Raw genomic sequence first — 144,179 nt, 5'->3', positions numbered from 1 at the left:
TTAATTTTGGGGGTGACTCCAAATCCAGGCCTCCATTGGTTAATAAATTTGATTTCCATTGATGATTTTTGTGTGATTTTGTTGTCAGCACATTTGTACAGAACAAAGGATTCAATGAGAATATTTCATTCATTCAGATCTAGGATGTGTTATTTGAGTGTTCCCTTTATTTTTTGAGCAGTGTATTTATTTGGTTACCATAGTTCAGAATGAAACATAAAGTACTAAGGCCCCGATTCATCAAGTAGTTTTCACTAGAATTCTATGATTAAACTGTTTGAAATTTTACAGAATTTGGTAGCAGATTAACTACATGGGCTTCATGGCTTTTTCTCTCACAAGTCATAGTTGTGCAAAAAAAATGTGACTTATTGAAAAGAGGTCAGAGCTTCCCAGGGATGGGGGGTATGGCCGGAAAATTCAGCATTTGATAATTTCCCTTTAACTCGTTCCCGACACTTTATGTATATTATGTACAAGAACTGTGTTCACATGATCACCGCCTTGAACTAATTTTAAAGAGGTTGTCCACTACTCAGACATTCTATTCTGAATCCCTATGTTTCATCCTAGTAAAATAATAATATCTATATGACGCGCCCCTGGGCCTGTGTCGCGCTGCGTTGCGCACGCGGGAGCTTACCCGGAGCCGGATCTCTTGAGGGTTGTAGTCTCGTGGCGGTGATCCGGTCCGTGCCCAGGGAGTCAGACTAAGTGGCGCTGTATCAGCGGTAGATGTTGGACGACTACGCCACCCGTTGAGTACAGCTAAGGAGCTGCTGCTGCAGGGCAGACCGCTGAGGCCGGTGGTAGGATTGTGCAGCGTGATAGCATAACCCCCAACGGGAGGGGTATGGCCTCAGGGCAGCCGACGTGGACGATGGGGGTAGCAGGAACCACTCGGAGACGGTACGGTGTAGTTCAGGGTCTTTACTGGTGACAAAGATAGACCCTCCCGGAGTACTGGCTAGCGATTGGGGCCTGGTCAGTCCTTGAGCAGATGGGATCTCCCCTGGCCAGGCGGAGTTGTAGGCCTCCCAAACTGACTGTACTCTTCTGGCTACCTTGCTAGAGGCGGGTATAAGTAGCCCACGTCCCTGAGTGTACCGTGTGGTGCTCACCTGTATGGCCGGTGACTCGGGGCCTTCTAGTAGCTTCCGCTCCACGACGGCGGTGCTGGTCCCACGCGTGTGACTGTGCCTTCGGGTTTCTGGGCCAGAGGACCTGCAATCCCCTGCCGGTCGGTTTCTGCTGCTGGATAGGAGTTAGTCCCCACAGCCTCGGACTCCGGGTCCGGTGAGAAATCTTCTCAGTCAGGGCGAGCTCTGCAGCTGCCAGCCCCTGACTCCTTGTTGCACTGCTCCTACAGAGCTCCTGTAGTTTCTTCCTATGCTGCTTCTCTTCTCTACCTCTTCTCTACTCACTAACCCTGCCTCAGCCCTAGGTTTATATAGGGGAAGTTCTTCCCCTCCCAGGACTGGGCAGGAGGTGTGGCATGCATAGGATCCCTGACCAAGAGACCTCCCACCTGCTCTCAGACGTAATATCTCTATCACTGTGGCAACCAGACCCCTGGGGTGTCACATTCCCCCCTAGTGAAATTTAGTACTCCGGGACTAAACATATTTTTGGAAAAACATAACAAGGTATAACAATAATGATACAATAAGAAAAACACATAAAGGTGGTCACGGCATGTCCGTAACCGGGTGCAGTCTTTGAAGAAAAGCAAGGTGTCCATTTCACCAAAACAGGGAGACGTAACCAGGTAGGGGTCTGTCCTGCCCCGAGTCCTTAACAGTCTTTAGTCCGTCCTGGGTTACGCTCCAACTATGTACACAGGATTCCCGGTAAATCCACCAAAGACTCCTATAAACAACTAGAAACACATAATTATACACAAGGAACAAGAAAAACAGGTAACCACAAATAAAACAATTTATACACTTCAAATCCTCCAACGTGCGGGTAACTGGCCTCTAGTGGCCCTAGTGGACCTACGGAGCTGACTGTCTAGCCCTGAACTACAGGGTGTAGGAGCTGTCAAGGGTAAACTGGGCAGCTGTCTACCGGCTCCTTGGCTCACTAGGGGTACGGCAGGCTCACTATAAGCAGAGGGTTGATCCTCCTGTTCTGCTTGTGTGGAGTCTTCTGCCTCCTGGACCGGCTGCTCTTCCAGCTCTACCTGTCGCTCCGTAGGTGCTTGGGATGCTAGTTGGAGGAAGGTGAGTACGGGTACCACAACTGCGCCATTGACTTGAGTCCAAGACCGAGGGAAGTCTCCGAGCACAGTACTAACCATGTCTTCCCTTTCCTCTACGGGTCGAGGGTCTTCTTGTTCCTCTTCAGGGTTCCGTAGCTGTTCGGGACACTTCTTCAGGTGATCCCGGGATACAATGGTCGTGGTTTCCCCTCCGTCTTTACTGATGGTACAGACCTTTGGGTTGTCGTGGCTTGAGGGCAGTACGGTGTACGGGTCCTTCTCCCACTGGTCGTCCAACTTGTGGAGCCGTCTTTTTCTCTTCAAGACCTGCTCTCCGGGTACCAGGGGAACAGCGGGAGCATACTGGTTGTAAGTTTTCTCTTGTCTTTCCCTAGCCTGACAGAGACTTCGCTCCACACTCTCCTGTACTCTCCGGTACTGCTGCTGCCTCTCTGTGTCCCAGTCTGCTTCTGGTGAAGTGTCCTCGGGTGTCAGGACTCCCATTTCCAGGTCAACCGGTAACTTACCAGGTCTCGCCCTCATTAGGTAAGCCGGGGTACAGTTGGTGGAACCTACCGGGATGTGGTTGTATAGGTCCACCAGATCGGGCAACTTCTCAGGCCACAGACTGCGTTCTTCCAGGGGCAACGTTTTCAGAAGATCCATTACCACCTGGTTCATTTTCTCACAAAGTCCATTAGTTTGCGGATGATAGGGTGTTGTCCTTATCTTCCGGCAGCCATACAGAGTGCAGAATTCTTGGAAGACCTCCGCTTCAAAGGCAGGTCCCTGGTCTGTCAACACTTGGTCCGGGTACCCGTGTGGACGGCAGAAATGCTGCTGGAAGGCTCTAGCTGCTGTTCGAGCTGTTAAGTCCTTGACGGGGACGACAACCAAGAACCGGGAGTAGTGATCCACGATGGTTAGTGCGTAGACGTAGCCACTTCTGCTTGGGGTCAGTTTTACATGATCCAAGGCTACCAGTTCCAACGGCTGCCGGGTGACGATGGACTGCAGGGGAGTCTTCTGGCTGGCACGGTCCTTCCTTCTTAGGTTGCACGGGCCACAGTCTCTGCACCACCTCTCGATGGTTCCCCTCATGCCTACCCAGTGGAACCGCTCGCGCAGCAGGAACTCCAGCTTCTTCCATCCGAAGTGTCCAGCCCCGTCGTGGTATGCCTCCATCACCATGACTGCGTCTCTTCGTGGCACCACTACTTGCCAGATTAGTTCATGCGTCCGGGAGTTAACCATTCTGCGGCACAACTTCCCCTTGTAAAGGAACAGTCGACTCTTCTCAGCCCATAGTTGCTTGGCTTCCTCCGGAGCGTCTGGGTCAAGGCGAGCCTCTGGCCGAGTCAGCATCTCCTTCACCAGTCGGACGGCAGGGTCACTGTCTTGCGTTTCCTCCCAGTTGTAGTGAGGCAAGGGGTTAAACGTAGCGGCTTGCTTACTCTTTACCCGATAGGAATACTGGATAGTCCCATGACGGTGGAACGCGGGGAGTTCAACTTCTTCCAGTCCCTCTGGATCTTCTCCTACGTCTGGTAGGTTTGGCATCCTGGACAGGGCGTCCGCGTTGGTATTGGAGCGTCCTGCCCGGTATTTGATTGTGAACTCGTAGTTGGACAGACGGGCCATCCATCTCTGCTCTAGGGCACCGAGTCTTGCCGTGTCCAGGTGTGTCAACGGGTTGTTATCCGTGTACACGATGAACTGGGAAGAAGCGAGGTAGTGCTTAAAGCGTTCGGTGACTGCCCACACCACTGCCAGGAACTCTAGCTTAAATGAGCTGTAATTCTCAGGGTTTCTCTCGGTGGGTCGCAGTTTTCGGCTGGCGTAAGCGATTACTCGTTCTTTCCCCTGCTGGATCTGGGACAGCACGGCTCCTAGCCCGATGTTACTTGCGTCGGTGTAGAGGATAAAGGGCTGGCTGTAATCAGGGTACGCCAGGATTTCATCCCCCGTGAGGGCCATCTTCAGCTGGCGGAAGGACTCTTCTTCTAACTTCTCCCATCTGAAGGGTGGCTTCTGGTTCTTGGCCTTCCGAGACTGGCCTATCAGGAGGTCCTGCATAGGAGCTGCCTTTTTGGTGAAACCGGGGATGAATCTGCGGTAATAGCCTACCAACCCGAGGAACTGCCGCACTTCTTTTACACTGGAGGGACTTGGCCATTCCTTAATTGCGGTGATCTTATCAGGGTCGGGAGCCACTCCGTCAGCGCTCACCACGTGTCCCAGGTACTGCACCTTTGGTTTCAGGAGGTGACACTTGGAGGGTTTCACCTTTAGGCCGTAGCTTGCCAGAGCTTCGAACACTTCCGCCAGGTGTTTCAGGTGGTCCTCATACGTCTTGGAATATACGATGACATCGTCCAGGTACAACAAGACCGTCTCGAAGTTTCTGTGGCCCAGACAGCACTCCATTAATCGTTGGAAGGTTCCTGGTGCGTTGCAGAGTCCGAACGGCATGCAGGTAAACTCGCTAAGTCCCATCGGGGTGGTGAATGCGGTCTTCTCCCGGTCCGCCTCTGCTACAGGAACCTGCCAGTACCCACTAGTGAGATCCAAGGTAGAGAAGAAGTTAGCAGATCTTAAAGCAGCCAAAGACTCCTCTATCCTTGGTAAGGGGTACGCATCCTTGTGTGTGATACGGTTGATTTTCCGGTAATCTACACACATCCTCATGGTGTTGTCTTTCTTTCGGACTAAGACTAGTGGAGCTGCCCAGGGGCTACAGCTATCCCTGATCACCCCAGCCTCCTTCATGTCTCTAAGCATCCCCTTGGCATGTTGGTAGTGTGCAGGGGGTACGGGTCGATACCTCTCTTTTATGGGAGGATGGTCTCCCGTGGGGATGTGGTGTTCTACCCCCTTGACTCGCCCGAAGTCTAACGGGTGTTTACTAAACACTCTCTCGTACTCTTGAACCACCCGATAGACTCCCTGTTTCTGGTGTGAGGGAGTGGAGTCAGTACCCAAATGTAGTTGCTGACACCAGTCCTCCATCGTTTTCTTAGAGCCGTTACCTTCCTCCGGGGAAGATGGAGGCAAGGGTTCTACGGACTGTATGGAATCTTGATTGATGGTATACAATTTGGCTAGCGTGGCATACCGGGGCAGGTACACTTCCCTCTTCCCGATATTTATTATGCGAACGGGCACCCTCCCATGGCGTACATTGACCACCCCCCGTGCTGTCAAAATGGTGGGCCTACTGTCTGAGTAAACTGGTTCTACCATTGCCTGGTAATCTCTACCTCTCAGACCAATAGCTGCCCGGCACCAAATCATCATTTCACTTTTTGGGGGCATGGCAATAGGGAAAGGGTCACACATTCGCACGCTACCAATCTCACCACCGGAGAGTTCTAGCTGTTGCCGTCGCATCAGTGCCCGGATCTCTTTCTGGAGCACTCGCTGCTGGCCGGAGCTGGCGTTCTTGGCAACCTGCTGTAAAAGGAAAATCACCTCTGCAAGACAATTTTCAATTACATTAGTTCCTAGAGTTATCTTTGGGTGACTCTCGTGTTTGTCAATGTCTACAATGATCAGTCCCTGTGCTGCCAATTCGACTCTACCGATTTTAATGGTCACCTCTTTAAATCCAATCTGTGGCACGGGCTGACCATTGCTGGCGATGATACTCAAGTCGTCGTCAGGGTAGCGGGTGATATCCGAGTCATTCCAGTACTGCTTGAAGAGCACGTACGGGATGGTGGTGACCTGTGACCCGGTGTCCAGCAGGGCACTCATAGGAATGCCATCCAGTACCACGGGTAAGACTGGACGTCCTCCCACATATTTGTCGCGCCAGTTCGATGGGCCTGGTGATCTTTTTCCTGGGGGTTGGCCCTCTACCCCAGGTTGTGCCAGTTTAAAGGACAGTACCTTGCCATATGTCCGGGTTGATTGCAGCGGCGGCAGATGGGTCGTCCGTCCTCGTTGTATCGGTCGCTGGGTCTTCCTCTGGCCGGTGGGGTCCTCCTTGGTCGACGCCACGGGATGTCCTCCGGTCCGGATGCCAGCTGGATCTTCCCTGGAGTGGAAACCTGTAAAGACTGCACAGTTCGGGTTAGCGCAGCAACGCTTTTAGCTAGCTCTTGGACCTGATGGTGCAGGTCTGGAGCCGGGTCATTGTTCAAAGCCTGCGCATCAGCTCCCACAGGCCCTGCCGACAAGGGCGCCGCCTCCTGGTGGTAAGTGGTAGTGGGGCGTCTGTGGGTCACAACGCCACCTGGTGCCGGTTCTCGAAGCACCCGGATGGCTCTGTCCTTGAACTGTGCAAATCCCAGATGAGGTTCCTGTAAGGCCATTGCCCGCAACTGGGTTCGGTGGGCATTGCAATATAAACCCTCTATAAATTGTTCAGTCAACAGCCTGTCGTCGTCTCCCACGCCGTCAGGGTCGGTCTGCTTAATGGCTCTCAGGGCCTCTTGTAGGTTTAGGGCATAGTCCCTTATACTCTCATGTGCCCGCTGTTTGCACCCGTAGAATCTAAGCTTAATCTCGGCTGAGGTGCGGGTATCAAAGGTGTCCCTCAGCCGGGTTAGTATCCCTGCGACAGTCCTCCCCCCAGGTGGCCAGGACTTTACCTCCCTTTGGGCTGCCCCGGTTAATTGGGCCACCAGGATGCTCACTTTTTGCTCCTCTGTGAGGGGGTACTCCTGGAAGAGGCTATCCAGCTTTTCTCTAAAGTCATGCAGGGTATGTGACACCCCCGAGTACTGGGGTAGCCAGGCTGCCCCCGGGATATAGGGCATGGTGAAAGGCATGACCGCCACAGCGGTGGCGCTGGCGGGGGTTGAAGCGGTGAAGCTCTCCTCCGTATCCGACATCCTTCTCCCCCCTAGTGGACCGTGGCCTACCTTGCGATGATCCTCTTCCGTAGGCCGCGGCTCCGTAGTGGATCGTCAGGGTTGAGGACCTTCCGTCGCGCTCCTGTGACGTCGGCGTCTGCTGGGCTCCTTCCAGGACCTTACGCAACGTCTGGACGTGAGGCGGGGCTTCAGTTCTCGCACGCTTTCGGAGTCCACGCCCCTCTTCTTCCCGCGCGGCGTCCTCAAGATGGCGTCCAATGGCGGGAAAACTCCACGTATGGCGGGAAGAAGGCTGAAGATGGCGCCGGATGGCGGGAAAACTCCACCGATGGCGGGAAGGAAGCGGGAGATGGCGCCGGATGGCGGGAATCTTCACCACAGGTAAGTTTGAACAGTCTTTTTCAGGCATGCAGTACCCGGTGGTTGCGGGCACGAGATCCTGCCGACTACGCCAAAAGTTGACGCGCCCCTGGGCCTGTGTCGCGCTGCGTTGCGCACGCGGGAGCTTACCCGGAGCCGGATCTCTTGAGGGTTGTAGTCTCGTGGCGGTGATCCGGTCCGTGCCCAGGGAGTCAGACTAAGTGGCGCTGTATCAGCGGTAGATGTTGGACGACTACGCCACCCGTTGAGTACAGCTAAGGAGCTGCTGCTGCAGGGCAGACCGCTGAGGCCGGTGGTAGGATTGTGCAGCGTGATAGCATAACCCCCAACGGGAGGGGTATGGCCTCAGGGCAGCCGACGTGGACGATGGGGGTAGCAGGACCACTCGGAGATGGTACGGTGTAGTTCAGGGTCTTTACTGGTGACAAAGATAGGCCCTCCCGGAGTACTGGCTAGCGATTGGGGCCTGGTCAGTCCTTGAGCAGATGGGATCTCCCCTGGCCAGGCGGAGTTGTAGGCCTCCCAAACTGACTGTACTCTTCTGGCTACCTTGCTAGAGGCGGGTATAAGTAGCCCACGTCCCTGAGTGTACCGTGTGGTGCTCACCCGTATGGCCGGTGACTCGGGGCCTTCTAGTAGCTTCCGCTCCACGACGGCGGTGCTGGTCCCACGCGTGTGACCGTGCCTTCGGGTTTCTGGGCCAGAGGACCTGCAATCCCCTGCCGGTCGGTTTCTGCTGCTGGATAGGAGTTAGTCCCCACAGCCTCGGACTCCGGGTCCGGTGAGAAATCTTCTCAGTCAGGGCGAGCTCTGCAGCTGCCAGCCCCTGGCTCCTTGTTGCACTGCTCCTACAGAGCTCCTGTAGTTTCTTCCTATGCTGCTTCTCTTCGCTACCTCTTCTCTACTCACTAACCCTGCCTCAGCCCTAGGTTTATATAGGGGAAGTTCTTCCCCTCCCAGGACTGGGCAGGAGGTGTGGCATGCATAGGATCCCTGACCAAGAGACCTCCCACCTGCTCTCAGACGTAATATCTCTATCACTGTGGCAACCAGACCCCTGGGGTGTCACATATACTCATCTCCGGCGCTGTTCCAGTTGTGTCAGCACTGGCTCTCCTGGGCTCACATGACATTGTTATGCTACATGATGCCTGCCGCCAATCAGCGGTGGCTTCACTCTCCTCTTCTACTGAGCTGCTGACGTAATTGACATCCGGAGGAAGTGAGAGCTGTGGCTATTCTCTCACTGCCTTCGGATGTCTTGATTTGTCTGAAGGAAGAAACAGTGGAGCCAGTGCTGATTGTCCGCATATATCGCATGACATAACAATGTCAAAGAGCCAGTACTGACATGATTGGAATAGCGCCGGCACCAGAGGTGAGTATAGTGTTATTGTTTTACTGGGGGGGAGGGAGGGCATAGAGATTCAGAAGGGGTGGCCTGAGTAGTGGAGAAACCCCTTTAACTGACAGCTGGTCTGTCAGAGTGTCAGCTCTGTCCCTCGCCGTTTAACCCTCAAGATACCGCAGTCAGTTGTCATTTCTATTTTCTATGCCCCACATTTAAAGGGGTTTTCCCACGAACAAAAGTTCAATTTAATCAATAGATCTTGGAATAATAATAACTTCCACAATTGGATGTGTTTAAATAAAATGTTCCTGTGCTGAGATAATCTTATAAATGTGCCCCTGCTGTGTGCTGTATAATGTCAGTGGCTGACCGTGCAGGTATGATCATACCACATCTCCTGGGCAGGGGAAGAGAAAAACAAATATTTATAAAATTATTAAATATATATATTTGAAATTATTTTTATGGTTATTCATTATTTATTGAGTAGGTTTTGAATTTGTGATGAATGACTATTCCACTATATATACTCTAAACTCATTTTATTGGTAGTTGTGTTGCTATTAACCCTGCAATATTTATCTATCACCATGTATTAGACCAATCAGACTCTAAAATGTTCTAATTCCATAGAAAGACTAAGTAAAAAAGGAAAAAAAATTATATTTATATATCTGCATTTGTCAATGAATCTTTCAGGATTTCTCTTGTGGCATTCATAAATAATAAATCTTGTCATAGAAATGTGTATCTTTGTCCACTTATGAGAAAGTTTTCTCCTCCTAATTTATCTTTCATCATTCACTAACATAAACAGCTAAAAAGACTGCCAACTCACTAAGGGATCAGATTACAGCTGCTTATTGAAGTCAAATGGAGGGAGGGAAGGAGGGAACAGCAGAGTGAGAAGCAGATAAAAAGAAAGAGCCTCATGCACACCCATACCTACGCTGCATTCTAGTGTTAAATCTCACCGAAGTGCTGGATTCACAGCTACACTGAACAGGTCTGATGTATAATGTACTCCGTGCTGCTTCTGAACTTGTGCTATAAAGAGACAGGAGATGATGTCTCTGTGTACTGTGTATGGGAGACATTATAGCAACTAGTTTCCACACATTAGCTTAGATTCAATTGAAAATAATAAAGGGGAAAACTGGACATAAATGCAGGATACCAGTTATATAATGTTGTAATGCACACGCCCGGACTGACTGGCGTGTGCGTGTATATGTAGTGATTCCACTGGACCATACCGGAGAGTGAATGCCTGGAGGGGCGTTACTAAGTATCCACCCGATCCGACCAAGGTCGCACGACGGCATACGACGCCAGTGCACCAAGGAGGAACCGAGCAGAGGGACCAGGTGCTACTCCAGGACAGACCCCGGACACGGCTGTTGACCCACACCGGGGAATACAGGAACAGGCAGGTCAGGCTGGCACACAGACTGGTGGGTATAGGCAGACACGGCTGGTATGCAGACGGGTGAATGCAGGCAAGCACGACTGGTATGCAGGCAGGGAGGTACTGGCAGGTACGACAGGTTGGAGCACAGAGTGGATAGGACCCAGTACAGACTGGGACTCAGGAACAGAACCGCAGACACGGTGGACAAACACAGCAGAGTGAGGCCGCCCGGAGCGGCGAGCAAGAGCAGAGCAAGACGAGACCGCCTGGAGCGGTGAGCGAGAGTGGAGCAGAACGAGGCCGCCTGGAGTGGTGAGCGAGAGTGGAGCAGGACAAGACTGCCGGAGCAGTGAGCAAAAAATCAGAGCAGAGCGAGACTGCCGGAGCAGTGAGCAAAGGGTCAGAGCAGAGCGAGACTGCCGGAGCAGTGAGCAAAGGGTCAGAGCAGAGCGAGACTGCCGGAGCAGTGAGCAAAGGGTCAGAGCAGAGCGAGACTGCTGGAGCAGTGAGCAAAGGGTCAGAGCAGAGCGAGACTGCCGGAGCAGTGAGCAAAGGGTCAGATCAGAGCGAGACTGCCGGAGCAGTGAGCAAAGGGTCAGAGCAGAGCGAGACTGCCGGAGCAGTGAGCAAAGGGTCAGAGCAGAGCGAGACTGCCGGAGCAGTGAGCAAAGGGTCAGAGCAGAGCGAGACTGCCGGAGCGGTGAGCAAGGGAGAGCGGGCAAGAACCGCCAGAGCGGTGAACAAGGCAGAGCGGGCAGAAACCGCCGGAGCGGCGAGCAAGGCAGAGCAGAGGGGACAGGGCTCTGTTCACACAGAACAGACTGGAAGGGAAAGGCAGAACCAGATACACACAAGATACTTGCAGTGAAGTAGCGAGAGGACCACAAACTCACAAACGGAAATACAGTGACAACGAGCAGGAGTAGGTCCGAGTTCAGACTCTGCAGTAAAAGGGAAGATATGGGCGTAGAGAGAAACGGGAAACAGGCTGGAAGATGGTTAGGGCAGGACCAGACACTGGGAAAAGACACAGACAACAGATCTAGGTATGCGGCCCCTAGAGGGCAGAAGGAACAGGCAAAGAGCGTGTTCACACGGGCCTGGAATTACAGCCTCCAGGAAAGGCAGAAAGACAGCTGGCTAGAGTACACAGACAGGACACAGTTCAGACACGGGAACTGATACCGCAAGGCAGGAAACAGACAGGACCTGGCACATCAGTGATTAGAAGCCAACTGACAGAACAAGATGCTCAGGCAAGGATTCCAAGGAGGAGCTGGTTTAAATACCAGGTGACAGACAGCAATAGGCTGATGATGCATTAGGGGTGTGTCTGCAGCAACTACAAGAAACAGGAAGTTCGGCGGGCGTCGCCCTAAGCAGCCAGAGCAGAGCAAAGCAGACAGTATGGAAAGAAGCCAGAGTGGCAGTCTGGACTGGAAATCAAGTGCGCGCTCTTGCACAGTGGGAGATGGACCACTATGCAAGGACGCCGCCAGGTATGTTACAAATGTCTAGAAATAGTGTTATTCATGTATACATATGACAGCTTAGGTAAACTTGGAGGAGACGGAGTTATACTGGTATAAAATATACGTTTTTATGTATTCATTTTAACAATGGGAGATTGACAAAACATTAATAAAAAAGGTAACAGGACAGATAGATAAATGAGTGTTAGCTAAGACATGCCCCAACCCCATCAATCAAAAATATACATGGCAAAGTGCAGTGCAGGTAAGGTAAATACCAGAAAATCACAATAAATGCCTTTAAAAATAAGGCATAGAGAGAGGTAAACCTTACCAGGGAGGCTGTAGGTAAATGTCAGCTGACAATGGCGGACAGAAGGGGATTCTCGGGAGTGATGAAGCTCTCTTTTCCCACGGAAATAAAAACACATGACCAATCTGAGCTTCCATTTTTACTGTATGAGGAAATTTGGAAAGATACAAGTGTTTCTCACTAAATTAGAATATCATCAAAAAGTTAATTTATTTCAGTTCTTCAATTCAAAAAGTGAAACTCATATATTATATAGAGTCATTACTAACAGAGTGATCTATTTCAAGTGTACCTGCAAAGGCTTCCTACATGTTTAAAAAGGTCTCTTAGTCTGTTTCAGTAGGCTCCACAATCATGGGGAATACTGCTGACTTGACAGATGTCTAGAAGGCAGTCATTGACACACTCCACAAGGAGGGTAAGCCACAAAAGGTCATTGCTAAAGAAGCTGGCTGTTCACAGAGTGCTGTATCCAAGCATATTAATGGAAAGTAGAATGGAAAGAAAAAGTGTAGTAGGAAAAGGTGCACAAGCAACCGGGACAACCGAAGCCTTGAAAGGATTGTTAAGAAAAGGCCATTCAATAATTTGGGGAAGATTCACAAGGAGTGGACTGGTCCTGGAGTCATTGCTTCAAGAGCCACCACATACAGACGTATCCAGGATATGGGCTACAAGTGTCGCATTCCATGTGTCAAGCCACTCATGACCAATAGACAATAATTGTCTTACCTGGGCCAAGGATAAAAAGACCTGGACTGTTGCTCAGTGGTCCAAGGTGTTGTTTTCAGATGAAAGTAAATTTTGCATTTCATTTGGAAATCAAGGTCCTAGAGTCTGGAGGAAGAGTGGAGAGGCCACAATCCAAGCTGCTTGAGGTCTAGTGTGAAGTTTCCACAATCAGTGATGGTTTGGGGAGTCATGTCATCTGCTGGTGTAGGTCCACTGTGTTTTATCAAGACCAAAGTCAGCGCAGCCGTCTACCAGGAAATTTTTCATTCTCAAGCAGGACTTGGCACCTGTCCACACTGCCAAAAGTACCAATACCTGGTTTAAAAGCAACAGTATTACTGTGCTTGATTGGCCAGCAAACTCGCCTGACCTTAACCCCATAGAGAATCTATGGGGTATTGTCAAGAGGAAGATGAGAGACACTAGACCCAACAATGCAGACGAGCTGAAGGCTGCTATCAAAGCAACCTGGGCTTCCATAACACCTCAACAGTGCCACAGGCTGATCGCCTCCATGCCACTCCACATTGATGCAGTAATTGATGCAAAAGGAGCCCCGACCAAGTATTGAGTGCATTTACTGAACATACATTTCAGTAGGCCAACATTTCGGATTTTAAAAACATTTTTCAAGCTGTTGATATAAAGTATTCGAATTTACTGAGATAGTGACTTTTGTGTTTTCATTGGCTGTAAGTCATAATCATCAACATTAACAGAAATAAACACTTGAAATAGATCGCTCTGTATTGACTCTATATAATATATGAGTTTCACTTTTTGTATTGAAGAACTGAAATAAATTAACATTTTGATAATATTCTAATTTAGTAAGAAGCACTTGTAGCTCACCAGTTATCTCACGTATTGCTATCCAAAGGGGTTTCAGTGTCACTATTTCCCAACTTCAGTAATACTCCAATGGGAGACCCAGATTGGCAGGATCAAAAACTATGAAAATATTTTTTTAACACTAATGCTATTTTTTTAGACCGAGGAATGATTGTTGATTTCAGCAATGTTCACACATTGAATGTGGGCAGAAAAGCTATTTAGAAAGTGCATTTAATCCCTTTATCCCTGAGGGTGATTTGCACGTTAATGACCAGGCCAATTTTTACAATTCTGACCAGTGTCACTTTATGAGGTAATAACTCTGGAACGCTTCAACGGATCCCACTGATTCTTAAATTGTTTTTTCGTGACATATTGTACTTCATCATAGTGGTAAAATTTCTTCAATAGCACTTGCATTACTATGTGAAAAAATTGGAAATTTGGCGAAAATTTAGAACATTTTGCAATTTTCAAACATTGAATTTTCATGCCCTTAAATCAGAGATATATGTCACACAAAATAGTCAATAAATAATATTTCCCACATGTCTACTTTACATCAGCACAATTTTGAAACCAACGTTTTTTTTTGTTAGGAAGTTATAAGGGTTAAAATTTGACCAGTGATTTCTAATTTTTCCAACAAAATTTACAAAACCACTTTTTTAGGGACCACATCACATTTGGAGTGACTTTGAGGGGCCTTTATGACAATACCCAAAAATTACACCATTCTAAAAACTGCACCCCTCAAGTGCAAATTTTTTTATTTTCGCAAGTGTAACAGGAAAAAATGGACCACAAAATTGTGTAATTATGTAATTTTGTGTAATTTCTCCTGAGCACGTCGATACCCCATATGTGGGGGAAAACCGCTGTTTGGGCGCACGGCAGGGTCTGGAAGGAAAGGAGCGCCAATTGACTTTTTGAATGTAAAATTTGCTTGAATAATTAGCGGACGCCATGTCGCGTTTGGGGAGCCCCTGATGTGCCTAAACAGTGGAAACCCCCCACAAGTGACCCTATTGTGTAAATTAGACCTCTCAGGGAACTTATCTAGATGTGTGGTGAGCACCTTGAACCCCCAGGTGCTTCACAGAAGTTTATAACATTGAGCCGTAAAAATAAAATTTTCAAATTTTTCCCACAAAAATGTTTTTCAGCCACCAATTTTGCATTTTCATGAGGGTAACAGGAGAAATTGCACATTACCATTTGTTTTGCAATTTCTCCTGAGTAAGCTGATACCCCATATGTGGTGGAAAATCACTATTTGGGTGCACAGCAGGGCTCAGAAGGAAAGGAGCGCAATTTGACTTTTTGAATGTAAAATTTGCTTCAATAATTAGAGGATGCCATGTTGCGTTTGGAGAGCCCCTGATGTGCCTAAACAGTGGAAACCACCCACAAGTGACACCATTTTTGAAACAAGACCCCTCAGGGAACTTATCTAAATATGTGGTGAGCACCCTGAACCCCCAGGTGCTTCACATAAGTTTATCAGAGGTATATGACCCCAAGGCTATAGGGTCTAGGAGAGGGGAAAAGACAGAAAACACGGGCGTAGATCTAAGTGCAGATTATTTAGTTCAACTATTTATCAGAAGCTAATTTGCTCACCTTTGATGTATCTTGTGGCATAGCGTATCGACCTCTTAGGTGTGACTGAAGTGCCTTGACTCCTTGATGTGCAGCTATAGTCTGGATACAACGGATCTCTCAGTCAGGAGACCGTGGAATGAAGGTCAGGAGAAAATGAAAGGATTCATCCAGTCTATTCAGCGCTCCCAGGAGACAGGCACCAGGCGGAGGTATTAAAAGTCTTCAGAAATTTACTTAGATAAAATTCATCAAAAAAACGATACATAGAACAACGCGTTTCGGCTACATATTTGTACAAAATAGCCTTCCTCAGGTAAAATCCTTTCATTTTCTCCTGACCCTCACAGAAGTTTATAACATTGAGCCGTAAAAATAAAATTTTCACATTTTTCCCATAAAAATGTTTTTCAGCCCCAAATTTAGCATTTTCATAAGGGTAACTGGAGAAATTGCACCAAACCATTTGTTGTGCAATTTCTCCTGAGTAAGCCGATAACCCATATGTGGGAAAAAAAACACTGTTTGGACGCACACAAGGGTTCAGAAGGGAAAGAGCACTATGTGACTTTTTGAATGCAAAATTGGCTGGAATCAAGAGCGGACACCATGTCGCGTTTGGAAAGCCCCTGATGTGCCTAAACAGTGGAAACCCCCCACAAGCGACCCTATTTTAGATTGATAAGAGTAGGTCATTATATTGAATATGTTGTCATTATTCTTAAGCGCAAGTGCTCGCTACTTGAGTTTGCATCAGGTACTTGGGTATGCACCAAGTATCGCGGGTGCTCGAGTGACATGCCTGTGTCCCCGCCCTGCATGTTTCATGGTTAATACACACAATTCATGGAAGAAGGGTAGTGTATACACCCTGTATCGGGTGTATATTCTAAATTGCTATTACATTTATTCAAATACTAAACACTACCATTGATGGACTAAATAGACCCCATCGTCAAACAGACATGAAGAGCTCATAAGGAAAAAAAGGACGATGAATGGGGCCACTGGATTTGAAAAGATTATAGCAAAATTTATTTATTATAAATAGTTAGGCACACAACAGGGGTAAGTGCAGATACAATAGGTAAAGCTTTAAAAACAACCCACTCCACATGGCAATCTCCATAATAAGCCCTACATTATACAAAATAAAGTCATTAGTTTCAGACATATAGGAGCAAAGGGGATGTCAGCATGGGGAACAGCAACAGGTAACATCTCTATAGAAAATTCACAAAATATTATATTATAGTGCCCTTACAACATGGATGAAGTGATAAATTAATTATTACTATCACTCACTAGCTCTTGCATATATATATTCCCCAGAGCGCTCTCTGTATACATACCAGGAAGTCAGACCCACGTCACGAAACCGTCAAAGGGCAGTCAGGATTAGAGAGACTAATTAGGAGGGCGCACACGTGGAGCGAGATGCCCGGACGCGCGTTTCGGTCTCCCTTCGTCAGGGTATGAGTGATAGTAATAATTAATTTATTGGGAGACAGAATAAACAAAAACCAACAATTCAGGAATTGATTTTTTTTTTTTTAAGTCGGTCCGCGTGTGGTAAAATTGATAAGGCAGCTTTATGCTTTGGGTCAGTACGTTTACAGCGATACTACATTTATATTTTTTTTTATGTTTTGGTGCTTTTACACAATAAAAACTATTTTATAGAAAAAATATTTTTTTTTGTATCGCTTTATTCTAAGAGCTGTAACTTTTTTATTTTTTGGCTGAAGGAGCTGTATGGCAGCTTGTTTTTTTGTGGGACAAGACGATGTTTTTAGCACTACCATTTGTACAAGCGCATTGTGAAAGTATTTGCCCCCCTTGAACTTTTCTACCTTTTTCCACATTTCTAGCTTCCAATATAAAGATTTAAAATTCTAATTTTTTGGGGAAGAATCAACAACAAAAGGGACACAATCGTGAAGTGGAACGAAATTTATTGGATATTTTAAACTTTCTTTAAAAATTAAAAACTGAAAAGTGGGGCGTGCAATATTATTTGGCTCCTTTACTTTCAGTGTAGCAAACTCACTCCAGAAGTTCAGTGAGGATCTCTGAATGATCCAATGTTGTCCTAAATGACTGGTAATGATAAATAGAATCCACCTGTGTGTAATCAAGTCTCCGTATAAATGCACCTGCTCTGTGATAGTCTCAGGGTTCTGTTTCAAGTGCAGAGAGCATCATGAAGACCAAGGAACACACCAGGCAGGTCCGAAATACTGTTATGGCGAAGTTTAAAGCCAGATTTGGATACAAAAAGATTTCCCAAGTTTTAAACATTTTAAGGAGCACTGTGCAAGCGATCATATTGAAATGGAAGGAGTATCAGACCACTGCAAATCTACCAAGACCTGGCCGTCCCTCTAAATTTTCATCTCGAACAAGGAGAAGACTGATCGGAGATGCAGCCAAAAGGCCCATGATCACTCTGGATGAACTGCAGAGATCTACAGCTGAGGTGGGAGAGTCTGTCTATAGGACAACAATCAGTCGTACACTGCACAAATCTGGCCTTTATGGAAGAGTGGCAAGAAGAAAGCCATTTCTCAAAGATATCCATAAAAAGTCTTGTTTGAAGTGTGCCACAAGCCACCTGGGAGACACACCAAACAGGTGGAATAAGGTGCTCTGGTCAGATGAAACCAAAATTGAACTTTTTGGCCACAATGCAAAACTATATGTTTGTCATAAAAGCAACACAGCTCATCACCCTCAAAACACCTTCCCTGTGTTTAACATGGTGGTGGCTGCATCATGGTATGGGCCTGCTTTTCTTCAGCTGGGACAGGGAAGATGGTTAAAATTGATGGGAAGATGGACGGAGCCAAATACAGGACCATTCTGGAAGAAAACCTGTTGGAGTCTGCAAAAGGCCTGAGACTGGGACGGAGATTTATCTTCCAATAAGACAATGATCCCAAACATAAAGCAAAATCTACAATGGAATGGTTCAAAAAATAAATGTATCCAGGTGTTAGAATGGCCAAGTCAAAGTCCAGACCTGAATCCAATCGAGAATCTGTGGAAAGAGCTGAAAACTGCTGTTCACAAACGCCCTCCATCCAACCTCAATGAGCTCAAGCTGTTTTGCAAGGAAGAATGGGCAAGAATTTCAGTGCAAAACTGATAGAGACATACCTCAAGCGACTTGCAGCTGTAATCGCAGCAAAAGGTGGCGTTACAAAGTATTAACTCAAGGGGGCCGAATAATATTGCACGCCCCACTTTTCAGTTTTTAATTTGTTAAAAAAGTTTAAAATATCCAATAAATTTCGTTCCACTTCACGATTGTGTCCCACTTGTTGTTGATTCTTCCCCCAAAAATTTGAATTTTATATCTTTATGTTTGAAGCCAGAAATGTGGCAAAAGGTAGAAAAGTTCAAGGGGGCCAAATACTTTCACAATGCACTGTATGTATATTTGTTTTTTGATTGTGTTTTATTCCACTTTTTGTTTGGCAGTATGATGATAAAGCACTGTTTTTTGTTTCTTTTTTTTACGGTGTTCACTAAAGGGGTTAACTAGTGGAACAGTTTTATAGGTCAGTTCGTTCCGGGCATGGCGATACCAAATATGTGTACTTTTATTGTTTTTTTTTAGTTTTTTCCATAATAATATTTATTTATGGGTACAATATATATATTTTTTTATTATTTTTTCATTTTTTTTTTATATTTTTACAATTTTTTTTTCACTTTTTTCATTTTTCTACTTTGTCCCACTATGGGACTTTCATTTTTTGCAGGCTGATCGCTTGTATAGCATAGGGATGCAGGAGCATGCGGGCTGTCAGCGCTGACAGCACTGACACAAGTTAGATAGATCATGCACTGCACATCATCTAACTAACTTGCTGGTGCCTGGTGACCAGGATGTCGTCATGACGACATCGGGTCACCATGGCAACAATTGGGACCCCGCGATGATGTTGCGGGGTCTCCGATCCAAGGTAAGAGGGGCTTTCTTACCTCTGCCTTCTCCTGAAATGCGATCTCAGAATTTTGGGGGTTAATATGCTGGGAGTGGAGCGAGACTGCTCCTGGCACTGAGTGCCTGGTGTCAGCTATCAGAACCAGCTGACCCCTGGCAGCGATCATGCCCGCACAGAGGCGATCGCCAACACGTAATAATACGTACCTGGTCATTAAGGCACAGGGACCCATTATTACGCCTCATGTCAGAAAGGGGTTAAAGGAGTTTTCCCACGAAACAAAAGTTCATTTTAATCAATAGATTTTGGAATAATAATAATGTACACAATTTGATGTGTTTAAATAAAATGTTCCTGCGCTGAGATAATCTTATAAATGTGCCCCTGCTGTGTACTGTGTAATGGCTGTGTCTGACTGTGCAGGAACATGGTCTGATCATACCACATCTCCTGGGCAGGGGAGGAAGCAAAAGAGTATACAGACACTACAACAATGGATCACAGATGATTCTTTTTGTGAAGTAAAACATTTCCCTATCTTTTGTTTTTAAACAATGTTTTACTTCAAAGAAAGAATTGGCTGTGATCCAGTGCTGTAATGTCTGTAGTTTTTTCTCCTCCTCCCTGCCCAGGAGCTGTGGTATGATCAGACCATGTTCCTGCACGGTCACACACAGCCATTAAACAGTACACAGCAGGGGCACATTTATAAGATTTTCTCAGCACAGGAACATCTTATTTAAACACATCCAATTGTGTAAATTATTACTATTCCAAGATCTAATGATTAAAATTAACTTTTGTTCGTGGGAAAACCCCTTTAAAGATGACCTTTCACAAGTCAAATGTGTTTTTGCTCTTATTTTAATTCTGCTGCTCCCCTGAGTATTCCATGTTTTAAAAAATTTATTTTTGTTTTCAATCCACCATATAGTTCCAGAGATATGGGAGCCGACACATAAGAAAACTTGTGTAAAACACTTTAAATAGGTGCAAAAAAATTGTGACTTTTGGCGTTTTCACCCTAGTTTCAAGCAGCTCCACCAAAATGAGCTGGGAGGGAATGGGGGTTACACTCACCTGTCAAGTTTATGGAAAGTATCGGCGTTTCTTACACCAAAATATTACTCCACTCACTAACTGAAAAAACATTTCTAGTGAGATGCATGGAGGCACACACCACTGAGATGTGCCAAATTCATTAAAGAGGTTGTCCACTACTAGGACAACCCTTTCCTGATCAAAATGGTTGGCCCCAATACAATAAAAAAACCTATACTCACCATCTGTGCTGGCGCCATTCCCGCGGTGTCAGCACTCGCTCTCCCTGGGGCTCCCGTGCTGTTGTTGTGACACATGACCGCGGCACCCAATCAGCGATGACATCACTGTCTCCGCCTTCGGACAAGCTGAACATGAAGAGGAAGTCTGGGCTACAGTTGATCTCGGACTTACTCTTCATGTTCAATTCGACAGGAGGTGAGGACAGTGATGCCAGCGCTGATTGGGCGTCACGTGTCACAACAACAGCACGGGAGCCCCAGGGAGAGCGAGTGCTGACACCGCGGGAACGGCGCCAGTACAAGAGGTGACTATAGTTTTTTTTATTTTATCGGGGCCAAGCGTGGGGGATGACAAGGAGTTGTCTAAATAGTGGACAACTTCTTTAAGTGATATACACCTCTTAATGAATTCAGTGCATTTTACTCCTGGAGGACATAGCTTAACTTGAGTGGGTGCAGAGAAGAGCGACCAAGGTTATTAACGGAATGGGGGGACTGCAATACCAAGATAGGTTATCAAACTTGGGGTCCTTCAATTTGGAAAATGAAGAATTGTGGTGTACAAATAAATAAGGAGACAGTACAAAAACCTTTCTAATGATATTTTTATACCTAAGCCTGCAACTTTGACTATGGGGCATCCACTACATCTACACGAAAGAAAGTTTAATGATAATCTCAGAGGGCGATTCTTTACTGTAAGAGCAGTGAGATTATTGGTGTCTCTGCCACACAATGTGGTAATGGGCGATTCACTGAACAAGTACAAGAATGGCCTGGATGTCTTACATGATAAATATATACATGACAGGTTATGAGTACTAGATTCTGTGATGGGACGATGATCTAGGGAACTAGTCTGATGCCATATGTGAAGTCGGGAAGGAATTTTTCCCCTTATATGGAGCAATTACCATCTGCCTCACTGGATTTTAGCTTTCCTCTGAATCAATATGTTAGGTTATAAGTTGAACTCGATGGACTATGTCTACTTTCAACCTTAAAACTATGGGACACCCATTAAAGCTGGCAAAAGCTGAAATTCTCAGTATTCAGATGCTATCTTGTTATGCACAGAATGGCTTAAAGGAATTTCCCTTTATACATAATGAGAGTGCCCTCTAAATACAAATCTAGGTCACGGATCAACTATAAATGTTTATGTGAGTTGGGTCTAAGACCTGCAGATCTCAGTTGAGCAAATTGCTATTTCAACACCCAAAATATATATGTGTAAAATCTAATTGTAGTATTTAATTGCACAGATGGTTCTATTTTATGAACGTGTAGCGAGCTCCTGTGTAATATCCACAGATTTAGACAGAAATGAAAGGGATTGAACTCTGTCTTTGTTTCAAATAGAGATCTTGCTCCAGTTTAACAGTGTGAAATAAAATGAACATTCATTTCATTTGTTGAAATCATATATTGAATAGTTCTTTACCTTACAACTAAATGTGAGCGTTGTGCCCTTCAATGATTCTCTCGGCTCTCCAATCTTTCCAGCAATAATATGCTTGGATATTACTGAACTGTGACTGAATCATCATTTGTGCTAAATGTGACAGGGCAGAATGATAATCTTCAATAAACCTCTAAACTACATTAATCTTTCATGGAGGATCAGATGCTGAGCACTACTCGAAATGATTTTTTTTCCCTTTGCTTTGTATGGCTAATTTATTGATAGCATCTCGGCACCAGCTCTGCCTTATTTAGCTATCCGCTTGTTAAAACTAAAAAAGTGTTATTAAAGTGATTATATTCTAAAGGTGTAAAATTAGATGAAGCAGAGACTGTTTGTTTTTAAATGTACCCATTGTGTAAAAGAGAAGCCATCATGGGGGCCCAATAAATCGTCTAAAATGACTGTCAATCAATCGGCGCTCATCGATCGGTGCTCATTTTCTTTTATGGTCATGTAGGGATTCATATGATCGGTGATTCATACAATTGTACCTTCCCTCTCACTTTTATTATTGACAGAAGCGCAGCCCTGTTTACATGTTCTTCCCACCAACGATAAGTTCCCTGTTCGCATTGAAGACAAGATCACATTTTCCGTTCGATCACTGGGCAGGTTTACACTTGATAAAAGCAAAAATGATGAAGGGGAGATGAAAAATAATAACTCATGAATAATGAAGGGTTTACACATGGAAATTATCAGGAACAAACATTTATGTAAATCTTTGATGGGGGCCAGCATTGCCCTGTGTTAAAGGCAGTAAGTGGTGAACTCCACCAATCACATCAAAATGGAGCTACCACCAACTCCATTCTCGTAGAAGGGTCATTAGTCCCTATATAACTAATTTTTTTATTAATTCACCCTTGTGCTAGTAGACAGAGTTGTTGCTTGGCACCACCTCCTGATTTACTGCTTTATCTTTGTTCCTATTTATCCTGGCTAAAACCCCCTATATACCTTAGATGACTGTCACCCAAACCATCGTTACGCCAGCAGTTAACTCTACTGTTTCTCCTATACACAACGTTCGCTCGGCCGAGCGCGCCTGTGTTCTCTATGAGAGAGCCGCTCCTAGACATCTTTGGTGGTGGCTTAATTGAGAGAGAACGAAAGGATTGGCAGCCTGAAATCAGACATGCCGGATCCTTATCTCACCCAATATCATCATTCTAGGGCTCCCGAACACATTAGACTGTCAGCCAAAGCCGACAATATGGATGACCCATCAATATTTGAATGATGTTAGTCTAATGTACAGTACAGACCAAAAGTTTGGACACACCTTCTCATTTAAAGATTTTTCTGTATTTTCATGACTATGAAAATTGTACATTCACACTGAAGGCATCAAAACTATGAATTAACACTTGTGGAATTATATATTTAACAAAAAAGTGTGAAACAACCGAAAATATGTCTTATATTCTAGGTTCTTCAAAGTAGCCACCTTTTGCTTTGATGACTGCTTTGCACACTCTTGGCATTCTCTTGATGAGCTTCAAGAGGTAGTCACCGGAAATGGTCTTCCAACAATCTTGAAGGAGTTCCCAGAGATGCTTAGCACTTGTTGGCCCTTTTGCCTTCACTCTGCGGTCCAGCTCACCCCAAACCATCTCGATTGGGTTCAGGTCTGGTGACTATGGAGGCCAGGTCATCTGCCGTAGCACCCCATCACTCTCCTTCTTGGTCAAATAGCCCTTACACAGCCTGGAGGTGTGTCTGGGGTCATTTTCCTGTTGAAAAATAAATGATGGGCCAACTAAACGCAAACCGGATGGAATAGCATGCCGCTGCAAGATGCTGTGGTAGCCATGCTGGTTCAGTATGCCTTCAATTTTGAATAAATCCCCAACAGTGTCACCAGCAAAGCACCCCCACACCATCACACCTCCTCCTCCATGCTTCACGGTGGGAACCAGGCATGTAGAGTCCATCCGTTCACCTTTTCTGTGTCGCACAAAGACACGGTGGTTGGAACCAAAGATCTCAAATTTGGATTCATCAGACCAAAGCACATATTTTCACTGGTCTAATGTCCATTCATTGTGTTCTTTAGCCCAAACAAGTCTATTCTGCTTGTTGCCTGTCCTTAGCAGTGGTTTCCTATCAGCTATTTTACCATGAAGGCCTGCTGCACAAAGTCTCCTCTTAACAGTTGTTGAAGAGATGTTTCTGCTGCTAGAACTCTGTGTGGCATTGACCTGGTCTTTAATCTGAGCTGCTGTTAACCTGCGATTTCTGAGGCTGGTGACTCGGATAAACTTATCCTAAGAAGCAGAGGTGACTCTTGGTCTTCCTTTCCTGGGGCGGTCCTCATGTGAGCCAGTTTCTTTGTAGCGCTTTATGGTTTTTGCAACTGCACTTGGGGACACTTTCAAAGTTTTCCCAATTTTTCGGACCGACTGACCTTCATTTCTTAAAGTAATGATGGCCACTCGTTTTTCTTTACTTAGCTGCTTTTTTCTTGCCATAATGCAAATTCTAACAGTCTATTCAGTAGGACCATCAGCTGTGTATTCACCTGACTTCTGCACAACACAACTGATGGTCCCAACCCCATTTATAAGGCAAGAAATCCCACTTATTAAACCTGACAGGGCACACCTGTGAAGTGAAAACCATTTCCGGTGACTACTTCTTGAAGCTCATCAAGAGAATGCAAAGAGTGTGCAAAGCAGTCATCAAAGCAAAAGGTGGCTACTTTGAAGAACCTAGAATATAAGACATATTTTCAGTTGTTTCACACTTTTTTGTTAAGTATATAATTCCACATGTGTTAATTCATAGTTTTGATGCCTTCAGTGTGAATGTACAATTTTCAAAGTTATGAAAATACAGAAAAATCTTTAAATGAGAAGGTGTGTCCAAACTTTTGGTCTGTACTGTATATGGGGGGCTGAAGACAGAGTGGCTTGTATGAACCAACTATGGCATTCAGACCCATCTAGACATTTTAGATATTATATGGCCCCACGTGAGAACTGATCAATGTGAGCACATCTACTTTGCATGCATCAGTTAGATCAGTAGGACTGTAAGCACATTAATTTACCACTGCAGAGTAACTGCTGGAAGTATCAGAGATTTATCTTGTTACCATTAAAATACCATTCCAGCATTTTTTCTTATATTTCACTATCTGTTAGAAATCATTTATATATGTATAGTGCATGCATTACAACATTGCGTTCGCTGTCTTCTGCCTTTTCCAGCGTTGCTCCGGTCCTCTCCTGGACACATGATCTGCATCTGTGACCAGCCGGATCACATAGGGGTTTAAGTGTTTACTGGAAGTCACTTTCCCAGAGTAAGTCTGTGAGACTTAGGATGTGACTCCCATAGACTTGTATTAAAGACCAGCAGAGCACAGTGCCCAGCAGTCTCCGGCGCTTCCATTAAGAATGAATGCACATGATTGACCACTGCTCCATTCAGCTCGGCTCTTCAGGACCCAAGTTCTCGGGATCACCAAGGGCCATGACGGTCAAACCTCTAGCGATCAGTTGTCCGCTATTCAGTGGAAAAGGGATAACTTTAAAACTGAAGAACTCCCCTTTTAGAGAGAAACTCACTGTCCACCGGGCGAGCAGGCAAGAAAGAGCTGCAGTCACATGATGCAGAAGAAGAACCAGAACAGCTCTGGAAATGGCAGAAGACGCATCGGTAAGTATTTTGACGCACACACTGTACATACATTACACACTGTACATATATTACCGATAGATAACGGATAGTAAAATAAAAAATGACATTTCTGAAATAGTGATTTAAACTGCAAAAACCACAGGAGACACTGTTCGGGGTGACACTGAGGTTTTATACTCTTTTCTATGACTCTTTAATATTGAAAAATACCTAATAATCAGGGTATCAGGTTGATGCTGGATTACTACATGGCAGTAATAAGTAATAATAGTCAATAATAAACTGTGAAAAAAAAATCATTTATTATATAAAAATACAAAAGAAAAGAAACCATCCTGTTGTCAGCTATGCTGCTGTAATCACAGGTGAAATGGTGACACACAAATGTGTGGATAAAGTCTGTCTGGATCCAGAGGCTCCGCTGCGCTGTCCTGTAATGAAATGCATGAGTACAGCAGATAATAATCATTGCAGCGGAGGCTCTTTACAGCTCCCAGATGATTTGGTGCTGTCACAAGTGCACTGTCCTCTGACATCCCGGGAAGCGAGCGGCATCACTGACTGCATCCCCTGATTGGTGCAATGAAATATTGCTGGCGAAAATTAAAAGGTCTCAGTGTCAAAATAATTCATGATATGCATATCTTCCATTCTGATGAAATGGCTGATATCTGGATTAGCAAGATAATAAAACTGATCAGGCCACAGTTAAACAATTTAAGCTGGAGAGCTGTTCATTTTGTAGGTGTCACTTGTCAGATCATAGGGTCAGGGAAGAATGAAAAGCTCTCCTCGGTAACCTTCTCATGATGCGGGCTACGAATATTCCTTATGATTTGCCCAAAGCTCTCATCAAAGCAATGCCTTGTAGCATTACCGCTGTCAGCTGTATCGTGACATCCAAATCCGAGGAATGACAGGTTATTAGGAATTCAGAACTAACTGTACATATATTACAAAGCACCTGACCTGTAATTTCACCTCACGTTAAGAATATGATAGCGATATCACAAAACATGGGCCGGCTAATATGGCTTATGGAAGAAATGACTTTTATTTAATGCTCCCAGTTTAGCGCTCGCTGATTGGAAAAAAACAATAATGAAAAAAAAAAAAATCTCCACGGTTCACGGCACTTATTAAATATACATGGAGCTGCTGCGGGAAAGTGATGTACTGTACTCCCTGTGGTGCCTTGTATAAAAACACCCTTCTTTTCTTATTTATATGCTTAATAGAACTCTTCAATATAAAAGTCCCCAGTCATATGCTCAGGGACTCCGGAAAGCGGTTAGCTGTTTGTTTAATTGCCTGTTGTATGGACTTGTTTTACACTCCATTAGGCTAATTGCCCAAGTGTGTCTTTAAGTTACTGATATCAGGGATTTTTGGAGCTACTAGGTTGAGTAAAGGGCGACCTGTGACAAGCAGGCAGGACATAGGTTTATGGAGCATTTTGTGCTGCGATTAGCTGGAACAGGAAAGTACTAGAAAGGTCTAAAATGCAGTTATCAAGAGTAAAGATCAATGTAAATGAAGACAATAAAGATACTTCTTATGTATCAGTCAAGAGTTATAAATTGTAATCTGGATCACAGCTCATCCTAAAACAGTTTGTGTCTGCTGACTTGAGAAACCCAATAATCGTGCAGATATTTAGGCTGGCTTTACACTGTGCTTGAGAGATCCACTTTCCCAGTGCTGGATATTGGCAAGGTACATAGGTCACGTCGTTGGGTGCCTGCCACCAATCCTCCGTGACAGTCATGTCGGTGATCCTATCATTTGTTGTTTGCCTGAGAACTTCAGTAAAAAGCGCCATGTGAAGAAGTGGCCATCACTTCTATATCAGTCTTAGCTATGGTGAGGTTCAGGTACCAGAGGCAAAATATGGGCCCCAAAGAAAGTTTCTGTAGCACTGCATTCTCCCATATGTCTTTCAAAAATGGGAAGGAAACAGCTCCTGTATATAACCATAAAACACTATATACGGTGTATATATGTATGTATATATATATATATATATATATATATATATATATATATATATATATACTGTAAATACACAGCTGGTTAAATAAGTATTAAATAAGTATTGAACATGTCATCACCAATTCTCTAAGTAAATATATTTCTAAAGGTGCTATTGACATGAAATTCTCATCAGATGTTGGTAACAACCGATACAATCCACACAGGTAAAGAAATCAAACCATAGATGTCCATAAATTAAGTTATGTGTAATAATGAGAAAAGACACAGGGAAAAGGTATTCAACACATGAAGAAAGAGAGGTGCAAAAAGCCATAGAAAGTCATGACACCGGCTGAAATCTATCAGTAATTAGAAAGCAATCCTGCCACTTAGTGAAAAATAATATCTGCTGGTTCAACTGATGTCTTATAAAAAGGTGTATCATTACCAAGGTACCACACCAGAAATATCTCATGATGGGTAAAACCAGTGAGCGGTCTCAGGACCTTTACAACCGAATAGTTGTAAAACATTCTGATGCCATTGGTTACAGAAGAATTTCTAAACTACTGAAGGTTCCAGTGGGCACTGTTGGGGCCATAATCTGGAAGTGGAAAGAACATCATTTCACCATAAACTGGCCATGACCAGGTGCTCCCCGCAAGACCTAAGACAGAGAAGTGAAAAGAATTATCAGAATTGTTGTCCAAGAGCCAAGGACCACATGAGGATAGCTACAGAAAGACCTGGAATCAGCAGGTACAATTGTGTCTAAGAAAACTATAAGTAATGCACTCAACCGCCATGGCCTGTATGCACACTCACCACGTAAGACACCATTGCTGTACAAAAAGCATGTTTAAATGTGTTTAAAGTTATCTCAACAACATTTAGACAAGCCTATGAAATACTGGGAGATTATAGTCTGGTCAGATGAGACCAAAATTGAACTCTTTGGATGCCATAATACACATCATGTGTGCTTGGATCTCGTCATACCTAACAGACCGGACATTCAACGTCTCCCACTTACCACCTCCTCACATCGCTGTAGCTGTCGGTATCTGTCGGTGTCCCGCAAGGTTCAGTCCTAGGGCCCCTGCTCTTCTCCATTTACACCTTCGACCTGGGAAAGCTCATAGAGTCCCACGGCTTTCAGTATCACCTCTATGCTGATGACACACAGATCTACCTCTCTGGACCCGATATCTTCTCCCTACTAACCAGAATCCCACAATGTCTGTCTGCTATTTCATCTTTCTTCTCTGTTAGATTTCTGAAACTTAATATGAACAAAACAGAATTCATCATCTTTCCCCCATCTCACTCAACCCTCCCCAACAGACCTATCAATTAAAGTAAATGGCTGCTCACTCTCCCCAGTCCCGCAAGCTCGCTGCCTCGGGGTAACCCTGGACTCTAATCTCTTCTTCAAACCACATATCCAAGCCCTTTCCACTTAATGCCGACTCCAACTCAAAAATATTTCCCGGATCTGCACATTCGTTACTCAAGAATCTGCAAAAACACTAGTGCATGCCCTCATCACCTCCCGCCTCAGCTACTGCAACCTCCTACTCTGTGGCCTCCCTTCCAACACTCTTGCACCCCTCCAATCTATTCTAAACTCTGTTGCCCGACTAATTCACCAGTCCCCCCGCTATTCCCCAGCCTCTCCCCTCTGTCAATTCCTTCACTGGCTTCCCATTGCCCAGAGATTCCAGTTCAAAACCCTAACCATGGCATACAAAGCCATCCACAACCTATCTCCACCATACATCTGTGGCCTAGTCTCCCGGTACATACTGTATCTGCACGCAACCTCCGATCCTCACAAGATCTCCTTCTCTACTCAACTCTTATCTCCTCTTCCCATAATCACATACAAAATTTCTCCAGTGCATCCCCCCTACTCTGGAACTCTCTACCCCAACACATCAGACTCTCGCCTACCGTGGAAACCTTCAAAAGGAACCTGAAGACCTACCTCTTCCGACAAACCTACAACCTACAGTAACCACCGCTCCACCATACCACTGCACGACCGGCTCTGCCCCCACCTACTGTATCCTCACCCATCCCTTGTGGATTGTGAGCCCTCGCGGGCAGGGTCCTCTCTCCTCCTGTAGCAGTCAGTGACTTCTATTGTCTAAGATTATTGTACTTGTTTTTAATATGTATACCCCTTTTCACATGTAAATCTCCATGGAATAAATGGCGCTATAATAATAATAAATAATAATAATAATCCCAAACACACAACCAAGGAAACTGTCAATTGGTTTCAGAGAAAGAAAATAAAGCTGCTAGAACGTCCCAGCCAATCACCTGACCTGAATCCATTAGAAAATTTATGGAAGGAAGTAAATCTCATAGTTCATGGAATGAGCCCACACGACCTTCAGAATTTCAAGAATGTTTGTGTGTAAGAATGGGCCAAAATCACACCTGAGTAATGCATGCGACTAGTTTCTCCATACAGGAAGCTTCTTGAAGCTTTACCTATTAAATTGGTGATGTTCAATACCAATTTCACCCCCTGTCTATCTATCTATCTACAGTATCTATCTATCTATCTATCTATCTATCTATCTATCTATCTATCTATCTATCTATCTATTTACAGTGCTCAACATCAATGAGTACACCCCCTTTAGAAAAAAATATTTTAATCAATATCTCACTGAACACAAGAACAATTTCCAAAATTTTGACTAGACTGTGCTTCATAGAACATGTTTTGAACACGTAACATGAAACTAAGGTTAATAATATAACTTTCATTACAAAATCTTCAGTGCTACTTGCATTAGTTGATGCAAAAATGAATACACCCCACATCAAAAACTACTACATCTAGTATTTTGTATGACCTCCATGATCTTTATGGACAGCACCAAGCCCTTGTGTATTAGCTACAGTTACAAGGGAAATGCAGCTTCCTGGCTGCAACGCAGAGCTGTCTGGGACTCCTATAACCCAGCAGCTCCTGCTCCCTAATAGAGATGAGCGGTGTTCGACTCGAACTGTTCGCCAATCTCAAATTCGAGCTGTTTTGGGCGGTGTTCGAGCCGTTCGGCGAACCCGAACGATTTGAAAAAAATTCGACTGTTCGAGGTTATGTTCGATAACTGTTCGTGCACCAAAATCATAACTGGATTTTTTCTCAGTAATGCTGAAAATTAATGTTAATACGCAGTTTGAGTGTACAGCGGGGCGGGGGGAGGGGCAGGGGATGGATCTCTGCAGAAATAATGAAGATCTCCATTTTTTTTTCTCTTTCCTGCATTTACAGTGGGGAGGTGCAATCTGTCAGCCTATCAGCAGCGCACACAAGAGAGAACTGCTTTTTTTCACACATGCAAGGGCATGTGTCATTGGCAGTTTATGTCACATGTCCTTGCCCTATAAGACCCAGCCATTTTCCCCGTCGCCACCATTTTCTCACTGCTGCAGCTGCGTGTTAGACGGCACCGCTGTTGCTGTGTGCGCTATACTTTGTTAATTTCAAGCCAATTTTCGCACAAATCTACAGATAGCTAGGGAGTAGGGAATAGTTGTGATTGCAGTCCTTTTAAGGACTAGGTTACATCATTTCCTATGACTTTTATCAGGCAGGTCTGTGCTCTTAAATAGATAGGTCGGAAGTAAAGACTAATTGTAATTGCAGTCCTTTTCAGGACTAAGTTACATCAGTTCCTATCACTTTTTGCCAGGCAGGTCTGTGCCAGTGCTGTGCAAGTTTTTTTCACAGCATTTGGCTAAATCTAGCAAAGCAAATCCTTTTTGGCCTATTGCAGTGTGTGTTAGTCAGTGGAGTGGCCTATCTGTGTTGCAAGCTACACCACCTGTGTATAGAATACATTTTTTTTTACTGCACCTAGTGAAGTAAAACCTTTTGGGCATAGCATCATTCTATTAGTCCATCTATACTAACCTCCACCAGGTTGCAAATTCAATCTAATTTTTTTCTGCATCTAGCTCTGAAAAAATATTTCTGCTTGTAGCAGTGTGTGGGACTTGTTCTATTAGTCCATCTATACTAACCTCCACCAGGTTGCAAATTCAATCTAATTTTTTTCTGCATCTAGCTCTGAAAATATATTTCTGCTTGTAGCAGTGTGTGGGACTTGTTCTATTAGTCCATCTATACTAACCTCCACCAGGTTGCAAATTCAATCTAATTTTTTTCTGCATCTAGCTCTGAAAAAATATTTCAGCTTGTAGCAGTGTGTGGGACTTGTTCTATTAGTCCATCTATACTAACCTCCACCAGGTTGCAAATTCAATCTATTTTTTTTCTGCATCTAGCTCTGAAAATATATTTCTGCTTGTAGCAGTGTGTGGGACTTGTTCTATTAGTCCATCTATACTAACCTCCACCAGGTTGCAAATTCAATCTAATTTTTTTCTGCATCTAGCTCTGAAAAAATATTTCAGCTTGTAGCAGTGTGTGGGACTTGTTCTATTAGTCCATCTATACTAACCTCCACCAGGTTGCAAATTCAATCTAATTTTTTTCTGCATCTAGCTCTGAAAAAATATTTCTGCTTGTTGCAGTGTGTGGGACTTGTTCTATTAGTCCATCTATACTAACCTCCACCAGGTTGCAAATTCAATCTAATTTTTTTCTGCATCTAGCTCTGAAAAAATATTTCTGCTTGTAGCAGTGTGCGGGACTTGTTCTATTAGTCCATCTATACTAACCTCCACCAGGTTGCAAATTCAATCAAATTTTTTTCTGCATCTAGCTCTTAAAAAATATTTCGGCTTGTAGCAGTGTGTGGGACTTGTTCTATTAGTCCATCTATACTAACCTCCACCAGGTTGCAAATTCAATCTAATTTTTTTCTGCATCTAGCTCTGAAAAAATATTTCTGCTTGTAGCAGTGTGTGGGACTTGTTCTATTAGTCCATCTATACTAACCTCCACCAGGTTGCAAATTCAATCTAATTTTTTTCTGCATCTAGCTCTGAAAAAATATTTCTGCTTGTAGCAGTGTGCGGGACTTGTTCTATTAGTCCATCTATACTAACCTCCACCAGGTTGCAAATTCAATCTAATTTTTTTCTGCATCTAGCTCTTAAAAAATATTTCGGCTTGTAGCAGTGTGTGGGACTTGTTCTATTAGTCCATCTATACTAACCTCCACCAGGTTGCAAATTCAATCTAATTTTTTTCTGCATCTAGCTCTGAAAAAATATTTCGGCTTGTAGCAGTGTGTGGGACTTGTTCTATTAGTCCATCTATACTAACGTCCACCAGGTTGCAAATTCAATCTAATTTTTTTCTGCATCTAACCCAGCCAATACTTTTGGGTTAATACACAGTTTGGCCACTCAGCTCTGCTCGGTTCCCATCCATTGTTTTTTGTGCAAACAACTCCAGAGTTGTCAATTAGTTAACCACCAAAATGAGTGGAAAAAGGCCTGCTGCTGATGGAAAGGGGAATAGGCGTGTTGGGAAGGGAAAAAAAGGTTGTGTCCGTGGGGTAGGTGTTAAAGCAACAGTAACATCTGCAGAAGAAAGACCATCTTCCAGCCAAACTAAGATGTCTACTTCTTTTAGCGGACAATGTGATAAGATCCCATTCTTACGGCCACGCCAATCGCTACAAAATCCAGATGAGGCACAAAAACAGCAGGTGCTTCAACGGATATAAAGTGCTCCTTTAAGTGGGCTCTCCTCCACCTCAACTTCAACATCACAAATACTCCAGTCCTCAGAGGTGTCACCCCAATCGCACTTGCTTCCTCATAGCTCCCAAGTCTCCAGCTGCCCGTCTGAGTATGGGGTAGAACAGATGGTTGAGTCTGCAGAGCAGTTTACTCATACTATAGCCTGGGAATCAGAGGTCTGCTCCAGAGCTTCTGTGAATCCAGACGAGGAAATGATCTGCACTGATGCCCAGAATCTTTATGAGTCGGATCCAGGACCAGACGCAGAAGGTTCTGACCATAATGTAGACCCTCGTTCCCAAACTGTAACTCCTGTTGGTGGAGACAATGAGGAAGACGATGATGAGACTCAAATACCTGATTGGAGCGACAACTTTAGTTTTTTGTCAGGGCAGGAAGAGGTTGGCTCTGAGGACGACGGGTGTGATAACACACAGGGTGATGATGACGAGGTTGGAGATCCCACTTACTGTCAACCCACAGTCAGCCAAGAGATGAGGTCAGCAGAGGAGGTGGAGGAGGATGCTAGTGACGACGAGGTCAGGTTGCACCTTCCTGGACAGAGACGTAGTACTGGAAGCACGTCAACAACTGCATCCTCAAACACAACTCTGCCTCTGACCACAAGTCGTGGTGGCTCTTCAGGTCACATGGGTGCTAAGCCTTGCATAGCCTGGGCATTTTTTCAGATCGATAAAGATGACCCAACTCGTGTTATCTGTAACATTTGTCAGCAAAAACTAAGTAGAGGCCAAAAAATACATAGTTTGAGTACTTCATGCATGAACTGGCACATGGATATGAAGCATAAGTTGCAGTGGGAAGCTCACTGTGCTACAATGCGGCCTAGCCGGCCGGGCCAACCACCGTCTGCCATATCTTGTGCATCCGCGGCCTCTTCATCCTCTGTGACTGGGGGGACAGCAGTCACATCTGTTTTGTGACGCAGACCTGCCACCTCTTTACCCGCAACAGCCAGCGTGATTGGCTTGTCATCATTTTCTTTGGAGGTGGAAACACCAGCTGGTGTTCAGCGCTGTCCGACATCCACCTTTGGATCAAGGCAACCTAACATGTTCGCCTTCATCTTCCTCACAGACCGGCAGTTTGCCGGGGACACCCTTCTCAACCCCGTCTAAGCACAACAGCCAGCCCTCGGTCCCTCAGATGTGGACAAGTAAAAGACCTTTTCCTCCTAGCCATGAGAAAGCTAAGAGGTTTAATTTCACCATCTGCAAGCTCTTAGCTACAGAAATGCTGCCTTTCCACCTGGTGGACACAGAGGATTTTCGAGACCTTATGTCCGTCGCAGTGCCCCAGTACCAGATGCCCAGTCGGCACTACTTCTCAAAGAAAGGTGTGCCTGCGCTCCACCAGCATGTCGCACACAACATCACCGCTTCTTTGAGAAACTCTGTGTGTGACAGGGTGCATTTCACCACAGACACTTGGACGAGTAGGCATGGACAGGGGAGTTACATGTCGCTGATTGGGCACTGGGTAACTATGGTGACAGCAGGACAAGGGGCTGCTGTCCAAGTCTTGCCGTCCCCATGAGTTGTGCGTCAATCCTCTTTATCTCGAAGTTCCTCCACTGCTTCTGCCTCCTCAACCTCCTCTCGGTCCTCCACCTGCACCCAAAGCCTGTCTGGTCATGCCACAAGCTTTCTAACTGCGCAGAAGGGATCCTGCACACCTCCTTCTTTGCTGGCAGCAGGGCTCAACGTCATCAGGCAGGTTTTACTTTGAAATGTCTGGGAAATGTGAGTCACACAGCTGAGGAGTTGTGGTCAGCTCTGGAGAACCATGAATGGTTGTCTCCACTGGACCTGAAACCATGGAAGGCCGTGTGCGACAATGCTGCAAACCTGGGTGCGGACCTTCGCCGGGGCAATGTCACACACGTGCCTTGTATGGCTCACGTGTTGAACCTGGTTGTTCAGCAATTTTTAGCCCACTATCCCGGACTAGATGGCCTTCTGTAGAGGGCACGGTCGCTGTGTGCTCACTTCCGCCGTTCGCATCCCGCAGCTCAGCGACTTACATCTCTACAGAAGTCGTTGGGCCTGCCACTTCACCGGCTAAAATGCGATGTGCCTACCCGATGGAATTCAACTCTGCACATGTTGCAGCGACTGTGGCAGCACCGACAAGCCCTGGTGCAATACGTTGTGACATATAGCCTGGGCCAACGAGATCCAGAGGTGGGGCAAATCATGCTGGAGGAGTGGTCTCAGATCAGGGACCTATGCACCCTTCTGCACAGTTTTGAAATGGCGATGAAGATGTTTAGTGCTGACGATGCCATTATCAGCACGACTATTCCGGTGATTTACATGCTGGAGCACATGTTAAACAGAATTCAGAGTCAGGTGGTGGCACAAGAGGAGGTGGAGGAAGCAGAGGAGGAGGAGTTGTATGCGGAAGGGCTAACATCTGCAAGGTCCAGACGGTCGGCAGCACCAAGGCGGCAGGCATCTGAGGGTGGGGGAGATGGTTTTACCAGGGCGCAAGGTAGCAGCCAAACTAGTGAGGAAGGTGCAGGAGCCCAGGAAGAAGTGGAGGATGAACTGATGGAAGACTCATCAGATGAGGGAGACCTTGATCACATTTCTGTTGTGCGAGGTTGGGGGGAGAGGGCAGAGGAAGGAAGCATAATTGTTACCTCGCCACCAACACAACAGGGACTTGGTGCTCCTGGATGCGCAATACACATGAGTGCCTTCTTGCTGCACTACCTGCAACATGACCCTTGAATTGTCAGAATTAGAAATAATCCTGACTATTGGGTTGCCACACTGTTAGATCCCCGGTACAAAAGTAAATTTGCAGAAATTATTCCTGCCATAGAAAGAGATGCACGCATGCAGGAGTATCAGCAGAGACTGTTGCAGAATCTTACATGTGCATTTCCCCAAAACACTAGTGGTGCGCGTAGTGAATCTCACAGTTCCAACTTGCCAACCGTGGGACCGTCAAGTGTTCAGCACTCAAACCGTAACAGAACCACAGTATCTGCTGGTAACATCAATTTTGCGGAATCATTTCACCACTTTTTTAGCCCATCCTTTGCAAGGCCACAGGAGACAAGAAGTCTGACACATAGTCAACGCCTAGAGACGATGGTACAGGAGTATCTTCAAGTAAACATTGAAGCTATGACTGTGTCACTGGACCCTTGCTCTTTTTGGGCTTCCAATCTGGATAAATGGCCGGAGCTCGCCACTTACGCCTTGGAGATCTTATCATGCCCCGCAGCCAGCGTTCTGTCTGAACGTGTGTTCAGCGCTGCTGGTGGTGTGCTGACAGATAAGCGCACGCGGCTCTCCACTGATAATGTAGACAGACTCACGTTCATAAAGATGAACAAATCATGGATCCGAAACAACTTTTCTACCCCTGTGTCATCCTGGGGAGAGTTAAAGCTTGATGATTTGTTAAAATCACCTCACCAACCGTTTTAAGCTTTCAAATTACTAATCATGTTTATCTGTATCTTGGCTGGAAAATAATTTGGGCCTTGTAGCAGTGTGCAGTACTGATTCTATTAGGCCATCTATACTAAACTCCACCAGATTTAAAATTACTAATCATGTTTATCTGTATCTTGGCTGGAAAATAATTTGGGCCTTGTAGCAGTTTGCAGTACTGATTATATTAGGCCATCTATACTAAGCTCCACCAGCTTTCAAATTAATAATAATTTTTAGCTGCATCTAGCCCGGAAAATAATTTTGGGGCTCCTAGATGCGCAAGACACATGAGTGCCTTCTTGCTGCACTACCTGCAACATGACCCTCAGATTGTCAGAATTCAAAATAATCCTGACTACTGGGTTGCCACACTCTTAGATCCCCCACACTCTTCGATCAACCTTTTCATTTTAATAAAGAAGAAAAAAATGGTCATTTTTGAAATTATAAGCATTAGCAGGTTATTACAAACTGAAATCAAACAGTTTTCAACTCAAAACTTTATTCTAGGTGATGTTACATTTGCACATAGGACCCCTTGTTCGAAAGGAGCTTCTGAACTCTCTCGTCCATTGAATTTGTCAGGTTTTGTATGGTTTCTGCTTCAATTGTTTTGCATGAGGACAGAATACCCTCCCAGAGCTGTAGCTTAGATGTGAACTGCATCCCGCCATTATAGACACTCCTTTTGATGATGCTCCAGAGGTTCTGAATGGGGTTGAGGTCAGGGGAGCATGGGGGTCACACCATAAGTTTGTCCCCTTTTATGCCCATATCAGCCAGAGATGCAGATGTGTTATGTGCAGCATGAGACGGTGCATTATCATGCATGAAAATGATCTTGCTGCGGAATACACGGTTCTTCTTCTTGAACCATGGCAGGAAGTGCTGTTTGAGAAACTCCACATACATTATGGAGTTCATCTTTACCCCTTCAGGGATCCTAAAGGGGCCGACAATCTCTCTCCCCATGATTCCAGCCCAAAACATTACTCCACCTCCTCCTTGTTGGCGCCGTAGCCATGTTTGCATAAGGTGTCCATCAACCAGCCATCCTCCACTCCATCCATCTGGACCATCGAGCGTTGCACAGCACTCATCGGTGAACAAAACAGTTTTGAAGTCAGTCTTCATGTATTGTTTGGCCCACTGGAGCCGTTTCTGCTTGTGTGCAGTGGATAGAGGAGGTCGACAGGATGGTTTACGCACAACTGCAAACCTCTGAAGGACTCTGCATCTTGTTGTTCGGGGGACGTTGGAGGCACCAGCAGCTTCAAAAACTTGTCTGCTGCTATGACAAGGCTTTTTTGCCGCTGCTCTTTTAACCTGACGTAATTGCCTGTAGGAAAGAGTCCTTAATTTTCCCTTATCAGCACGCACACGTGGCAGAAACTGTAGGCTGCTTAATAATGTGGGACAGCCTTCTTAAGTAGTCTTGCCTTTCATTGGCCACACCTGCCAAACTAATTAGCACAGGTGTCTGAAATTGCTTACAGTGATATAAAGAGCCCTGACACACATCACCATCAATGAGTTTAACTGACAAACAAAAAAATTCTTACCTTATCACTCCTAAACACTTTTTGCATAATAATTTGTAACACAGTGTACATGTGCTTTTCCACAAAACACCAGTGGATCACGTAGTGAATCTTACAGTTCTAACTTGCCAACCGTGGTCTGTATGGAGTTGTTCAATAAAGGGCCCAAAATTAAGATAACATAGATGGGAGAGGTCTCTATGAATACGAATTCCTAAGTACCCTGTGAGGGCCAGGCAAAGGGAAAGTTGGACTGGATGGATTCCTGTATGGATTTGGGGAGGGAGACATCGAGGGCCTCAGACTTCGCTGCATTGATTTTAAAATTTGACCATGTAACAAAGTGATCTATTTCAGCCATAACAGCAGGGATGGATATATCTGATTGAGTGATATATACTAGGACATCATCAGCAAATGCAGAGCACTTGAACTCGGTGCCTCCCACCTCATTCCACCTAATATTGGGGTTATGGCGAATTGATGAGAGCAGGTGCTCCGTCACTAGGGAGAGGGGACAGAGGACATCCCTGCCTTGTCCCATTGGTGATTATGAAAGGTGATGAAAATGTTCCATTTATCTTCAGCCTAGGTGACGTATTGCGATACAGGGCCGTGATTTTGGCTATAAAAGGGTCCTCTAGACCCCTACCCCAAGCTTTTTAAGAGAATAATATATGGCATGCCAGGAGACTCTATGGAATGCTTTCTCTGCATCCAACGAGAGTATCTAATTACAAATTTTTAACTGCATCTAGCCCAGGAAATACTTTGTGGCTAGTAGCAGTGTCTGCTAGTCAGCCGATTATCCCAGCTGTTAAGCAAGCTACACCACCTGTAGTTTGGACACTTAATTTTTTGAAAGGAAATGGTTCGGTCCCCCGGGACACTCAGTGAAGAGCATCGGGGAGGCACCCCGAGGCACAGGGGCTGGGACTGGCAGTAGGACGCCTTGCGGTGGACCGCCAAGCTCGATCCTTATAAAAGCTTTTTAACTGCAGCAGCTTTAGTGGACGCTACTGGAGCTGGAATTCCCGCGGCTGCTGGCATGAGACTTGCCCTCCATTAGATCCTTGTAAAAGGATTTAAAGTGTACTCATTCAAATTAGAGAGACAATTTAAATTAAAAAGATTAGACCTGCCTCCACCGCAGGGGGGCTCGCTCGACCCACCAGCGGACAGGCACCAGTATTGGGAGAGGGGGGCTGGCCATCAGGGTCCACCGCGGCTCTGGCACAAACCCGGCGACACGGAGGTCGCACGGGCAGGATCGGACTGGCCGTGTCGGCTTCGCACTTTTTTGGTTTTAGAAGGGCATGACATGCCTATATCTATGTCTCCCCCTCCTTTTACTCCTCCACCTCTTTTATTTTCGCATGACTATATGTACTTGTCACTTTTCCATGTGTTAGTTGTGTCTTCTGAGCAGTTTGTCAGCTTTTGGACACATTTGAAGGTGTTTTCTATGTGTTTCTATGTGTTTTTGTTTGCCTGCCATTGGTTTTAACGGTGTTCGAAGGTGTTCGAAGAACAGTTCGACGAACAGTTCGACGAACATACGGGTGTTCGACGAACCGAACCGAACTCGAACACTATGGGGGTGGCTCAACACTACTTCCTAACTATACACAGCAATCACATGACCCCTGTGTATGGTGGATGCAGCGCAGTCAGTGCTTCCTATTATTGCATACTCAGCTTTTCTTTAATGCTGTGTATACAGCGATGGAAAAGGTACATACAGTGATAAACCATCTGTGTCTTTTCTATAGGGAGCTCAGGTGTCTATGACAGCTGGATCCCCAATTTTACAGATACATGATCACGTGTAATGGTGCTCCTATGCAGTGACAATTTAGAATGGGAGCTCTTGGATGTTTAAAGGTTATAAGTGGTCCAGAAGCAGTTAATTCAGGCTACCTTAATAAGACAATTTTTTTTTTTCGTTTTTTTGGCTCTGTTTTGAAGTGTTCAAAGCTGTCTTTTTCACTGTTTTATTGCCCTCTGCTGTATACTGGTCTGTTTACCCTGCATAGCATTGCCTGCTCTGGCCTTGTGCTAATTGGCTAATTACTCAGTTTGGCCAATTGGTGCTGCATGTTAGCAGCAGACATTTCAATTCATATACAGTACAGACCAAAAGTTTGGACACACCTTCTCATTTAAAGATTTTTCTGTATTTTCATGACTATGAAAATTGTACATTCACACTGAAGGCATCATATCTATGAATTAACACATGTGGAATTATATACATAACAAAAAAGTGTGAAACAACTGAAAATATGTCTTATATTCAAGGTTCTTCAAAGTAGCCACCTTTTGCTTTGATGACTGCTTTGCACACTCTTGGCATTCTCTTGAGGAGCTTCAAGAGGTAGTCACCGGAAATGGTCTTCCAACAATCTTGAAGGAGTTCCCAGAGATGCTTAGTGTAGCACCCCGAGGGCTCGGCTGCTACAGGGGTATTGCACCTCGAACCAGAGGTGTGGTATTCCACTCCCGGGTAAGGATGGAGTGTGGACTAGAACTCAGTTAGCTGCATGCACCACATACATCCCATTTCCGGGGGACAGATCAACGGTACTCCCACCAGATAGATGTGCAGGTACGACAGCGTCTGTCCCTGGCTGGAGTGGGAGGGGGGGAGGAATATCCCAGTGGTGCAGGAGCAGAGAGGGGAGGGACTCTGGGCATAGGAAGGAGCCCATTGGTGGCTAGTCACCTGGGCTCGGGTGTCAGAGGGAGTATAAAAGGTGGGCACCATCTTAGGAGTTCAGTTCAGTCAGACAGAAGAAGAGGAGAAGAGTAGTGACAGGGAGCAGCAGCCCTGTCTGGGTGCTGCTCCTGAAGGGAGCAAGAGAGAGAAAGACAAGAGGAAAGGAACAAGGAACAAGGAAGGAATGGAACCTGGAGAAAGGCCCAGAGACATGAAGGAAGAGGGAACCCGAACACGCTAGGAGTCAGCGGGTGAAGGGTTGGCAGATCAGGGTACCGGATCCCGAACTGGTGGAGGCCACTTATCCTCAGCCAGGAACCGGAGGTCGTGGCCACGTCTTGGCGCGACCACTCACTACACTCACCACGAAGGCACGCCACATAGGGTCAGGGAAACCGGAGATAGGTTTCGCCACCAGAAGGCCCGAGGAAGCTGGACATGGGTGGGTCCCTAGTGGGGACGGCCAGAGAAAGGAACGGAGAAAGGAGTTCAAGGTCACACTCTGGAACTGCCTGGGGGTTGGTCGAGCCCCGTACCTGGTGGACGCAGCACGGCTCGGGTCGTCATCACCTGCAGGACTGACACTGATAACATCTGTGAGTAAAGCATTGAAAACTGCAATCAGTCTCTGTGTTCCATCGCACTACCAGCACTAAAGGTACCGGGACGCCCTTTCTATCACTCCCTTCACCCGCACCAGCTGCCCTGAGGCCATACCTCTCCCGTTAGGGGTTATACCACCATTGCTGCACACATACCACCGGCCTCAGCGGACTGTTCTGCAGCGGCGGCCTTGCAAATCAACGGGTGGCGTAGTCGACACTTAAACAACATCTACAAAGACTGCCACACACTTAGTTTGACCACCCTGGGCACGGACCGGGTCCCCGCCACTCGGAGACTACTACCCCCATCGGATCCGGCTCCGGGTATTCCCCCGCGCACACGTGCGCCGCACTACAGCACTGGCCCAGGGGGCGCGTCACTTAGCACTTGTTGGCCCTTTTGCCTTCAGTCTGCGGTCCAGCTCACCCCAAACTATCTCGATTGGGTTCAGGACTGGAGACTGTGGAGGCCAGGTCATCTGGCGTAGCACCCTATCACTCTCCTTCTTGGTCAAATAGCCCTTACACAGCCTGGAGGTGTGTTTGGGGTCATTGTCCTGTTGAAAAATAAATGGTGGTCCAACTAAACGCAAACCGGATGGAATAGCATGCCGCTGCAAGATGCTGTGGTAGCCATGCTGATTCAGTATGCCTTCAATTTTGAATAAATCCCCAACAGTGTCACCAGCAAAGCACCCCCACACCATCACACCTCCTCCTCCATGCTTCACAGTGGGAACCAGGCATGTAGAGTCCATCCATTCACCTTTTCTGCGTCGCACGGTGGTTGGAACCAAAGATCTCAAATTTGGACTCATCAGACCAAAGCACAGATTTCCACTGGTCTAATGTCCATTCCTTGTGTTCTTTAGCCCAAACAAGTCTCTTCTGCTTGTTGCCTGTACTTAGAAGTGGTTTCCTATCAGCTATTTTACCATGAAGGCCTGCTGCACAAAGTCTCCTCTTAACAGTTGTTGTAGAGATGTGTCTGCTGCTAGAACTCTGTGTGGCATTGACCTGGTCTCTAATCTGAGCTGCTGTTAACCTGCGATTTCTGAGGCTGGTGACTCGGATAAACTTATCCTCAGAAGCAGAGGTGACTCTTGGTCTTCCTTTCCTGTGGCGGTCCTCATGTGAGCCAGTTTCTTTGTAGCGCTTGATGGTTTTTGCAACTGCACTTGGGGACACTTTCAAAATTTGCCCAATTTTTCGGACTGACAGACCTTCATTTCTTAAAGTACTGATGGCCACTCGTTTTTCTTTACTTAGCTGCTTTTTTCTTGCCATAATACAAGTTCTAACAGTCTATTCAGTAGGACTATCAGCTGTGTATCCACTAGACTTCTGCACAACACAACTGATGGTCCCAACCCCATTTATAAGGCAAGAAATCCCACTTATTAAACCTGACAGGGCACACCTGTGAAGTGAAAACCATTTCCGGTGACTACCTCTTGAAGCTCATCAAGAGAATGCCAAGAGTGTGCAAAGCAGTCATCAAAACAAAAGGTGGCTACGTGGAAGAACCTAGAATATAAGACATATTTTCAGTTGTTTCACACTTTTTTGTTAAGTATATAATTCCACATGTGTTAATTCATAGTTTTGATGCCTTCAGTGTGACTGTACAATTTTCAAAGTCATGAAAATACAGAAAAATCTTTAAATGAGAAGGTGTGTCCAAACTTTTGGTCTGTACTGTATATTCAGCTCTGGCTCAGGATAGCACGCGTTCTGGGTCACGCGTGCAACAGACTTTAAGTGCAATAGCTTAAAGTGCTTTTAATAAGCAGTTATACAACGGCAGTTAGACAGGGCAGGAGACAGGTAAGGTGTATAAGATATTCATACAAACATGCTGCTTCTTGGTCAGTTGTATTGCACTATGCATTGGTCATAGCAATCTGCTTCTTACTTGTTTTAATTTCTGCTTTCTCAAATCTTGTCCACCCTTTAACACATTCTGTGCACTCACTCCATATCCACCCCTCCCTTCTCCCCACTCCCATGTATAACTCTGAGGCTCTACTGACATTTCTCACCCACTCCAAACCATCCACCACCTCCATACAGCACTCAAAACGTACATACAAATCGTTGCACCACCTGCTCTTTCTCTTTTTTCTCCTTCTCCTAGTTGCTGGCGACATCTCCCCCAACCCGGGCCTCTCTCCACTAGCATACACCACTCTCCTCCAACTGCATATAGAAACCCTGCTAATCTTATTAACATTCATTGCAGGCCCTCTCCTATCGCTTTCCATTGTGCTCTCTGGAACGCACGGTCTGTGTGTAACAAACTAACTAACATTCACAATTTTTTCCTCTCTAATTCCCTTAACCTTCTGGCTATTACAGAAACCTGGATCCAGCATTCAGACACCACCGCAGCTGCTGATCTCTCATTTGGTGGGCTGAAAATTTCACATACCGCCAGACCTGAGAATAGACAGGGTGGAGGTGTTGGTTTGCTCCTTTCACCACAATGTGCTTTCCGGGTCATCCCCCCAGTTCTCTCGCTTATGTTTCCTTCCTTTTAAGTGCACACCGTCAGACTCTTCAAACCCTTCTCCCTGTGAGTGGCGGTTGTGTATCGCCCTCCAGGCTCCTCCTGCCAGTTCATGGATCACTTTGCCACCTGGCTTCCTCACTTTCTATCCTGTGGTATCCCCACCATCATCATGGGAGACTTTAATATCCCCATCAATGATCCCCTCTCCCAATCATTCTCTCATCTACTTTCTCTAACCTCCTCATTCGGCCTCTCACAATTTACTGAATCTCCTACGCATGAAGACGGGAATACTCTGGACCTAGTTTTCTCCCGTCTCCACTCGCTGCATGACTTTACTAACTCCCCTCTCCCGCTCTCGGACCACAACCTTCTTTCCTTCTCTGTCAAGAACCGTTTCCTCACCCCGGACACCCCCACTTACCACACTTATAGGAATACACGTACCATTAATACCCAGCAGCTTATGGGCAATCTCAACATATCTTTTGCCCCCATCTCCTCCCTCTCCTGTCCAGACTTAGCAATGTCACACTACAATAATACACTGAAGAGTGCCCTAGATGAAACAACACCTTCTACACCCAGAAAGACCTGACACAGACAACGGCAGCCCTGGCACACAATGCAAACACGCTTTCTTCAGCGTTGCTCAAGGTGTGCTGAGCGGCAGTGGAGAAAATCTCTTTTAGCAGAGGACTTCATCCACTATAAATTCATGCTTAAAACCTATAACTCTGCCCTTCATCTGGCCAAACAATCCTACTTCACCACCCTCATCACTTCACTGTCCAACAATCCAAAACGACTTTTTGAAACCTTAAACTTCCTCCTGAGCCCTAAAGCACAGACCTCCACCACCAACCTCAGCGGGGAGGATCTGGCCACTTATTTCCTAGAAAATATCAACCACATCCATCAGGACATCTCAGCCCAATCTCCTCAGTGGCTGGATCCCCATCCCTGCCACACTTCAAGCTCACTAGCCATCTTTGAGCCTGTTACAGAAGAAGTTACCCAGCTCTTCGCTTCTTCTCGACCTACAACCTACAACAGTGACCCCATTCCTTCACATCTCCTGCAGTCTCGACCACCAGTGGTCACCACTCACCTGACTAAAATATTTAACCTCTCTCTTTCTTCAGGTATCTTTCCCTCCTCATTTAAACATGCCATCATAACCCATTTACTTAAAAAGCCATCCCTGGACCAGAACTTCACTGCTAACTACAGACCTGTCTCTAACCTTCCTTTCATCTCTAAACTCCTGAAACGCTTGGTCCACTCCCGTCTAATCCGCTATCTTTCAAATAACTCTCTCCTCGACCCTCTACAATCTGGTTTCCGCTCCTTACTAGCGATGAGCGTTGTTCTACTCGAACTGTTCGCCAATCTCAAATTCGAGCTGTTTTGGGCGGTGTTCGAGCCGGTCGGCGAACACGAACAATTTGAGAAAAATTCGGCTGTTCGAGGTTATGTTCGATAACTGTTCGTGCACCAAAATCATAACTGGATTTTTTCTCAGTAATGATGAAAATTAATGTTAATACGCAGTTTGAGTGTACAGCGGGGCGGGGGGAGGGGCAGGGGATGGATCTCTGCAGGAACAATGAAGATCTCCATTTTTTTTTCTCTTTCCCGCATTTGCAGTGGGGAGGTGCAATCTGTCAGCCTATCAGCAGCGCACACACGGAGCGAAGTGCTTTTTTTCACACAAGCAAGGGCATGTGTGATTGGCAGTGTATGTCACATGTCCTTGCCCTATAAGACCAAGCCATTTTCCCCGTCGCCACCATTTTCTCACTGCTGCAGCTGCGTGTTAGACGGCACCGCTGTTGCTGTGTGCGCTATACCTTGTTAATTTCAAGCCAATTTTCGCACAAATATACAGATAGCTTGGGAGTAGGGAATAGTTGTGATTGCAGTCCTTTTAAGGACTAGGTTACAGCATTTCCTACGACTTTTATCAGGCAGGTCTGTGCTCTTAAATAGATAGATTGTGGGAGTAAAGACTAATTGTAATTGGAGTCCTTTTCAGGACTAGGTTACATCAGTTCCTATCAGTTTTTGCCAGGCAGGTCTGTGCCAGTGCTGTGCAAGTTTTTTTCACAGCATTTGGCTGAATCTAGCAAAGCTAATCCTTTTTGGCCTATTGCAGAGTGTGTTAGTCAGTGGAGTAGCCTATCTGTGTTGCAAGATATACCACCTGTGTATAGAATACCAATTTTTTTACTGCACCTAGTGAAGTAAAATCTTTTGGGCATAGCATCATTCTATTAGTCCATCTATACTGACCTCCATCAGGTTGCAAACTGAATATAATTTTTTTCTGCATCTAGCTCTGAAAAAATATTTGGGCTTCTAGCGGTGTGTGGGACTTGGTCTATTAGTCCATCTATACTGACCTCCATCAGGTTGCAAATTAAAAATAATTTTTTTCTGCATCTAGCTCTGAAAAAATATTTGGGCTTCTAGCAGTGTGTGGGACTTGGTCTATTAGTCCATCTATACTGACCTCCATCAGGTTGCAAATTAAAAATAATTTTTTTCTGCATCTAGATCTGAAAAAATATTTGGGCTTCTAGCGGTGTGTGGGACTTGGTCTATTAGTCCATCTATACTGACCTCCATCAGGTTGCAAATTAAAAATAATTTTTTTCTGCATCTAACCCAGCCAATAGTTTTGGCCTAATACCACAGTTTGGCCACTCAGCTCTGCTCGGTTACCATCCATTGTTTTTTTGTGCAAACAACTCCAGAGTTGTGAATTAGTTAACCACCAAAATGAGTGGAAAAAGGCCTGCTGCTGGTGGAAAGGGGAATAGGCGTGTTGGGAAGGGGAAAAAAGGTTGTGTCCGTGGGGTAGGTGCAGAAGAAAGACCATCTTCCAGCCAAACTAAAATGTCTACTTCTTTTAGCGGACAATGTGATAAGATCCCTTTCTTACGGCCACGCCAATCGCTACAAATTCCAGATGAGGCACAAAAACAGCAGGTGCTTCAACGGATATCAAGTGCTCCTTTAAGTGGGCTCTCCTCCACATCAACTTCAACATCACAAATACTCCAGTCCTCAAAGGTGTCACCCAAATCGCACTTGCTTCCTCACAGCTCCCAAATCTCCAGCTGCCCGTCTGAGTATGAGGTAGAACAGATGGTTGAGTCTGCAGAGCTGTTTACTCATACTATAGCCTGGGAATCAGAGGTCGACTCCAGCGCTTCTGTGAATCCAGACGAGGAAATGATCTGCACTGATGCCCAGAATCTTTATGAGTCGGATCCAGGACCAGACGCAGAAGGTTCTGACCATAATGTAGACCCTCATTCCCAAACTGTAACTCCTGTTGGTGGAGACAATGAGGAAGACGATGATAAGACTCAAATACCTGATTGGAGCGACAACTTTAGTTTTTTGTCAGGGCAGGAACAGGTTGGCTCTGAGGACGACGGGTGTGATAACGCACAGGGTGATGATGATGAGGTCGGAGATCCCACTTACTGTCAACCCACAGTCAGCCAAGAGATGAGGTCAGCAGAGGAGGTGGAGGAAGATGCTAGTGACGACGAGGTCAGGTTGCGCCTTCCTGGACAGAGACGTAGTACTGGAAGCACGTCAACAACTGCATCCTCAAACACAACTCTGCCTCTCACCACAAGTCGTGGTGGCTCTTCAGGTCGCATGGGTGCTAAGCCTTGCATAGCCTGGGCATTTTTTCAGATCGATAAAGATGACCCAACTCGTGTTATCTGTAACATTTGTCAGCAAAAGCTAAGTAGAGGCCAAAAAATACATAGTTTGAGTACTTCATGCATGAACAGGCACATGGACATGAAGCATAAGTTGCAGTGGGAAGCTCAGTGTGCTACAATGCGGTCTAGCCGGCCGGGCCAACCACCGTCTGCCATATCTTGTGCATCCGCGGCCTCTTCATCCTCTGTGACTGGGGGGACAGCAGTCACACCTGTTTTGGGGCGCAGACCTGCCACCTCTTTACCCGCAACAGCCAGCGTGATTGGCAGGTCATCATTTTCTTTGGAGGTGGTAACACCAGCTGGTCTTGAGCGCTGTCCGACATCGATAGCACCACCTTTGGATCAAGGCAACCTAACATGTCCGCCTGCATCTTCCTCACAGACCGGCAGTTTGCCGGGGACACCCTTATCAACCCCGTCTAAGCACAATAGCCAGCCCTCGGTCCCTCAGATGTGGACAAGTAAAAGACCATTTCCTCCTAGCCATGAGAAAGCTAAGAGGTTGAATTTCACCATCTGCAAGCTCTTGGCTACAGAAATGCTGCCTTTCCGCCTGGTGGACACAGAGGATTTTCGAGACCTTATGTCCGTCGCAGTGCCCCAGTACCAGATGCCCAGTCGGCACTACTTCTCAAAGAAAGGTGTGCCTGCGCTCCACCAGCATGTCGCACACAACATCACCGCTTCTTTGAGAAACTCTGTGTGTGACAGGGTGCATTTCACCACAGACACTTGGACGAGTAGGCATGGACAGGGGCGTTACATGTCGCTGACTGGGCACTGGGTAACTATGGTGACAGCAGGACAAGGGGCTGCTGTCCAAGTCTTGCCGTCCCCACGAGTTGTGCGTCAATCCTCTTTATGTCATTTTTCCTCCACTGCTTCTGCCTCCTCAACCTCCTCTCGGTCTTCCACCTGCACCCAAAGCCTGTCTGGTCATGCCACAAGCTTTCTAACTGCGCAGAAGGGATCCTGCACACCTCCTTACTATGCTGGCAGTAGGGCTCAACGTCATCAGGCGGTTTTTACATTGAAATGTCTGGGAAATGTGAGTCACACAGCTGAGGAGTTGTGGTCAGCTCTGGAGAACCAATTTCATGAATGGTTGTCTCCACTGGACCTGAAACCAGGGAAGGCCGTGTGCGACAATGCTGCAAACCTGGGTGCGGCCCTTCGCCGGGGCAATGTCACACACGTGCCTTGTATGGCTCACGTGTTGAACCTGGTTGTCCAGCAATTTTTAGCCCACTATCCCAGACTAGATGGCCTTCTGCAGAGGGCACGGTCGCTGTGTGCTCACTTCCGCCGTTCGCATCCCGCAGCTCAGCGACTTACATCTCTACAGAAGTCGTTGGGCCTGCCACTTCACCGGCTAAAATGCGATGTGCCTACCCGGTGGAATTCAACTCTGCACATGTTGCAGCGACTGTGGCAGCACCGACAAGCCCTGGTGCAATACGTTCTGACGTATAGCCTGGGCCAACGAGATTCAGAGGTGGGGCAAATCACGCTGGAGGAGTGGTCTCAGATCAGGGACCTATGCACCCTTCTGCACAGTTTTGAAATGGCGACGAAGATGTTTAGTGCTGACGATGCCATTATCAGCATGACTATTCCGGTGATTTACATGCTGGAGCACATGTTAAACAGAATTCGGAGTCAGGTGGTGGCACAAGAGGAGGTGGAGGAAGTAGAGGAGGAGGAGTTGTATGCGGAAGGGCTAACATCTGCAAGGTCCAGATGGTCGGCAGCACCAAGGCGGCAGGCATGTGAGGGTGGGGGAGATGGTTTAACCAGGGCGCATGGTAGCAGCCAAACTAGTGAGGAAGGTGCAGAAGCCCAGGAAGAAGTGGAGGACGAACTGATGGAAGACTCATCAGATGAGGGAGACCTTGATCACATTTCTGTTGTGCGAGGTTGGGGGGAGAGGACAGAGGAAGGAAGCATGATTGTTACCTCGCCACCAACACAACAGGGACTTGGTGCTCCTGGATGCGCAACACACATGAGTGCCTTCTTGCTGCACTACCTGCAACATGACCCTCGAATTGTGAGAATTAGAAATAATCCTGACTACTGGGTTGCCACACTGTTAGATCCCCGGTACAAAAGTAAATTTCCAGAAATTATTCCTGCCATAGAAAGGGATGCACGCATGCAGGAGTATCAGCAGAGTCTGTTGCAGAATCTTACATGTGCTTTTCCACAAAATACCAGTGGTGCACGTAGTGAATCTCACAGTTCCAACTTGCCAACCGTGGGACCGTCAAGTGTTCAGCACTCAAACCGTAACAGAACCACAGTATCTGCTGGTAACATCAATTTTGCGGAATCATTTCACCACTTTTTTAGCCCATCCTTTGCAAGGCCACAGGAGACAAGAAGTCTGACACATAGTCAACGCCTAGAGACGATGGTACAGGAGTATCTCCAAGTAAACATTGAAGCCACGACTGTGTCACTGGACCCTTGCTCTTTTTGGGCTTCCAATCTGGATAAATGGCCGGAGCTAGCCACTTACGCCTTGGAGATCTTGTCATGCCCCGCAGCCAGCGTTCTGTCTGAACGTGTGTTCAGCGCTGCTGGTGGTGTGCTGACAGATAAGCGCATGCGGCTCTCCACTGATAATGTAGACAGACTCACGTTCATAAAGATGAACAAATCATGGATCCGAAACGACTTTTCTACCCCTGTGTCATCCTGGGGAGAGTAAAAGCTTGATGATTGGTTAAAATCACCCTACCAACCGTTTTAAGCTTTCAAATTACTAATCATGTTTATCTGTATCTTGACTGGAAAATAATTTGGGCTTTGTAGCAGTGTGCAGCACTGATCCTATTAGGCCATCTATAATAAGCTTCACCAGATTTAAAATTAAAAATAATTTTTAGCTGCATCTAGCCCGGAAAATAATTTTGGGGCTCCGAGATGCGCAAGACACATAAGTGCCTTCTTGCTGCACTACCTGCAGCATGACCCTCATATTGTCAGAATTCGAAGTAATCATGACTACTGGGTTGCCACACTCTTAGATCCCCCAAACTTTTCGATCAACCTTTTCATTTTAATAAAGACCAAAAAAATGGTCATTTTTGAAATTATAAGCATTAGCAGGTTGTTAGAAACTGAAATCAAACAGTTTTCAACTCAAAACTTTATTCTAGGTGATGTTACATTTTCACATAGGACCCCTTGTTCGAAAGGAGCTTCTGAACTCTCTCGTCCATTGAATTTGTCAGGTTTTGGATGGTTTCTGCTTCAATTGTTTTGCATGAGGACAGAATACGCTCCCAGAGCTGTTGCTTAGATGTGAACTGCCTCCCGCCATCATAGACACTCCTTTTAATGATGCTCCAAAGGTTCTGAATGGGGTAGAGGTCAGGGGAGCATGGGGGTCACACCATAAGTTTGTCCCCTTTTATGCCCATATCAGCCAGAGATGCAGATGTTTTATGTGCAGCATGAGATGGTGCATTATCATGCAGAAAAATGATCTTGCTGTGAAATACACGGTTCTTCTTCTTGAACCATGGCAGGAAGTGCTGTTTGAGAAAATCCACATACATTATGGAGTTCATCTTTAGCGCCTTCAGGGATCCTAAAGGGGCCGACAATCTCTCTCCCCATGATTCCAGCCCAAAACATTACTCCACCTCCTCCTTGTTGGCGCTGTAGCCGTGTTTGCGTGGGGTGTCCATCAACCAGCCATCCTCCACTCCATTCATCTGGACCATCGAGCGCTGCACGGCACTCATCCGTGAACAAAACAGTTTTGAAATCAGTCTTCATGTAATGTTTGGCCCACTGGAGCCGTTTCTGCTTGTGTGAAGTGGATAGAGGAGGTCGACAGGATGGCGTATGCACAGCTGCAAACCTCTGAAGGACCCTGCATCTTGTTGTTCGGGGGACGTTGGAGGCACAAGCAGCTTCAAAAACTTGTCTGCTGCTATGACAAGGCTTTTTTGCCGCTGCTCTTTCAACCTGACGTAATTGCCTGTAGGAAAGAGTCCTCAATTTGCCCTTATCAGCACGCACACGTGTGTACTGTGAATCAGCTACATACTTCTTGATTGCCAAGACACTTCATCCTGATCATCGCACAATGTTGATTGTAGTCATGCCTTGACCTAAACACTCCACAATTTGTTGCTTCTCAGCAGCCGACACATCCTTTTTCTTTCCCATTTTGGCAGAAAATGTAGGCTGCTTAATAATGTGAGAGAGCCTTCTTAAGTAGTCTTGCCTTTATTGGACACACCTGCCAAACTAATTAGCACAGGTGTCTGCAATTGCTTACAGTGATATAAAGAGCCCTGACACACATCACCATCAATGAGTTTAACTGACAAACAAACAAATTCTTCCCTTATCACTCCTAAACACTTTTTGCATAATAATTTGGAACGCGGTGTACATGTGCTTTTCCACAAAACACCAGTGGTTCACGTAGTGAATCTTACAGTTCTAACTTGCCAACCGTGGTCTGTATGGAATTGTTCAATAAAGGGCCCAAAATTAAGATAACATAGATGGGAGAGGTCTCTATGAATAGGAATTCCTAAGTATTTGATACCCTGTGAGGGCCAGGCAAAGGGAAAGTTGGACTGGATGGAATCCTATATGGATTTAGGGAGGGAGACATCGAGGGCCTCAGACTTCGCTGCATTGATTTTAAAATTTTACCATGTAACAAAGTGATCTATTTCAGCCATAACAGCAGGGATGGATATATGTGATTGAGTGATATATACTAGGACATCATCAGCAAATAGAGAGCACTTGTACTCGGTGCCTCCCACCTCAATCCACCTAATATTGGGGTTATGGCGAATTGATGAGAGCAGGTGCTCCGTCACTAGGATGTATAAGAGAGGGGACAGAGGACATCCCTGCCTTGTCCCATTGGTGATTGTGAAAGGTGATGAAAATGTTCTGACGCACCCCCTGGGCCTTGGGACACCCGGAGCCGGACCCTTTTTGGTGGATGCTGGTGGTTGTAGTCTTCGTGGCGGCGATCCGGTTCCGTGGCTCAGGGCGGTCAAACCAGTGGCGGAACTATTTATGTGGTTTTGATGTTTAAATGTCCGACTACGCCACCCGTGGATTGCGGTCAGAGTGAACCGCCGCTACAGGGCAGACCGCTAAGGCTGGTGTTGTGGGTACAGCAGAGCGTAGCATAACTCCCCACGGGAGGAGTATAGCCTCAGGGCAGTGTATGCGGAGGATGGGGGTGATGGTGCAGGGCAGCAGTAGTAACGACACGGAGTCAGTGATGCAGTTCAGGGCCTTTACTCACAGTTCTTATTATCCAGACCACGTCTGCAGGTAACGGCTGCCCACGTCGTACTGTGCTCACCAGGTGAGGGGCTCAGACAACTCCCAGATAACTTTGGAGCGCTTCACAGGACCCCCTTTGTGTGTCCTTTGTCTGGCCTTTCTTACCAACACTTCTGTCCGGCTGCCTCGGGCCTCCTCTTGTTAAACTTGGCGCCAGTTTCCCTGACCCTATGTGGTGCCTTCCTAGCGGGTGGAGCAAGGGGCTGCGCCACATAAAATGTCAGAGCCTCCGGTTTCTAGCTGAGGGTCGTTTCCTGCCTCCACTAGTTCGGGGACTGGTCTCCCCCTTTGGCCTGACCCCTCCACGCAGGTGGATTCGGGCGTGCGGTGGCGACTCGCCCGTCCGCACCCCTGGGATCCCTTCATTCCTCGTTCCTGGAGCCTTCTCCGCTCCTCTTCCTTCCTTCTCCCTCTTGCAGGCCTGGGCCTCTGTTACTAGGCCCGCCTCCGGAGCAGAGCTCATGCAGAGCCCCTGCTCCCTGCCACTTCTGCTCAGACTTCTCTGCACTGAACTAAGATGGTGCCCACCTTTTATACTCCCTTCTCAATGCACCCAGGAACTGCTTCCTCCCTGCTCCTGCACTGCAGGGTTCCCCTTCCTCAGTGTTCCCTCCCCCCACTCCAGCCAGGGACAGGGACTGTCGTGCCCATCTCAGGGGCATATTGGTCGCCCTGCCCCACGGCAATGTGGTGTAATGCATGCAGGTGTCGGGTCCTGATCCACACTCCATCCTTATCTGAGAGTGAGATATCACACCTCTGGGTGAGGTGCAATACGTCTGTAGCAACCGAGCCCTCGGTGCTACAGTTCCATTTATCTTCAGCCTAGGTGACGTATTGTGATACAGGGCCGTGATTTTGGCTATAAAAGGGTCCCCTAGACCCCTACCCCAAGCTTTTTAAGAGAATCATATATGGCGTGCCAGGAGACTCTATGGAATGCTTTCTCAGCATCCAACGAGAGTATCTACTTACAAATTTTTAACTGCATCTAGCCCAGGAAATACTTTGTGCCTAGTAGCAGTGTCTGCTAGTCAGCGGATTATCCCGGCTGTTAAGCAAGCTACACCACCTGTAGTTTGGACACTTAATTTTTTCAAAGGAAATGCTTCGGGACCACGGGATACTTAGTGAAGAGCATCAGGAGGCACCCCAAGGCATAGGGGCTGGGACTGGCACTAGGATGCCTTGCGGTGGACAGCCGAGCTCGATCCTTATAAAAGCTTTTTAACTGCAGCAGCTTTAGTGGACGCTACTGGAGCTGGAATTACGCGGCTGCTGGCATGAGACTTGCCCTCCAATAGATCCTTGTAAATGGATTTAAAGTGTATTCATTCAAATTAGAGGGACAATTTAAATTAAAAAGCTTAGAGCTGCCTCCACCACAGGGGGGCTCTCTCGACCCACCAGCGGACAGGCACCAGTATTGGGAGAGGGGGGCTGGCCGTCAGGGTTCACCGCGGCTCTGGCACAAACCCGGCGACACGGAGGTGGCACGGGCAGGAGCGGACTGGCCGTCTCGGCTTCTCACTTTTTGGATTTTAGAAGGGCATGACATGCCTATATCTGTGTCTCCCCCTCCTTTTACTCCTCCACCTCTTTTCTTTTCGCATGACTATATGTACTTGTCACTTTTCCATGTGTTAGTTGTGTCTTCTGAGCAGTTTGTCAGCTTTTGGACACCTTTGAAGGTGTTTTCTATGTGTTTCTATGTGTTTTTGTTTGCCTGCCATTGGTTTTAACGGTGTTCGAAGGTGTTCGACGAACAGTTCGACGAACTGTTCGGCGAACACACGGGTGTTCGACGAACCGAACCGAACTCGAACACTACGGGGGTGGCTCAACACTACTCCTTACACTCCACTGAAACTGCCCTCACTAAAGTCTCTAATGATCTACTAACAGCTAAATCCAAAGGTCACTGCTCCCTGCTGATTCTCCTGGATCTCTCCGCCGCATTTGACACTGTGGATCACCAGCTCTTCCTCACTATGCTCCGCTCTATAGGCCTCAAGGACACCGTTCTCTCCTGGTTTTCCTCCTACCTCTCTGACCGCTCCTTCACTGTTTCTTTTGCCGGCTCCTCTTCCTCTCCTCGTCCCCTTACTATCGGAGTTCCGCAGGGCTCAGTCCTAGGCCCCCTCCTCTTCTCTCTATACACTGCCCCTATTGGACAAACAATCAGCAGATTTGGGTTCCAGTATCATCTCTATGCTGACGACACCCAACTATACACCTCTTCACCTGACATCACCCCTTCCCTAATACAAAACACCAAGGATTGTCTGTCTGCTGTCTCTAACATCATGTCCTTCCTTTATCTTAAACTGAATCTCTCTAAAACTGAACTTCTTGTGTTTCTCCCGTCTACTAACCCAACTCTACCTAACATCGAAATTACCTTGGAGGGTTCAACCATAACTCCCAAGCAGCACGCCCGCTGCCTTGGGGTCATATTCGACACTAACCTTTCTTTTACTCCCCATATCTGATCACTCACTCGCTCCTGTCACCTGCATCTTAAAAACAACTCCAGAATCCGACCTTTTCTCACCTTTGAAACTGCTAAAACTCTTACTGTTGCTCTCATTCACTCTCGTCTGGACTACTGCAACTCTCTTCTGATCGGTCTCCCTCTTACCAAACTTTCTCCTCTACAATCCGTCCTGAATGCGGCAGCCAGGGTCGTGTTTCTGTCCAGACGCTTCACCGATGCCTCCATCTTGTGCCAGTCATTACACTGGTTACCCATCCGCTACAGGGTCCAATATAAACTCATCACTCTCACCCACAAAGCTCTCCACAGTTCTGCACCGCCTTATATCTCTTCCCTCATCTCTGTCTATCACCCTACACGTGCCCTCCATTCTACAAATGACCTAAAAGTAACATCCCCCATAATCCGAACCTCGCACCTCAGTCTCCAAGACTTCTCTCGTGCTGCGCCAGTTCTCTGGAATGCACTACCCCAGGTGATCCGAATGATGCCTGGCCCCCATGTCTTCAAGCGCGCTTTAAAAACCCATCTCTTTAAACAAGCCTACCACCTTAACTACTCAGTAAATTAACTTTCCCCTGTTCCCTCCTTCTAAATATTATTCATAATCTGTTCCCTACTCTTCATCTGTCTCCACACCCTCCATGCACAAGATAACTGCACTTGGTACTTGAGTATTGCACTTAAACATACAGGCTGATGACCGGATCATACAGCTTTATATGAAAATCCCTATTTATTATAATTGCCAGACCTGAAATAACAAGCGCTTTTCACCTATTGTGTCCCCGCATTTCCTTGTAGAATGTAAGCTTGCGAGCAGAGACCTCACTCCTAATGTAACTGTTTAAACTGTCTTAAATTGTATTGAATTTATTGTCTGTACATGTCCCCGCTTAATTGTAAAGTGCTGCAGAATTTGTTGGCGCTATATAAATAAAAATTATTATTATTATTAAGACAGAATATCAAAATGTAAAGTAAAATCCAAGTACAATGGCAATAAGTATATCAATAGATGTAAGGTAAAAACAAGAAAGGGACAAATTCATAAACATAGCACTAACAAAAATAGGGAGTCTAGACTTCCACTCAACCCAACGTGCGTTTTGCATAGTGGGCTTCGTCAGGGGATAATTTTCATGCTTCTTTTAGGGGTTTGTTGAATACTCATCAGACTTGGTCACAGGAAGAGCAATGAACAGGTATATCCAAAGACTCATAGGTGACATCTCTAATTGCAGTAGCTCCCCCACCCTTTAACATTGCCATTGCTACCACCAATACTGTACATACAGTATCTGAATCCGATATAATCTGAGATCTTAGGACAGACCAGGAAATTAACCCATGCATAAAATGAAGCCAAGAAATTAATTTAGTCCATACATCAGACCTCTGAAGAATTCAGACCCCAGAAGAAACAAAAATATTAATCCAGACCAGACTTGAAAATTGATTCACACCTCACAATTAATCTAGCTTTTAGAATTATTCCAGGCACCAGACCAAATCATAAAATTTGTTTAGACCTCAAACCAGACCTCAAAATTAACAACTACATTTTAACACCCTCATAATATTGTTCTGGTTTCACAATCATTCGTAGCAAGTCCAGACAAATCACATTGAATACAGTACCTGGTGAAGACCCCATCTATACATATTCAGGTATAGTAATTGATTACATTATGGCACATGGAGATGTGAGCAAGAGAACCTATCTGGTAAAGGTAGACTGGGTCTTACTAGGCCAATTTGTGCATGACTCGTTATACTGGGAGACTAGATTAGGTTATGAGGGACTACCATTGTATAAGCCCTGAACATCCCATGCCATAGCGTTATACCTCCTTGTAAGAAATTGAAGATTAATAAAGACTTTAGATGAAAATTTATTGCAAATTGTGTTTGTGACCTATACGTAAATCCTTAAATAATCACGTTGCACATTTATGGCCTAAAGCATCCATCATTTATTACTGTGAGCAACACTACTACGACTAGAGTATTTCAACTGGACTTTGACTTTGTCATTATATTCCTCATTTGATTTCTGAAATTTTAGGCCCTATGTAATGATTAAGATGAAGCCAGAGTAAAGTGGCCAGGTTTGCCAATCAAGGACTTTGTTGTATTTTACAAAATAATATCTACATAGTGTATTTGTGCACCAGTACATTAATTTAATACTAAAGGCGTGTGGGCCCTATTTTTCTTTTTTTGTAGATCATATCGAGGGGTGTGGCCCCCTCCAGGGATCTTCACTCTTGTCCACCCATCTTTACCACACAAGGTTTTAATTGCGAGTTTTGCCTGATGTCCTTTTCACTCCTTATTCAGATGAGGTCTGGTTTGGCACATGGAGAGGTAGGACATTTAGTGGCTAGGTCCATCCTTATCAAAAGGTACACCTTGACATGGTTAGATGGTTTTTGCTCAGTACCATTACACTTTTAACGTCTACAGCAATATTGGAGTTAATGTATTCATTAATCGCAATGTGCTGATGCACTGTGTATGTATATGTTGATTTTATTTTTAATCTCCATCTTGTTTTCATGACCCAGGATAAGTCCTCTTTTTGCTATGCAATTCTTTGTGCAAAGGTTCTATGCACCTAATGTCAAGTCCTTGCCTCGCCAGACTCAAGTTTCTCTGCTGCTCCAGACATCTTTGTGATGCTGGCAAAGATGCTGGGTTGAGCGTGAATATTACACACCAATCTCACCAAATGCAAAACTGGCCAATCATGAGACCTGGATAACAGATTAATCAAGCGAATTTCCTAATTTTGTAGCCCAATGGCAGTTATTGCATATAGTATAGTACATTGGCGGACACATACATTAAACGACCCCTTTCCAAGAACAATATATGGGCCGTTTGCAGCCCAAGAGCTCCTAAAAATGCAAAATTGCACTACTTTGGAGGAATAAATGGCTCCCCTTACCTCTTGGGCCCCAATGATATGTCCCCACCTGGTATACTATATCTAGTGTGCTTAAAGGTGTAGTTCAGCCTTGGGGTACAAGTCTGCATTCAATCTATGTGACTGTAGACTTGCACTCTGTGAGTATTCTTCGGTGCCGGCAGCGGCGGGTGCGTGACTGCAAGTATGCAGAGAATTATCACAGCGTGCAGTGCACGGGATGTGAGGATTCACAAGTCTGCAGTCACCTAGAGTTACTGCAGTCTTGTACCCTACGGTCGGACAAACCCTTAAAAGGATACAACAATTTTTTTTACCTATTTTGAATTTCCCACCAGTTTTCACAATTCAAACTGCATATGTGGCCATGCCCCTGAGGGTTCTGTCGCCACAGAGGTACTGCATCTCACCCAGAGGTGTGGTATCCCACTCTCAAGTAAGGATAGAGTGCTGCCCGGGACCCTAACACCTGCATCCAACACATCCACTTCAGTAGGGCAGGGCGAGATTGCTCCTAAGGGAGAGCACAGTCCCTGGTCCCTGGCTGGAGTGGAGGGGAACCAAGTGAGGGGGAACCATATAGTGGGTGTGGGTGGAGGAAGCAGATTAGGGGAGCATGAAAGGAAGCGGTATAAAAAGGGGAACCATCTTGGAGAGGGAGTTCAGTCCAGTCAGACAGATTAGTCAGAGGAGGAGTGGAGGGAGCAGGGGCTCTGCACGAGCTCTGGCCCAGAGTGGGCCTAGTGAGAGAGGCCCAGGACTGAGAGAGGAGAGGGAGCAGGAGAAAGGCTCCAGGAACAGAAGGGATCCCAGGGGTACAGGAAGTACAGGAGGCCACCCGTACACCCGAATCGGCCAGGCGGTGGAGGGATCGAGCCGCAGAGGAGACCGGCCCCTAAACTAGTGAAGAACTATAAGGCTCAGCTAGGAACCGGAGGCTGCTGTACTTGCAAGGTGCAGTGGCCACAACCACAATTATATCGCCGAGATGGTGGCCACAGAGGGTCCAGGGGACTGCAGGTCGCCCTACAAGACCCGAGGCTACCGGATTGGGACACTGATTGTGAGGCGCAGGGCAGGAGGGCGAGAGCCAGCGCAGGAAGACGACTGAGGAAGGCACATAGAAAGGGATCCTGTCAGGCACTCTTGAATTACCTGAGGGATTGCTGAACCCCTGCCTGATGAACGCAGCACGACGTGGGAGGTTGTTGTCCGGAACCTGTAACCTGAGGAACTTAACAACTGTGAGTAAACTCGGAAGACTGCACCCCACTGTCTCTGTGATTATTTGCTGCGCAAGCAAACCCTGCACTACAACGCCCAGCATCACCTATATCACCAATAGCATCTACACTGCCCTGGAACTAAGCTCTACCCGTGGAGAGCCACACCAGCTTTGCTGCACTAACATCAGCTCCAGAGGACCTGCTCCGCAGCGGCGGCTCCCTTTTGCCGCATACCACAGGTGGCGTCACGAACTTTGTACATAAATCCCCTATAAAAATCCCCTTTTGAATGACCGCCCTGGGTCACGGACCGGGTCACCGCCACTATGACATTGTAGAGGACATACTGATACTCATGCTAGAGCAACTCCATTTTGTCTACTCGCTTTAAAATCATGTTATTATCACTCCTTGCATAACATACATTCTTTCTTTCTCTTCCCATAGAACTTATCTCACACTAACCTTTTCTCAAGAGAACATTTTGTCAGACACTCTGTTATCTAACTTGTTTAGGCCAGGTTTGACCTTGTAAAATTTCCATAGTGCTTCAAACTAACAATGATAATATGACCATATATGTGTTTCCGGAATAATTGTACTAACATCAGTTAGCCTATAGTATTGTAATATGGCTGTAGAGTTGATTGGCTATTTGATATACTCAAAACAATATAAAATGTTAAGCAAAATAAACGGGATCAGAGATTCTTTGAATCCTCCCAATACAGAACATTGTTTCCGTTTGGTTTTCTGTGGATTGCAATCAACATAATAATTTAATAATTTGACACACGCTTGGTCAACTGTGAAGGGTTATTGCCCTCCCTTAGCAACGACCGACCCGGCACCGAGTACCCCACGGCCCAGGGGGCGCGTCACATACATAATTAACAGATCTCCTAGACCTGATGAGACTGGTGTACTTGTTTTGAAAATCCATGTCAAAATCAGTGTATATTCCTTTATGTATATTAACTCAATCTCTGTACACCTTGTCTGATTGATAGCTCCTCAATGTCCCTCCTCCCTGCTGAAACATTACCCTGCTTAGCACAGTCGTGGCCCAAAATTTTGAGACTGACACAAATTTTGTTGTTTACAAAGTCTTGATAAATTTGCAGTTTTGCCATATTCTTTCTGTTTTTGAATGGTGTATTGAACAGAGCTCTGTGAGATGCTCAGAGTTTGGCCTGATTTTTTTTGATAACCTAACTCTGCTTTATTCTTGTCCACAACTTTATCCCTGACCTGTCTGGTGTGCTCCTTGGTTTTCATAATGCTGTTTGATCCCTAATGTTCTCAAACAAACCTCTGAGGCCTTCACAGAACAGCTGTAGTTATTCTGAGAATAAATGACACACTGGTGGACTCAATTTACTAATTATTTGACTTCTGAAGGCAATTGATCACTCATGATTTTATATAGGGGTCTCGGACTATAGAGGGCTGAATACAAATGCAAATCACAATTTTCAGATTTATATTTTTAAAATATTTAGAAAACCATGTATAATTTCCTTTACACTTCACAAATACTTGTTACTTTGTGTTGGTACGAGTATCATATAAAATCTCAATAAAATACATTTAGTGAATAGTTTTTCAAGGCACTGTAAGTACTGGATAGTAAGTACTGGATATTCTGTTGCTTTTGTAGACATCCCTTCCATTTTAACTGTTTGACTCCCATCATAGTTTTGACCTTGGTGTGTTTAACCCATCATTTACCTTAAAACGTTAAAAACAGTGGAAACTCACCTCCCGTTACAACAATGTCGGCGCTGTAATTCCTGGCGGATCTTGTGACATACTTGTCATGGATGTGCTGCTGCCAATTAGCGGCTACTGATCAGATGCAGCTCATCAATATTCCATCAGAGCGGATGTCTGCTCTGACATAATAGTCAAGCCTGCAACTGGTCAGCGGCCACTAATTGGCTGTAGCAGATCTGTGACACAACAATGTTATGTGCATAGCGGCGCTGGTATTGCTGTAACGGGAGGGGAGTTTCCACAATTTTTATTGTAAATAGGACCCTGAAGTGAATAAGAAGGGATTGTCCTCTTCTGTAATATTCTGCCTTCCTCTCTTGGATCCTGATCCCACTTTTCCCTTTTTAGTTCCTGTGATTTGACTTTATCATTGTCTTATTTTCTGGTTTTCATTCCAGGTTTTTCATGACTCTTTTTAGCCTGCTCCATCAGTTATTATTTCACCTAAGAACCAAAGTAACCAAACAGGTTTGTGCCCCCCTCACTATAAGGCCTCATTCACATATCCGCATTATAATCTATGGTGCTGTTCACATGTCCGTGTTTTTCGCAGACGGTGTATTCGTGCAAAATCTGTTTTTTTTTCCAACAGCACGGATGATAAGAGCCAATACAAGTCTATGGGTCCGTGAAAAACACGTACAGGACATGGATGGCAGCAGTGTACAGTCTGTTTGCTGACTGTGTTTAACACAGGTGGAAAACACTGATGAAACACGGATGGAAAACACTGATAACACACGGATGGAAAACACTGATAACACACGGATGGAAGACACTGATAACACACGGATGGAAGACACTGATGACCACACGGATGGAAAACACTGATGACACATGGGTGGAAAACACTGAAGACACATGGGTGGAAAACACTGATGACACCCTGATGGCAAAAACGGACACACAGATGATACTGATGTTAAAAACGGACACACTGATGACACACTAATGCGCAACACTGATGACACTGGTACCATTTTTTTGTGTGTGTCTTTAAAGACAGACATGTGAATGAGGCTTAAGGGTCACTTAGCAGTCTCATGATTTGTTACACGCATGTACATGTGTATATATGCATGCACTGTTAAAGGGGTCTCCTGACTGAATAGTAATTTGCCTCTATTTCTAGCTCGAATAGGTGGTTAATGTGCCGATTAAATTCTCAGAACATTTAAAGGGTTTCTCCCGGGTTCAAGAAAAATTTCTGCAGTCACTTAATGTGATTTCAGTTTACCCAATTGCACACTACACACTGTCAGGATTTTCCTCTATTTCCACTGAGAGAAAAGAACATTGAGAGAAGCGGATGAGAATCTAGTCAGCACATGACCACACGCACGCAAATGGCATACTTCTGGTCACATGACCACCCACTCGCACTGGAAATAGAGGGGAATCCTTATAGTTTGCAAAGTGCACATTACAGTGCAAAATACCAAGGCACTCACATGAATATGCAATTATAATAATATTAACATAGTAATAGAATGGACTGCATCTAATAATAGCTTATATTAATAGAAAGGGCGGCCAACGTTTCACTGTGCCCCAAATCTTGATCGTGGCCTATGTCCTATGCTTCATAGCAGATTGAGGGGCTATGGCTCATAGCAGGTACAGTCAGCCTGAATTTCTGCTTTGAACCATAGGACAGGCTATGATCAAGGTCTGGGACAGGCTGAAATGTCCCTACTTTCTATTATTATATGGTGACTTATCATTAAAACTTCGATTGCATATTCAAATGAGTGTGACGGTATTTTACACTATTGTTTGGGGGACTACAGAATTCCACTTTCTTCTACCTATGAGAGCCGACAAAAAATGTAATTAATTACAAATTGTGCATTGTCATGATTCTCCAAACTACAGTCACATAGAGTTACTGCAGAAAAGAAAAACACTAGAAGGCGGGAAAGAGGGAAAGGGGGAAAGAGGGGAAGAGAGATCACCTGCTTTGTGTTTCAATAACTAGTCGAGAGAGTCTTATCTGTTCACACTACCATATTCCCCAGTACTAAGTGTAAGTATTAATGTTAGATTTCTTATTTTGCTACTAGACACATGCTTTTGCATCAGTTTTTCTCCGCTCTCGTGTCTGTCTTGTTCTTTCCATCTCATCTGTTTTTTTTTTTCAAATTCGACAGATGGCCACATGATGAATCCTTGATAATACTGTCATGTATGTCTGCTAAGACTAGAAATCATCCTAAACAATAATTCACAGCAAAAAGTGGAAAATTCAGCCCAGATAAGTAGACAAATTTCAGCAAGGCCATTAGTGTACGAGGTGTCTGCTGTAAATAAAGCGATTAGGAAGCTGCCGCTTGTGAACCTTGCCTCCTGCTAATATCTTTTTCTTATTTGTCATTATTTCGGGTTATTATTTCCTGATGCGTTTTATATTCATGACATTTAATGTATCCTCCAGTTTTTTTTTTTCCCTTTAGGTTTTTCTAATTGTGGATCAGGTGAGGTTTTCTTCCACTCATTTCAAGGTCATGCACCACTACGACCATTTTCGTGACTGAGAGGGCACGTAATTTCACAGTCGTGTACTTCTCATTAATCCACCCTAAGTGGGTGATCAGGAAGTTCCAGATCACAGGTTTGTTTTGTCTTCCTCTGTGATTCATTGCTTCACAAAAGGATTGGATTAACCCCTTTCGCTTTTGATTTTTTTTTTTTTTTAAGAAGTCTCTGTCGAAGAATAAACATCAGAGAACTATATTTTCCATCTCTTTTTTTTTTTTTTATTGCAGCCTGGGAAAAATGGAAAAAAATTCACAATTATTCCCCTGTCACAGGTTCAAGAAGTTATGGCCTGCAGCAGGTGCTAGATATGTCTGGATATGTCACGTCATCATTGACGTGACATGATGTAAATTTGTCATGGCAGCAAAGGGAAAGTGCACTCTATAGACTGGCACTTCAGATGTGATGCAAAATGGCAGATGAGGTCAGAGCTTGACATATGTCAATGCTGCATGTAACTCACGGCTGCTGTTACTTTAAGTAGGGAATGGGGGTAAAATTGCCTAAAAGTAGACAAGTGGTGGCAAATATGTATATGTTAAAAAAGATTTGAATAAACTAGGTTGCAAAATTACAAAAAAAAATGATGCAGGACATTTAACGACTAGTGGGATAAGATCGATAAAAATACAAATATTAAAGGGGAAGCTTATATCTCAAACCTATTAATAAGAAATGAGTATGCATAAATATGAGATCAATAAGCAGGAAAACAAATGATCTAATAGTTCACAATTTCGCAAAGTACTTGCTATCTAATGTAGGAACAAACTTGATATGCAACCCATGCAGTTCCACAGGGTACCATAAGTAATAAGGCCCATTATTATTTTAAAGTTGTGGTCCGCGATAAGCGGAATCCAAATTGATACCATTGAGAGAAGAGGAAGAGAGAATGGTTGGCACAAGTGACCAGTGCCAGAAACAGTGGAATCCTAACTGTGTGCACAATACACACTATTAGGATTCTGCATGTAAAGGGCCTCATACACATCAGGCTATAGTTGGCTCACCGAAAAGAACAGTAATAGTACCTATAGATAACCTAGGGTACTTAGCTAACACTATTTTGATGTAAATGTGTAAAAGCCATCCCCATCCCACCATGACAATGTGTACCCAGTCAGGATGGTCCTTTTCTATCTCTAGTAATAAAACCTCACCTTGTGTCAGCTGACTTCAAAGTAGATAAGGGCAGAGCAAGATACAGGCCCGACTGTTCAGACACCTGCCATGGAAATCTATATAGATAAAATGCCCAGCTCAAAAAGGGGGAGTCACACCCCTGTTTGTACACAGTACATGAAACTACAGGAAAAGCAAAGGCATTTCATCTATATAGCTTCCCAGGGGCAGGTGTCTGAAGAGTTGGGCCCGTATCCTGCCCTGCCCTTATCTACATTGAGGTCAGTGTATACAAGGTGAGGTTTTAATACTAGAGATAGGACAAGATCCTCTCAATTGGGTACACCTTGTCATGGTGGGATGGCTTTAACACTTTTTTTTTAAATTAAAATAACACTATTATTATTGACTTACTACAGGGTATATGCTCAATTTGTTTTTTTTTCTTGGCTTTGGTCTGTGAAATGGCCACAGTGTGAACATGCTCCTACACATTGTATGTATACCAACTTATGCTCCAGCTGACATTTCTTTGATTTTGCTGTAGTTTCTTGTACTTTGTACAAACAGGGACGTGGCTTCTCCTTTTTCAGATAGACATTTCTTAGAGATAGGATAGGGCCATCCCGGTGGGTACACCTTGTCGCAGTGGGATGGTTTTTATGCTTTTTTGATCAAAATAATGTTAACTGAGTACCCTATGTTATTTACATGTACTATTACTATTTAATTATTTGCTTACTACAGGATATTTGCTCATTTTGTTTTTTTTTCTTGAGTTCACAGTGAATGCAGCTAATGTCTTTATATAGGATTTATGGTCTGCAGACATATATCATTTATAATCTTAATGATTCATTATGGTCATCTAATGTGTCCGTAAAAAAGTTGTCTGTCCATGATTTTTGAGTTGCTGTCCAGAAAAAAATTAAATAAAGATTGCAACTCTGCTTTCATTTTATCACACAGGGGCATATTTATAAGATTATCCCAGCACAAGAACCTTTTTTCTACATAACCAATTATGGAAATTATTTTTATTCCAAGATCTATTGATTAAAATGAACTTTGGAAGGACATCCCCTTTAAAATAAAAAAATGGTGATATACTCACTTTTCATTGCTCCCTTGGATCTAGGGGAGGCAGCTCCAGAGGTCTGAGCCAGCTTCAGAAGTGATGCCTGCACTATTAAGAAGTCATATGACTGGTGCAGCCTGTGATTGGTTGTAGCGGTCAGGTGAATAGAAGAATGCATCACCGGATGTTTCTCTGATGCTGTACTCTTCAAATCAACTATGCTTTCCAATACAAGGGGTTATGCAAAAAACATACTTTATGGTAAAGTGTATATATACAGTATTTTTTTTTTTACAACAGGAGACAACAGGCATTTTTTAAAACTTATTTCATTGCATATACATCAGAACCTCACCCTTGGTGCATACATCAAGTGATTTTGTCAGAATAAATGACAAACATAATATAAAGTGAGCCTAATGCTTACGTTTTTTGAATTATGCATTTACCCACTCAAAAATATCTGAGATTATCTAGTTGTAAGGCAGTTTTACATAACGTCCTTGAAGGAGACTGTTCTTCATTTCTTGCTTCAGAAAGCAAGAATCATCTCCTTGCGCCATAAAGTAATGCTCTATATTAGATGGAAACATATTTCTGGTCTCTCATGGAAACTTTCTTTAGCATTTCTGCACATTGAGGAGTAGGCCCAAGGTAGTCATTTAGCTGATCTTTTTTCCAAACATTCAAAATGGACTATACAATTTGAGACAGCGGCAATATTGGTTGGAATAAATTATTTGCGGATTATAGTCAATGGACTGTATGCCCTATTCTCTGATGTGTATCTGGGCTGGTTGTTTCTAATACTTACAGCCGAGTTTTAATCTTGTTCTTCGACTGAGGCAACTTGCACATAAAAAGGTTGCCCAGGAGCACATATAAAACATGGAAGATTGTATCAAGGGGGTGACTAGAAATTAGCAGATCGCTTCGCACAACCCCAGTTCAAGGTCCAGGTCAGTGCTTTATAGTCGGGGACAGGAGCTACTTGATTTTTCGCACCCTCTGGGACCCCAGGCTTGGCTTATAATTAATTGTGCTAGCGAGACGTCACCTGTACACCGTATGCTGCACAGATGCCATCACGCCAGGCCAGAGAATCAAACTTCAAACCTGGAAGCTTAGGAAATTCATGTGTGGTGCCCTGCGGCTGCAGGCTGTCACAGAACTCCTGGGTGTTGCACAGATGGATTCTCCCCAGTGGCCTCAATACATGCAGACACCTCCACCCAAGTCCACTAGATGGAGCCCTGTCAGGTATATATATACTGGGGGGGGTGGAGTTCAGGAAGTCAGTCAGTGGGAAGCAGTGAGTGTGACACGATGCTGCCGCTCCAGACAAGCTGAAGTCTGTGTGGCTGAAGGCCAGGCTAGGCCCAAGCTGAGGGCTAGTCTGGCCAGTGAGAGCCTAGAGTGGGCTAGAAGGCAAGGAGAAGAGAAGAGCCATGAGGGACAGAGGAACGACAGAGAGTTCGTCCCCTGATGCAAGCCGGGCACCGGGCCCGAGCCTATTGGGATCTCTATGCCCAGCAGGGAATCCGGCATACTGAGGAGGATTTCATATCCCTCAGTCCACCCGTGAATACCGCACATTCAGAGGACTAGGTACCACGAAGGCCCCAGCGTCCAGGGATCGTGGTAACCAGTGGGAAAGCCCTCGCCGCCAAGCAAGACGGGTGAGAGAAACATTGAGGGAGCTAGACCCTGTTTCCGGCAGGTCAGAAGCTCCAGGGAGAGAGACAGGAAGATACAGAAAGGAGGCCTTACACCCGCTCACTGGGGAGCAAGTCCAGAAGTGCACATGTGTCACCCTGGCCTAATGTATAATAAAGCTGTGTCTGAGAGCAAGGGGGAGGTTCTCTGGTCAGGGACCATTAGCATGCAGCACCTCCTGTCCCAGGCCAGTAGGGGGAGCAGGCTGCCCCTATAAAAGCTGGAACTGGGGGCAGGGTTAGAGAGTTCTGGACGACCTGTCTCTGGAGTGAGAGGTGTCCCAGAGAAGGGAGAGCCAGTTCTGCTGAGGCTGAGGAGGACGAGTGGCAGCAGAGGAGCCACGAGCCAGGGACGGAAGGCGAGGGAAGCCTGTCCTGGCTGTGAGAGAAACTGAACTACCGGACTTTGGTGTCCGAGGCTGTTAGGATTCAAAGTCCTACAGCAAATAACCAGTCCGCAGGGGATTGTATGTTCCTTGGCCTAAGAAGCCCGGAGGTTCCGCCACAGCAGAAGGGACCAGCAGAGCTGCACCAAGCCAAGAGTAGAAAGGGACCCAAGTTGCAAGCCATACGGGCGAGAAGACACGGTGAGCTCAGGGACGTGGGCTGTTACACCACAAGGAGAGAAATAGCCAGAAAGAGCGCAGAGAGTACGGTAGGCCTTCACGCTCACCCTGACCAGGGCCAGCTTTCCACTTGTTCTCAGACATCCCTAGCCGGGACTGTTTTTGGGTCGTCTCAACTGTTCTAATAAAGACCCTGAACTGTTTAAGAGGCCTCCGTTTCCTGGCTATTGCGGTCGGAATCATCCCCTCCATCATCCATCTATATACTGCCCTGGGGCCATACTCCTCCCGTGGGGAGTTGTACTATTCAGTGCTGCACATTTACATCTGCCCCAGCGGTCTGCACTGCAGCGGCGGTTAACCCTGACCGCAATCCACGGGTGACGTAGTCGGACATTTAAAACCCTACAAATAGACTGTCACAACATTTGGTCTGACCACCCTGAGCCACGGACCAGGTTGCCACTACTACCCCCATTATTGCCATGTTGCCCGGCTCCGAGTGCCCCACGGCCCAGGGGGCGAGTCACACACCCATCCTAGCAAGTACCCTGGACCGTACCTGACTACCATCTGCAGTAAAGGTACTGAAACTAGCCCCGGCGTGTGTGTCTGTTCTTCCTCTGACCCAGCTGGGTCCCCTCTCTCCTGCATCCCTTCGCACCATCACTGCCCCGGGGGGCAAGCTCCGCCTGTGGAGAGCAGAAACATCCCAGCTGCCATCCCATAACCCCCCGGAGGTCTGCAGCAATGCTGGTAATCCTTACCAGGTACCACAGGTGGTGTCACAAACTATTTACTTTATTTTTATTTTCTATCCAAGTTCCAATCCCCTTTTTGGTTGACCGCTCTGGGCCACGGGCCGGGTCAGCCACTGTGACATATCCCCCACCAGCATCCATAGGCCCGGCTGCCGAGTACCCCATTGCCCTGGGGGTGCGTCACATGTAACTCCTGTTCACGGCCGGAAACTACTGATCTGGACTGTAGACTGGGGTTGTGCGAAGCAAAATGCTCATCTATAAGGGTGACTATATGGTGGGATCACATCTAATTGGAACGAAGCTTGGCTGTGTCTGATGCCCTTAAACTCATACTTACTAATGGTAGACTTCACCTGAAGCCCATTACTTCCCAATTGTCACAACCTTCCTAACTGCTCTCACTAGGCACAGTTTGGCCATTTACTTGAAGGGGATGTCCGGCTTTGGGGTACAAGTCTGTAGTCTTTCTATGTGATTGAAAACTTGTGAAATCTCACAGTGCGTGCACTGTGCACTATGAGGATTCTCCGATGCTGGGAGCGTGTGGTCACGTGACCGCAAGTATGTGATTTGCATACTTCTGTCCACATTCCGACTAGACGTGCTCAGCCTCACACAGCCTTAAAGTCATGTGCCTGCCGCTCCTGACATTGGAGAATCCTCACAGCGCACAGTGCGTGCACTGTGAGATTTCACAAGTCTGCAGTCACATAGATAGACTTCAGACTTGTACCCCAAAGCCAGACAACCCCTTTAACACATCAGAGTGATTGATGTAATATTACAATACTACATCATTTTTGCACAACATGCATATAAATATATTTCATTTTGACTTTAATTTAGATTTTTGGAGACTGCCTTTCAATACTTGCTCTCAAGGTCACTTTTACTGCATGTAATTTCTTCATCAAGTATTTTTTAATTCCTTGATTCTCCCTTGTATTAAATATACCATCAAATTTAACGAGCGATCGTTTCGATATTCTTGCTGTTTTAATGAATGATGGTTTAAAAAGTAAGGAAGCTGGATGATTTGTCATATTCAGTTAGGCAGTTCAAAAGTCTTTGTTCGAAAAGGGCATGATAACAGAGATGACTATTCACTAAAAAAATAGAGCCAAAAAAACAAACTGGCTAAATATGCTGAAGAGATTATATAAACTAGGACTAAAAAAGTAATGTCTTCTAAACATAATAGTATGTTGGATTTATAAAAATATATAGTGATGTAGATTCATGCATCTTTATATATGCACTATTACAGCTCTGTAACAAAGAGCCATGATTCATCTGTGGACAATATATCCTGTGGGAAGGTTCACATTTGGATTTCAAAAGTTTCTACTGATTCCAATCAGAGCAAAAAATTATTTCAAATCCTGAAGAAAATTATTGGACTTGATTGACCCATGTGATAACGTTTCAGTTCATGGTATGAACCTTTCTCGAGCAATTTCACAAGTGCATATGTCATATATTTAAAGGTGGATCAATTAAGGACATAACTGAATATTAGTAATATAAATAATCAATCTATTGATATTCAGTTATGTCCTTGATTGATGCACCTTTAAATATTTGGCATAGGCACTTGTGAAATTACTTGATAAAGGTTCATACCATGAACCGAAATGTCACTGTCACGATTCCACTATCCAGCGCGGCTGAGATGCATTTACTGATGGCTCAGTTATCCAATCTGGTACAGGGGCATGCTGAATCTCAGTGCTTTGATTCACAGCTCAGTGTCCAGTGTGGTGCAGGGGCGTGCTGAGCTGTTGGTGTTTTGATTGACAGCTCTGCCATCCCATCTGAGACTGGGAGGTGCTAGCTGTCTCCAGGTGTTGATTGTCCCAGGTGATTGTCGGGCTACTTAACTGGGCTGTTAGTCCCAGATCACTGCCAGATGTATATTCAGCTTTTGTGTGGTTTGTCTCTTTGTACCTTGTGTTCTGTGAATTGATCTTTCGTTGCCTGACCTTGAACCTCACTCTGATCATCCGTATGTTTAACCCCTTTGTTCTGATCTGCTATCTTCCTGGTATTTTGACCTCGAACCGTTACCTGACTACGCCTTTGTCTCTTCCTTCTGTTTACAACGTACCCTCCTCTCTTTTGACCTCGGACTCCTTGACTATCCTGAATCATGGCTTGTCTGTGAGAAGTGACTCAGTGTCACATTTTGTCTGGTCTATACATTTTTCTTTTTCTCCAGCATGGATCCTGCTCACACGCTTAGTGACCAGGCGAATTTGATGCAGATGACTCAGGATATAGCTAAGTAATGCCAGAGTCTGTAATCATCACAATATCAGTTGCAGAGTCAGATAATTAATTTTATGTATACATCCTATAGCCCTCAACTACCAGCAGTGGCTGTGACGTCAGTACCCTCTGATGTACAGTTGGTCTCTCCCGAACTTGAAATGGCCCTTCCTGATAAATTTTCAGAAGAGAAAGACCAGTTAAAAGTATTCAGGGACAGCTGTAGCTGCGCCGCCGGTCATCAGGGGATGAGTTCTAGCAGGTGGGAATAATCATGTCCCTACTATGAGGGGGACCTCAGACCTGGGCATTTTCCTTGTCCCCACAAGCCCTAGAACGGTCTACTGTTGACTTCTTTTTTGATAAATTATGTCTGATCTATGATGAACCCGACAAGATCCAGGTCGCTGAGGCTAACATCATGAACCTGGCACAGAGGGGGTCGCACAGCTAAGACTACTGCACTGAGTTCCGGCAGTCTTCCATTGAAATTCTGTGGAATGATGAAGCTCTCAAGTGCCAGTTCCACAAAGGCCTTTCCGAAACTCTTAAGGATGCTCTGCTCCTTCATGATGGCCTTTGTTCTCTGGTGGAAACCTTGACCCAGGCCATATGAATGGACTGCAGAATCCATGAGAGACGTGGTGAACAGCATACTGCCCTGCCCATTATACTTTCCCAGAGCAGGTCCATTTACCGGAGTTGGAGCCATTGGGGGTTACAGTTGCCAGTCTACATGTTGTGGAGAAAAGACGTAGACAAGATCTTGGACTCTGTCTGTACTGTGGTCTCTCTGGATATTTTCTCACAAATTACCCAACTTGTCCTTGAGGTAGCATGCCTTCGGGAGCATGTCTGAGTGACGGCCAAGGAGGTCACCCAGACTCCAAAGTACCTTTTTCTTTCTTTGAAAAAGTACTGATAAATACGGTGTTATCCTTCAAGAACCAGTTGTTATTAACATTGGCGTTCATTGACTGTGGGTCTGCTGCTAACTTCATTGCTTCGGGAGATTAAAGTTAGGGACAGATAGTTTAGAAAGACACCCCTAGCCTGGAATTTGGTCAAGAGGGTAATGGTTGATTTCACGCTCCAAGTGGGAGCACTCCACTCTGAATTCATCTCCTGTTTTGGATGATTTACGTGCTGGATTGGTTCTGGGGCTTCCATGGTTGCAGATTCACAATCCTATTATTGATTGTTAAATGGAGCCCCAATTGTTGCAAGAAATATCTAAAATCTGTACAAATATGCACCGCTAGTCTTAAGGGTCTGCCGGGGTACGTGAAGGACTTCAGAGATGTGTTCTCGGAAAAAGAGGCAGAGATACTACCCCCCCATCATCCTTATGCTTGTGCTAATAATCTTGTTCCTAATGCCAAATTATCTAAAGCTTGCCTTTACTAGTTTTCTGGGCCTGAACATACCACTATGAAAGAATATGTTAACGAAAGTTTACGGAAGGGTCATATCTGTCCTTCCCCCTCCCCTATAGCTGCTGAATTTTTCTTTGTAAAAAAGAAAGATGGGAGTCTCCATCCTTGCCTCGATTTCCGAGACCTAAAAAAGGTTAAAAATACTTACCCACTTCTACTCATCCCCAACCTATCTAAGCAGCTTCTGGGGGCCAGGCTGTTTTCCAAACTTGATTTTAGAGGGGCTTACAATTTGATACGCATCTGGAAGGGTGAGTGAAAAATGGCGTTCTTAACTTCTGAGGATCTATTTGAAATCTTGCCATTCCATATGGGTTATCCAATGTGCCTGCTGTGTTTCAGAATTTTATAAATGATATTTTCTCTGATTGCATTGGAAGATATGTTGTGATTTACCTGGATGATATTCTAATTTTCACACAATATTTGGACTCTCAACAGGGACATGTCCATGTTGTATTACAAAGGTTGAGGGAGAATTCTTTGTATGCTAAATTAGAGAAATGTGTTTTTTCTGTTCAGGAAATTTCATTCTTGGGGTTCATCTTGTCAGCAGAAGGGTTTAAGATGGACCCTGGGAAGGTGATGGCCATAATTGATTGGGTTCAACCTCGTGATCTTAAGGCATTGCAGCGTTTTCTGGGATTTGCCAACTATTATAGAAAATTTATCAAAGGTTTTATTCAGATTGCTAAACCTCTTACTGACATTACAAATAAGGGTGCAAAGCTCAAGCTTTGGCCGCCGGGTGCTATCAGGGCTTTTGAAAAATTAAAAGAGTATTTCATGTCTGCTCCCATTCTAGTCCAACCTGATCTCCAAGAACCGTTCATTGCGGAGGTGGATGCTTTGGAAGTCGGAGTAGGGGCAGTTTTATCGCAGGGCCCAAAACTCTGAGTAACCTGCGTCCATGTGCTTTTTTTTCTAAATAATTTTCACCTACGGAAAGAAATTACGATGTTGGGAATCGTGAGTTACTTGCTATTAAACTGACCTTTGCGGATTGGAGGCATTTTTTTGGAGGGGGCATTTCATCCAGTTACTGTGTCCTTGATCACAAGGATCTAGCTTACGTTGAATGAACTAAATAGTTAACTACTAGATAGGCCAGATGGTCATTGTTTTCCTCTAGGTTTAATTATTCCATTACATTCAGGCAGTGGTCTAAAAATGTGAAAGCTGAAGCGTTATCACATAGTTTTGATTCAGTTTCTCCTCTAGAACCTCCCTCTTCCATTATTCCTCAGGTTATTGTGGTTTCTATGGCAACCTCGAGTTGGAAGAGGAGATCCATAAAGTCCAGTCGTTGGCTTCTTCCACTACTCCAGGGTCCAAATTATTTGTGCCTGCGTACCTAAGATTGTGTGTGTTACAAAAATTTCATGATTCCGTCTTGAGTGGTCAACCTGGGGTTACTGCTACACGGAAGCCATTTCTAGACTTTTTTGGTGGCCGTCCATGCATAATGATATCAAAGATTTTGTATCTGCTTGCGAAGTCTGCGCACGTGCCAAAGTCTGTCATAAGCGGCGTCCGGGGAATTGGCTCCATTGCCAATTCTGGAAAGACCATGGACTTGACTCGCCCCCTGGGCCGTGGGGCACACGGAACCGGGCTTCAGTGCGATGATGGGGGTAGTAGTGGCAACCCGATCCCGTGGCTCAGGGTGGTCAGACCAAATGCTGTGGCAGTCTATTTGTAGAGTTATGAATGTCCGACTACGCCACCTGTGGATTGCAGTCAGGGATGACCGCCGCTGCAAGGCAGACCGCTGAGGCTGGTGTTGGTGTGCAGCAAAGGGATAGGATAACTCCCCACAGGAAGAGTGTAGCCTCAGGGCAATGTAGGTGGATGCTGGGGGTGATGGTGCAGGCGCAGCATAAATAACACAGAGTCCAATGGTGCAGTTCAGGCCTTTTACTCACAATTGGTATCCAAGTCACTTCTGTCAGCAATGACTGCCCAAGCCGTGCTGCGTACACCATGTGAGGGGCTCGATCAACCCCCAGGTAGTTCAGGAGTATGGCACAGGACCCCCTTCTGACCTTTCTCCGGCCTCTCGTGCCCCACCAGTGACCACGCTTCTGTCCAGCTGCCTCGGGCCTTCTCTTGGTGAAACTTGGCGCCAGTTTCCCTGACCCTATGTGGCGCCTTCCTAGCGGGTGTAGCAGGGGGTCGCACCAATAGATGATCACGACCTCCGGTTTTTGGCTGAGGGATAATTTACCTCCACCAACTTGGGAATCCGGTACCCTTCCACGACCTGACCCTTCACCCCATATAACGTGGGTTTGCAACGGTTGCTGTCCGTTCTGCTCTCTCTTAGGGTCCCTTCTGCCTTCTTGTTTCTGGAGCCTTTCTACTCCTCTGTCTCTCCTCTTTCCTTCCTTCTCCTTCTCTCCTCCTCTCTGGCTCCGGCCTTCTCCCCAGGCCTGCTTCGTGGAGCTAAGCTCAGGCTGAGCCACAGCTCCCTTTCAGTCCTCTCTGGCTGAACTACTTCTCTCAACTGACCACTGACTAAAGATGGCTCCCACCTTTTATCTGCCTCTGTGTCTGAGCTCAGGTGACCTGCACCCAATGAGCTCCTTCCTATGCTCCAGAAACCGTCCCTTTCTGCTCCTACATCACTGGGTTCTCTCCCCCCTCCCCACTCAGTTGTGCCTACAATTATATGGGAGCACCGTCGAGCTGTCCCCCGGAAATGGGAAGTGTGTATATGTATATGCAGCTAACTGAGCCCTGGTCCACACTCCATCCTTACCTGGGAGTAGAATATCACACCTCTGGTTGAGGTGCAATACCCCTGTAGCAACCGAACCCTCGGGGCGCTACAGACTCATTTGTCCATGGATTTCATCACAGATTTGCCTCAGTCTGGTGGAAAAATGGCTATCAAGGTGGTATTTGACCGATTCAGCAAACAAGCTCATTTTGTTCCTTTGTCAGGGTTACTTAATGCAGAGACACTCTTCAGGTTGTTTATTTATCATATTGTAAGGTTACATGGGATCCCTCTTAACATTGTGTCTGATAGGGGAGTGCAAAATGTCTCTAAATTCTGGAGAGCTTGTTTTGGTAAACTCGGGATTGACTTGTCATTTTCATCTGCTTGAAACCAATGGTCAGATTGAGAGGACAAATCAATTTTTGCAACAAATTTTAAGGTGCTTTGTGGCAGCTCAGCAGGAGGACTGGTCTTCGTTTTTACCTGTTGCTGAGTTTCCTTTAACAGTTAAGTAAATCAGGATACTGGAACCTCACTGCTTTGTAATTATGATTTTCATCCCCATTTTGATAAATTTTCTAGGATTAGTTCTGAATGTCTGGAGGGAGGTTCACAAAAATATTGGGATCGCTCAGACTCGCCAAAAATGGAAGGCCGATAGAAGACATTCGGGAGGTCCTGTTTTTAAGATTGGGGATAAGGTTTGGTTGTCATCTAAGAACATTAAATTAAAGTGCCATCGGTGAAGTTGGGTCCAAACTTTATTGGTCCATAGAGATCCTAGAGGTAGTCAATCTGGTGAGATACAGATTAAAGCTTCCTTCAACCCTTCGCATCCGTAACATGTTCCATAAATCCCTATTAAAGGAGTTTGTGCCTTCGGCAGTGTCTCCTCATCCCCACTTCCTCCGGTTTCTGTCGACGGTGGCTTGGAGTATGAGGTTGAGATTGCTGTGGATTCTCAAAGGGTCCGAAATTTCCTTCAATACATCATCAACTAGAGCAGACACAGACCAGAGGAGAGATCCTGGGAAGCCTGGCCCCCCTAGAAGAGGGATACTGTCACGATTCTACCCCTCAGTGTGTCTGGGAGGCAGTTACTGATGGCTCAGCCATCCAATCTGGTGCAGGGGCATGCTGAGTTGTCAGTGTTTTGATTAACTGGCTGTCTCCAGGTGTTCATTGTCTCAGGTGATTGCCCGGCTACTTAACTGGGCTGTTAGTCCTAGATCTGTACCCGATGTACATTCAGCTTTTGTGTAGTTTGTTTCTCTGTGCCTTGTGTTCTGTGAATCGATCTTTCATGCCTGACCTTGGACCTCGTTCTGGCCATCCGTATGTTTAACCCCTTTGTTCTGATCCGCTATCTTCCTGGTATTTTGACCTCGGACCGTTACTTGATTACGCCTTTGTCTCTTTCTTCTGTTTATGATGTACCTTCCTGGCTTTTGACCTCGGACTCCTTGACTATCCCGACTCACGGCTTGTCCATGAGAAGTAACTCAGCATCACAGTCACCATATGGACCAAAATTAATTTTCACCTTTATTTGGAGATAGATAGATAGGACAAGCCTACCAACTGAGTCGCTAAATATGAAATTTAGCAAAGCTACACTCAAAATTAGACATTTGGAGGGGTATTATTGGCCATTACAAAGGCATTCCTAGCTGATAATGTTCAGGCTATTTTTTATGTTGTGTTTAATTACTTGCTTTTTTAAATTCTTTTTTTTTCAATGTGTTTTTCATGTTTCAAATCTCATGATTCATATAAAATGATTTCTAATGTGGAAAAACATCACCAAAAAACTGACATATTTACACATGCATTTTTAAGCAGATAAAAAATGAAAGTTTATGGTGGAAAGAATCCATAAACTACTTTAAGAAAATTAACCCTACATACAGCATGCTGCATTTGAAAAAAGAACCCCACTGATCCAAAATAAACTAAAACCTTTTTTTATTGACTTCAGTATTTTTATATTGATTTTGAGACAATGCCTGGCCATTGCAATTTTTTTGCCTAAAATCACAGAAAAAAATGCCAGAATACAAAAACTTAAAACTCATATCTATCTGATAAACTACCATTACACATCATATATGTCATTTATATTATCATGGAAGTAAAAGAAATATGGAAATATTCCTTAGATTTGGCGAAGCTTTCTGCTGCAGGTCCCCTATTTGCTACACACAACCACAATGAGGAGACAAAAATACTCCCCCAAACCTCTGAGTTCCCCCTTCAAGCAAATAGCTTAGTTTGGTTTTGCCACTCCTCGCCCAATGCCCCGGAGAATGCTGGCCAAGTCTGTAAAGAATTTAAGCAGAACAAGTAGAGGGAAGTCTGGAGAGGAAACATCCTCCCCGAAGCATCAGTTTTGTGACTATCTACATACATAGATCTTGTCATTAAGTCTGGAGAAACAAATCACATGTAGATAAAAAATGTTTACTGGTTTGTGTCAGCTTCTGGTAATTCAATGAATTATTCATTTCAAACTAGTGGAATTTACATAAAATAATACTTTGCAAATTTATGGTAAGTACTAATTACTTGCCTTATTTGCCATGACTATGATATTAAATATTCATAAAAATTTGATTATTTCTTTGATTTGGCAGGCATTTAGATTTCTCTCCAGCTTTTCACACTGCTAATTTTAATCCAACAAATTATGTGGAAGAAAACAGTATGCAGCCTAAAAAGTGTTCAGAATTCACTCCGACAATGAGCACGTTAAGGAAGTAATGATCTATTGCAGCTAAAACTTTGAAAACGTCTTGTAAGAAATACAGGATGGCCAACCCCAGTTCCAATTTTTGATTTGTCATAATAAAAAACGAAATCCTGTACAATTAGTCTATTCCACCACATAAAATGAAATGGGTATTCCAGTTTTAGCAAAAAATCTTTTTTTTTAGAATATTGTAGTATTGTAATTGGGAAGAATGGATTGATGAATGTTACAATCTATTTCCTTTATGATATTTAAATACTGTAGCTTTCTGTATTCATTTCTCATTGTTTTAAGATATCCGCTTGCTGTCATTCCATAAAAACCTTTATCGTTTTTTTGCATTTGTGTGAAACGAAACGAGTTGTCTCTCATGAACATGAATAAACGTTATCCTGTGGGAGCAAAAAAGAATGTTTCTACTGAATGACTGCAAGCAGAGATATTAAGATGTGAAGAATTAAAATGGAATGTATATTAGAAAATTGTATAACACATTACAATTTCACTACACACACACAAAAAATAACATTTACTTGCTGAAAGTAGAATTGTTTTTTCGTTAAAATTGACTGAATGAAAAATAGAACTTAAAGGGAACCTGACAGCTAATACATCCTGGCCGATTCACGGGCAGTATGTAACAGGTACTGGCTGTTTGGCTTCAGCCATGTAGGGATCTTCCTGTCCAACTAGAATCACAGTTATAGATAGGTATAGCTATATTATTCAAATATATTAAAGGAAATTGTTTGAAAATTCCCCAAGTCAGTCCTTACAATGCTCAAAAATCTATCAGACAAAGAGTGGCGGTAGATTTGGATAATTTTTTATCTATTTATCTGTAACAGGGATTATAGTAAAAGAAGCATTATATAAAAATGATAATAGATCTCCTATTCCTTAATCAAGTGTTCTATAGAACCAACCCGATATTATTATTATTATTATTTATTGTTATACCGCCATTTATTCCATGGCGTTTTACATGTGAAAAGGGGTATTCATAGTAAAAACAAGTACAATAATCTTGAACACAATGTGACAGCGACTGGTACAGGAGGAGCGGGGACCCTGCCCGCGAGGGCTCACAATCTATTAGGGATGGGTGAGGATACATTAGGTGAGGGTAGAGCTGGTCATGCAGCGGTGGTTACTGCAGGTTGTAGGCTTGTCGGAAGAGGTGGGTCTTCAGGCTCCTTTTGAAGGTTTCCACGGTCGACGAGAGTCTGATGTGTTGGGGTAGAGAGTTCCAGAGTAGGGGGGAAGCACGGGAGAATCTTGTATGCGATTGTGGGAGGAGGAGATAAGAGGTGAGTAGAGAAGGAGATCTTGTGAGGATCGGAGGTTGCGTGCGGGTATGTAACGGGAGACTAGGTCAGAGATATATGGAGGTTGTGGATGGCTTTGTATGCCATGGTTAGGGTTTTGAACTGGAGTCTCTGAGTAATGGGGAGCCAGGGAAGAGATTGACAGAGAGGAGAGGCCGGGGAATAGCGGGGGGACAGGTGGATTAGTTGGGCAGCAGAGTTTAGGATAGATTGGAGGGGTGCAAGAGTGGTAGAAGGGAGGCCACAGAGCAGGAGGTTGCAGTAGTTGAGGCGGAAGATGATGAGGGTGTGCACTAGTGTTTTTGCAGATTCATGGTTGAGGAATGTGCGGATCCGGGAGATATTTTTGAGTTGGAGTCAGCAGGAAGTGGAAAGGGCTTGGATATGTGGTTTGAAGGAGAGTTCAGAGTCCAGGATTATCCCAAGGCAGCGAGCTTGGGGGACTGGGGAGAGTGGACAGCCATCGACATTGATAGATAGGTCAGTTGGGGGGGGGTGAATGGGATGGCGGAAAAATGATGAATTCTGTTTTGTCCATGTTAAGTTTTAGAAATCTATCAGAGAATAAGGATGAAATGGCGGACAGACATCGATATCGATATCAGCAATAAGGAGTAAGGCCCCAGTATACATTAGATTAAAGTTGGCCAAACTCGCTGATATCAGCGGGATCGCCCAAGAGTCTCCCGTTAGTTTGAATTGTAACGCCAATTCTTTATTTATTATGGAGGGAAGCCACTAACAAAACTGTCTGGCTGCAGCTTTCTCCATTCTCTTCTTTGAAAACACAAACGGTTTTTGGCAAACAGAACGTTTGTATGGCGAAGTCTGGAGTGGTAATTGATAGCTGACAACTCTTGGCTGACAACCATCAAATGTGTATGGAGGCCTATACTGGGTTATTTGTGCAATTACACTTCAAAAACTGATAAACCCTCTATCACTAATGGATCACAATATCTTGCCAGTATATAGTACAAATTAAGGCTGCACAACTCCTTTATAATGTATGTGAGCTGGCCACCCATCATCCAAATATACATATATGTAGAGCAAAGTAGAACACCACTCTAGATCCTTGCAGGTTTGCCTCAACCACAGATTTATTAAAAAATTGCAGACCAAACAAAAACACCTCTTTTGTAATTTTTATTCATTACATGAAATGTTTCAGGCAAAGAGATCCTTCGTCATGCAGGGTGCATCAAGAGGTTGTGAAGGTCCTGGTGAGAAGCCACTGATCTCCCTTGTGTTATGGTCCTGATAGTGTGTAAAATGCTAATGTGCTGCAGTGAACCACTGGCCTGTTTTTTGTTTCATTGGTCATAGAAAGAAAATCACTGATGTACAGATGTGCAATGAAAACCCTGACAAACAACTCCCTCTATCCTATTCCTGAAATCCTATCAGTGCAATATCAGGAAGGTAGGTATTTGAGATAACAGTATCTTCAGGCTTTGAGTTACATGCAATTCTAAAGGATAATCATTGAAAACATGATTCTGGGCTGGTGGGTATGCCCATCACTAAAGAACATTGTAACATTACACATATAAAAATATTTCTATGCATATATATTTAACAATATATATATTTATTGGTGAGTATTTTTTTTTCACCTTACACTAAGCAGGGCTGCCATCAGGATATTACTGCCCTTACTGGTGTATGGGGCCCAGTGAGCAGAAGCAAGGAGGAGGGGGCCTGGACCGGGCCCCTCCTCATTTTGCTTCTGCTCACCGGGCCCCCGGGGCAGGATTATGTTGGTTCACTAACTGAATGTACGTCAAATCAAACAGTTAGTTCAAATCAAACAGTTAACACCCACCAGCCAATCAGAGACCGGCAACTGACGTCGGTGCACAAGTCACCAGCATATGATGTCGCTGCCATGCATCAGCGCGTTTGCGCCTCAAATGATTGAGGAAGAGGATGCTGCTGGACCACGACCAGGTAAGGAGAAACTTTTTTTTCTTCTTGTACTAAAAGTCGCAATATGGGGGCAGGATGGAGACACATAAGGCAGGATGGAGACACATGGGGCAGGATGGGAGATCATATGGGGTACGATGGAGACACCTGGGCAGGATGGGAGATCATATGGTGCAGGAAGGGGCAGGATGTGGGACATTATTACTGTAGGGGCTAATTAAGGGATAATATTACTGCTGTGATGCATTTTGTTTTTGAGAATACTGTTTTCAATGGGGGGGTCCTGCTACTGTGCAGGGCAACAATATGTCGCTTTTTTTCTTCATCTGGCACAGTTTAGAAGTTGGGGAAAAATTGGGGAATGTGCTCAAGATAACTGTGTTATTTTCTGAAGAGATGAGTCCTGGCTGGGAGAAGTGATGAAGAAGAAAAGTGAAGATGAATATCTTCAACTACAGATGTCACTGATGACTCAGTATGTTACCTGTACACTTACACTATATACTGTATACTATGTACAGAGCTCCTGTGTATAATGTCACTGATGATCCCTGTATTACCTGTACACTGACTCTATATACAGAGCTCCTGTGTAAAATGGTATAATGTCACTGGTGATTGTACATTGACACTATTTACAAAGCTCCTTGTATAACGTCACTGGTGATCCCTGTATTACCTGTATTCTATATACAGAGCTCCTGTGTATAATGTCGCCGGTGATCCCTGTACTACCTGTACACAATACTCTATATAGAGAGCTCCTATGTATTCTGTCACTGGTGATCCCTGTATTACCTGTATACTATATACAGACCTCCTGTGTATATTGTCACCGATGATCACTGTATTACTTCTACACTATGTAGCGCTGAAGTCCCTGCACCCTGTCCCTCTTCCCTGGCAGGGAGGCCAGCTCACTCACTGCCACGGCTCCCGTCCCACACTTCCCCCTCCATCGGGGACTGCCCAGGGGGCATGCATGGTGTATGGATCCCCGGACACTGTACCTAGGGAGCGCACTCTCACCGTCTCTTAAAGGGGCCGCGTGCACTGTCCTAGGCAACTAGTCATGTCCTTCCAGGCTTTCCTCTAGCCACGGCACAGAGGTCCCACCACCCAGTCCATTACACACTATACACTATATACAGAGCTCCTGTGTATAATATCACTGCTGATCCCTGTATTACCTTTATATTATATACAGAGCTCCTGTGTATAATGTCATCGGTGTTCACTTTATTACCTGTACATTATACACCATATGCAGAGCTCCTGGGTATAATGTCACTGTATTACCTGTACACTGACACTATATACAGAGCTCCTGTCTATAATGTCACTGGTGAGTTCCTGTATAACCTGTACACTTACACTATACACTGTATACTATGTATAGAGCTCCTGTGTATAATAGCACTTATGGTAATATTAGTATTGTATTTTTTTTATTATTGATCAGTATTGTAGTATTCGGTCACAGTGTGGTGGTAATATGTTATCTGGTCATGGTGTGGCAATATTTGTTCCTTCTATGTGGTTTTATTCAGTCTCTAAGTGGTGGTAAATTGGTAATATGTGATCTTGTCATGGTGTGGCGGTATTTGTTCCTTGTATGTGGTATTATGTGGTCACTATGTGGTGGTAATAAGTGATCTGGTCATGGTATGGTGATATTTGTTCCTTCTATGGAGTATTATTTGGTTACTATGTGGTGGCAATATGTGGTCCAGCCATGGCGTGACTGTATTTGTTCCTTCTATGTGGTATTATTGGTTATTTAAAAAAAATGTATGTGATATATTCTCTTAAAGAAAAATAAATAAAAATATACCTAAAAGGAGTATTGGATTGCCCTGCCAAATGAGTCTACTTTGTCATGGTGGCAGGCTTAAAAAAAAATCTGATGGTTATGTATGTAATATAGTGTTCAATGGAAACTGTTAATGTGTGATTGGTGAGGACGTGGTGCAGAAGTGGAATTTTTCCAAGAGTGGGTTGTAGGACTGTGGAAGGTTCGAGGAGGCAGAGCTGGGGTGGAGTATGGGTGGAGTATCAAGTGGGTCCAAAAATGTTGCCAGTACGGAGTCCTGAAATTCCTGGTGGCAGCCCTGCTTACAAGTTCTAAAAGTAGATAAGGAGAACCAAATCAAACAAATGAGCCAAAACACCAAAAACATTATACTTTTTAATTCTATAAATTAATAAAATGATCCAATTATATGTCTTTGAGTGGCTGAAGTATTTCAATCTTTATAATTAGTAGATAATTTGAAGGTGAAATCAGAGTCTGGTGCTTTTAGTCAATAGAATGGCAATCACGTGTGACCTGTTATATTTGAAGGGAGTCTGTCAGTTTGGAATGATCAATCATACCAAGTACAGAGTACAGGTGCTTGGTGCACCCTTGGGATTTAACCCCTTCTTGACCAGCATTTAACACATGCTAGCAGAGAGCATGTAATTCTACACTCCAATCGGCGCCCTGCGATCACGTCATAGGTGTGCCGATGGGATTGTGGAATGACGCGCTCCCTGCTTGCACATGTAATAATAGCCGGTGGTCTGCTGATGATCCCTGTGCCTTTCATTACAATGCACTTATGTACTGATGCAGTGCGGATGCACTGCTATGTATAGATACCTCATATCTACCCAACCTTCCTCCTCCAAAACCAGATTCTCCACCATTACAGAAGATCAAGTTTCCTCTTTACTCTCCAAATTACACCTCACCACCTGTGAACTCGATCCAATCCCATCCCACCTAATCCCTAACCTTTCCACAGTCTTCATCCCAACCCTAACCCACCTCTTCAACCTGTCACTAACAACTGGCATCTTCCCCTCATGTTTCAAACATGCTTAAATCACACCCATCCTCAAGAAGCCCTCCATTGACCCATCCCCTCTGTCTAGCTATCACCCCATATCACTCCTGTGCCTCAAAACTACTGGAACAACACGTACACCTTGAACTGTCCTCCCACCTCTCCTCCTGCTCTCTCTTCGACCGCTTACAATCAGGCTTCCGACCGCACCACTCCACTGAAACTGCCCTGACTAAAGTCACCAATGACCTACTAACCACCAAAACAAAGTGTCACTACTCTGTCCTCCTCCTCCTGGATCTGTCATCTGCCTTCGACACAGTGGACCATTCCCTCTTACTACAGACTCTCTCTTCTCTTGGCATCACAGACTTGGCCCTATCTTGGATCTCTTCATACCTAACAGACCGGACATTCAGCATCTCCCACAAACACAACATCTCCTCATCTCGCCCTCTACCTGTCGATGTCCCCCAAGGTTCAGTCCTAGGGCCCCTGATATTCTCTATCTACACCTATGGCCTGGGAAAACTCATAGAGTCCCATGGCTTTCAGTATCACCTCTATGCTGATGACACTGTGGCACCCTGCTGCGCATTGGTGCCACAGAACCCAGAAGGATGCATGGATGGACTTCTCCACAAGAGGCCCTCACACATTCACACACCTCCACCCAACCACCTCAGATCACCAGAGGGAGCCGGTTAGGGGTATATATAGGGAGGGTGGAGCCAGGCAGCTGAGTTATTTTCAGTTTAGTGTTCAGAGACAGAGAGGAACACAGCTCAGAGTTGAGCAGAGAGTGTGCTGACGCTCAGAGAGCAGTGAAGAGAGCAGCAAGCTGGCTGCTGTGCTTAGGCGAGCCAAGGCCTACAGCACGTGTGGAAGCCTAGTGAAGGCCTGAGTGTGACCGAAGGCGAGAGGAGAAGGAAGAAGTAGTGAGGGGGCAGAGGAGCATACCAGGCTCACCCCGATGTATATACCGGACACCGGGTCCGCGCCTACAGGGACTCTTTACACCCAGTAGGAACCACCGGAACCCCTGGAGGACTACAGGTCCCAGGTTCACCAAACGCTGACTACAGTACCAGGGCTAGGAGTCACGGAGGCCCCAGCGTCCAGGGAGAGTGACCTCCAAAGAGAAGGCCCTACCAACAGGTCAGCAGGTGCAAAGAGAGACAGTAACCAAGCTAGGCCTAGCTCCAGGCAGGTCAGAAGCTAACAAGTAAAGCCACGGATCAGGAGGCCCTATACCCGCTCACTGGGGAGAGTCCAAAAGTGCGCCCTTCGCCTGGAGTACCCTGGACCGTGCCTGCAGCATCACCAGCAAAGGTACTGAAGCTTACCCCCGTGTGAGTGTTCGTCTTTCCTCCGGGACCGTCCTGCCGTCTCTCCCCTGCACCACCATCCATTACACCCCACGCTGCCCTGGAGATAGCTCTACCTGTGGAGAGCCACACCATCCCTGCTGCCATAACACTAGCTCCAGAGAACTTCTCTGCAGCGGCGGCCCCCTTAGCCGCATTCCACAGGTGGCGTCATTAACTTTCCCAAATCCCCTATAAACTAACCCCCCTTTTACTGACTGCCCTGGGTCACGGACCGGGCCAGCCACCATGATATCCCCCCAGAAACCAGAGGCCCAGCTGCCAAGTACTCCACGGCCCAGGGGGCGCGTTATGTTCTGGCATCACGAACAGGATTTCGTGCCCGTTGCCACCGGCCTTTATTGAACTGAACTGTGTGTTAAACTGCGAAGAGGATCGCCGCCATTATCGCGCTGCAGCGCGGGAAGAAGAGGGGTGTAACCGCGGGAACCTGGGAGGGGTAACTGCTAAAGCGCGCAAAGCCTAAGACACGCCCCGCCCCTGACGTCGAACCAGGAAGCCTCAGGTCCTGGAAGGAGCTGAGAGGACGCTCTGACGTCAGACGCGAGCGACGCAAGGTCCTGGAAGAAGACTGTCGCCCGCGGAGCTGCGGCCTACCGGATGAGAAGTGAAGAAGGTAGGCTCCGGTTCACTAGGGGAGCGCTACGATGTCCGAAGCCCAGCAGAACGCCGGAGTACCGGTTAACGGCCCCAGTGTTCCACTTGCGCTCAGCGCTGAGCAGGCTGAAGCAGCCGCTCCACCAGCAGGGCCTGTAATCCCTGTCATACCCATGGCCCTACCGTACATCCCTGGAGCGAAGTGGCTCCCCCAGTACAACGGCAGACCAGATACGCTGTCCGGATTTAAAAGGAGAATATGCGGTGTGCTGGACATGTACTCGATGACAGGCGAACAGAGAGCCGCTGTTGTACTTGGATAATTAACTGGTGCTGCAGAGCGTGAAGTTGAAACCTGGTCAGCCGCAGGCAAATAGTCAGTATCCGCAATATTTAAAAAGCTGCAAGCTGTGTTTGCAAACCGCACTGAGACAGATCTCCGGATGAGGTTCTACCACTGTGTCCAGAAGCCTGAGGACAGTGTCCGGGACTACGCCTGGGGCTTACAGGAAGCCCTGCGGGCCCTGAAACAGGTTAGTCCAGCCAGCATACAAAATGAAAATAAAATACTGACGGAACAGTTCATCCGGGGGTTGAGGTCCCAGGAGGAGAGCAGAACTGTACGGTGGTGGGCCTTAGACCATCCAGATGCCACCTTTGACACCCTTAAGGACATGGCTATAAAGGGTCTGCAACCCCTGGAAACATCAGATACTGCTATCCAGCGTTACCAGGGTGGGGCCACCCCAGTGCTCGCAGCACCTACTGCTCCTGCAGTAACGGCTGAAACAAAGATGCAAACAGTGCACCCTAGCGAGCTGGACAGCCTGCGCTCTGAAGTGCGTCAGTTAAGCAAAACTCTAACCACTGTCATGAGCGCCCTGCAGCTACAGACGGAGCCTTAGCCGGAGGGAAGGATCCTGATAGCCGACAGCCCGGAGGATGTCCCCTGGATGAGGAGAAGAAGGAGAGCAACGCCACCCCGTGGGAGGACCAGCGACCAACGCCGCCCTCCAAAGGAACTCATCTGCTACCACTGCCAGAAGGCAGGCCACACAGCGCGGAACTGTCCTTTAAACGAGCAAATCCTGGGGCTGAGGGCCGACACCCAGGAGTAGACCCCCCCAGGCCCATCAAACTGGTACCGCCGGTTCATGGAAGGAAGACCTTTCCTGTCCATTGTGCTGGATGGCATCGCGACACCTGCCCTGCTGGACACTGGATCTCAGGTAACCATCATGCCTGATGTCCTCTACAAAATGTTCTGGTCCATAGACGAATTGCACCCGCCAGCTCCAAACCTTTCCGTGTATGCCTCCAATGGCCTTCCCCTTAACCTAGTCGGGGTTAAGGATGTGGCAGTAAAGGTGGGAAGAGTGGAACTGAAGGACCAGGGACTAATTGTAGTAGAGACTAATCCTGATGATACACACTTGTATATGGTACTTGGCCCAAATATTGTTGGTAACTGTTTGGGAGAAATGTTGTTTTTGCTCCAACAGATGGCTGACACCGACAAACCAGGGCAGAGGAGGGTGCTCCAGAAAGAGATCCGAGCCCTTATGTACCAGCAAAAGGTAAAGCTAACAAGTGGTGAAATTGGTAATGTACGGGTGAAAGACCCGATACCCATTGTGATCCCCCTGATGAGTGAGATGCTGATTTTGGTGTAGAGCAGCAATAGGTCTCAAAGGATGGAGCTACCAGGCGGTAGTAGAGCCCCTTAGCTCGGAGCATAGACCTACACTCTTGACTGCCAGAGGGGTAGTGGATGTACGCAATGGGAGGGTGCCCGTAAGCCTCCTAAACTATGGGGAGGACGAGGTTAGATTACCACGCTACGCCACTGTTGCCAAACTGTACACAGTAGATAACAACTCCATACACACGGCGGAGTCCTTAACCTCACCAGACGAAGTGAAGGATAATGACCCGGGAACCCAGGTGGAGGATTGGTGTCAACAGCTCCACGTTGGGACAGACACCACTCCTGCCCATCAGAAACAGGGTGTACACCGGGTGGTTCAGGAATACGAGCTGGTATTCAGTAAACACCCACTTGACTTTGGGAGGATTAAAGGGGTACAACACCATATACCCACAGGTGACCATCCACCCATCAAAGAACGTTACAGGCCCATACCACCAGCACACTACCAGAAGGCGAAGGAGATGTTGCACGACATGAAGAAGGCAGGGGTAAGTAAGGGATAGTTGTAGTCCCTGGGCAGCTCCCCTGGTCCTAGTCAGGAAAAAGGATGGAAGCATGAGAATGTGTGTAGATTACAGACAGGTAAATCGCATAACACACAAAGATGCATACCCTTTACCCCGTATAGAGGAATCCCTGGCTGCATTAAAGTCTGCAAATTAAGTCTCCACCCTTGACCTTACTAGTGGGTACTGGCAAGTAGCTGTTGCTGAGGAGGATCGGGAGAAGACGGCCTTTACTACCCCGATGGGACTCTGCGAGTTCAACAGTATGCCGTTCGGACTCTGCAACGCCACCAGAACGTTCCAGACATTGATGGAGTGCTGCCTGGGACACCACAACTTCGAGACTGTACTGCTATACCTGGATGATGTGATAGTGTACTCCAAAACGTACGAGGACCATTTGAAGCACCTGGCAGAGGTATTTGAGTCACTGTCCTGGTTGTATGGGATGAAGCTGAAGCCCTCCAAGTGCCACCTGCTCAAGCGAAAGGTACAGTACCTGGGGCACATCGTCAGTCCAGAAGCAGTAGCACCGGACCCAGAGAAGGTCACTGCCATCCAGAAATGTCCAGAGCCGAAGAGCCTCAAGGAGGTACGTCAGTTCCTGGGACTAGTCGGGTATTACCGGAGGTTTGTGAAGGACTATACCAAGAAAGCGGCGCCTTTGCATGATCTCCTGGTAGGACAGTCCGAGAGAGGCAGAAACCCCCCGTTCCAGTGGGGTAAGGAGCAAACTGAATCCTTTGAGGTGATGAAGGAGATCCTGACTGGTGAAGAGATCCTAGCCTACCCTGACTACAGCCAACCATTCCTGCTGTACACTGATGCCAGCAACGAGGGATTAGGAGCTGTGTTAAGTCAGAAGCAGAATGGCCGAGAGAAGGTGATCGCCTATGCAAGCAGGAAGCTCCGCCCGACCGAGAGGAACCCAGAGAACTATAGCAGCTTCAAGTTGGAGTTCCTGGCCCTGGCCTGGGCCATTACCGAGCGGTTCAAGCACTACCTAGCCTCCAGTAAGTTCACTGCCTACACTGATAATAACCCCTTGACTCATCTGGAAACAGCCAAGTTAGGAGCCATGGAACAACGATGGATGGCTCGGCTGTCAAACTACCAGTTCACCATTAAGTACCAGGCAGGCCGCAAGAATGCCAATGTCTATGCCCTGTCCAGGATGCCTCACCAGTCGGACACTGAAGAAGAAGTGGATGACCTTGAGGAGATTGAGCTACCTGCCTTCCACAGAAATGGGATGGTCCACGGGCAGCGCACCTCCAGGAGGTATCGTGGTAAGACACTAAACCCTTTGCCTCATCACAGTTGGAAGGAGACCCAGTACAGCGACCCAGTTGTCAGCTGTATCAAAGAACTGATAACCCAGGAAGGTTCCTCCCTGGAGAAGGACGCGTCTCCACAAGCCAAGCAACTGTGGAATGAGAGGAGCCGGCTGTTCATCTATAGGGAGAAGCTGTGCCGAAGGTACGTCAACCCGAGGACCCATGAGATGGTATGGCAGATCGTAGTGCCTAGGACAGACATCCAGATGGTGTTGGAGGCCTACCACAATCAAGCAGGGCACTTTGGCTGGAAGAAGCTAGAAACCCTGCTGAAAGGTCGGTTTTATTGGGTTGGAATGCGCAGTTCCATAGAGAGATGGTGCCGGGATTGTGGACCCTGTAGCCTCAGAAGAAAAGACTACAGCAGCCAGAAGGCACCCCTGCAACCCATCAAGACGACTTGATCCTTGGAGATCGTGGCCCTGGATCATGTCAAGCTGTCACCCAGCAGGTCAGGATATTCCTATGCCCTGACCATGGTGGATCACTACTCCCGGTTCTTGGTGGTCGCCCCCGTCAAGGATCTTAGGGCAGAAACTTCAGCGAAGACGTTTCAGGCGTACTTCTGCAGGCCCCATGGATACCCGGAGCAGGTGCTGATGGATAAAGGCACAGCCTTCGAAGCCGAATTGTTCAAGGAGTTCTGCCATCTGTACGGGTGTAAGAAGATCCGGACTACACCGTACCACCCCAAACCAATGGGTTATGTGAAAAGATGAATAACATCGTCATCGACCTGTTGAAGACCTTACCGCTAGAAGAAAGAAACCAGTGGCCAGACAAGCTACCTGACCTGGTAGATTTGTACAACAACATACCTGTGAGTTCCACCAATTGTACTCCAGCATATCTCATGCGAGCAAGACCCGGAAAGTTGCCCATGGACCTGGAGCTTGGTGTAGTAGAACCCGAAGCAGATATGTCCACTGAAGGCTGGGACACGACGCGACAGGAACAGTACAGGAGAGTACAAGCCTGTGTCGAAGACAGTCTAAGTAAGGTGAGAGATAAGCAGGAAGCACAGTACAACAAGAGTGCACCAGCCGAACCCTTGACACCTGGAGAAGTTGTGCTGAAAAGAAAGAGAAGAAGCCACAAACTTGATGACCAGTGGGAAAGAGAACCCTACACTGTGTTAAATTCAAGATTTGATAACAGGAAGACCTGTTTAAGTACCAAGGACGGAGGAAGAACAACTGCAACGGCATCTAGAGACCATCTGAAGTTGTGTCCAGTTCTGCTAAAGCCCCAGGAAGAAGTGCCTCTCATCGTACCGGAGGAGCCTAAAGAAGCAGTAATACATACTGAATTAGGAGATTTCCCGGCAGATTGGCCCCAACTAGGAGAAGCAGTGATAATACCTGTGATCCACTTCTACCAACAGCCAGAAGACCCTCCACAGCAAGTAGAACCTGTAGGTGCCCCAGAAGAGCCTGCTCAGGAAGAATCCCCAGAAGAAGGATCCCCGGTTGGAGCAGAGCAAGAAGGCCCAGCCAATGGTACACTTGCCAGTCTCGTAGAGAGGTTAAGGCAGTCTTGCAGTCCCTCCACACCTAGAACTGACAGAATGGGAGGTAGTACAAACACCAGTACCACACGCATCCCAGTATTACGTAGGTCAACACGTAGCACGCAAGGTCAGACCCCTGTCAGATACAGAGAGTAGAAAGAGAAACTCTGACAGTATAAATAGTTGCCCCTTGGGGTATGTTATTCTTGTGTAATTTTCATGTATATATTTATTGACTTATTTTTGCCTTACAATGGACAATTTAGGTGACATGGACACTTTTCTTGTTGCATTTAGTTACCCGTAAAGGTATATATAAAAGACTCTGTGGCTGAGGACTGTGTGCAGCCCAAAAACTGTTTATTTGTCCATAATTGCACTCCCTGGAGTGCCCCTTTTAGGTAACCACTGAACAAAAACCTGTTTGGCGTGGCGGAAGACGTGGTCCAACTCCGTATCACCTATGCCCTGCAGCCACGCCCAGGGCCTACGTGGAGGGTTTACGGACAGGTCCCTCAAGCTACCATGTACTTTGCAGTGAAATGGACACCCTGCTAGGGGACTCACTGACAATTGCTCAAAAAACTTTAACTATTGTACATATATTTATTATTTATTATGTTTTTGTTATCTGTAACGTTCAAGCAAAGTGCCTCCCGTAAAGGGAAGAAATGTTATTGTTAATCTGTTTTGAAAAATGCTTCAGTCCAGGAGTACTGAGTTTTACTAGGGGGAAATGTGGTGCCCTGCTGCGCATTGGTGCCACAGAACCCAGAAGGATGCATGGATGGACTTTGCCACAAGAGGCCCTCACACATTCACACACCTCCACCCTACCACCAGGGGAGCCCTTTAGGGGTATATATAGGGAGGGTGGAGCCAGGCAGCTGAGTTAGTTTCAGTTTAGTGTTCAGAGACAGAGAGGAACACAGCTCAGAGTTGAGCAGAGAACGTGCTGACGCTCAGAGAGCAGTGAAGAGAGCAGCAAGCTGGCTGCTGTGCTTAGGCGAGCCAAGGCCTACAGCACGTGTGGAAGCCTAGTGAGGGCCTGAGTGTGGCCAAAGGTGAGAGGAGAAGGAAGAAGTAGTGAGGGGGCAGAGGAGCATACCAGGCCCCACCTCGATATATACCGGACACCGGGTCTGCGCCTACAGGGACTCTTTACACCCAGTCGGAACCACCGGAACCCCTGGAGGACTACAGGTCCTAGGTTCACCAAATGCTGACTACAGTACCAGGGCTAGGAGTCACGGAGGCCCCAGCGTCCAGGGAGAGTGACCTCCAAAGAGAAGGCCCTACAACCAGGTCAGCAGGTGCAAAGAGAGACAGTAACCAAGCTAGACCTAGCTCCAGGCAGGTCAGAAGCTTAACAAGTAAAGCCATGGATCAGGAGGCCCTATATCCGCTCACTGGGGAGAGTCCAAAAGTGCGCCCTTCGCCTGGAGTACCCTGGACCATGCCTGCAGCATCACCAGTAAAGGTACTGAAGCTTACCCCCGTGTGAGTGTTCGTCTTTCCTCCGGGACCGTCCTGCCGTCTCTCCCCTGCACCACCATCCATTACACCCCACGCTGCCCTGGAGCTAGCTCTACCTGTGGAGAGCCACACCATCCCTGCTGCCGTAACACCAGCTCCAGAGGACTGCTCCGCAGCGGCGGCCCCCTTAGCTGCATTCCACAGGTGGCGTCACAAACTTTCCCAAATCCCCTATAAACTAACCCCCCTTTTACTGACCGCCCTGGGTCACGGACCGGGCCAGCCACCGTGATATCCCCCCAGCAACAAGAGGCCCGGCTGCCGAGTACCCCACGGCCCAGGGGGCGCGTCAACACACAGATCTACCTCTCTGGACCCGATATCTCCTCCTTACTAACCAGAATCCCACAATGTCTGTCCGCTATTTCATCCTTCTTCTCTGCCAGATTTCTAAAGCTTAACATGGACAAAACTGAATTAATCATCTTTCCCCCACCTCACTCAACCCCGCCATCTGACCTATCCATCAAAGTTAATGACTGCCCACTCTCCCCAGTAACACAAGCTCGCTGCCTCGGTGTAACCCTGGACTCTCTCCTTCAAACCACATATCCAAACCCTCTCCACTTCCTGCCGACTCCAACTCAGAAATATCTCCTGGATCTGCACATTCCTCAGCAAAGATTCTGCAAAAACACTAGTGCATGCCCTCATCATCTCCCGCCTCGACTACTGCAACCTCTTGCTCTGTTGCCTCCCTTCTAACACTCTCGCACCCCTCCAATCTATCCTAAACTCTGCTGCCTGACTAATCCACCTGTCCCCCTGCTATTCCCCGGCCTCTCCTCTCTATCAATCACTTCACTGGCTCCCCATTACTCAGAGACTCAAGTTCAAGACCCTAACCTTGGCATACAAAGCTATCCACAACCTGTCTCCTCCATATATCTGTGACCTAGTCTCCCTGTACTTACCAGCACTCAACCTCCGATCTTCACAAGATCTCCTTCTCTACTCCCCTCTTATCTCCTTCTCCCACAATCACATAAAAGATTTCTCCCGTGCATCGGGACCATAAGACGTACCTAGGTTTTAGAGGCAGAAAATAGAAAAAAATGTAAGCAAAAAATTTGGTCATAATGCACTGTTATGGGGGAGGGGGTCTGCTGCTGACACTGGCATAGGGCTAATGTCCCCAACTCTGTTAATATCCTCCATCCTGGTATATATGGCCCCTCCTTCCTGTTATACGTGGCCCCCTTCCCCATCCTGGTATGCATGGCACCCCTCATCCCCCTCCTGGTATGCATGGCACCCCAATCCACCACCCTGGTATGCATGGCACCCCTCATCCTGGTTGCGTGGCACCCCTCATCCTGGTATGCATGGCACCCCGCATCCAAGTATGCATGCCCCCTCATCCTGGTATGTATGGCACCCCTCATCCCTCTTCATGTAATGCATGGCACTCCTCAGCCCTCTTCCTGGTATGCATAGCACCCCTCATCCTGGTATGCATGGCACACCTCATCCAAGTATGCATGGCCCTCCTCATCCAAGTATGCATGGCACCCCTCATCCCTCTTTCTAGTATGCATGGCCACCCTCATCCCTCTTCCTGGTATGTATGGCACCCCTTATCCGTCTTCCTGGTATGCATGGCCACCCTCATCCCCCTACCTGGTATGTATGGCCCCCCTTATCTCTCTTCCTGGTATGCTTGGCACCCCCATCCCATGCTGCACACAAAAAAATGAACACTAGTTCTACTCACCTTTCTTCCCTGTGTTCCAGCGCTGTGCCCTTCTCTGCTGCCAGCACTGATCTAACAGTCCGAGCCGCGCAAGGTGGTGACCCCATGCGCCCTCACACTGTGAGATGCTGTGCCGGGAGAGTCACTGCTCCCCACACTGGGACTGTGTGCATGAGGAGCAGTGACCATTCATTCTCCCTAACAGCACACACACTGTACCGCAGTGCGGCTCCTGCAGCGGCCAGCGGTCTGTGTGCCCACTATTAAAGTGCATGAATATTCACTACAACCCACAGGAGTGGGTTGTAGTGAATATTCATGGGCTTTAATAGCGGGCACACTGACAGCCGGCCGCTGCAGGAGCCGCGCTGTTCATTTTATTTAGTAGCGGGCACAGTGTAGGCTGCAGCAGGCAGCTTCTGCCTCCCGTGCTCGCTCCTCCGCCACTGCCGCTCCCCCACACCCCACACAACCCACAGCCACCATATATAGTCCATATGCATTCGGACTATAAGACGCACCCCCTACTTTCCTCCAAAATTTTGGAGGAAAAAAGTGCGTCTTATAATCCGAAAAATACGGTACATTTTTTAGCAATATACCAATAAAATGCAATAAGAGGCTATCAAAACATCGTACCTACCCTAAAATGGTATCAATAAAAACATTAGCTCAGAACGTGAAAAATAAGCCCCTACACAGCCCCATATCCCAAAAAATTAAAATGATACGAGTCTCTGAAAATGGTGACAACAAGCAAAATTTTTTTTACAAATTTCCAATTTTTTTTCACCACTTAAAATAAAAAAAAACTAAACATATTTAGTTTCTGCATACTTGTATTGACCTGGAGAATCAAATTGCCAGATCAGTTTTACCATATAGTGAATATCGTAAATAAAAAAAGCAAAGAACAATTGTGAAATTGCATTTTTTTGCAAATTTAACTGGAATTTTTTTACTGCTTTCCAGTGCATCACATGATAAAATGAGTAATGTCAACTCGTGCTGCAAAAAACAAGGCCCTATACAGGTATATTGATAAATAAATATGTTATAGTTTTTGGAAGAACGGGAGGAAAAAAGGAAAAGCGGAAAATCCAAAGTCGTGAAGGGGTCAAGTGCACCTTCCCATTTAATTGTTTTCCCTCTATCTACACACTTCTCTGGCTCTATAAAACCAGAGCTGTCAATCAAAGAAGGGGACGGGGGTGGAGAAAGAGGGAAAACAAGTAGATGGGAAAGTGCACTTAAAAACTGAGCTCTATCAAAGCCTGATCTTCAGAACACATGTTTGTGGAAGTGTTTAATGGCAAAAACTAATGAAATTTCTGAAGATCTCAGCAGAAAAGTTGTTGATGCTCATGAACCTGAAAATGCTTGCAAAACCATTACTATTGAGTTTGGACTTCACCAAATCCACAGTCAGGCAGATTGATAACAAATGGAGGAAATTCAAGACTATTTTTACTCTCCTCAGGAGTGTGTGAACAACAAAAATCACTCCAAAAGTAAGGCATATTATAGTCTGTGAGCTCATAAAGAAACCATAGGTAACCAGTAAGTTACAAAAGGCCTCTCTCATATTAGCTAATGTTAGTATTCATGAGTCCTCCATCATAAGAACACTGAATAACAATAATGTGCATGGCAGGATTGAAAGGAACTGCTCTCTAAAAATACTCTCTTTTCTTTTTTCTTGAGTTTTGTCTGTGAAATGGCCATAGTGTGAACGTGCTCTTACGCATTGCAACTATACCAACTTATGCACTGGCTCATTTGTTTGTTTTTTCTCTAAAAAAAAACATTGATGCCCCTCTGCAGTTTGCTAAAGATCACCTGGACAAACCAGAATACTTCTGGAACCATGTTTTGTGGACCCATGAGACAAAATTGGGCTTTTTGGTTTAAATAAGAAGAGTTATGCTTTGAGAAAGAAAAATGCTGCATTGCAACATAAAAACCTCATACCATCTGTGAAACATAGTGTTTGAAATATCATGGTTTTGGCCCGCTTTGCTGCATCTGGGCCTGGACAGCTTGCCATCATTGATGGAACAATGAATTGTGAATTATACCAGCAAATTCTAAAGGAAAATGTCAGGACATCTGTCAATGAGTTGATTCTCAAGAGAAGGTGGGTCATGCAGCAAGACAACAGAATCTGTCTACAAAAGAACGCTTAAAGAGGAATCCAGGTAATGTTTTAATGTTTTAGAATGGCAAAGTCCTGACCTTAATCCTATAAAAATGTTGTGGAAGGACCTGAAGCGAGCAGTTCATTGGAAAAAAACACGAATATAACAGAGCTGAAGCTGTTTTCTAAGGTGGAATGGGCTAAAATTCCTTAGATGTAGTTATTGCTTCACAATTTGAAACTCAGACATGTGATATTGGATCATTTTCCTAATTTTTAACATAAAGTCTATTATTATTGACTCATTTGTTTGATTTGGCTCTCTGTATCTGTTTTTAGGACTTGTGTGAAAATTTGATGTAGTTTTAGGTTAAATTTATGCATAAATATGGAAAGTTCTTAAGGGTTCACAAACTTTTGTGTGCATATATACAGTACAGACCAAAAGTTTGGACACACCTTCTCATTTAAAGATTTTTCTGTATTTTCATGACTATGAAAATTGTACATTCACACTGAAGGCATCAAAACTATGAATTAACACATGTGGAATTATATACTTAACAAAAAAGTGTGAAACAACTGAAAATATGTCTTATATTCTAGGTTCTTCAAAGTAGCCACCTTTTGCTTTGATGACTGCTTTGCACACTCTTGGCATTCTCTTGATGAGCTTCAAGAGGTAGTCACCGGAAATGGTCTTCCAACAATCTTGAAGGAGTTCCCAGAGATGCTTAGCACTTGTTGGCCCTTTTGCCTTCACTCTGCGGTCCAGCTCACCCCAAACCATCTCGATTGGGTTTAGGTCTAGTGACTGTGGAGGCCAGGTCATCTGGTGTAGCACCCCATCACTCTCCTTCTTGGTCAAATAGATCTTCTGTGGATGCAGGTTTGCAAAAATCTGTGGTCACTTCTCATACATGTTTAGATTGACTTCCCTGCTGAGTTACTCCAAAAACTGTATGCAGGTATAGTCAGAAAAATGTATGCTGTTTTGAAGGCAAAGTGCGGTCAAGCTAAATACCAATTTGAATTTCTCTTATGCTCATTCACTTTGTATTTTGTTCATTGATAAAAATAAACTATTAACACTTCTATTCTTTAAAGCATTCTTACTTTGCAACATTTTTCCACATCTCACCAAAACTTTTGTACGGTACTGAAAATTATATACTGTATAAATCAATCTAAAATATGGAGTTATAAACCTCATTAGTTGCTTTTTCTTGTTTTTAACACATTTTTTTGTTTTTTACTATCTCGCAAAACTTAAATTGCTATGATAGTGACAACCATAGTTTTACCATGGCATGTTCTGTCCTTGTTGCATTGTATTAACTGACAGCTAAACCCAGGGAATCACTCTCCCTTGATCTGAAAATATGTCATTAATTATGAAATAAGTCAAGAGTTGGCCAAAGAGACCAATGATTCCCTTGTGGTATATGTAACATTTTACTTAAAAATAAAGGTGAAACAGACAATAAAAACACAAAGGAAACGTATAGTATACAAATACAATATTAATAATTTTCATGGAGATGTAAATTTTGACTTAATGTGTGGATTGGCTATACAATACAGTGTGAAACTAGCAGGTAATAAAGTGAATGGCATCTAGTGAGACTGCCAAAATGTGGAAATTAGCTCTCATTTCCACATTAACAGGAGCCCACCTGTGATGAATTGGAAACTAAATAAGCGCATCAGTTTTAATTAGTTATTTTGGACACTGGATCTAGTTTAACATCACAATGTATTAGTTTCTATATAAAGAATGTAACATTCTCACAGAGGTCATCTAGGAAACTGCCTGCCACATGGTCAGTGTAGATAAAGAGTTGTATTGTAAAAGTTATCATTAAAGGGGTTATCCAGAAAAAGAAAGTTCTAGTTAAATATGTCTAAATTAGTAAGTTAAGCAACTAGAAATGTATACTTTCTAGTATACTTAAAGGGGTTGTACTAAGTTAATAGTTTATCCCATATAAATAAGACAGAGGATAACTTGATCACTGGGGGTCTGAACACTGGGACCCCCACTAACACCAAAAGTCATTCAGAGACATAGCTCATTGTAGCCTCAATTCCCCTGAAGATGCCATTTATGGCGAAACATGTTGGGGAGGCAGCTGGTTATGCTTTTTAACAAGCAAAAGATGTGTTTGGTCTAAGAAAAAGTAATAAGTAGAGATGAGCGTTGTTCTACTCGAACTGTTCGCCAATCTCAAATTCGAGCTGTTTTGGGCGGTGTTCGAGCCGGTCGGCGAACACGAACAATTTGAGAAAAATTCGGCTGTTCGAGGTTATGTTCGATAACTGTTCGTGCACCAAAATCATAACTGGATTTTTTCTCAGTAATGATGAAAATTAATGTTAATACGCAGTTTGAGTGTACAGCGGGGCGGGGGGAGGGGCAGGGGATGGATCTCTGCAGGAACAATGAAGATCTCCATTTTTTTTTCTCTTTCCCGCATTTGCAGTGGGGAGGTGCAATCTGTCAGCCTATCAGCAGCGCACACACGGAGCGAAGTGCTTTTTTTCACACAAGCAAGGGCATGTGTGATTGGCAGTGTATGTCACATGTCCTTGCCCTATAAGACCAAGCCATTTTCCCCGTCGCCACCATTTTCTCACTGCTGCAGCTGCGTGTTAGACGGCACCGCTGTTGCTGTGTGCGCTATACCTTGTTAATTTCAAGCCAATTTTCGCACAAATATACAGATAGCTTGGGAGTAGGGAATAGTTGTGATTGCAGTCCTTTTAAGGACTAGGTTACAGCATTTCCTACGACTTTTATCAGGCAGGTCTGTGCTCTTAAATAGATAGATTGTGGGAGTAAAGACTAATTGTAATTGGAGTCCTTTTCAGGACTAGGTTACATCAGTTCCTATCAGTTTTTGCCAGGCAGGTCTGTGCCAGTGCTGTGCAAGTTTTTTTCACAGCATTTGGCTGAATCTAGCAAAGCTAATCCTTTTTGGCCTATTGCAGAGTGTGTTAGTCAGTGGAGTAGCCTATCTGTGTTGCAAGATATACCACCTGTGTATAGAATACCATTTTTTTTACTGCACCTAGTGAAGTAAAATCTTTTGGGCATAGCATCATTCTATTAGTCCATCTATACTGACCTCCATCAGGTTGCAAACTGAATATAATTTTTTTCTGCATCTAGCTCTGAAAAAATATTTGGGCTTCTAGCAGTGTGTGGGACTTGGTCTATTAGTCCATCTATACTGACCTCCATCAGGTTGCAAATTAAAAATAATTTTTTTCTTCATTTAGCTCTGAAAAAATATTTGGGCTTCTAGCAGTGTGTGGGACTTGTTCTATTAGTCCTTCTATACTGACCTCCAGCAGGTTGCAAATTGAATATAATTTTTTTCTGCATCTAGCTCTGAAAAAATATTTGGGCTTCTAGCGGTGTGTGGGACTTGGTCTATTAGTCCATCTATACTGACCTCCATCAGGTTGCAAATTAAAAATAATTTTTTTCTGCATCTAGCTCTGAAAAAATATTTGGGCTTCTAGCTGTGTGTGGGACTTGGTCTATTAGTCCATCTATACTGACCTCCATCAGGTTGCAAATTAAAAATATTTTTTTTCTTCATTTATCTCTGAAAAAATATTTGGGCTTCTAGCAGCGTGTGGGACTTGTTCTATTAGTCCATCTATACTGACCTCCATCAGGTTGCAAATTAAAAATAATTTTTTTCTGCATCTAGCTCTGAAAAAATATTTGGGCTTCTAGCAGTGTGTGGGACTTGGTCTATTAGTCCATCTATACTGACCTCCATCAGGTTGCAAATTAAAAATAATTTTTTTCTGCATCTAGCTCTGAAAAAATATTTGGGCTTCTAGCAGTGTGTGGGACTTGGTCTATTAGTCCATCTATACTGACCTCCATCAGGTTGCAAATTGAATAAAAAAATTTTCTGCATCTAGCTCTGAAAAAATATTTGGGCTTCTAGCGGTGTGTGGGACTTGGTCTATTAGTCCATCTATACTGACCTCCATCAGGTTGCAAATTAAAAATAATTTTTTTCTGCATCTAGCTCTGAAAAAATATTTGGGCTTCTAGCGGTGTGTGGGACTTGGTCTATTAGTCCATCTATACTGACCTCCATCAGGTTGCAAATTAAAAATAATTTTTTTCTTCATTTAGCTCTGAAAAAATATTTGGGCTTCTAGCAGTGTGTGGGACTTGTTCTATTAGTCCTTCTATACTGACCTCCAGCAGGTTGCAAATTGAATATCATTTTTTTCTGCATCTAGCTCTGAAAAAATATTTGGGCTTCTAGCGGTGTGTGGGACTTGGTCTATTAGTCCATCTATACTGACCTCCATCAGGTTGCAAATTAAAAATAATTTTTTTCTGCATCTAGCTCTGAAAAAATATTTGGGCTTCTAGCGGTGTGTGGGACTTGGTCTATTAGTCCATCTATACTGACCTCCATCAGGTTGCAAATTAAAAATAATTTTTTTCTGCATCTAGCTCTGAAAAAATATTTGGGCTTCTAGCAGTGTGTGGGACTTGGTCTATTAGTCCATCTATACTGACCTCCATCAGGTTGCAAATTAAAAATAATTTTTTTCTTCATTTAGCTCTGAAAAAATATTTGGGCTTCTAGCAGTGTGTGGGACTTGTTCTATTAGTCCTTCTATACTGACCTCCAGCAGGTTGCAAATTGAATATAATTTTTTTCTGCATCTAGCTCTGAAAAAATATTTGGGCTTCTAGCGGTGTGTGGGACTTGGTCTATTAGTCCATCTATACTGACCTCCATCAGGTTGCAAATTAAAAATAATTTTTTTCTGCATCTAGCTCTGAAAAAATATTTGGGCTTCTAGCAGTGTGTGGGACTTGGTCTATTAGTCCATCTATACTGACCTCCATCAGGTTGCAAATTGAATAAAAAAATTTTCTGCATCTAGCTCTGAAAAAATATTTGGGCTTCTAGCGGTGTGTGGGACTTGGTCTATTAGTCCATCTATACTGACCTCCATCAGGTTGCAAATTAAAAATAATTTTTTTCTGCATCTAACCCAGCCAATAGTTTTGGCCTAATACCACAGTTTGGCCACTCAGCTCTGCTCGGTTACCATCCATTGTTTTTTTGTGCAAACAACTCCAGAGTTGTGAATTAGTTAACCACCAAAATGAGTGGAAAAAGGCCTGCTGCTGGTGGAAAGGGGAATAGGCGTGTTGGGAAGGGGAAAAAAGGTTGTGTCCGTGGGGTAGGTGCAGAAGAAAGACCATCTTCCAGCCAAACTAAAATGTCTACTTCTTTTAGCGGACAATGTGATAAGATCCCTTTCTTACGGCCACGCCAATCGCTACAAATTCCAGATGAGGCACAAAAACAGCAGGTGCTTCAACGGATATCAAGTGCTCCTTTAAGTGGGCTCTCCTCCACATCAACTTCAACATCACAAATACTCCAGTCCTCAAAGGTGTCACCCAAATCGCACTTGCTTCCTCACAGCTCCCAAATCTCCAGCTGCCCGTCTGAGTATGAGGTAGAACAGATGGTTGAGTCTGCAGAGCTATTTACTCATACTATAGCCTGGGAATCAGAGGTCGACTCCAGCGCTTCTGTGAATCCAGACGAGGAAATGATCTGCACTGATGCCCAGAATCTTTATGAGTCGGATCCAGGACCAGACGCAGAAGGTTCTGACCATAATGTAGACCCTCATTCCCAAACTGTAACTCCTGTTGGTGGAGACAATGAGGAAGACGATGATAAGACTCAAATACCTGATTGGAGCGACAACTTTAGTTTTTTGTCAGGGCAGGAACAGGTTGACTCTGAGGACGACGGGTGTGATAACGCACAGGGTGATGATGATGAGGTCGGAGATCCCACTTACTGTCAACCCACAGTCAGCCAAGAGATGAGGTCAGCAGAGGAGGTGGAGGAAGATGCTAGTGACGACGAGGTCAGGTTGCGCCTTCCTGGACAGAGACGTAGTACTGGAAGCACGTCAACAACTGCATCCTCAAACACAACTCTGCCTCTCACCACAAGTCGTGGTGGCTCTTCAGGTCGCATGGGTGCTAAGCCTTGCATAGCCTGGGCATTTTTTCAGATCGATAAAGATGACCCAACTCGTGTTATCTGTAACATTTGTCAGCAAAAGCTAAGTAGAGGCCAAAAAATACATAGTTTGAGTACTTCATGCATGAACCGGCACATGGACATGAAGCATAAGTTGCAGTGGGAAGCTCAGTATGCTACAATGCGGTCTAGCCGGCCGGGCCAACCACCGTCTGCCATATCTTGTGCATCCGCGGCCTCTTCATCCTCTGTGACTGGGGGGACAGCAGTCACACCTGTTTTGGGGCACAGACCTGCCACCTCTTTACCCGCAACAGCCAGCGTGATTGGCAGGTCATCATTTTCTTTGGAGGTGGTAACACCAGCTGGTCTTGAGCGCTGTCCGACATCGATAGCACCACCTTTGGATCAAGGCAACCTAACATGTCCGCCTGCATCTTCCTCACAGACCGGCAGTTTGCCGGGGACACCCTTATCAACCCCGTCTAAGCACAATAGCCAGCCCTCGGTCCCTCAGATGTGGACAAGTAAAAGACCATTTCCTCCTAGCCATGAGAAAGCTAAGAGGTTGAATTTTACCATCTGCAAGCTCTTGGCTACAGAAATGCTGCCTTTCCGCCTGGTGGACACAGAGGATTTTCGAGACCTTATGTCCGTCGCAGTGCCCCAGTACCAGATGCCCAGTCGGCACTACTTCTCAAAGAAAGGTGTGCCTGCGCTCCACCAGCATGTCGCACACAACATCACCGCTTCTTTGAGAAACTCTGTGTGTGACAGGGTGCATTTCACCACAGACACTTGGACGAGTAGGCATGGACAGGGGCGTTACATGTCGCTGACTGGGCACTGGGTAACTATGGTGACAGCAGGACAAGGGGCTGCTGTCCAAGTCTTGCCGTCCCCACGAGTTGTGCGTCAATCCTCTTTATGTCATTTTTCCTCCACTGCTTCTGCCTCCTCAACCTCCTCTCGGTCTTCCACCTGCACCCAAAGCCTGTCTGGTCATGCCACAAGCTTTCTAACTGCGCAGAAGGGATCCTGCACACCTCCTTACTATGCTGGCAGTAGGGCTCAACGTCATCAGGCGGTTTTTACATTGAAATGTCTGGGAAATGTGAGTCACACAGCTGAGGAGTTGTGGTCAGCTCTGGAGAACCAATTTCATGAATGGTTGTCTCCACTGGACCTGAAACCAGGGAAGGCCGTGTGCGACAATGCTGCAAACCTGGGTGCGGCCCTTCGCCGGGGCAATGTCACACACGTGCCTTGTATGGCTCACGTGTTGAACCTGGTTGTCCAGCAATTTTTAGCCCACTATCCCAGACTAGATGGCCTTCTGCAGAGGGCACGGTCGCTGTGTGCTCACTTCCGCCGTTCGCATCCCGCAGCTCAGCGACTTACATCTCTACAGAAGTCGTTGGGCCTGCCACTTCACCGGCTAAAATGCGATGTGCCTACCCGGTGGAATTCAACTCTGCACATGTTGCAGCGACTGTGGCAGCACCGACAAGCCCTGGTGCAATACGTTCTGACGTATAGCCTGGGCCAACGAGATTCAGAGGTGGGGCAAATCACGCTGGAGGAGTGGTCTCAGATCAGGGACCTATGCACCCTTCTGCACAGTTTTGAAATGGCGACGAAGATGTTTAGTGCTGACGATGCCATTATCAGCATGACTATTCCGGTGATTTACATGCTGGAGCACATGTTAAACAGAATTCGGAGTCAGGTGGTGGCACAAGAGGAGGTGGAGGAAGTAGAGGAGGAGGAGTTGTATGCGGAAGGGCTAACATCTGCAAGGTCCAGACGGTCGGCAGCACCAGGGCGGCAGGCATGTGAGGGTGGGGGAGATGATTTTACCAGGGCGCATGGTAGCAGCCAAACTAGTGAGGAAGGTGCAGGAGCCCAGGAAGAAGTGGAGGACGAACTGATGGAAGACTCATCAGATGAGGGAGACCTTGATCACATTTCTGTTGTGCGAGGTTGGGGGGAGAGGACAGAGGAAGGAAGCATGATTGTTACCTCGCCACCAACACAACAGGGACTTGGTGCTCCTGGATGCGCAACACACATGAGTGCCTTCTTGCTGCACTACCTGCAACATGACCCTCGAATTGTGAGAATTAGAAATAATCCTGACTACTGGGTTGCCACACTGTTAGATCCCCGGTACAAAAGTAAATTTGCAGAAATTATTCCTGCCATAGAAAGGGATGCACGCATGCAGGAGTATCAGCAGAGACTGTTGCAGAATCTTACATGTGCTTTTCCACAAAATACCAGTGGTGCACGTAGTGAATCTCACAGTTCCAACTTGCCAACCGTGGGACCGTCAAGTGTTCAGCACTCAAACCGTAACAGAACCACAGTATCTGCTGGTAACATCAATTTTGCGGAATCATTTCACCACTTTTTTAGCCCATCCTTTGCAAGGCCACAGGAGACAAGAAGTCTGACACATAGTCAACGCCTAGAGACGATGGTACAGGAGTATCTCCAAGTAAACATTGAAGCCACGACTGTGTCACTGGACCCTTGCTCTTTTTGGGCTTCCAATCTGGATAAATGGCCGGAGCTAGCCACTTACGCCTTGGAGATCTTGTCATGCCCCGCAGCCAGCGTTCTGTCTGAACGTGTGTTCAGCGCTGCTGGTGGTGTGCTGACAGATAAGCGCACGCGGCTCTCCACTGATAATGTAGACAGACTCACGTTCATAAAGATGAACAAATCATGGATCCGAAACGACTTTTCTACCCCTGTGTCATCCTGGGGAGAGTAAAAGCTTGATGATTGGTTAAAATCACCCTACCAACCGTTTTAAGCTTTCAAATTACTAATCATGTTTATCTGTATCTTGACTGGAAAATAATTTGGGCTTTGTAGCAGTGTGCAGCACTGATCCTATTAGGCCATCTATAATAAGCTTCACCAGATTTAAAATTAAAAATAATTTTTAGCTGCATCTAGCCCGGAAAATAATTTTGGGGCTCCGAGATGCGCAAGACACATAAGTGCCTTCTTGCTGCACTACCTGCAGCATGACCCTCATATTGTCAGAATTCGAAGTAATCATGACTACTGGGTTGCCACACTCTTAGATCCCCCAAACTTTTCGATCAACCTTTTCATTTTAATAAAGACCAAAAAAATGGTCATTTTTGAAATTATAAGCATTAGCAGGTTGTTAGAAACTGAAATCAAACAGTTTTCAACTCAAAACTTTATTCTAGGTGATGTTACATTTTCACATAGGACCCCTTGTTCGAAAGGAGCTTCTGAACTCTCTCGTCCATTGAATTTGTCAGGTTTTGGATGGTTTCTGCTTCAATTGTTTTGCATGAGGACAGAATACCCTCCCAGAGCTGTTGCTTAGATGTGAACTGCCTCCCGCCATCATAGACACTCCTTTTAATGATGCTCCAAAGGTTCTGAATGGGGTAGAGGTCAGGGGAGCATGGGGGTCACACCATAAGTTTGTCCCCTTTTATGCCCATATCAGCCAGAGATGCAGATGTTTTATGTGCAGCATGAGATGGTGCATTATCATGCAGAAAAATGATCTTGCTGTGAAATACACGGTTCTTCTTCTTGAACCATGGCAGGAAGTGCTGTTTGAGAAAATCCACATACATTATGGAGTTCATCTTTAGCGCCTTCAGGGATCCTAAAGGGGCCGACAATCTCTCTCCCCATGATTCCAGCCCAAAACATTACTCCACCTCCTCCTTGTTGGCGCTGTAGCCGTGTTTGCGTGGGGTGTCCATCAACCAGCCATCCTCCACTCCATTCATCTGGACCATCGAGCGCTGCACGGCACTCATCCGTGAACAAAACAGTTTTGAAATCAGTCTTCATGTAATGTTTGGCCCACTGGAGCCGTTTCTGCTTGTGTGAAGTGGATAGAGGAGGTCGACAGGATGGCGTATGCACAGCTGCAAACCTCTGAAGGACCCTGCATCTTGTTGTTCGGGGGACGTTGGAGGCACAAGCAGCTTCAAAAACTTGTCTGCTGCTATGACAAGGCTTTTTTGCCGCTGCTCTTTCAACCTGACGTAATTGCCTGTAGGAAAGAGTCCTCAATTTGCCCTTATCAGCACGCACACGTGTGTACTGTGAATCAGCTACATACTTCTTGATTGCCAAGACACTTCATCCTGATCATCGCACAATGTTGATTGTAGTCATGCCTTGACCTAAACACTCCACAATTTGTTGCTTCTCAGCAGCCGACACATCCTTTTTCTTTCCCATTTTGGCAGAAAATGTAGGCTGCTTAATAATGTGAGAGAGCCTTCTTAAGTAGTCTTGCCTTTCATTGGACACACCTGCCAAACTAATTAGCACAGGTGTCTGCAATTGCTTACAGTGATATAAAGAGCCCTGACACACATCACCATCAATGAGTTTAACTGACAAACAAACAAATTCTTCCCTTATCACTCCTAAACACTTTTTGCATAATAATTTGGAACGCGGTGTACATGTGCTTTTCCACAAAACACCAGTGGTTCACGTAGTGAATCTTACAGTTCTAACTTGCCAACCGTGGTCTGTATGGAATTGTTCAATAAAGGGCCCAAAATTAAGATAACATAGATGGGAGAGGTCTCTATGAATAGGAATTCCTAAGTATTTGATACCCTGTGAGGGCCAGGCAAAGGGAAAGTTGGACTGGATGGAATCCTATATGGATTTAGGGAGGGAGACATCGAGGGCCTCAGACTTCGCTGCATTGATTTTAAAATTTTACCATGTAACAAAGTGATCTATTTCAGCCATAACAGCAGGGATGGATATATGTGATTGAGTGATATATACTAGGACATCATCAGCAAATAGAGAGCACTTGTACTCGGTGCCTCCCACCTCAATCCACCTAATATTGGGGTTATGGCGAATTGATGAGAGCAGGTGCTCCGTCACTAGGATGTATAAGAGAGGGGACAGAGGACATCCCTGCCTTGTCCCATTGGTGATTGTGAAAGGTGATGAAAATGTTCTGACGCACCCCCTGGGCCTTAGGACACCCGGAGCCGGACCCTTTTTGGTGGATGCTGGTGGTTGTAGTCTTCGTGGCGGCGATCCGGTTCCGTGGCTCAGGGCGGTCAAACCAGTGGCGGAACTATTTATGTGGTTTTGATGTTTAAATGTCCGACTACGCCACCCGTGGATTGCGGTCAGAGTGAACTGCCGCTACAGGGCAGACCGCTAAGGCTGGTGTTGTGGGTGCAGCAGAGCGTAGCATAACTCCCCACGGGAGGAGTATAGCCTCAGGGCAGTGTATGCAGAGGATGGGGGTGATGGTGCAGGGCAGCAGCAGTAACGACACGGAGTCAGTGATGCAGTTCAGGGCCTTTACTCACAGTTCTTATTATCCAGACCACGTCTGCAGGTAACGGCTGCCCACGTCGTACTGTGCTCACCAGTTGAGGGGCTCAGACAACTCCCAGATAACTTTGGAGCGCTTCACAGGACCCCCTTTGTGTGTCCTTTGTCTGGCCTTTCTTACCAACACTTCTGTCCGGCTGCCTCGGGCCTCCTCTTGGTAAACTTGGCGCCAGTTTCCCTGACCCTATGTGGTGCCTTCCTAGCGGGTGGAGCAAGGGGCTGCGCCACATAAAATGTCAGAGCCTCCGGTTTCTAGCTGAGGGTCGTTTCCTGCCTCCACTAGTTCGGGGACCGGTCTTCCCCTTTGGCCTGACCCCTCCACGCAGGTGGATTCAGGCGTGCGGTGGCGACTCGCCCGTCCGCACCCCTGGGATCCCTTCATTCCTCGTTCCTGGAGCCTTCTCCGCTCCTCTTCCTTCCTTCTCCCTCTTGCAGGCCTGGGCCTCTGTTACTAGGCCCGCCTCCGGAGCAGAGCTCATGCAGAGCCCCTGCTCCCTGCCACTTCTGCTCAGACTTCTCTGCACTGAACTAAGATGGTGCCCACCTTTTATACTCCCTTCTCAATGCACCCAGGAACTGCTTCCTCCCTGCTCCTGCACTGCAGGGTTCCCCTTCCTCAGTGTTCCCTCCCCCCACTCCAGCCAGGGACAGGGACTGTCGTGCCCATCTCAGGGGCATATTGGTCGCCCTGCCCCACGGCAATGTGGTGTAACGCATGCAGGTGTCGGGTCCTGATCCACACTCCATCCTTATCTGAGAGTGAGATATCACACCTCTGGGTGAGGTGCAATACGTCTGTAGCAACCGAGCCCTCGGTGCTACAGTTCCATTTATCTTCAGCCTAGGTGACGTATTGTGATACAGGGCCGTGATTTTGGCTATAAAAGGGTCCCCTAGACCCCTACCCCAAGCTTTTTAAGAGAATCATATATGGCGTGCCAGGAGACTCTATGGAATGCTTTCTCAGCATCCAACGAGAGTATCTACTTACAAATTTTTAACTGCATCTAGCCCAGGAAATACTTTGTGCCTAGTAGCAGTGTCTGCTAGTCAGCGGATTATCCCGGCTGTTAAGCAAGCTACACCACCTGTAGTTTGGACACTTAATTTTTTCAAAGGAAATGGTTCGGGACCACGGGATACTTAGTGAAGAGCATCAGGAGGCACCCCAAGGCATAGGTGCTGGGACTGGCACTAGGATGCCTTGCGGTGGACAGCCGAGCTCGATCCTTATAAAAGCTTTTTAACTGCAGCAGCTTTAGTGGACGCTACTGGAGCTGGAATTACGCGGCTGCTGGCATGAGACTTGCCCTCCAATAGATCCTTGTAAATGGATTTAAAGTGTATTCATTCAAATTAGAGGGACAATTTAAATTAAAAAGCTTAGAGCTGCCTCCACCACAGGGGGGCTCTCTCGACCCACCAGCGGACAGGCACCAGTATTGGGAGAGGGGGGCTGGCCGTCAGGGTTCACCGCGGCTCTGGCACAAACCCGGCGACACGGAGGTGGCACGGGCAGGAGCGGACTGGCCGTCTCGGCTTCTCACTTTTTGGATTTTAGAAGGGCATGACATGCCTATATCTGTGTCTCCCCCTCCTTTTACTCCTCCACCTCTTTTCTTTTCGCATGACTATATGTACTTGTCACTTTTCCATGTGTTAGTTGTGTCTTCTGAGCAGTTTGTCAGCTTTTGGACACCTTTGAAGGTGTTTTCTATGTGTTTCTATGTGTTTTTGTTTGCCTGCCATTGGTTTTAACGGTGTTCGAAGGTGTTCGACGAACAGTTCGACGAACAGTTCGGCGAACACACGGGTGTTCGACGAACCGAACCGAACTCGAACACTACGGGGGTGGCTCAACACTAGTAATAAGTTGTGGTCCGCGGCCACACTAAACTGAGTGAAATTAGTTTAATAATCTGAATAGTCCAAGTTGATAAAGAAAATAGCCAGTGGAGATAGTGAGTCCCCATTATAGTTGGGGTTGAACTGTATGTGGATGACTGTACACATATGACTGTTTAATGCTGACCACAGTGTCAGTGTCTATAGTCAGGAAGTGCTGACAATAATAAGGAGTCTGCATTAACACAGGGGATAAATTGAATATTGAGAGTGAGTTATCGTCGCACTAGGAGGAGATGTCCTCTGGTGGACATGCTCACTAATAATTAATTAGAACTAGTGACATCCCTAACAGACAGTATAAGTCTCTCCACTGGAGATAAGTTAACAATATAGGACGTCTTATAGTAAGATTATATATAGACCAACACAAATATTGTGTTTTTGATATTGCACTATATATATATTTTTTTAAGTTAGTAAATAAAAGTTATATATTAATATAAAATAATCTTCAGTTAGGGATCATTTGCCTTAGGCAATTAGGTAATAAAATAGCTCAATGGAAGGGCTGAAGTGCAAACTCTGAAATAAAGAAGAGCCATGCTGAAGTTATCGCACAATAGGCAGCTGCTGTACTGCAGGCAAAAAAGATTTGTTCCGTGTCCACTCAGCTGTTAATGATCTTTAATGCTTTTAATTATTTACTTGTTTAGTGATTTATTTTTGTAGTTGTCCCGCTAACTGCATTGAAAATTATAACTTTTATTTATCTATACGTACATGGCGTGGGGCGGTAGCCTTGGGCAAGGTGTTCGTTTCCCACACCCTGGCACACTACATAAAAATGGGGTCCTGACTGGGTGTGTATGTGTTCGGATTGCTGCGGACACCTTTAGGTTCAGTTCTGCCACAGTTTATGTGGCACCGGACCTCTTTAGACCCACGATGAGGAAATCAGACCATTTTGTAAAAATAAAGTCCTTTTTACTGACTTTCAAACTCACGTACAGAGAGTAGCAGGAAATAAGGCACATTCTTGGTGGTTATGGATGGCGGCACAAACGTTACAGATGAATAACAGGACAAATTGGGTACCTCCAGCTTCCTGGTACAGGGCCACACGGGTCAATGTGTTTCGCTGTGACCACTGCACCCTAGCTGCACTTCCTGAGAATAACATAAAGACTTTGCTAAAAGTTTCTTGCTCTAGGTACCCCAACTTTCCTCCTGAAAGAAAAACGCCACTGAAGATTTCTTGTTGAAACTTGTTCCCTTTTTCTCTGGTTTCTTCTCACACACACACCCAATGATGATAACCTTCCTCTGAGGGTGTCCTTTCTTGGCTCTAACTTACAAACAACTAACTACCAAAATAGGAACTGACACACAGGTCCCCAACCCTCCTCCCAACCATGGGCTGGCCCTACAGTTAATCCTGACTAACAGGAACTGCAGCCTCCAGGAGGATAACATATACAATACAGTATATTTTCTTACATTAAAAACAACAGTGGTCTCCAGAGAGGTGCCATATCATCCTCTCCACCCCTACATATAGTACAATGATTATGTTGGACACTGTACAATATTGGTAGTAAGCACTAAGCAAATCTGAATGATTGCTGCTTGGTAAATAGGGTTCTGGATGGAAACTATTAGGTGTCATTATTAGAAACTGCACAAAACATGTATCAGGGATTTTAAATTAATAAATTGGAACAATGCTTAGAGTAATATCTTTTGTTGATTGAGTGTTTGCCTAATTCTAAAAAATGTTCAGATGATGAGAATAGCTTTTATGGTATGACACATGGCAAGACCTCACCGAAAGGAGAATCTGTAGTAAGGTAGGAAAGTTTCCCTTAGAATAAAAATATGCAAATAATGTATATGTTGGTAGGTTGTGGCTAGCCAGACATGATCCCCTAAGTGCTGGGTGCCTTCAAGTGGTGTCATCAAGTCACTATGCCTTGGCAAGGAATTAAACTGGAATAGTGAACTAAATCTTTGCCCTGGGTGAAGTAAAACCAAGCTTTAGCTTTAGCAATAATTCTCATTCACAAGGTAGAAAACAGAAACATATTACATATAATCCTGTAAATCCTATTAACGTATAATTTTTGAAACTTCCAACATTTTAATAGATATTAATATTATTCATATGTTATCAGTGGCTTGCAAAAGTATTCACCTCCCTTGGCATTTTTTGTGTTTTGCTGCCTCACAACCTTGAATTTAACTGTTTTTTTGAGGGTATGCATCAGTTCATGTAAAGCACATGCCTACAACTGTGAACATTTGGTTTTCTTTTTTTTTGCGAAGCAAACAAATAGGACAAAATAACTGAAAACTTCAGTGTGCATAACTATTCACCCCCCTAAAGTCAGTACTTTTTAGAGCCTTCTTTTGTGACAATGACAGCTGCATGTCGTTTTGGATAAGTCTCTATGAGCTTTCCACATCTGCCACTGGGGTTTTTGTCCATTCCTCAAAGCGAAACTGCTCCAGCTCTTTCAAGTTAGATGGTTTTATTCTGGTGAACAGCAATCTTCAAGTCTGACAACAGATTCTCAATTGGATTAAGGTCTGGGCTTTGACTAGGCCACTCCAAAACATTTACACGTTTCCCTTTAAACCACTCGAGTGTTGCTTTAGCAATATGCTTTGGGTAATTGTCTTGTTGAAAGTTAAACCTCCGTTCCAGTCTCAAATCACTGACAGACTGAAACAGGATTTGCTCAAGAATATCCCTGTATTTTGCACTATCCATCTTCTGCTTGACTCAGACCATTTTCCCTGCTCCTGCTGCCGAAAAACATCCCCACAGCATGATGCTGCTACCACCACGTTTCACTGTGGGGATGGTATTCTTGGGGAGATGAGCTGTGTTGGCTTGGAGCCAGACATAGTGTTTACCTTGGTGGCCAAAAAGATCAATTTTGGCCTAATCTGACCACAGCAGCTTCCTCCATACATTTGAGGAGACTCCCACATGTCTTTTAGCAAACTCAAAATGAGCCTTACAATTTTTGAGTGTATGTAAAGGCTTTTTTCTGCCCACTTTTTCATAAAGGCCACCTCTATGGTGTGTATGGTTTATTGTGGTTGTATGAGCAGATACTCCTGTCTTTGCTTGGAAACTCTGCAGCTCCTTCAGGGTTACTTTTGGTCTCTGTGCTGCCTCTCTGATTAATGCCCTCCTTGCCCGGGCTGAAAGTTTTTGTGGGCGGCGGTCTCTTTGCAGGTTTGTTGTGGTACCATGTTCTTTCCATTTGATGATAATGGATTTGATGGTGCTCTGGGGGATCAACAGAGATTGGAGATCCCCTGACTTGTTTGGAGATCTCCTTGGTCTTCTTGGTGTTGTTTGGTTAGTGGTGCCTCTTGCTTAATGGTGTTGCAGCCTCTGTGGCCTTTCAGAAAAGGTGTGTATATACTGTAATGCAGCGCCTGGCTGGCATTCCTTTATTGGTTCAGTGTGTGTATGTTTTGACTGACCATGTACCGTCCCCCTCAGCTGACTGGTCACATGACTGTGACATCACACAGGTCCTGTATGCACAGTAAAGGTCTGTACACATGACTGGGACAGCACACAGGACCTATACACACAGCTGACTGATCACATGACTGTGACATCAGCAAGGTCCTGTCAGTATGGGTGTGTGTGGGCACAGGATATATAAACCCCGGTAATTTGAGACAGGTGTTTTTGGTGTGAGGCGTGAGGCCTGTGCTCCATGTGTGTGGGACACCGTTTGTGAGAGGCCTAGTGAGGCCGAGAGTGAAGCCTGGCAGCCTGAAAGGCCGAGCCTGGATCCTGTGCGTGGATGTCAGTGGCCTTTGAGGGAGAGCCGGCTTGGTAAAGAACCCTGAAAGGCGCAGGCTGGATGTCAAGTGTGGAAGACATACCAGTAGCCTACGAGGGGACGACGGCTAGAGACCCCCACCTGGGAGAGCCGCAAAGCCACAGTGGTGGCGGAATAAACGGACTGTAGCAGCCAAAACCCGCTAAAGGTAAAAACGCTGCGTTATATGGACATTTATGTTGTCGCCTAGCCGAGGGCTATAACGGGAGCCAAGTGAACGTATCTGTCGCTGGTAAGGCTCCCGAATTGTGATGTGTGTAATATGCCGGTCTGCCACTTGAGAAGCTCCCGAATTGTGATAGGTGTAAACATGCCGGGCGTATACTAAGAAGGACTGTGTGATTAGCGGTTTATGACGAAATAATAAACTGCATTGTGAAATATCGGAAGGACATTGCTTATGTGCCTTAATTGACCCGGTGCAGCGAGTATCCCCCATTATGATGACTAGCGCTGCCTTACATATGGTTCGAGGATGCGGGCAACTACAGTCCGGTTGCTAGCGGCAACGGCAACCCGGTTGCTAGGGGCAGCTGCAGCCCGGTTGCTAGGGGCAATTGCACAGGACGACGAGTGTGGATAAAGCATCTGGCTGCAACTCGGCGGGGTTGCAAAGATTATCGTCGCACTCAAACCTGGTTTGCGGTGGCTCGGCGGAGCCACGAATATTTTTCCGGGAGAGCGGTGAAGTTCTAGTGTGAACAGCGTACCGCGATGGCTGTGAACGGAGCAGCAAATGGGTCTGACGAGTCGGACCGCATATATGAGAAACGTCTACTGGACATGAAACTGGACATGGTGCGGGAGCTGTGGGCACCATGTGGAATGGCGGCAGTGGACCATTCTATGAACTCTCCGGGGGCACCAGTGTTGTCCCAGAGTGCCCGGGGAGGTGGTAAGAGATGTTGTGAACTGAGTCCTAAGACTACTGCTGATTTTTTGTGTAAAAATTACCCTGCCGGTGTGGTTGTTAAAAAGGGGGCGGAGTCTAAAAAAGGGGCGGATTTTCACAAGAGTGTGGAGTGTAGAAAACTGAAAATTGTTACTGGTTGTGGGTTGGTACCTCCTAAAAATGACAATGTGACCGTTGATAACGGGGTAACTCCAGTAGAAGGGGGTGACGTCAAAGTGGGAGGTGACCTGTTAGTCCACAACACCATGGGGAGTGACACAGACCCCGTAGCTGACTGTGACACTATGAAAGTAAAAAGTAAGTTCAGTCAGGAGGGGCTAGACGAGGGGAGAGAGTCCCCCTCTCGTCGTCGACGGCGCAAGGGCCACAAAAAGGTTGCTCCGGTAGTACTCCCTGAAAATGAAAATAAAGAGAATGTAGTACTGTGTGCCTATGCTTCAAGTGTGGATCCTCCTTTAGAGGTAGAAGAGGAGATGACGTTGCCAGTAGCAACCTCCGGTATGGTACTGAGACTGACGGATCAGGATCCGACAGCCCTGAAAGGGGAGGCGGCCAGTCATGACCAAGAGCTGGAGCCTATCAGGCCGCATTGTCAGATTGACGTGCAGCAGTTATGTGAAAACCGGGGGAACGTGTCCTCAGACCAGCTGAACCTGGAGTCTGAACAGCAGAAAATATACCAGGTTATGAGGAACTGGCAGCGAGACATGGAGGGAAGCAACGCGGAAATTAATCATTGGAAGGAAATGTTCTACGGAATTAAGGAGGACCGCCGCAAAATCAAGGAGGAGGTTTTTCAATTAGAGATTGACAAAGCGGTGTGTGAAGATGAGTTATGCGAGGTGAAAGATCGCTTCTCCCGGGTACAGTTAGAGCTGTCTGCCCTCAAAGAGGCGCTGCAGCATGAAGTTGCTGGGCGTGAACAAAACCTAGAACGATTGCGCGAACAGTTCAACCAGGAGCTGTGTGACTCCAAGAAGGAGTGTGATGAAAAGTTCGGTATGGGACTGCAACAACGTAAGAGAGATTATGAGGATCTCCTCAAGGTAAAAGAAAAACTAGAGGAGGATAAGGCGGATGCAGAGCAAGTGCGCCAAGTGGTTGAGACCACTCTGCAAGAGACCCGTGAGGAGAATGATGATCTCCGTGGAAAGACCCTAGGTCTGGAAGCTCAGGTGAAGGAGCTACAGATGTCCTGTGAAACTCTTCAGAGGGCGGAGACGTGCCTTAAAGAAACAGTCAGCAAGATGGAAGCTGAGCGGAAAAAGAGGGAGGAGTCCATCGGGGAAGCCACAGACCAGGGCCAGGAGTTGGTCGCTGGTGATGGGAGGTATGAAGCAGATACCTCCTCGAGTGATGCGAGCTTGGATGATTCGGTGGAAGTAAGAGCCGAGATCAGGTAGCTCAAGGAATTGCTTCAGGCCCATTTGAAGCAAGAGAGGTATGAGAGAACTCTACTGTTAAAAGAGCAGTTGAAGCAGGAAGAGCTTCAGAGACGGGCCGCTGAGAGGCGAGTGACGGAACTAGAGGAAGAGGTTTCTGGGCTCAAAAGTCGCCTGACAAAGTATCACTCAGTGAACGAGGCCTCCTTGGAGAAGGAAAAGGGCAAACACGTTGCACTCACTCCCTTATACCATGAGAAGGTGGACCTGAGGAGAGCTAAGAGCATGGTAACAGAAGATAAATATGAAGTGGAAGTGGGCAAGACGAAAATTCGTGAATTTGTAGCTGTGAGTCAGCTCAGGGTAAGCATACAGGGGGAAGAAGCTGAAAGTCAGTTGTCCCTGAACCCTGAGCTGGTTGATCGTCTGGAAACCACTGGTGAGACCGAAAAATCTTGGTACAAGTGCCTCGTAGATGTACCCGAGGATTTGAGGGAAGAAGGAACCCGTGAGTCCGTGCATGAAGAGTTTAAGAAGGCTGTGGGAGCCTGTAAGGTGTACTTGACCTCCGAAGCTAAACAGCTGGTGGTTCGGTCCATGACCGAAGTCACAGTGAAGAGGGTGGCGATCCTAAGAGATATGCATTGGCGATGTATTCGCACGAAGCGGTTTCTCCGGTTGAAGACGGAACAAGCCGTTAGACAACTGGAGCTGATGAGGAAAGCTCACAGTATGCGTGAAGAGGTCATCCGGGTGCCTCATGTTCTGGTGAGAAAGCTCATTGGGAGAAGTGGTCGAGCCATGCAGATGATGGTCAAGAAGTCTGGTGTGGTGAAAGTAAGCAGTCCACGTGATCATCAGGACTGGATACCAGACGAAGACGGCATGGTGTCATTCTCCGCTGTAGGAACAGAAGAAAGCCTAGAATATATACGCATGCTGATTGAGTACCGAGTGACCTACCTGCAAGAGGTAGAACAATTAAATCTCGCTAGACTGCGAGTAGATAGACAGCATCATCTGAGCAGCAGAAGATGGAAGCTGTCTAGAAATAGTGAGACCCGACAGAGAAAGGGCCCCCTAAATAACAGAACAGCTACAGCTGAGGTTAGGGACCTTTCAAGATGTCCTGAGGGTAGTGGGCGTGAGTTTAGAGGTAGTGAGACCTCCAGTAACTCAGGTTTGAGAGGCCCATACAGACAACCCAATAGAGTACGAGACAGTACGGAGTCGAACCGGACCTTAGATACCAGGGCATGTGAGTCACACTGCTGTATGACTGACCACTGGGAGCGGGGGAGGTCTGACAAGGTTATGACTGACCGCTGGGAGCGGAGGAGGTCTGACAAGGTTATGACTGACCGCTGGGAGAGGGGAAGGACTGACAAAGTTACAACCCGGAAATGTGACTTGACGAAGTCAGTGACAATGACAAATGGATAAGTACAGGGTCTCTGTGTGAACTGTGGGTTGAGGTGATTGTATATTATGTGTTCAACCCCACAAGTTTGAACAGAGGGGGGGGATATGTAATGCAGCACCTGGCTGGCATTCCTTTATTGGTTCAGTGTGTGTGTGTTTTGACTGACCATGTACCGTCCCCCTCAGCTGACTGGTCACATGACTGTGACATCACACAGGTCCTGTATGCACAGTAAAGGTCTGTACACATGAGTGGGAAAGCACACAAGACCTATACACACAGCTGACTGATCACATGACTGTGACATCAGCAAGGTCCTGTCAGTATTGGTGTGTGTGTGCACAGGATATATAAACCCCGGTAATTTGAGACAGGTGTTTTTGGTGTGAGGCGTGAGGCCTGTGCTCCGTGTGTGTGGGACACCGTTTGTGAGAGGCCTAGTGAGGCCGAGAGTGAAGCCTGGCAGCCTGAAAGGCCGAGCCTGGATCCTGTGCGTGGATGTCAGTGGCCTTTGAGGGAGAGCCGGCTTGGTAAAGAACCCTGAAAGGCGCAGGCTGGATGTCAAGTGTGGAAGACATACCAGTAGCCTACGAGGGGACGACGGCTAGAGACCCCCACCTGGGAGAGCCGCAAAGCCACAGTGGTGGCGGAATAAACGGACTGTAGCAGCCAAAACCTGCTAAAGGTAAAAACGCTGCGTTATATGGACATTTATGTTGTCGCCTAGCCGAGGGCTATAACGGGAGCCAAGTGAACGTATCTGTCGCTGGTAAGGCTCCCGAATTGTGATGTGTGTAATATGCTGGTCTGCCACTTGAGAAGCTCCCGAATTGTGATAGGTGTAAACATGCCGGGCGTACACTATGAAGAACTGTGTGATTAGCGGTTTATGACGAAATAATAAACTGCATTGTGAAATATCGGAAGGACATTGCTTATGTGCATTAATTGATCCGGTGCAGCGAGTATCCCCCATTATGATGACTAGCGCTGCCTTACAATACAGACAGACCATGTGACACTTAGATTTGCACACTGGTAGACTTCCTTTCACTAAGCATGTGACTTATGAAAGTATTTGCTTGCACCAGAATTTGTTAGGGGCTTCCTAGCAAAGGGGGTGAATACATATGCACATGCCAATTTTTAGTTATTTGATTCCATAAACATAATTTATGCCTATATTTTTCTCATTTCACTTTACCAACTTAGACTATTTAGTGCTGATGCATCGGATTACAAAAATATGTAAACACAGGTTGTAAAGTACCAAAAATAAGTAAAGAGTCAAGGGGGTGAATACTTTCACAAGCCACAGTATATGTATACTAAATGTGAAATTGTGATTAGCAACATTTACTAATATTGCTATTGTTTATCATCATTTTTCTGTCTGCTTTTTGACTGGGTAATAATCATGACAACCTCTAGCAAGCTAGTCCCCCTACGATATTGACCCTGCACTACTTATTATTGCATTCTTTTATAAATTATACTCCTATAAAATGGAGTATGAACATGATAGTAAGCCCCCATCTTCCATGACAAAATCACCAGCGCCTCACGATGTACGTCACATATTGGGAAGGGTTTAAAGGGAACCTGACAGGTCCAATAATGCTATTAACCTGCAGATATTAGATTAATCTGATCTGCAGGTTAATAGCATTATGAAGGTGCCCGGCCACAGTACTGAAAGTGTGGCAACCGGGAGAAAATTAACTTAATTTCCCCCGGGAGCCGCCAGCTTTCAGTCATATAGGCGTCCCTGGAGCAATTACAGACACCACTCACAGCCCTGAGAGCGGCAGTTGTACCACTCCCTGGCACTGACTGACAGCCGGTTCTGCACTGATGAAAAGCAAGAAATCCCAGCGCTCACGTGTGGTAAATTAAACCTCTTTATTCCACACCCAACAAAACATTTCAGCTCACCCAGAGCTTTTGTCAAATTCAACTGAAAGCAAAAGAAACGTAACAAAAAAAAAATGAATTAATTAATTTCATATATATATATTATATGCATCGGTAAACCACTCTGGTGCTGATCTTTTTAATCACTCTAGATATACAAAACATCATATATGAATTTGTTTTTAATGTTAATGATATGCTCCTTTATTAGAAATATTAAAAAAAAATCTTATAAATTCCTCATGCACTACTTTATTCTTATTAACATATATCTTTCTGCATTTCTTATTTTTATTTTTTGTCTTCTATTTATCCAATAAAGTTATTTTATCGTTTCTATTTTTAATTTTTTTTATTATTATTATTTTTTTTATTATTTTAGATTTTTATTTTCCTGCATTATTTGCACATCACTAACCCTACCCACTATATGTAGAAAAATTTGAAGCACAAACAAAATCTTAATCCTGTCATAATCATAGTGACTCATGACAGAGATCACTGGTTCAGCGACGTCTATAAAAAGGTAAGCAGATAAACATTCAACCGTTCAATCACTTACAGTCATATGAAAAAGTTTGGGCACCCCTATTAATCTTAAGCTTAATGTTTTATAAAAATTGGTGTTTTTGCAACAGCTATTTCAGTTTGATATATGTAATAACTGTTGGACCCAGTAATGTTTCTGCCTTGAAATGAGGTTTATTGTGCTAACAGAAAATGTGCAATCTGCATTCAAACAAAATTTGACCGGTGCATAAGTATGGGCACCCTTATCATTTTCTTGTTTTAAATACTCCTGCCTACTTTTTACTGACCTACTAAAGCACTCTTTTTGGTTTTGTAACCTCATTGAGCTTTGAACTTTATAGCCAGGTGTATGCAATCATGAGAAAAGCTACTTAAAGTGGCCACTTGCAAGTTGTTCTCCTGTTTGAATCTCCTCTGAAGAGTGGCATCATGGGCTCCTCAAAACAACTGTCAAATGATCTGAAAACAAAGATTATTCAACATAGTTGTTCAGGGGAAGGATACAAAAAGCTGTCTCAGAGATTTAACCTGTCAGTTTCCACTGTGAGGAACATAGTAAGGAAATGGAAGAACATAGGGACAGTTCTTGTTAAGGCCAGAAGTGTCAGGACAAGAAAAACATCAGAAAGGCAGAGAAGAAGAATGGTGAGATCAGTCAAGGACAATCCTCAGACCACCTCCAGAGAGCTGCAGCATCAACTTGCTGCAGATGGTGTCACTGTGCATCGGTCAACTATACAACGCACTTTGCACAAGGAGAAGCTGTATGGGAGAGTGATGCGAAAGAAGCCGTTTCTGCAAGTACGCACAAACAGAGTCGGCTGAGGTATGCAAAAGCACATTTGAAGAAGCCTATTTCTTTTTGGAAGAAGGTCCTGTGGACTGATGAAACCAAGATTGAGTTGTTTGGTCATACAAAAAGGCGTTATGCATGGTGGCAAAAAAACACAGAATTCCAAGAAAAACACTTGCTACCCACAGTAAAATTTGGTGGAGGTTCCATCATGCTTTGGGGCTGTGTGGTCAATGCCGGCACTGGGAATCTTGTTAAAGTTGAGGGACGCATGGATTCCACTCAGTATCAGCAGATTCTTGGCAATAGTGTTCAAGAATCAGTGATAAAGTTGAAGTTACGCAGTGGATGGATCTTTCAGCAAGACAATGATCCAAAACACCGCTCCAAATCTACTCAGGCATTCATGCAGAGGAACAATTACAATGTTCTGGAATGGCCATCCCAGTCCCCAGACCTGAATATCATTGAACATCTGTGGGATCATTTGAAGAGGGCTGTCCATGCTCGGCGACCATCAAACTTAACTGAACTGGAATTGTTTTGTAAAGAGGAATGGTCAAAAATACCTTCATCCAGGATCCAGGAACTCATTAAAAGCTACAGGAAGCGACTAGAGGCTGTTATTTTTGCAAAAGGAGGATCTACTAAATATTAATGTCACTTTTCTGGTGAGGTGCCCATACTTATGCACCTGTCAAATTTTGTTTGAATGCAGATTGCACATTTTCTGTTAGTACAATAAACCTCATTTCAAGGCAGAAACATTACTGTATCCAACAGTTATTACATATATCAAACTGAAATAGCTGTTGCAAAAACACCAATTTTTATAAAACATTAAGCTTGAGATTAATAGGGGTGCCCAAACTTTTTCATATGACTGTATAAATTAAGAAATCAAATGAGTTATATTGTAATCCTTATTCAAACCATTAGGGGTTAAACTGTTCAAAGTGAAAATCCAAAAAAAGCTTCCCTCTGTAGGAGGATTTTCTTAAGACTGCCTCCCCTCCTAGGTACTTTCACTTGCTTTATAACCTGATATTTGAGCTGCGGTGCCGAATGATTTTTCTCTTTAAAGTGGAGAGGTAGGGGTTCTGCAAAGATGCACTGTAGAGTCCTCTGGCAAGAGAGAGTATAATTTTGCTGGTAATAACTCCATGTTACCATAAAGTGGTGCCCTCCCATGCCTGAGAGCTTGACTCTTGTCCTCCTGTGACTGCCATGTTTGGAAATGACAATAAATTTGAGCATCTAGTCAAGTCTAGTCATTATTGTGCCCTGTTTATTTGGTGCACAAAAAAGGCCTTGCATTTTAATAAACATTCTTTCTTGGGACAAAGAAAAAAGAAACATTTTGGAACCAATGGTAAGCTTCCCCAAACGATGCAATACTTATTCGCTAGTGCAATGGGTGCAACCATACAGTACTTTGTTATGGAGTCACACAGTAACACCTATCCATGAGAATTTCTCTTAAATTATAATATGCTATATTCAACCACACATTTCAGATCCGGTCTGCTTTTTTAATGAACGAAGTCCCATTCATATCCCCATATGACAGCTCTATTTCTTAAGCAGCCATAATAAAGCATTCCTTTTAGTGCACGGGACCTTTACTTTGCCTCCATATGCCTCCAGTTTTATATGAAGGCATATGGTGGCATGTTCCTTTGGATGTTGAACATGCATCTGAGGCCTTATGGCAGCACAAGGATGCCATATGGCACTATAGTAGGGCGACATATAGCCTCTGTGCACTGCCGTATAGACTCCATGCACTCAGGTCTTCAGGCCTTACACTGGTTCAGGTTTATCTTGCTCTTATTATACAATGCATTACGTGTTATCATTATCTGTAATGTATTGGCACTAAAACAAATCTGATTTATGGAATATCTCCATTTAGCGTACAATATGTTTTTTCCAAAAAGGTCACATAATACAAGCAGAGCAAATAAGCGCACTGTTCATAGACGTTCCTATGTGTTTGATCCAATAATTAATTATCAGGAGATTTAGAGACAAGATTCCCTCCTGCTGTTCATGCTTGTAACTGCTCTAAAACAGATGGAAGATATGTTTAATTTGTAATGGTTTTGCAAGATCAATCGGTCACTCTATAAATTGGCAGCAGCGCACAATATTGATACACACTAAACTCTCTACAGGCAGCTGCGAGAATTGGGAATTGGTACAGTGCGAACTTCATGACAAACTTTTAACTGCAGGAAACATGAACTTTCTAAAAAAAAAAACCATGCAAAACCCAATCTGTTAATATTATTATCATGCAATGCACAAGCTAGAAATCTCTACTCACTTGCTTTGTGAAAAATAGCCACAAATTAGGATGTGGCTTTTAAAGGGGTGTTCAAACTTTTAAGACATTTTTCAAAATAGCTACAAAGTTTAGAAGACAAAAATTGAAACACTACTCCCCTCTTTTTTCCACTTGCAGATTCAGTACAGAAGCTCTGGTGGTCTTTGTGCACAAGCAGCCATCTTGTGACCCCTGTAGCCAGTCTGTGTCCATAAAGGTCACATGCCAGGCTACCGGCATCACAACTCAGTGATGGGAGCCTTCATATTAGTAAATATAGCGCTTGGTTACTAAGGTCACTGATTGTCTGCAGTGGTCACATATTGGTCAAAGACTGAAAATACCAGCTGAGCATCAGCACTGAATCTGTGGGGAAAAGAAGACGTGAGTAGCATTTTTATATTTGCATTCTTTTTGAAGTGAATATCAGACTTTTTAAAAACAATGTTTTAAATGTTTTTAGAAAAGTTGACTGCTCCCTTCAAAGAGAATCTGCCACAGATAGAGAAATAATAAGATCCTCTAAGGGAATGTGCACAGAGCATTTTTTTCAACCGGATTCCGCCTTGAACTCACCTGAAAAATGGTCTATACAACTAAAAAGTTGACAATGAAGAAGTTTCAGGAAAAACATCACTAGAATTTCCTGACGTGTCTTCCTAAGGACACGTTCACATGTTCAGTATTTGGTCAGTATTTTACATCAGTATTTGTAAGCCAAAATCAGGAGTGGAACAATCAGAGGAAAAGAATAATAGAAACACGTGCAATAGTAGCGTTGCTACCTGGGGGAGCAGATGGGGTAATCACCCCGGGACACGTCACATGAAGGGGCCCACCCAGAGCCATGGCCACTTCTGTCATGAGGCAGAAGGTGTCACTCTGAGGTGTCACAGAGAAGGCAGCAAGAGTCCGACTCCCTTGTCAAATAATGGGTGAAAGAGATCTATACCAATAAAATTAAAAAATTTCAATGCGATATGCAGGACAAACAGTCCATGCGGGTATATAGATGGAGAATCCCTGTCGAAAGATCACGATCTAGGTCCCGTGTCCACTCAGATTTACGCTCAAGGTCTACCTCTGCAGCCTCGGCTTCTTCCACCGATGAACGGATCTCAATGGAGAATGCGGTCCCCTCCTCTAGACTAGCAATACAACCACCATCACGCATCTAAACAAGATCCAATTGTGGGAGGAATCATGGAATTCCATCTCAGGTACGTGGTCCCGGTGATGGTCTCCATGTTGTCAATTTATCTAACCATATACTTACTGGGACTCAGGTGGAGGTTCTTAGTATGGGCTTGTTCTTTGTTCCCACCAGATCTTTTGATTATTTCACTGCCCTTAAGGATCCCCACCTTTTCGCCCGGAAACTCATTCTGAAAAAATTACATTCTAGGTCGGGTGGTGATTTTGATCCCCTGATGGCGGTGGAGAGGGAGGCCATTAATAATTTGGAAGAATTACTGTTGGAGCAAGAAACTCCCCCCACAAGTGGGTTACCACAGATGAGGGTCCCCAAATCTATGAAGTTCCCTCCCTTGTCACTTTGTCCTGCTGTTGATATGTTTGTTCACTTAGTGTCTGAGGACTTAAAACGCCTCTCGACACAGAGAAAATATGACCTTACATCAGCTCAGCGAACTTCCATTCATCAACTTCAAGCTCTTAAAGACATTGTTATTAAACCAGCGGACAAGGGAGGGAACATCGTACTATGGCCATGTTCGATGTATGAAAGAGAAGTTCTACATCAACTGAGGGACTCCTCTACATATTCTAAGTTATCTTTCAATCCTAGGGCCTCTTTCTCCGCCGATTTGCAGGGGATCTTAGCAGTTGCCTGTGAGCGGGATATTATTAATAAAAGGATGGTTGAAGCTTTAAGTGTACGCTTCCCGAAAACAGCTACTTTCTATCTACTACCTAAGATCCACAAGGACGCCGTCAGCCCGCCTGGACATCCGATCGTGTCCGGTCTGGGTGGCTTATGTGGTCCAATATGTGAATATATTGATAGACACTTAAAACCGTTAGTTGAGACACTTCCATCATATATAAAAGACACGACGGACGTCCTCACGCGGGTTGACGGCGTCCTTGTGGAAGCCGGCACTCTCATGGTCACGGCCGATGTCGAGAGCCTCTATACGTGCATTGGTCATGATCTGGGCCTGTCTACAGTCCCCCTCTTCCTACGCAGCAAAAAGTGCCCCTTAAAGTGAAAATAATGCACAACATTGTCAAAACAACATTCCTGTGCACATATTCCATCTTATGTCACTTCTTTTAGCTGCTTCAGGTTTGGAAATTCTGAAGTGGTTAATAGAAGTGATGTAAGGGACCTAGAGTGGCTGTGATGGCGAAGGAATGCTGTACTCCTTCACCCCGGCTCCCTAACAAAGACAAGAGTCCCAATTTTCCCATGTGGTGATTGTGCTGCATATCACTTGCTTTCTGATTGTAGTTCTGCTCCATCCATGATCCATTTCCTTCAGGGACCGCCACTTGAACATTAAAGGACTTCCACTCCATTTTTATAGCAAAACACAACTTTACTTTCATCTTCAGCATAGCAGAACATTCAGGGGAAGACAGTTGCATTTCCAGGGTTGCAGTTTCTTGTACAGCACAAGTTCTTAGTTTGCCGTCCGTTTGTAAGTCCATCTCAAGCTATTCCTTTTTTAGTGGCCACTTTGACACTGGAGATAACTGAGTCACTGTAGCCTTGTGAGTCCCGCACAGGCTTCTCGGGACTAATCCCCCTCAGTCTAGTTCTCCGCTTCTTGGAGGTCTTGGAGGAAGCCACACTGCCACCTCTTCTAGATCGTAAGTCCTAAACGTAATGGGAAAGCCTTTGTCCGATTTACAAGCCGACGATTCTCTGCTGCTGGACTGAGCGTGCTGCTGCTCTTTTCTTGGTCCTGCAACTACTCCCCTGAGACAGGAACTTCCCCCAGTCCACGCTGCTCCTCCCACACTAAGCAACTCCCAATTCCTTAACTATTTCCTAGCTTAACTGTCTCTTCTCTTAAAGTGCCCACCTCTGCACTAACATATCCGTCAGTAGGACATGTACATCTTCATCAGATACACACAAAATACCTTATCATGTTGACACAGAGGGAAGAAGAGGGTACCCCTTTACAGTGATATGCTCTGTGTCCTGGCAGCCCCATCCCTATATACAAAGTGTAGAGCGAAAGCCACCGGTCATAAAGCCGCCGTAAGAACAATGGCAAAGTCGCCTCCAGACCACCAGAGTTTTCCTGAAGCTGCTTCATCTGGGAAAGCTCTGCGACTGTGTTGGCTTATGAGTGGCACCGTGTGGGCACATTCCCTTAAGGGAATCCTAATTGAGGTAGTACAACATGTCTGAAAACTAGTCAAAAAGCTGGAGATGCTAGAAAGTTCCAGAGTATCATTGTTAAAGGTTCAGAAATGATGACTTCTTTCAATGAGCATGAGCAATGCATGAAATGACTGGCGTCCCAGTGACCATTACATGATTGGCATAAAAATCCAGTCCAGTATTTGACTGAGCAGTGGTCTCATCTGTCATGTTCCAGCTGTGCTATTGCCACCTAGTATTTGGTTGTAATGGTCACTTGCACATGCTTCGAAAGACATTATTTCTGGTCAATTCAGAACCACCCTTGGGACCACCAGACTGGCAGCACTGCAGTGACGAGTAAGTGAGTATATTTTATTATTTTAATACATCCTCTTCCGTATTCTTAGTTTGAAAAAAAATGTTAGAAAAACACTTTAAGGCCTCATTTAGACATCCTTGTTGCACGCTCATTTTGTATCCATTTTTTTCATGGATACAATGTGTACCCATTATAATCTATGGTACTATTAACATGTCCGTGTTTTTTCACAGACCATGTGTCTGTGCAAAACCAGTTTTTCCGGTATAACAGATGAAAAAGGCTATGGGTCCATGAAAAAGACGTATAGCACACGGATCTGCATCTGTACCATCCATGTGCCGTACATATTTAACATTGCAAAGTATAGGAGAAGCTTTGTCATTTGTCATTGTCATTCGTCATTTATATATTTATCCACACGTGAAAAACACTGATGACACTGATGGTAAAAAACGAACACAGGGATGACACACTGATGACACATTGATCCAAAACACAGAGGACACCTGTACCATTTTTTCATGTACAGTGCCTACAAGTAGTATTCAACCCCCTGCAGATTTAGCTGGTTGACACATGCGGAATTAACTTGGCATTGTGACATTTGTACTGTAGATCAGCCTGGAAGTGAGAAATTCACTGCAGCAAATTTTGTTTTTGTTATTTATTTATTTATTTTTTTAAAACGTTAGAAGTTAATTCAGAGTGTCATTTATTATTCAACCCCTCAAACCACAATAATTCTGTTTGGTCCCCCTAAAGTATTAAGAAGTAGTTCAGGCACCAAGAATAATGAGCTTCACATGTGTGGATTAAAGATCTCTTTTGCCAGCCTTTTCTGACTATTTAAGACCCTCCCCAAACTTGTGAACACCACTCAGACATGGTCAACATGGGAAAGACAAAGGAGCATTCCAAGGCCATCAGAGACAAGATCGTGGAGGGTCACAAGGCTGGCAAGAGGTACAAAACCCTTTCCAAGGAGTTGGGCCTACCTGTCTCCACTGTTGGGAGCATCATCCGTAAGTGGAAGGCTTATGGAACTACTGTTAGCCTTCCACGGCCTGGACAGCCTTTGAAAGTGTCCTCCCGTGCCGAGGCCAGGCTTGTCCGAAGAGTCAAGGCTAACCCAAGGACAACAAGGAAGGAGCTCCGGGAAGATCTCATGGCAGTGGGGACATTGGTTTCAGTCAATACCATAAGTAACGTACTCCACCGCAATGGTCTCCGTTCCAGACGAGCCTGTATGGTACATTTACTTTCAAAGCGTCATGTCAAGGCTCGTCTACAGTTTGCTCATGATCACTTGGAGGACTCTGAGACAGACTGGTTCAAGGTTCTTTGGTCTGATGAGACCAAGATCGAGATCTTTGGTGCCAACCACACACTTGACGTTTGGAGACTGGATGGCACTGCATACGACCCCAAGAACACCATCCCTACAGTCAAGCATGGTGGTGGCAGCATCATGCTGTGGGGCTGTTTCTCAGCCAATGGGCCTGGCCATCTGGTCCGCATCCATGGGAAGATGGATAGCACGGCCTACCTGGAGATTTTGGCCAAGAACCTCCGCTCCTCCATCAAGGATCTTAAGATGGGTCGTAATTTCATCTTCCAACAAGACAACGACCCAAAGCACACAGCCAAGAAAACCAAGGCCTGGTTCAAGAGGGAAAAAGTCAAGGTGTTGGAGTGGCCTAGTCAGTCTCCTGACCTTAACCCAATTGAAAACTTGTGGAAGGAGCTCAAGAGAAAAGTCCACATGAGACACCCAAAGAACCTAGATAACTTGGAGAAGATCTGCATGGAGGAGTGGGCCAAGATAACTCCACAGACCTGTGCCAGCCTGATCAGGTCTTATAAAAGACGATTATTAGCTGTAATTGCAAACAAGGGTTATTCCACAAAATATTAAACATAGGGGTTGTATAATAATTGACCCACACTTTTATGTTTAAAATTTAATAAAATTCAACTGAGCAACATAACTTTTTGGTTTGTAAGATTTATGCTTCTGTTCATAAAACCTACTCTCGTTTGCAGTTTGAAGGCTCTAACTTATTTGCATCTTATCAAACCAGCTAAATCTGCAGGGGGTTGAATACTACTTGTAGGCACTGTATGTGTCGAAAAACCGACATGTGAATGTGGACTAATACTTTACCTAATGGTATTTATAAAGAAATTATTTTAATTCAGATAACTATTAAAAATCAATTGGGTTAATTTTAGACTGCATATATTCCAGGAGTACATGTAGTGGTCATTCTGGCAAATACATGCTTTTAAGTGCAATGTACAATAATAATATTACACAGACTGCCAATACTATCTCACTACACTACTGGTACGTGTAATAAACTCAGTAGTAAAAATCCCCTTGCCCAACCTCTGTTTCAGCTGAATCTTCTTATGTGTAATTGTTCTTTAATGGGAAGTGACTGGACTATTAGTTGTATTTGGATTTTCCCATCACCAGTGCCACGGACAGGACTGTCACGCACCATGGTTTCCAATGTATCACCATAATTGCAGTGCTCTGATTGTAGCCACTATCAGGACACTAAAGAAGCAGGTGACATCCTGGTTAAGCAATTCACTTTAAATCATTTCACAATACCCGGTGGATTTCAGTTTCTATGGCAGGTGATGGTGAATTATATGATGGATGGGTGTAACAACTGGGGCACAAAAAAGAGAAATCCAACATCTGACTGTAAATCATGCTGTATACACTAGCTAGAAGAAAGATAGTCTACTGCCTTACAGGAAGATTTTGTAAAAGAATATATCAGACCTAGACAGTGGACATATAAAGTTTCCTAATAAAATAATATATTTTAAAATGTTTTTTTTTTTATCATTTAAAACTGGGAACGGGACTTCAAGTAATAGACAGCTCCCACCCCCAAAAGGATGTAAGTTGCATTCCCCAGATAGGGTGCTGTGCTTGGGGCCTGTCTAATGTTGATAGTCCATGATTGCCCAAATGATCGGTTATTCCCTTTCACCAATGACATTTACAACCTGTTATATTTTTAAAGGCCTTTCACCATTTTTTCATGCTGAATTGAACACATTGTTTTTTTTCCCCGTTGTATGCGAATGATTTTTTTAAGATTGTCAGAGCTGGCAGCACTATGAGAGGAGAACTACTCGAAATGTTTGTAATGAGACTCAACTCAACAGCACTGCACATCCCCCCACGCTGACTGCCAGAGACGAGAGCTGAAAACTGTTAGTTAATCACACTGAGGTATGCTGTGCCCCAGCACATGTCATCACTCTGCAGTGAGGAGAGCAATCTGTTTGTCATTGTATGTCTCGCACTGAATTTGTTCTAATCTATTGTGGGAGTGTGTTCTTCTTTCCTCACTGTGTTGCTGCTTGTTTATGATTGGTCAGGATCAGAAAGCAGAATAAATACACTCCCCCAGTGAAATCTCTCTGGTAACACCCACTTGGATTTAAAAATAAAAGGTGAAATAAAAAATAAAAAAATTTAATCTGCCCTGCAACATCTATTACATTGTGTATCCAGTTCAACATGAAAAATTTGGTGAAAGGTCCTCTTTAAATTGTTATTCCTTTACAACCGGTATAATATTATGTTTTAGAGCTATCCAGGGGCTAATATTCCACCCATGTGTTTAGTATTATTAGGATGTGTTTCCACTGAGATTTTTGGCTGAGTTTTTGGAGCAGAGACTCTCCAAAAACTGAGCAAAAAAAATCTATGTGAACATACTCTTAAGGTATGAGCACACAGTGTCCTATAGACAATGGTGTACCAGTTGAGTTTTCGTTTAAGGCCACGTTCACACATTAAGTATTCGGTCAGTATTTTACATCAGTATTTGTAAGCCAAAACCAGGAGTGGGTGAAAAATGCAAAAGGTAAGAGGTGTAGCTAGGGGTTCAGCTCAGGCTGGTGAAACATCTGAGTGGGCCCCTAATCAGGTAATCATGATTACAATTATGGTGTCGTGACGGGCCCCCAGGGCAATGAGGTACTCGGCAGCCGGGCCTATGGATGCTGGGGGGGGGGGGGGTATGTCACAGTGGCTGGCCCGGTCCATGGCCCAGGGTGGTCAACCAAAAAGGGGATTGGAACTTGGATAAAAATAAATAAATAGTTCGTGACGCCACCTGTGGTACCTGGTAAGGTTTACCAGCGCTGCTGCAGACCTCCGGGGGGTGATGGGATGGCAGCTGAGGTGTTTCTGCTCCCCACAGGTGGAGCGGACCCCCGGGGCAGTGTGGAGTTTGGTGGGTGGTGATGCTGGGCCTTGTAGTGCAGGCGGATGGCGCAGCAGGAGTAACTGACAGAGACAGGGGATTCACTTCAATACCTTTACTGGTGCGGATGTCAGGTACGGTCCAGGGTACTCAGTAGGATGGATGCACTTCAGGACTTCTCCCCAGTGAGCGGGTATAAGGCCTCCTGGTCCGTGTCTGCCTCTCTGTATGCTCCTGGCCAGCCTGCAACTGGGCCTAGCTTATGTGTCATGCGGTTCCTTCACCTGTCGCTTGGTAGTAGGACCTTCTGCTGGCAACCACTATCCCTGGTAATGCTGGGGCCTTCGTGGTTCCTGGTCCTGTAATGGGTCTAGCTTCAGGTCTGCCAGGGACTTGTAGTTCTCATGGAATGCCGGTGATCCCTACTGAGTATAAAGGACCCTGTAGGCGCGGACTCTGTGTCCGGTTTGTATATTGGGGTGAGCCTATGATGCTCCTCTGCCCCCTTAACTCCTTTCTCCTTTCTCCTCTTGCCTTTGGCCACACTCGGGGCCCTCAGAGCTCAGCAGCAGACGCGCTGCGTCTTCGCTGCTCTCAGCCTCAGCACGCTCTCAGACTCACTCTCTGTCTGACTAAACTCTAAACTGACTGACTGCCTGGCTCCACCCTCCATATATATATCCCTAACGGGCTCGCTCTGGTAGTGTGAGGTGGAAGGGTGGAGGTGTTTGTATGCAGTGAGGGCCTCTTGTGGAGAAGTCCGTCCATGCACCCTTGGTCCTGTGGTACCTGTGCACAGCAGGCTGCCACATTCGCACCCTAATTGTGGGTATAGAACCTCAGCAGATGACTGGGCTGTTATGGAAAATAAATCTCTATACAAAGATCAGCACTAATATTACCGCCATATGGTGACCATATAGTGGTAGATACCAGTACTGCAGATCATACAAATGATTATGGTACAGTTATAGATGGTGACTTACAGCTGACGTTCTTTCTTATGGAATCGTTCACTTTTCCCATCTGGCCCAGACCGACTTGACAACTTCTTCAGCCACGACTCATCTGCAGAGATTACAACATAGACACTTTTGACTTTTGACAATTCCAGCACCATCCCCATCTATTACCAACCTGCAAAAACTCCTCATCCTGCTGATACCCCAATGCTGAGCCGCTGCTGTCGTACATGTCTCTATTACCGCACCTGCAGCTTGGCGCAAAAACAGAGCTCCTCTTAGTGCCCCACATAGTAATGCCACCACTGTGCCCCTTACATAGTAAAATGCCTCTTTTGTGCAGTCTAGATTGTAAAATTGCCCCCTAAAAAATATTAGTGCCCTGTGCATCTGCTCTCCACATTTTATCCCTAGAAAGTAATAATACCCCATGTGCACCTTTGAGGGTCACACTACTCTGAGTGCCCCTATAACAATAATGCTTAAGTGCCCACTTAACATGTAATAATGTCCCCTGAGTTCCCCATGTACAACTCCCCTATACACAGTATGATGATCCCACAGCTCCCCTATACATAGTATGATGTCCCCACTGCTCACCTATACACGGTATGATGATCCCACAGCTCCCCTATACATAGTATGATGTCCCCATTGCTCACCTATACACGGTATGATGATCCCACAGCTCACCTATATGCAGTATAATGCTGACAGATCTCCACTATGCACAATATAATGCCACTAGAGCTCTCCTATACACAGTATAATGGATCAACAGCTCCCATATACACAGTATAATACTCCTACAGCTTTCATATACAGGTGCATCTCACTAAATTACAATAGTGGCTGGACATCTGTCAAGTCAACAGTCTTTCCCATGATTGTGGAGCCTGCTGAAACAGACTAAGGGACCTTTTTAAATGCTTAGCAAGCCTTTGCAGGTGTTTTTTTTGTTAATTATTTTTGTTTACTGACATAATGACTTTTGTGTTTTCAATGGCTGTAAGCCATAATCATCAACATTAACAGAAATAAACACTTGAAATAGATCACTCTGTTTGTAATGACTCTATATATTAAATGTGTTTCACTTTTTGTATTGAAGAACTGAAATAAATTAACTTTTTGATGATATTCTAATTTTGTGAGATGCACCTGTACACAGCATGGTGGGCACACAGCTCCCTTAAACACAGTATGATGCGTCCACTGCTCCCCTATACCAGTATGATGTCCTCAAAAGTTCCCCTATACATAGTATGATGTCCCCATTGCTCCCCAAAACACAATAAAATCACCTCCACAGTAGTCCTCACACTTTATTAAGGCAACACACTGAATGACCCCCATAGTAGCACCCACACAGTATAATGGCCCCCACAGTGTATAATGTCTCCACCAGCAGCCCCTACACTATTTATTGGTCCTCACAGTAGCCCCCACACTGTATAATGGCCCTTACACTTCATAATAGCCGCCACAGTAGTCCCCATACTGTATGATAGCCCTAAACTGTATAATGGCTCTCACATTAGCTCAAACACTGTATAATGGCCCTCATAGTAGTCCCCACACTTTATGATGGCCCCCCACAGTAGTCCCCACACTGTAAATTGGCTCCCGCATTGTATGATAGCCCCCAAACTGTACAGTATAATGACCCTCTCATTAGCTCCCACTTTGTAAAATGGCCCCCACACTGCATGATGCCCCCACAGTAGCTCCCACGTTATATAATGGCCACCACATTAGCTCTCAAGCTGTATAATAGCCCCCACGCTGTATGAGAGCCCCCTACAATAGTCCCTACAATGTATGAGGCCCCCACTTTGTATGAGGGTCCATCATACTTTATGATTTCTCCACAGTCACACCACAAGTTTTAATTAAAACAAAAAACATCATATACTCACCTAATTCAGAATCCTGATGAGTCCATCAGCAAGGTTTTGGTGTACAAATGCGCTGAAGTCATTGTGCCAATGCACGCATATGACGTTAAAGTCCCAGCACGATGCAATGAGGTCACTGCGCCGGGACTCTGCAATTCTGTGCATGTGCTGGTGCCTTGGCCAGTGCATCAACCTGCCGTTCTGTAGACCATAGGCTTAAAGTGACCAGTGGTCTACAAAATGGAGAGCGGTAATGCAGGAAGATCGGGTCTCCCTGTTTTACTGCAGAACTTAAAGGGAAGCTGTCATATAAAGCAACGCTAGTAACCTGCATATATGGGGTTAATCTGAAGGTGTGAAGACTCTGGGTCTTCCGTGGGCGTAAGGCTACTCAGGCAACACAGGGTGAGGGTAAAACAACGTGGCAAGACTTTATAAATATTAATCACACAGAACAGTCCCAGCAAATACCCAAGATGGTACAACATTACACAGTCTCACCCTTCCGCTGACCCACCTGGGATAGATCAGCTGTGACTTTGGAGACTTCCAAGGCCAACTACCTCAACCAGTGGCCCCCTGCTTCTGGCGGGCCCCCACAGAGAGGCGGTAGCGGCAAGCTTAGAAAGTTAGCAGTCCATCAAGGTACGAGGCCAGGAGACCCGAGGGTCCCACCCTGGCCTCTCCGAGAGTTTCCATGGAGCCAGGCGACCGGTGGGTCCCTCCTGGCAACTCCAAATGTCTCCATGGGTCCTGGCGACTGGTGGGTCCTTCCTAGCAACCCCAAAACAACATATCTATGGGGCCAGGTGACTTCTTCGTCCTCTCCTGGACTCCTGAAAATGTATCCTTGTCTCTCTGATGGTTAATGGAGCAGATATGAATCTTTCCAGTCAGGGCTGGTACCCTTAGGCCAGAAAAACATATAATTCAAATCTGTGTCTTTTTGGTAATGTCATGCAATCCATCTGCTGTCCTGGAGGATGTCTCTCATTCTCCTTCCAAAGTCTGTCTGAATCTTTGTCCCAAGACTCCCTTTGTCTCAGAAACACATGTCCCTTCTGATTCTCTGGGCTCAGTCCTCTGAATGGCAGAACTGCCCTCACCCTCACCCCAAAGCTTAGTGTGTATATCACATGTCAGAGGTAAAGGTGCAGGGCTCACCTATCATTGTTTGAGATAATCTATTTACATAGTTGGTATCACAGGGGCTCTTGTAAATACACATAATTGTTTCAGAATCAAAGTGCAGTTAACATTCAGGGTTATACAAATAGTAGTCTGTGTTAATCAACTAGAGAAGAACAGAGATTAAATAGTCAACATAAAAATAAAGGAATGTTGCTCTTGCCATCAGAAAGTATGTCTGGCATAATTAAAATTTTACTCTGTATCGTCACAGTGTTAACTTTTTTCGTCCTGGCAGGTTCGCTCTTCCAGTTATAGGGGTGGGCCGGTATGGTTTCAGTTACCGCTCTGTGTATAGAGAGCGGCGGCTGTAACCGCCCTCTGGCACTGACTGACAGCCAGCTCAGCACCCTCTGCAACCCAGTAGCTATGCTACTTTTGCCCATATAAAAAATAATACTTCTTAAGTGCCCACTTAATATTTAATAATGTCTTCTTAGTCCCCACATGTACACTAATAATGGCCTCAGGCGGTCATGTAACGACTAGACTCTTTCTTCTTCTCTCAATTCTCTTCTATTGAGAGAAGCCAAACTTATCTAGTCGGCACGTGCAAATAGCATAGATGTGGTCGCATGATCACCTGATCACACCAGTGATATTGGGAACTCATGACAGCAGGTGCATCCTATGTATACAAATATTAAAAGACTGGCTGTCATTTCCAAACAGAAAACAGGTGTGTACACGTGCTTACGAAGAGTAGCCAGCTCCATATATAACTAACAAATAAAGTAGCACTCTGTAGCGCTATAGTATGCAAACATGAAATATATGAAATTTGAATTGCATTACTGCTATAGAAAATAGGAACAATTGAGAATTGAGCAGGATCCTACCTTCCCATAATAATGTTGGCTTGAGCCTAAGAGAGGATTCACATTAGATAGGTTCCCAGTAACGAGAATCACCTTATCGTGGCTACTGGGTATACATGAATTGGTAAATTTATTCGCTAAGTATTCTCAATTGTTCCTATTTTCTAGAGCAGTAATGCAGTTCAAATTTGATATATTTCATATTTGTATACTAGAGTGCTACAGAGTGCCACTTTATTTGTTAGTTAGCAGGTGCACCCTCTCATGATTTGGCAGTCTGCAGTCACATAGTGAGACTGCAGATATTTATCCCAAGCCTTTAATAACTTTATAATAATAATAAATTGCTTATTATGAAATTATTAAATACTGTACAATGCCGCTCTAGCTATGGTTACTGTATGGTGGCTTGTTATACTATTACTTATAAAAGACCCAGCTCGCAAGTATGAAAAGCCCCCTACATACCCATCTCCAGCCTCCCTAGACAGCAACTATTACATGTGATGTTGTGGATATAATCTCATAAAATTAAACAGTCCCCCCTCACCCACCCCAGCTCCCACAATGCCCCCATCCTCTCACATTCACCGCACAGTGACCATTGCATGCCTACATTTAATTAATCTAATAAATTCCAACCACCCTTACCGATGAAGGTTGCAGGCAGGACCAGGAAGTGTCTGACAAATCTAAGGTGGGCACTGGGGCCCAGCATGCGTGATCCAATTAGTGCGTGCACGGGGTGAAGTAAACCGCAGTGCTGCCAGCCCAGACTGTAAGAAGATTGTCAGGTCAGCTCCAGCCAGCACTATACACTACAGGGACTGAGACTCTGTGACTGGCCACTGGGCTACCAGAGTGCAGAGTCTCAGTCAGACAAGGGAGCAGGACTTTTGCTACCTTCTCTGTGACACCTCAGAGTGCCGCCTTCTGTAAGCCAAAATCAGGAGTGGAACAATCAGTGGAAAAGAATAATAGAAACACATGCAATAGTAGCGTTGCTACCTGGGGGAGCAGACTGGGTCATCACCCCGGGCCACGTCACATGAAGGGGCCCACCCGGAAAGATAAAGGGGCACACCCCGAAAGATGAAAAACTTAAGTTCTTGTTCAGGCCCCGCGGAGCCACGGTGTCCAGAATGGTAATCCATCTTGCTTCCTTCTGGGCCAAAAGCTGTTTATAGTTGCCACCCCGAGAGCCCAGATTAATCACGTCAATGTTGTGAACTTTAAGACCTTTCGGATCGCTATTGTGAACCAGCTTGAAATGGCGTGGAAAGGTTTTCAGCTCTCTGGGGTCGGCAACTTTTTTTGGCCGTGCCAATGTCCCACACATGCTCACGTACCCTGACCCTCAGTTCCCTAGAAGTCATTCCCACGTAGATCAACTGGCAATCACACGTGGCATAATAAACCATGTGTGTGGTGCCACAGGACATATACCTCTGGATTTTATAGGAACGAGATGGGTCAGAGGATGTAAATGAGAAGCACCGCAGGACATTGGCGCAAGCCAAACAATGGCCACAGGGAAAGGAGCCCACCGTGGGTCCGCGGGATCGGAACGGGTTTGGTAAGTCAAGAACGTAATGACTCAAAACCAGTAAATCACTTAAATTGTTGGCACGATGAGCAGTCTGAAACAGCTTCTCAGTGGGAGTTGTATTTCACCACAGCCATATTCTTTAGCTCAGTGAAAGGGCTGGCATAGAGGGAAACCATATCTACCCCGGCTGTCATTTCTCCATCACCAGGTTCCGCCCATTGTCACACACAACCATGCCTGGCTGTATGTTCAGCGGTGAGAGCCACAGATCAGGCTGCTGTGTTACAGCTTTCAACAACTCTGCAGCGCTGGGCGGTTTGTCAATTAAGCATTAAGCATGTTATCTTCAGCACAGCCTGTTGCCTCTTGGCAGGCAGTGCTGCAGTGCTGTCAGATTGTGACTGATGTGGTCATTTCGGAGATGGAGGAGGAGGTGCATGAGCTGAACAATGTGATTACATTGAGGTTAAATTGGTGATGCTGTTTTTTATACTAAAGAAAGATCCTATTGTTTTGGTTTTTTTTACGTTATTTTTTAAGACAAATGCATTCACCGGGAAATGTCATTTTAACATTTTACAACCTTATCTGGCAATGTGGTGTGTGACACATCATCAGACACATCCTGTTTTATTTATGATGGAGGGACTCTGAAAGTCATAAAGCCTATTTTTACAGGGACATCAGACGGCCCTTACTATTCTTAAAAGGCCAGCAGTCGGCCCTAGCTGTTGTTAGAGAGCCATCAGCCAGCTATGCTTTGTTGTTCCCATTATTAACAAGTGGGTCTCCTATACTATTATTGCGTATCCAGTGACTGCAAGGGCTGCCAAAAATTTGGGCGCAACCCAATACCCCTTTGAAGAGACATAGAGGAGGGTCTCAGTAAAAAAAATGTTCCCATTATAAAGGAGCGGGTCTCCTATAGTGGTAATGTCCATGCTGTGACTGCAAGGGCTGCCAAAATTTGGGAAAAACCCCATTAAGAATTTAAAGACACATAGAGCAGGGCCACAGTAGCAAGGTACAACATATTCCCATTAGAAAGGAGAGGGTCTGCTATACAGTTATAGGGTATGCAGTGAGTCCAACGGCTGACCAATTTTTGGAAAAACACCAATAAGAATTTAAAGACACATAGAGCAAGGCCACAGTAACAAGGTACGACATGTTCCCATTAGAAAGGAGAGGGTCTGCTATAGAGTTATAGGGTATGCAGTGAGTCCAACGGCTGGCCAATTTTAGGAAAAACCCCACTAAGAATTTAGAGACACATGGAGCAGGGCCGCAGTAACAAGGTACGACATGTTCCCATTAGAAAAGAGAGGGTCTGCTATACAGTTATAGGGTATGCAGTGAGTCCAACGGCTGACCAATTTTAGGAAAAACACCAATAAGAATTTAAAGACACATAGAGCAGGGCCACAGTAACAAGGTATGACATGTTCCCATTAGAAAGGAGAGGGTCTGCTATACAGTTATAGGGTATGCAGTGAGTCCAATGGCTGACCAATTTTAGGAAAACCCCCACTAAGAATTTAAAGACACATAGAGCAGGGCCACAGTAACAAGGTACGACATGTTCCCATTAGAAAGGAGAAGGTCTGCTATACAGGTATAGGGTATGCAGTGAGTCCAACGGCTGACCAATTTTAGGAAAAACCCCACTAAGAATTTAAAGACACACAGAGCAGGGCCACAGTAACGACAAATTTCCATTAGAAAGGAGAGAGTCTCCCATAGTGTTGGCCTATGCAGTGAATGCAAGGGCTGCCAAAAATTTGGAGGCACTTCAATGCCTCTTGGAAGAGATGTGGAGGAGGGCCACATAAAAAAATGTTCCCATTAGAAAGGAGTGGGCCTCCTATACTTTTAATGCCCATGCACTAAGTGTATGGGCTAACAAACATTTACCCCTGGGGGGTATACATGAACATACTGTATAAATTTTTTTTTTACGGGCATCATAAGCACTATTTAAAAAAATTATGTGGGTGTTGCATCACGGACCACGGTCACCCTGGTGATATGGTGGTGGAGGATGAGGGGAAGGAGGAGGACAAGAGCAAATAGACAAAATCAGGAACCGTATACCCATGTGTGGGTGTGAAAAGGTGCATGGGAATACACCTCCCAAGAAAAGACACTGGATTTGAGTTTATGTTACGCTGCTATTGTGGCGCCCTGGTGCCACAGAACCCAGAAAGCTGCATGGATGGACTTCTCCACAAGAGGCCCTCACACATTCACACACCTCCACCCTACCACCTCAGACCAGCAGAGGGAGCCCTGATAGGGATATATATAGTGAGGGTGGAGCCAGGCAGTTCAGTTGTTGTTCAGCCAGAGTCAGAGTGAGACAGAGCTCAGAGCTCAGCAGAGAGCGTGCTGACGCTCAGAGAGCAGCGAAGAGGCAGTGAGCTGGCTGCTGTGCTTAGGCGAGCCAAGGCCTACAGCACGTGTGAATGTCTAGTGAGGGCCTTGAGTGGGCCGAAGGCAGAGTGGAGAAGGAAGAAGTAGCAAGGGGGCAGAGGAGCATACCAGGCTCACCCCGATATATATCGTACACCGGGTCCGTGCCTACAGGGACCCTTTACACCCAGTAGGAACCAAAGGAACCCCTGGAGGTCCCAGGTTCACCAAACGCTGATTACAGTACCAGGGCTAGGAGTCACAGAGGTCCCAGCGTCCAGGGAGAGTGATCTCCAAAGAGAAGGCCCCACCACCAGGTCAGCAGGTGCAAAGAGAGACAGTAACCAAGCTAGGCCTAGCTCCAGGCAGGTCAGAAGCTTAGAGAATAAAGCAACGGATCAGGAGGCCCTATACCCGCTCACTGGGGAGAGTCCAAAAGTGTGCCCTTCGCCTGGAGTACCCTGGACCATGCCTGCAGCATCACCAGTAAAGGTACTGAAGCTTACCCCCGTGTGAGTGTCCGTCTTTCCTCCGGGACCGTCCTGCCGTCTCTCCCCTGCATCACCATCCATTCCACCCCACGCTGCCCTGGAGCTAGCTCTACCTGTGGAGAGCCACTCCATCCCTGCTGCCGTAACACCAGCTCCAGAGGACTGCTCCGCAGCGGCGGCTCCCTCTAGCCACAATCCACAGGTGGCGTCACGAACACTTTCCTAAATCCCCTATAAACTATTCCCCTTTTACTGACCGCCCTGGGTCACGGACCGGGCCAGCCACCATGATATCCCCCGGCAACCAGAGGCCCGGCTGCCGAGTACCCCACGGCCCAGGGGGCACGTCATGTTTTGGCGTCACGAACAGGATTCCGTGACTGTTGCCACCGGGAACTGTGCGCCCTAAGAGACTGTAGTACTCACTGTGGTGAAGTTTTCCCGCCATTCCCGAGATTTCCCGCCATTGTCCACCATCTTCCTGTCGCCGCGATTGAAGAAGAGGGGCGTAACCGCGGGAATCGGAGAGGCGTAACCGCTGGAAGCGCGCAAAGCCCAGGACCCGCCCCGCCCCTGACGTCGAAACAGGAAGCGTCAGGTCCTGATAGGAGCCGAGAGGACGCTCTGATGTCAGACGCGAGCGACGCAAGGTCCTGGAAGAAGACCGTCACCCGCGGAGCTGCGGCCTACCTGATAAAGAAAGTGAAGAAGGTAGACTCCGGTTCACTAGGGGGGGCGCAACCATGGCCGACGACCAGCAAGCCGCCGGAGCACCGGTTAACGCTCCAGATGCCCAACCTGCGCCCGGCGCTGCACAGGCCGGAGCGGCCACTCCACCAGCAGGGGTCGTGACCCCATTGATACCCATGGCCCTGCCGTATATCCCTGGAGCGAAGTGGCTCCCCCAGTATAATGGCAAACCGGACACCCTGTCCGGATTCAAGAGAAGAATATGCGGTGTGCTAGACATGTATTCTATGACCGGTAAACAGAGAGTTGCTGTTGTGCTGGGACAATTGACTGGTGCCCCTGAGCGGGAAGTTGAAACCTGGCCAGCCGCAGACCAGGAATCAGTATCCATCATCTTTAAGAGACTGTAAACTGTGTTTGAAAACCGACCGAGACATATCTCCGTATGAGGTTCTATCACTGCGTCCAGAAACCTGAGGACAGTGTCCGGGACTATGCCTGGCACTTACAGGAAGCCCTGCAGGCCCTAAAACAGGATAGTCCAGCCAGCATACAAAATGAGAATAAAATGCTGACGGAACAGTTCATCCGGGGGTTAACGTCCCAGGAGGAGAGCAGAACTGTACGGTGGTGGGCCTTAGATCATCCAGATGCCACCTTTGACACCCTTAAGGACATGGCTGCAACCCCTGGAAACATCAGATACTGCTATCCAGCGTTACCAGGGTGGGGCCAGACCAGTGCCTGCAGCACCCACTGCTCCTTCATTAACGGCTGAAACAAAGATGCAAACAGTGCCCCCCAGCGAGCTGAACAGCCTGCGCTCTGAAGTGCGCCAGTTAAGTAAAACCCTGGCCACTGTCTTGAGCACCCTGCAGCTACAGGAGGAGCCCGAGCCGGAAGGAAGGATACTACTCGCCGACAGCCCTGAGGATGTCCCCTGGATGAGAAGAAGAAGGAGGACAACGCCACCCCGGAGGAGGACAACGCCACCCCGTGGGAGGACAAACGACCAACGTCGCTCTCCAGGAGAATTCATCTGCTACCGCTGCCAGAAGGCAGGCCACACAGCGCGGAACTGCCGAGAGCCGACGCCCAGGAGAAAATCAAGCAGGCCCATCAAACTGGTACCATCGGTTCTTGGGAGGAAGACCTTTTCTCTCCATTGTGCTGGACGGTATCGCGACACCTGCCCTGCTGGACACTGGATCTCAGGTAACCATCCTGCCTGATGTCCTCTACAAAAGGTTCTGGTCCATAGACGAACTTCAGCCGCCAGCCCCGAAGCTCTCCGTGTATGCCTCTAACGGCCTTCCTCTTAACCTAGTAGGGGTTAAGAATGTGACCGTGAAGGTGGGGAGAGCGAAGCTAAAGGACCAAGGACTAATTGTAGTGGAGTCTAATCCTGGTGATACAGACTTGTATATGATACTTGGTACAAATATTGTCGGTAACTGTTTGGGAGAAGTGTTGTTTTTGCTCCAACAGATTGCTGACACCGCCAAGCCAGGGAAGAGGAGGGTGCTCCAGAAAGAGATCCGAGCCCTTATGTACCAGCAACAGGTAAAGCTATCAGGTGGTGAAATTGGTAATGTACGGGTGACAGACCCAATACCCATTGTGATTCCCCCCGATGAGTGAAATGCTGATTTGGTGTAGAGCAGCAATAGGTCTCAAAGGACAGAACTATCAGGTGGTAGTGAAGCCCATTAGTTCGGAGCACAGAACTACACTCTTAACTGCCAGAGGGGTGGTTGATGTACGCAATGGGAGGGTACCCGTACGACTCCTAAATTATGGGGAGGATGAAGTTAAATTACCAAGATATGCCACTGTCGCCAGGTTGTATACTGTGGATAACAACGCCATGCACACAGTGGAATCCTTGACCCCACCAGATACAGTGGAGGACAATGACTCCGAAGCTCAGCTGGAGGATTGGTGTCAACAGCTCCATGTTGGGACTGACGCCACTCCAGTCCATCAAAAACAAGGTGTATACAGGGTGGTCCAGGAATACTAGCAGGTATTCAGTAAACACCCACTTGATTTTGGGAGGATTAAAGGGGTACAACACTATATACCCACAGGTGACCATCCACCCATCAAAGAATGTTACAGGCCAATCCCACCAGCACACTACCAGAAAGTGAAGGAGATGTTGCATGACATGAGGAAGGCAGGGGTAATAAGAGATAGCTGTAGCCCCTGGGCAGCTCCCCTGGTCCTGGTCAGGAAAAAGGATGGAAGCATGAGAATGTGTGTAGATTACAGACAGGTAAATCGCATAACACATAAAGATGCATACCCTTTGCCCTGTATAGAGGAATCCCTGGCTGCATTAAAGTCTGCAAATTACTTCTCTACCCTTGACCTCACTAGTGGGTACTGGCAAATAGCAGTTGCTGAGGAGGACCGAGAGAAGGCGGCCTTCACTACCCCGATGGGACTCTGCGAGTTCAACAGTATGCCGTTCGGACTCTGCAACGCCCCTGGAACGTCCCAGAGATTGATGGAGTGCTGTTTGGGACACCGTAACTTCGAGACCGTGCTGCTATACCTGGATGACATGATAGTGTACTCCAAGACGTATGAGGACCATTTGAAGCACCTGGCGGAGGAATTTGAATCGTTGTCCCGGTATGGGATGAAATGGAAGCCTTCCAAGTGCCACCTGCTCAAACGGAAGGTTCAGTACCTGGGGCACATCGTCAGTATCGAAGGAGTAGCACCAGATCCGGAAAAGGTCACTGCCATCCAGAAATGGCCGGAACCGAAGAATCTCAAGGAAGTACGTCAGTTCCTGGGACTGGTTGGGTATTACCGAAGGTTTGTAAAAGACTACACCAAGAAGGCAG

The sequence above is a fragment of the Phyllobates terribilis genome, unplaced genomic scaffold (genome assembly GCF_046119375.1).
Source record: "Phyllobates terribilis strain yellow unplaced genomic scaffold, ASM4611937v1 Scaffold_4__5_contigs__length_816908805, whole genome shotgun sequence".
NCBI classification, from domain to species: Eukaryota; Metazoa; Chordata; class Amphibia; order Anura; family Dendrobatidae; genus Phyllobates; species Phyllobates terribilis.
Note: the sequence above shows the minus strand (reverse complement) of the source record.